At 38.7% G+C, this 144,179-nt stretch overlaps 2 protein-coding genes across 6 annotated transcripts; one reads left to right on the plus strand and one right to left on the minus strand.

Moving 5' to 3' along the window:
• The first annotated feature begins 1,261 nt into the window (after positions 1-1,261).
• On the plus strand, positions 1,262-96,673 carry LOC117413608 (glutamate receptor-interacting protein 2-like). Of its 3 annotated transcripts, none has more exons than XM_058988773.1 (24): positions 1,262-1,331; positions 49,673-49,753; positions 51,963-52,098; positions 52,416-52,561; positions 54,239-54,325; positions 54,890-54,965; positions 64,254-64,399; positions 66,088-66,235; positions 67,950-68,119; positions 72,671-72,805; positions 74,203-74,355; positions 74,483-74,669; positions 77,651-77,796; positions 78,880-78,960; positions 80,398-80,461; positions 80,981-81,126; positions 81,767-81,911; positions 83,683-83,822; positions 84,784-84,963; positions 85,546-85,699; positions 86,651-86,780; positions 89,484-89,720; positions 91,308-91,454; positions 93,005-96,673. In XM_058988773.1, the coding sequence occupies exons 1-24, from the start codon at positions 1,277-1,279 to the stop codon at positions 93,263-93,265; spliced, it is 3,351 nt and encodes a 1,116-aa protein (XP_058844756.1). In that variant the 5' UTR covers positions 1,262-1,276; the 3' UTR covers positions 93,266-96,673. The 3 variants fall into 3 exon arrangements, with proteins under 3 accessions (XP_058844756.1, XP_058844757.1, XP_058844758.1); XM_058988774.1 differs by lacking the exon at positions 1,262-1,331 and adding an exon at positions 16,622-17,139; XM_058988775.1 differs by lacking the exon at positions 1,262-1,331 and adding an exon at positions 40,828-41,654.
• A 7,068-nt stretch (positions 96,674-103,741) lies between these two features.
• LOC117412330 (sodium- and chloride-dependent taurine transporter-like) lies at positions 103,742-133,178 on the minus strand. Of its 3 annotated transcripts, none has more exons than XM_058988776.1 (14): positions 132,954-133,161; positions 121,887-122,116; positions 121,167-121,301; positions 118,402-118,636; positions 117,869-118,001; positions 117,344-117,478; positions 116,039-116,142; positions 115,790-115,914; positions 114,099-114,211; positions 111,765-111,902; positions 110,412-110,514; positions 109,503-109,603; positions 108,213-108,383; positions 103,742-107,342 (listed from the first exon to the last, which is right to left on the minus strand). In XM_058988776.1, exons 2-14 carry the CDS (start codon positions 122,113-122,115, stop codon positions 107,193-107,195), a joined length of 1,872 nt encoding a protein of 623 aa, XP_058844759.1. In that variant the 5' UTR covers position 122,116; positions 132,954-133,161; the 3' UTR covers positions 103,742-107,192. The 3 variants fall into 3 exon arrangements, with proteins under 3 accessions (XP_058844759.1, XP_058844760.1, XP_058844761.1); XM_058988777.1 differs by lacking the exon at positions 132,954-133,161 and adding an exon at positions 129,626-129,784; XM_058988778.1 differs by lacking the exons at positions 103,742-107,342; positions 108,213-108,383; positions 109,503-109,603; ... (5 more) ...; positions 117,344-117,478; positions 117,869-118,001 and having other exon boundaries at positions 118,398-118,636; positions 132,954-133,178.
• Between the last annotated feature and the right edge of the window lie 11,001 nt (positions 133,179-144,179).

A 144,179-nucleotide genomic window follows, 5' to 3' on the forward strand; every position in this document is an offset into this window, starting at 1 on the left:
TAAAACTGAACAGGAAGTGCGTTGAAACAAATATTTATAATCGTTTTGCAATGTTGTAATAAATCATGTAAGAAAATATATACTGTACATTAAACCCTTACAGAAAAGTTGATCGTAGTGCTCATAAGATGCTGCATTTAATTTGGTGTAGCATGGCAAATGAGAGCTTCCCAATTCGTTCATTCTGACTGCTTAGGTTTATGTACAGTTTCTGTAAAGCAATAGAATTAACATGTTTTTTTCAGATTGTATAATATTATCCTAATATTTGAATTGTGTCTTATTAATTGTAGAATCAAAATTGGGTTCAGGCTCAGCCCTAATCTACAGCATTACAAGTGTAGGGGATGGTGCTGGCCACTCAGTGCACCCAGTCCCTCAGTAGAAGAAAAGCTCTTATTATTTCAGACTGACACTTCATAGATTAACATTTTTGAAAAGTGTTTGTAAGAAATAACAGTAAAATACCACACAACTGTTTAGTGTGTGTTACACCAAAAACAACCTATAAATAAATTAATGCCAAGGAAGTATTGTGTCAATACAGTTGTAGCTTCCTCGCAGTTTCTCTTTCTCTTTCTCTGTTTCTCTGGTGTCCTATTCATGTGCGCCAGAACAAATTTTCACATAAGTCTGAGTATTATAATAGTAATTGTAATAGTGGCCTACCACCAGGATAAGGATAAAATAAATTGTCAATTCCCCTTTCTTCTGGATTTCTTTTGAGTTTTGGATGGAATAGAAGGAGCTGCCTGCTATTATAGGCTTTGAGAGGTTATTAAGAAAACGCTAAAGTGCACCAAAATGATTAATTAGACTGTCTTCAAGTCGAAGCTAAAATCCCACAGAACTCCTCAGTACTCCGCTGTATGGAGCAGTAGAAAGAAAGAGGGATGGAGGCTTATAAATATTGATTAGTATTCCTGTGCTGACCAAAAGAAATGAGAAGAAGCACTCAGATACGAAGCAGTCCTGAGCAGGAAGATATCTCTCTCTCTCTCTCTCTCTCTCTCTCTCTCTCTCTCTCTCTCTCTCTCTCTCTCTCTCTCTCTCTCTCTCTCTCTCATTGTGTTTCTTGTTGGCTGTATCTGTCTCTTGTTCATTCTCATTCATCACCTGAAACATGGAACTTCTCCCTGCTGGGGACACAGGGATTTGATTTAAAAAAAAAAAAAAAAAAACAACTCTGTGCTGTGCAATTAGCTTGTGTGAGGTGCTGCTGAGTGGCATGTGACTGAGTTCCGGATTTTTATAATGAGACTGTGAGAAGGAGGAGATGTTTACTGTGTCGTTGAAGTGCCGTCTGGGGGTCATCAGGCATCGGACTAAAGGTACTGTGTGCTGTAGAGGTTTCTTCATTAAAGGCCATCCCAAAAGGCATTACAAATGGGGTTCAGGGCAGAGCTGAAAGACAGCATGGGGATGGAGTTTGTTCAGGGGTACTGTACCTATTAGTTCATGAGATGTGTCTATGACTGTATTGTAAGAAAGGTGTCCTTTTAAAATGTCCTAGTTCCAATTCATTTCTCAAGTCTGTATCTATGGAAAGTTCTGGATGGATGGACAAGTAGAGAGAAAAAGACATTTTACAAATAAAATGTGCTTTATTGTTTTAAATGTGAAAAAACACCTTTTTTCCTTTTAAGGTGAAAAAAAAAGATTACATACTGCAGAAGCAATTCCAAATCTGATGATAAAAACCCATTTAAAATACACTTTATTCTGTTTACCCTAAAAGAAGAAATGGCTGTCAAAAAACGTATTAAGTCAAACATTTACATCAGTCTAAGGTAGTCTGTGGTGCTTGCACTACTTTTGTATTGCTAAGCATGCTGTCTTTCAAGACAATGCTTTTAAATATTCATGAAAACTTGAAAGCACAGAATAGATGCATTTGATGTTTTTAAACGATGTTAGTGTGTAAGTATGTCATTGATTGACATGGTGCAAATGTGCTATAAGAATGGTATTACCCCCCACCCAACACTATGATATCAGCTAAAGTCATTCTTACATAACTTGAAACTTGAAAATGTTTCAGCAGCAGAAACAGTCTGACTGACACCGGCAAGAATTCTTCCACACATACAGTGACCTTTAAATACGTCTCATCTATTGTAAAATTGCTCACAATATACTGCAGTTACTTATGGCAGGATTGGTATACAGTACTTTTAATGATGTCATCAGAGGTTTCAGTTGGGGAATTAAATAGTGGTATTTTACATTTTTGATGGTTTGCATTTATCTTTATTATAAAAGTACAAAAAAGAGACACTTGTTTTGAGAAGTATGTATAGCTATGACTTCACAAACTTATGGCTGTATCTTTATTTTAAGAGCATATGTAATTGTATTATTTAATACAAATAAATAATACTATTCATTTGAGGTCCTAATTCATTATTAACCCATTCTTTTCAAGCTAAACATGATTTAAATTGTGTTGTTGTTAAAATGTAGAAATGTCTTGCAATTGGTATCAGTGCAGGTCTTGCACAGCTATCAATAAAACTGATGATGAAATGCAGTTGTTACTAAGGGTTTCAGACCATATGGCTACCTTGTCCTGGCTCAGAAAATTACCTTTCTCTCTAAAACCCTCGGCTGTAGAGTATCTCTGAAAAATATGTCTTGGTTCTTAGTTTCTGCTGCAAAACACTTCAAGTGCAACGTATTTACATCATTGTAACACATTGGCTTGGCTTCAAAGGATGCATTTATAATGAATTGCAAATTAAAAATGGCCCCAATTAGAGTTCAGTCAGTATATCACTGCATTCAAACATGTACAGTAATCATAGAATTTTAAAATGGGCATGTCGTTATGTGTTTCACCCCAATCTAACACATCTGTCCTACACTACTGTACATTCATCTAAATGCATCCACATGTTCACCTTGCCAGGGTAAACATTATAAAATACCATGTGCAGTTTGATGCTTACTGATGCAAACTATGATACATGTTGCATGTCAATAGACTGCACTGGTACCACACTGAAAACGTATAAATAGTGTATTAGTCATTGTAAATAATTGTTTCCAGACTTGTACTGGAATGTAAGAACTTGGGGGATGGGGAAATGTAATCTATATTTCATATTGTTGTCACACGCGTTGATTTATGCCTTTCGAAGTATGTGCGTATTCCGAAGTGCTTTCATCGCTTTTTAATAAACAGCAGAAATGATAGATGGCTTTTGAAGTGACACAGGACATATAAATGACATTGACAGCTAATGGTTTTATCAAGCAGTCCCTTTTCTTTAATACTAATCTTTAGCACATGGAAATGTGGCAATCCCCCTGAGAAACAAGTGCCGGCACAAACAGCAGAGCCTCAAGGAGGCGTCTTCAGGGGCTGCTTTGTAGAACCGAAGTCAGGACGGCAGATGTGTTCGTAAGTTGGAGCTATCAGGTGGCATTAGATTGTTACTTTAATACAGTTGCTGCCATTTTATCTTTTTGCTTTTATGTCTGAAACTGTATGTGGCAAAGTGGTTAACAGTATGCAGGTGATCAATAAACAGACAGACAATTATAATCCAGGTGCAATGTTGTTTAATGGTTGTATTTTGTAATCCAAATGCCTGATGTCGAAAAACAGCAAATTATAACAATGTCAATGAGAAGCAATACAGCGGGATGTATTGCTTTATTTGTAATCTGCGGGTTGGCCCCGAAATAATAACTGTCCCGTTTAATTCACCCACATGTAAGACATACACAAACACAAACAACCGTCCACAGAGTGCGCTCTAGTGCTCGTGGTGAAAATACAGTACTTTAGTGCAGACAAAGTGCAGTGTTGTCCGGGTTTGTGCTGGCCTTTAGCGACAGCTCCTGGATCGTGTTTAGCCGTCTAAATAATCACAAACAGTATTATTCCGACATGACAATAAACAAACAAAACACTCACGATTTTCTCCCCACAAAACACAGGTCCTTCCAGGTTGTTCTCTAACCAAAACGAAGGAACAGATTACGTCGCTTCGTCCTCTATTTATACCGTCACACATGACCCCTCCAATCCGCAGCTGCCACATCATTTCCCTTCCAGGTCGATGAGTTAATGCACCGAAGCTCCGCCCCCTTTCTAAATGACCGACTTCCTTTTAACCCTAGGAATGAAGTGTCAGGCCAAACAGTCCAGGGTACTCAGGAGATAAGTTGGGGAACTTTTATGGAAGATCAGCTGGTGTTGCTGGACCAGTATGGGGCACTCTTCTGTCAGCCATATATTCACTTTCTATGTTGCACATACTTCTAGGAATTAGGGGGCATACTACCTGTAATACAGGAAGTGTGTGAGGAGGAAATACCAGAGATTACCATCAAAACTATAGCTTTGTGGTAGGATACATGTAAATGAGCTTCATCTGTGCCAAACTGAAAATACAGTTGGAAAAGTAAAATAATACAGGATGTGTGAAAATGTTGTTGAAATTTATACCTTAGGTCCCTGAGTAACTCATCTGGTAAAGACACAATCACATGGTGTGCAGGGTGAGTCATACGGTCAGTGGAGCGCAGGTTTGCGTCCTGGCTGTGTGAAGTTCCTTGGGGATTCTACAGGGAGCATCCCATTGACTCTCCCGCAGGTAAGGATGGAAAAATTGTCAGGGACTATTTCTTCTCAGCGTGCTACCGTGGACCCTACTGATCAGGTGCCCAGTGAGCTCAAAGCACACAGGTGCAGGGCTTGGCTTTTGTCCTCCAGTTGCTGGCAGCTCACTGACATCCGCTTGGGTGTAAAGAGGCTATTGACATGGTCGTGGGATCAGAGGACGCACACTGACCTGTTATGCGGAGCAGTGAGGGAACATAACTGGATATTCTAAATTGGGGAGAAAAAATAATTGGGCACACTAACTTACATCTTGAACTTATATATTCTCTTACGTGAACTATAAAAACAGTATATATTTTTATATTTTCTAAGATGGCTGCTGAGTAGTTCTCGTCTCATAAGTACAGTGTTTGCCATTTGAATTTTATGTTTCAATTACCATCCTATTGTTTCAGACCTAATTTGCTTCAAACAGGTTTTCCTTGAGAAGCTCTGAGTGGAATTTACATTAGCTGTTCGAGCATAGCAATTTGCAACATGGGAAATAGATATTTTTATCAGGTACATTTACACTAAAACAGCTTATTACAGGATGTAAATCAAACCAAGTACCACGACTAACCACTGCAGGGAAATATAAGGATTAAAATATCAGATGACCTTGATCAATTTAACTCTTATCCACCTTTAGCCCATCCCCTTACAGTATGTCAGTTTGATAGTTATAGAAACACAGAGACATTAATAAAAGTTTGAATGGCACATTTATTGTTGAAAAAATATATACAGTAAACTATTAGTTTGTCGTGCCCCCACACCAATGTATTCCTTTTTGAACAAAAATAAGATTAGGATTTTCTTTTTGTTTCATTGCTATGGTTTCCTTTAGTAATATAAGAGCTGAAGAAATTGTAATATTTATATTTTATTGGCCTTGCATTTAGAGAAAGGGAAACTATTGCTATTTACAATTCATAAATGGAGTTTCTAAAAATATGTAAATATCATGTACATGTTACAATTATTTTGGTTAAATGGAAAATATCTTGAGCAAATAGTTGCATTATTTTTGAGCATAATAAATATTGAGAATCTTTATCATTTAGACAGTTTTAAAAAAAAGAAGCAATAACTAACGGAGATATCTCCAATTTAATTGACATGGTATATATGATTTTCTTGGGAAATGGAACAGAATAATTACAGATTGATATACTGGATTGCAATGCTTCTATCTATAATTTAGTCCTTGTGGAGAATGGGCCTGTACATTTCATGTAAACTTCCAGCGCCACTGTTTAAGCATGTTTTTTAATTGTACAGCTCTCTGAAGGGTGCTCTATAAAATAAATGATGTTGTTTTTGTTATTAGTTCCCCAGTCCTTGTTCATATTTATTATATGTTTCTGATTTAAGTGTATACTATTTAGCTTTCTTCATATAAAATGTAATTCTAAGTTTTTTTTTAAATATAATAAAAGCATTGTCCAGTTGTATAATCAAGCATTGTACTCCTGCACTCACTTTGTTAATATGGATAGTCTTCACAGAAAATGAATCCCTGACATACATCCCAAATCTGTCATCTTTTAAAGCATTATTTTTCAGGAAACAGGGACATAAATTATTGTTTCCATGACTTCAACATCTATTATGCATCCACTTGGCTATCATTAAAAATAATGGAAGCATAGTCCTTGTTTCAAAGAGGATGTCTAAGAGCTTTCTAATGTAAAGATGTGAATCCCAGTGCATGTTAGAAATAAAGAGTTCTTTAAAAATGAGCCACCATGTATGCTGAATGACACATGCCTTTTATTAGAAGGTACGTACAGTATATGGTTCATACACATATTAATTCTGTTAGACTATACGTCTGCAATGTGGTACCTATGCTGGTTCCAAAAAAATATAGGCAGAATTTGAATACAATACAAGATTAACAGTACAAGTTAATTTTAAAATCTGGGAACTCCTTATAAATCATAAATAAGTACATGAACAATTAACTATCGTACTGTGCATCTTCAATTTCACACAGAATACCCCCGGACTCTGCAGGTTGTAGATTAGTTTTACTGATTGCTTCAGGAGCATCCACCCTTTGATTAGCATCTGTTGTACAGAGAATAATATTTCATCCTGACTGAACAGCAATTTGGCAAGCTTATAGTGACTTCAAGGCAAGGATTAAGGTAAAGGTTTGAAGTAAGATTGTAAAATAAAGATTAGGTTTATGTGTAGATGTTCCTGGAACATTTGGCTTAGGGCAAGTCCACAATTTCACATGCAGACACCCCTGAATGAATGAGTGATCACCTCACACCAAGTATAAGCTGAAAGTCTATATTTTCAATTTTTAATGATTATGCATAATACATTTCTCCTTGCGCATGTGTAGATACAACTGCCATTTACTGCACACTGCAGGTTTTTTGTAACTAAATTAAATAATGCACTTACAGTTCTTACATGAAGGAAAAACACTGTTCCTTATATATTAAATGAAATATTAAATCATATAATAAACATAAAACTGCTGCTTATACAGCAACTGTTATCTAGTAGATACAATGGAGTAAATAATAATAATAATAATAATAATAATAATAATAATAATAATAATAATACACTTGACTATTCAAAGGACAGGAGCAAGGGCTGCATGGAACCTCAGGATTTGAAATAGGAGAAAAGTGCTTTGTGACTTAGAAAAGATGACAGGGTCTCCCTGGCTCACGAAGAACCGTCCTGGTGGAGGACAAGGCCAGCACGGCTCAGCCTCTAAGGTTGGGGAGTGAGTTTCACTTGCCCCCCAGAGGGAGACCGTTGCAGAGGTGGAGCGGTATATTGGATGGAGGAAACGAAAAAGCAAGACAGAGAATAAGGACGTGACTTGGGGTTTAAACAGGGGAGGAGCCCATGCGCCTGCCTCCTGAACCACACAAAAGGTTACAAATAAACTTTAACATCAAACTTCTGAAACAGTGAAGCTCTTATTTCCAGCTGCATGCACCATCTTATTTAGTAGTAGCATCTACCAAAAAAATACATGACTGCATTTTCGTCACTGTCTGACTCAACACTAAACACTACATCTAGTTATAAAAAATATACAGTATATGCCGTCCCATAGACTTTAATGTTAATGGAATTCTGATATTAGCAAATGCACGCCGCTTACTGACATTATTACTAGTTGCCAGTGCTACAGAGCGCACTTGCATGATATATGCACATACTTCATGCAGCTTTTATAACACACTTCACAACTGCGTATTTCTGGTGGACTGAGGCTGAATCATGGCTTTCAAACTGGCTACGAAGCTGCACGCAAAATTGAGAAATTTACAGTGGGAGGTGGTACATTTTATAAAGCAGACAACGTTGGACAATTTCTTATTTTAAAATTGTGTTCTTTAGTATTGATTTCAAGTACACCACATATTTTTTATGTTTGCTTTACTCATTGTAAGGACAATTGTACATCGTTGTGCAGTACTATTTAAGCCTACTCCTTTTTTTGTTTTACACATGTGTGAAGTAAACAGTTCTATATAAACAGTTTGTTGTTCTCATGTTCATTTTTTAACACTGTAACATTTAAAACGCATGTATTTCAGTGCCATATTTGTACAACTACAGTATATATCGTTCCATATAAATGCTCTTGAAAACGGGTGCCTTTCGATATTGGTAACTTTCAGTTAATGACATATTTTTGCTGGGAACCGAGAGGTTGTTAATAAGCGGCATCTACTGTATATGTTTTTGATATTTAATTACCCCCACGGCCACTAGGGGAACAAAGTGTGACTTCGTCCTGTAGGAAAGGACCGCTGTGGCTTTAAGAAGCATTGTGGTTGTAGCCTTGACAAAGTAAATTCAAATCCTTTTTTTTTTTTTTAACATATTATAATGTGTCTTGATTTTCTTTTGTTTTGTAACTATCACCTTTTTACAACTCATCCTATTTTGTGGTGAAAGATTTAATCGGCAGCAATTAGTGAGCTGCATGTTTTCTTTAATTACTTTTTTTGTTTAATTTAAGACCGTAATGTTTAGCTTTTTTATAATTTTTTTTTCTTGAAATGACACATTGAACGTGAATTGTTTAATATACCGAAATGAGTAGGCTTCTTCTCAGTTTTTCTTTTCTCTACTGATTTTGTATGTATCTGCTTTCATCTTTGGACTGTCTCTTGCGTGTCTCATTGTTTTTGGTGAACTGCATAGATTGGTGGGTTGTATGTGTATTCCTCCTGTGGGCTTTTTTGTTTGAATCCGGTTTACAGGAACATTTTCTGTAGCATCCCTTTTGTAGTTTATATTCAGAGCTACTGCTTCCCATTAAGAAGGCTGGTATTCTTTATGAAATCAGCTGTGTGATATACATGATGATTAGCAATGACTTATTTATAGATCTGTTGCAAAGCATGAAGGGCTATAATCATACAACATTACTTGAGGTCCTATGCATTTACTGGCACATTAATACTTTATGAATATGCCCCGCAGTGGGAAGTATTGTAGCTGCTCCCCAGAACTTAAATAGTTCCATGGTTGCTTAGGTTAGAGAGAGAAGGGGAGAGAGAAAAGGGGTGTTTACTCTGTATCTGAACAGTAGTAGTTCATTAGAGGGGCATGAATGTGGGGAAGCATATCCGTGTTACACAGTCCAATGCTTCACCTGTGAGCTTCAGTCCACAGTGCAATGCTAATAGACTTCCTCCCATCACTTCCTCTCTGTCAGCTTTGAGAAGTCTTTTGAGAAACTGTTTTTTTTTTTTAATAGTTAGAAAGCAAATAGTGAATAAAGCAAAAACAACAACAGAGAACAACTGAGAACACATACAACAGGATATTAAACAGCTAAGAAATGAAATAATCGGAAAATGTAGACGGGATCAAATACATATTCAGCAATAAGTTCTTCCTCATCCCTCAGATGCTGTTATTTTCTTGTAGAAGGCTGGCCAACCTGAACTAATGCTGAAAATGGTCCACTTTGGTTAATGAAGCTGTTCTCTTGTATTTGTCAAATGCATCACCAGAGGAGGGCAGAAAATGAATAACAAACAAGTTAAGTATAGCAATTCAAAAAGCCCTGCTTTGCGCTGGGTACCAGACCCTGTTGGACTTTTTAATTGCTTGGATTTCGCTGCTGTTAATACACGGTTTCTTTTGTAATGAATTATTGAATCTGCGCTCTCGAGAAAATGGAAATGATATCAGCTCTTGTTTTTGCTGAGATTTACATCCTGCTGATTTACTGCAGGCCGGTTATGGCATTTTGAATGAGTTATGATGGGCTCTTTGTTCATATCATCAAAGCATCACTTTTAAATTATATTCCCTTTCTGTCTTTGTGTCCAGTAACAAAAAGGTTGAAGTGACAGGCCTGTCTTTTAGGGCCAGCTTGATGCAGGCAATGAACTGCTGAGGAAGATACAATCTCCCTTAAATTCTACTGTTTTCAGATTTAGGTTAGAGCAATCACAAGGACCATTACCTAAATGGGAGATAGTGAGTATCTAATGACTACTTGTGAAATATCATCGTTTCAGCTCCATGACTGACTAATCTGTTACTACTAATCTATTATAGTGTATCCCTGCCAATGGGGATATAGTGGAGGATATCCAATTGTAATAAATGGCACCACAAGTTATTGAAAGTATCAGAAACTGGGGATATGTGGAGTCTGTTTGTCTTTATGTCAATTTTAAATGTATAGTATTTTGAGAAACAGTTATTCAATTTTGATGACATTTGATAAGGACTTTTTTGTTACATGTTATTTGGACCATTAACATCTAGGGATATATGGAGTCACCTGTTTGTCAGTCTGTCCTTCATTTTTGCATATGCAAGAGAACAGCCAATTTTGATGAATCTTTGCAGTCAGTGGGCAGTTCTTAAATAATTCGCTCAGGAGCTTACACCAGGCGTTCAGAAAGACTGCACAAAATGCTGATCAGGAAAAATGTTAAAAAAATGGTGAATCAATAGGGATTTCTTTGCAGCAAATTTGTAACTAATTAGAATTGATAACACCGTGTAACAATTTTTTATTTTTTTTTGGTTCCTGGGTAGTAAGTGTTATTTCCTAATTGCTTATGCCTCAAAAGTATAGAAAATTGCAATTATTCCCCACAAACTTTGCTTTTGTGACCAGGACAGTGATATTTTGAAATTTACCTATTTCCAATGAGAAAACGGGCAAATTTGTGTCTTTTCGTTCACATAAAGTCAGAAAAAAACAACATATGAATCCAAATTAACATGTATTTATACTAAAGTAATACAAAAATGACTACAAAAGATTTAGAAGTGAGTAGTTTTTCGAGATTTACGATTATACTGTGAATCACTTTCACAAATCAGCCCCCAAATGTAATCTCCCATCATGTTCTCGTTATACTGTCCTTGGTAGCGGCGTTCAAAGTCCAGTATATCCTGGTGGAAGCGCTCGCCTTGCTCCTCCGAGTACGCTCCCATGTTCTCCTTGAATTTATCAAGATGAGCATCAAGGATATGGACTTTGAGGGACATCCTACAGCCCATTGTGCCGTAGTTCTTCACCAGAGTCTCAACCAGCTCCACATAGTTTTCGGCCTTGTGATTGCCCAGGAAGCCCCGAACCACTGCGACAAAGCTGTTCAAAGCCGCTTTCTCCTTACTAGTGAGCTTCTTGGGGAATTCATTGCACTCCAGGATCTTCTTTATCTGTGGTCCGACGAAGACACCGGCTTTGACCTTTGCCTCAGACAGCTTAGGGAAGAAGTCTTGAAGGTACTTGAAGGCTGCCGACTCCTTATCTAGAGCTCTGACAAATTGTTTCATAAGGCCCAATTTGATGTGCAGTGGTGGCATCAGCACCTTCCGGGGGTCCCAGCCATACTCATCATACTTTAAGGCGTCCAGCAAGGTCCTGATGCTGTTGTAATCCTCTTTGAGGTGCACCGAGTGAGCCAGGGGAAGAGACAGGTACTTGTTACCATTATGGAGCAGCACGGCTTTGAGGCTCCTGGATGAGCTGTCAATGAAGGACAGTATAACGAGAACATGATGGGAGACTACATTTGGGGGCTGATTCATGAAAGTGATTTACAGTATAATCGTAAATCTCGAAAAACTACTCACTTCTAAATCTTTTGTAGTCATTTTTGTATTACTTTAGTATAAATACATGTTAATTTGGATTCATATGTTGTTTTTTTCTGACTTTATGTGAACGAAAAGACACAACTTTGCCAGTTTTCTCATTGGAAATAGGTAAATTTCAAAATATCACTGTCCTGGTCACAAAAGCAAAGTTTGTGGGGAATAATAGCCATTTTCTATACTTTTGAGGCATAAGCAATTAGGAAATAACACTTACTACCCAGGAACAAAAATTGTGTTACATAATCATTGAGGAATGGTCACGTATCTCTCCTGGCTTCTCTGGCTCCTCATGGTGGCCATTGTCAGTATTGAGACCAATGCTCCTAATTTGCTATTCAGCCCTGGTTTGCAATTGTATCCATTTCAGTATGCGTTGTAACAGTCCATGTATTCTGTCAGTTTAACGGTTTGTCAACCCGTTCTCCACTGTTAGCTTTAATCCCACTGAGCCTTGCTGGTAGCTGCTTCAAATATTATGTTTATGAATGGGCATACTCTTTTAAACATTGCGACCTACATGGTATATTTGTGTTTCTTGCTATAATGTTTAATACAAAAATGATGGTATAATACTTCTGTTTTTTTTTTTAATTTTATTTATTTGACTATTGTCTTCCATAGCCTAAAGTGATAACCCTCAATTGTGACTGAGATATTTCAAAAGCAATAGTAGAGTTGCAAACTGTACGCCCCATTGTGTTTCTAACTAGAAAACTGACATAGTCAAGTGGGACAAAACTAGTGTCATGGATATTACCCTTTTTATATAAAAGTGGAGTATATGTTAGATTTGATAAATTGAAATATGTTCATAAATATTGGAGATCCTGATACTAATGTGATGCAGCCATCTTTTTTCACATAGCTTAAATCAGATAGAAAATCACCCTATAAAATATACATACTGTATATAGGGAGGCAAAATATATGTATATTATTCCTTCTTCCTGTATATATACAATACACTTATGTATGTGTAGAGTATATGCAGAGCATTGTCAAATGACAGACTGGAATGAGGAAACCTATTCAGTGCCATGCAGTTAGGATTCTGCTGGCAAAGACAAGGTAAAGTGAGGTATAGCGAAGAATGCAAATAACTCAATATAGGAGTAACAGAACCCATAAAACACTCACAGTGATTGCAAACATCATAAAAAGTGCAATAGAAATATTTTAAATCAATTACAATTACATTTAATGCTACTTTAATGAATTATATATGCCACACACATTTGATCACCAGTCTAGAAGGGAAGTCTAATACCAAACGTCGAAAGTGAAATCACTGTATTAATTTGTAATGGCAAATGTCAAGTGGTACAGTACTGACCGACTTCAGTGAGGGTGCCGCGTGTCAGTCCAGCCTGGACACAGCAGAACAAATGTGAGAAAGTAAGATAGTTGTATTTGTTTAAATGTTGAAGCTCTGAAGAGTGAGGCGTAGAGAAACCCCCTTTGCTGTTCACTAGATCACGGAGAGAGACATAACACTGCCGTTCCCTCATGACTGCTCTTACTCCTGCAGCTAATACATCCTAATAAATTATCTATGGAGACGGGCTAAGATTTCTTTCATCTTTTTTGTATTTTATTGAACTAAACTGTCTAACCGCAGAGCAGTGGGGAGTCAGATCCTCTCCTTCTCGCACTGCACATCTACATTTTGTTTTTCTCAAATTTGAGATCCGGGTGGCTGAAATCCACAGAGGGGATTGATGTCTTTAATAGAGAAAATGCATTATGCATGATTGTTAACCCCTGCATTAGCTAACATGTATTCATTGGTTGGTTCCCCTTACAAAGAAACTCTAAACTCTGGTATGGTTGTGTAGTATCTGCACTGAACACACTGGAGTCCCTGCAGCATTTCCACCAGTTCTAACCCCAGTGGTCTTGAACTCCCCTCTGTCCAAATATCTATTTAAACCAACTTTTTCCAAGTTCATAAAAGCAGTGCTGCTGCATTCTACAGTGCCCTATAGTAATCCATAAAGGAAATATTATGAAAATATACATACATATTTGCTACACAATTTCTTATTACAATTACTACAGGATTCAATTGTAATGCTGGAGTCATACACATATAGTACAGGGAAGTATACTATTAGGAACTAAAAAATATATATATAAAAGTTGGTCATGTAATTAAAATTAGAACCACATACAAAGTTTGTAATTTTCAATGGTAATGCAGTGGCACTAATGGTATATTTCAGTTAAATGACAATACAGTCGTTCAGAACTAGCCTTATAAAGGTTTACCAGAGTACATTTGCACAGTAAATGACCAGTTTTCCCATGCCTTTCCAATACATTTGCCATATTTTTGTATATGCTTTACCATACCTCTCTGGGTTTCACAGTGCTTCCCTATGCTTTACCATGCTTTCACTGTTCTTTATTACACTTTGCATTGATTTTATTATGGTAAGCTTTTATATGGTTAATGGGGACAGGAGAACCAATAGGGAGAGCTGCAGTGGTAACATTTTCACATTTTGTTCAAAACCATTGTGTTGCCATTGCTGGTTATGCTAAAATAAAAGAAAAAAGAAAAAAAAGAAAAATCATGGTACAGTAATATAAAGAATCCCAAGGCTCTTTTTTTCTGTAAATGTTGTTCATTAAATTTTATTTTCACTGCACCTTCAGGTTTTCCTTTTTTCCCTCTGATCAGTCCAGCGATAATCTCATTCGAAACATTCCGATTAGATATATACAGCGCTCCACACATCCCTCTTTATGTCAGTCTGTCAAGTTAAGTTATAATGTTTACAAAGGTCCAGCATTTCCAAGACATAGCTTAACCTCTGAGGCAGGCACTTAGGAGTAAATCATCGTGATTGATTTAGAAGATACACATTCTGGAGGAATGACTTAATTAGCTCAGCGGTCAGCGTGATACTTTTACTGGGAGAGACGCACAGGAGAACATATGGAGCCGTATAGGAAATATGAAATTGCAAAGTCATCTCACCAGTAGGTTCTTGGATGCTTTCGTTAGCAGGAAAACTAAGTATGAAATAAGTTCCGTTCTGTAAGGTTAATAGCATTAGAAACTGTAAATCCTGAGTGAGTGAAACTGAGATATTCCGTGTGTACCATGTGTATCCACTTAAGCTCTAAATCTATGCCATGATGTGTCAAAGCTGTGATCAGAGCAACCCAACAGCAGCTACAAGAAGTGTACACTGCCACATTGTTTTAATCTCTGACCATCAATGATGGAGTTCTTTTTCACTTACTTTATGTTCACAAACCATTCAATTAAATGAGCCACCAGCCTTACAATTTTGTTAAACAGAATTTCAAAAGCATACATTAATAAACAAAAGCAAATGTTCTACCTTTAGAACATTTGTTTCAAATGCAATTGCTCCTAAGATTATGATAAATAATAATAAACACGATAAACACGAAGAATAGAATAATGTTTGTATCTCTTTACATTGATCTCTTTCTGAGATAGAAGATATTAATGAATCCTTTACTAAAACCACCTTACAATAAGAGGGATCATGGCTTCACTGAATGTGTTATGTGAGAATGGTTCAGTAAATGATTAAAGCCTTGATTGTTTCTATTATGTTTCATTTTCTTTAACTGACCCAGTCATTTCTCTACGCTTACTTGTTCTGTTAAGTGAGGTGTAATTCATGTGTATTGTTGGTTCTGTTATTATGCTGTAAATACATAAAAGGGACCTAATTAATGCCTGTCTGCTTGTCATGCCTGTTTTGAAGTTCACGCTGTATATGGCTTTAGAGAACACCAGTGTGGGCAGACAGCAAGGTAGGATACTGACAGATTAAGACCATCTATTTTGGTAATAGTATCATACTAAAAATGCTTTGCCTAGTTTTTTTTTTTATTCATATTTAAATGACAGTTGTTAAGATTATCCCACACAATGACAATTTAACTGTATAGCGTTCGCGTATAATCATATGGTAATCATTGTAGTTCCTCCACAAACTTTCAATTCCCCTTGGCCCCTTGTTCATCTATATAGATAGAGTATATTTTCTTAGTGATTTAAACTGTGGGCCCTGGGTCCCCCCCTCACTTTAACCTCTGGCTACTGTGCTGTAGTAATTAGCTAACTGCTTAGGTTAAAACCACAGACATGTCTTCTATGGTTTATAGTTTTTGGTTTGTGCATACAGTATAAATATTCAAAAGAATGTAATTATTGAGTAGATCTTTTCAACCCTTTCAACTAAGGGCTTCAGGTGTTTTAGCTGAAGGCTATGTTTTTTTTCTTTTTTTTTCTTTTTCTCTGGCAACCCCCAAAACGGAAGCATACAGTACTCTATAGACTTGACATACAAATGCAATACAAATAGATTAAACTACCTTTGGAGATTTTGACAAACAAGCCAATAAACAATAGTGCTCTACAGTGGAATATGGCCGGAAGGGAGACTTTAATCGTGAAAGTTGAATCAGCAGTGCGTTTGAAACAAACCCAAGCCAACATTCTATCGATTCAAAAATCATTTGTTCAAAACTTAACTGCTGCTTGTATTCAAATCCTTAATTAATTTGACATTCAAAATGCCTTCCATGGGGGGTTAAATAGACACATTATCATCAATAATTCTTAAAATTACATGAAGAAAAGGAGGGTAGTACACGTTTTATTTTCAGACGATTTTATTGAAACTCTACCATTGGGGGCTTTGTCTTTTCCAACCTTAAAGTGTATTTCATTACAGCGAAAAGAAAATATTGGTCGAACACTATATGCATTATCAAGTTACTATTCTTTGTGAAAAGTAGGCTACCTGTAGTTTATGCAATTTCGTTTGAGCTCGTTTATCTCCGCCTGTTGTACAACACAACTTAAAAATGGGCCAGCAGAAGTCCCAAAGGAAGGTTCAAACAGCATTTTGCATAAAAAATCAAATCAAATAAAAAAAATAAAAATAAAAAAGTAATCTTACAATTTACAGCAACGCCATTCGTTATAGCTTATTTAGGCTAAAACACGAAAACGCCTCGGGTGGCCAGTGGTCAAAGATATGTTCAAAGGAGATAGAAATACGTTTATTTTTTTATGTTTTAGTTCCTTGGCGATCGGAGGGGAATGTGTGTGTAACTAGAGCTGTAATTATTAATGAAGATTACTGATTAATGGGAACACATTCATTTCGGCGGCTCATTCCCCAGGTGTGCTTTGCTTCATTAGTTTGGCGAGCTATCGGGGGGTAAGAACAGATTTTGTGGGACGGCCGAAGAATTCGCTGGATACTGGAAGCGACACTGTGTGTATGAGTTAGCGATATTTTAACGAGAAAGGAGCTACAGTTTAAGCGGTGTTGGAAAGAGGGAGTAAGGGGAAAGAATGCACTTCTTGCAAGCACACTTCAAGAGGAAAATCTTTAAAGGTACCGGTTAAGCTAATTGGTTTATTTTTTTTTATTACGTTCTATTTAGTTGGATTTGAACCCGCTTCCTGTGTAGATGCAGTGTTATTAAATGCATATGTTTCCTCCCCCACTCAGGATTTAGGTGCATGCGGCTATACTTAATATGTGGAGAGATATAGATACAGTAACTACTTTGCAACCTCTCGACAAGGCATTTACGACGTCGAGGTTGATTAACTTTGGAGGTGAAAAAATAATAACTATTACTAATGGGAGTTACTGTGGTTGCACATGTGACACTTTTGCCAATAACCGCATGTACTGTAAGCAAATCGATGTTTTTGTCGTGTTTAACAGTAATGGGGTTGCTCTTGCCTAGCGGTGTTCTGTTAGTACTGTTTTATGAAAAACAGTTCTGGCACAACACTGCTTATTTTGTATACTAAAAATGGTTTTGTCATCCAGTTAAAACTCGCAGCATGTAATAAACATATTTTAAATGTGGCGAATGTAAAGTAATTTTTAACATGTTGGCATGGAAAATAGAGTATGCTGCAGGCTTGTTTCTTGCAGGAGGTGTCTGTTTACAGTCCATTGATTATAACGGGGCTCCAACCCACTGAAATGAAGCTGACCTTAAACAATATACTGGTTCGTATGACTGATGGGCATGATAGAGACAAAACAGCGGGGTTGGAAAGTTTGCTGCATTCTGAAATGACCTGGTTATATTCTTGCTGTGGCAGCACGGTTTGTCAGGTTTCAGGACACTAATGCAAATGTCATCGTTTTAATCCCACTGTATCCAATAAGCCCACTGGGAATGGTAGAAGTGGCACTTAACCTGTATAAAGCTGTCTCACTGTGTTTGGTCATCACAGGGCTGGAATCACACTTTGATTGGTTGATTCTTCATCTAATCCACTTCTGTGAAAAGGTTGTTGCCAGTATTCTCCTGTGCATAAAATAAGTCTTGATCCCAGAAAACACCAGATTCTTTATCATACTCCAATTCTGATAAAAGAGAGAGGACATTCCTTAGAAAAAAGTCTGTAGAAAAGCCTGAAGTTGGTTCACACACTGTGAATGTAGCTCACAGTATCTGACTTTGGATGGTCTTGCAGTATACAGTAGCTTGAAGGCTATATCTTGGGAACCACTTGTCTGATTTTGATGAAACAATGCAGTGCAAATGGGTTTTATCTTGAAGCTATTCTTCAGGTTTTGTTCAGGGGATGTTGGTAATGGTGATGTAATGGGATCTCCAATGTGTTATACTACTAATGTGTTTGGATTAAAATAGATCAATGACCTATTAGTAATCCAGTGACTAGTCAGTGAATGCTGAAGGGTAATTGTATACAACTGCAATTAGGATCTGGTGCCCTTTTAATAGAAGGGTAAACATTACAGCAATATTTCTGTACATATCTTTAACCATTTCACCAACCCCTAATCATTGTGTATTTAAACTTTTAGTAGCTTCAAATGTTTTTTCCACTTTTGCCTTTTTATATTTTTTTGCAATTATGTTTGGGGGTTCTTTTCATCCAACATGGAGTTACACTTTATTTTTCTCTGTATCTTTATCTGTCACAATTCTAACTGCCTAGGACTGACTGATCAGCCCTCCTCATTCTATTCAAACAGTGTTCTATGTGTATTGACGTATCGTTTGAATGGAATGAGGAAGCTATTCCATGCAAAGCAGATAGAATTCTCTAGACAAGGTTAAAACCAGGCAAGGACAGCTATAGAGAAGCATGATAAAAACTCAATAATGGATTACGAGGACCCAGAATTACTCTCCATGATCGCAAACCTCATACAGTTACACCTGAATACTCTTTCAGTGTTCTTCACTTTTGACATGTTGGAAAGAGCCTCACGATTGAACAGGCCTCCAGTTCATGCTAGGTCGCAGGTATTGTTTTGTACAGATCACTCCACTCAACACATGCAATTGTGAGGGTCTGGAACCAACTCCCCAGTAATGTTGTTGAAGCTGACACCCTGGGATCCTTCAAGAAGCTGCTTGATGAGATTCTGTGATCAATAAGCTACTAACAACCAAACAAGCAAGATGGGCTGAATGGCTTCCTCTCGTATGTAAACGTTCTTATGTTCTTAATTAAAACAATTAATCATGCTACAGTTTTTCTTGGTGGACAAACAAGACTACTTGTGCTGTGTTTAAACTTTTTTTGTTTTTAAAGTTAAATATATATTTTAAATGACAGCTGAACTTGAAAAACGTGAGGGAGAAAAAAAACTTGTATTTAAGTAGAGCAGCTGTTTTACATCAGACATAAAAGTGAAGAAAATAAAGAATTTGGCTTCTCGAAGAGCAGAAGCTTTGGCAGTTTCAAATTATTTTCACTTGTTTGTTTTCCTTTGGTACCGAGCCATGCTGCTGAAGTTTGACAGACGTATACAAATTATTTTTTCTTCTATGTTTATTATGTTGGCTGATTCATTTAGGATGGATTTTCCCCACTTTTATCTATTAGAGCAATTCCATAATGACCCAGATGCTAAATGAACCCAGCAATAAAAAATAAAAAAATATTCCATTGAACATGAGCATGTACCTTATGTTTTAGGTTAGGCTGTTGACCACAAGAAGGCAGTATAGGACTACCACATGAGAGACCAAAGTGACCAGAAAGTTTCACGTGAAAGTGACACCTCCATATATCCCTAAGAATGTCCTTAGCAAGTTCTATCAATTAACCAATACTGTATTTCTCTCCATACACCCTCCCACATTTGCATACTCTCAAAAATGTATACTTAATGTGTCATCACAATTGGAAGTATAGTTCTTTTTTATTTGTGAGTGTTCTAGGATATTCTGAAGGCTTTCATCTTTTTTTTAAAAATTTTGCATACTTTTTGACTTTTTGAAAATCCTTTCTTTCTGCTGTCCCAAACGAGTTTCAATAATTGACCTCTTTACTGATTTCTGAATACATTTACCTGTCGGTGCACTGTCCCAATACTTATTTCCAGTTGGTTTATGTTCCCCTGTGCATAGTTTTTAGTGCTAGTAATTACAGCTGTAGCAATACTGTTTACATCTCTGTTCTAGCAAAGGAAGCAATACAGAACATTTTGTTATAAATGCTTCTGTTATATAAATACAAATGTTACACAAAACTCTCAAAGAATGGATGTGTCAGTGAAAAAAAAAAATACATATGGAACAACTTTTTGTATCAGATGTCTGCAGATGGCGGTCATGCTGTCGTATGTCTTTAGGCCAATGTGCCTCAAAAAAACAACAGGTTGGGCTTTGAAATAGACACTGGGGAGTCTACGGTCTACATGGCAGTTGGAGGGCCACATATGCGATTCGTGAACAGGTTCAGAACCCTTCTGTTGATGATTTGTGGATAGAGCTTGCTTTAACACCAAAAGGTCTGAAGTTCAAATCCCCCATCTCCATTGTGTTTGTGATAGTCATGAAGTTCATAGAGCTCTGGCTAGTTTCTGGCTTGTTCGAGCTGTCACATTTCCAGGTGATTTAGTGTGCGAACAGCAGGGTTTCACTTTTACACCTATTGCATGTAGAACTCAATTACAGTACAGACTTGCTCTAAATCATCATTAATAAGTTAAATCAGAGATTGTGCTGGGAGCCAGATTTATGCACAAACACAGCAGGAAATGCATACTTCAAAGCTTCAAAGTGTGTTAACAACCTTCTTTCATTTCAAGCTGGTGTGATGTAGCCTGGCATTGCAATCCCTAAGGAAAGTGTCCCAAGAAACACAAACGGTTTTAATGAGTGAAGTCATTAGCTTCCTGATTTCTTGTGGTGGTAATTTAGAATTGGATGAAATACTCTGGTTCAGCATCATTGAAGTATTTCAAGGGCAATAATTACAATAAACTTGGAGCGGAATAACTTTTGGATTTGATACCGTAGCTTACTTGCTGGTGTTCCTACATAGTAACTAATTGTTTTTAGAGAATTGTGAGTTAAGATCATCAGAAATGGATTCCTTGAGTGCAGCAAGTCTTACAGTCCGGCGAGTGCAGGTGAGAATTGTGCCTGTTCAAAGTTGCCAGTCTTCACAGGGGTTTCCAAAATTGGCCTGTCGAGCTCCAGAGGCTGGTAGCTCGACAATCTGCTCTTAAGTTAAGCTCCTAGGTGGAATTGTGTTGTTTGTGGAATCAGAAAATGCCCACTGACCTTCTGTTGTGGGGAATCACGGTGGTGAGGGACCATAATTGGACATTCTATATTGTGGAGAAAAAACAGGGCAGCATCTTTAATAAAAAAAAAAAAACAAACAAATTATTGCAATACCAGGCTATACGTGTGAAATGTTTTTTTGATAACCTGTCGTGTTTTTCTGTTCATTTTTAGTATGATTCTCATGAATACAATTTTGAAGTTAGGAAATTCACATTAGGCACAGGGAAGAACCTGTTTGTGATTAGAAATTGCTGATCTGGTGAATTCCCTATTGGGTTGTGATGAGACTTGTTCAGGACATTCATTAACAATAGAGTACCCGTGAGGTTACATTAATTAACCTTTCTATGTTTCTTGTGTCTCATTTGGAATTGGGCTGTGATCCCTCAGTATTTCATTTGGCCTTGTCTGTTTTTAGTTCTAAGAACCAGAAGCCAAAGGAATGAATTGTTATTGTTTATTAAGCATCATTGCGAGGAGACCTTTACAGTACTGCTTTATTCTATTCTATCTCAAAGTTCTGTGACTGGTGGTGTCCAAATTAAATGAACAATTTCACTGCTGCACTGTTTAAACCTCATGGGTAGATCAATGAAACAGATCTTTTTCACATTTCCATTTTGCTTTATGTTTACAAACCCTTCAATCTGATATGACATTCCCCAGGGATGCTTTGTTTTTTCTTCACAAAAAAATGAAACACTGACCCCTTTGGGTGAAAAGCTGCTACCCTTGGATTACAGTATTTTTGTTCATTGTGTGCCATAGAGCTTCTATCTGGGTTGAGGCCTGGGCTTTAGAGGTGGTAGTTTGATTTGCCTGGAGTCAGATGTTTTATCAGTGTTGTATTGCATGAAAGCTGACAGATCAGACTGAATGTCTTCAGTTGCAGTCAGCCATTCCGCCTCAAGCTAGGAATAAGTGATCCTTTTTTGTGTCATACTTGGGTCAACAGTCCAATTTTTAACCGCTAGCATGCCCCAGGGAAAAAAAGGATGATTTCCGGTTTTGTTTTTATGTATTCATTTAGATGTTTTTTTGTAATCCGAATTTTGGTTTTCAAACCAATTTGAAAAGCCCAATTTATATGTCTCTGCTGCTGCTGTCAAGCGACCCCCCCCCCCCCCCCCCTTCTCCCCTGCAACTAAACCTTGGAAGCAAGGTCCTAGCTTGACAGTCTCCACCTAGATTTGTTGGTCGTCCGACCAGTAGCGCCAAGGCCTCCACCCAAATCGGAAGCTCCGCAAAAATACGATTCACAACCATGCATGCATGATCTTGCACCCCAAATGGTGATGCTTTTACAAGGCACTTGCGACTCCATTATCTCATTTTAATAATACATTCCACTCATTCATATAAGACGTGTTAATTAGAACTGCGACTTCTTGAATACTGTAATATGAATGAAACATCTTGACGGTGGCAATTGAATTAATTTTATTCCCCTGCATCTGGGTGGCCAGTAATAACCCTTCACATCAACCAGGCTTTGCATATCATCAGCAGAGGGATTTAATTTCCTTTTGAGCTGCAGAAATCCCAATTTCATTATTTTGAGATCCTGAAATGCATACACTTCAAGTCTGTCTTTTTCGCTTGCAGCTTGGCCACAAAGGCTATTACTTTTCATTTTTTCAGAACTGGAAATCAAATAGATGGCAAGGGCTGTAAGAGATTGTAGTTATCAGGCTGGAAATATAAACATGTTTGAATTCATTGAAATGCAGTGTTATTTCTTTATATTGCCTTTCAAGTACAAACCTGGCAATAAGACTGAAATGTCATTCTACAGTATTTGAGAGGTCAGATTCCCATTGGCACATGGGTGTCAATCTTAATTTTACAGAGGGTTGTATTGTATGTTTTTATATTTGATTACTCAAATCTAAACTTTTTTTAGCCTGTTTTCATTTTTTTTCCCCCTTGACCTACAGTTGTGCTGGTAGATGACATGCATAACCTCCTCCTGCTACAAGTAGAGCTGGAGCATGGTCCATTTTTAAATTGAGATTGACATAAACCTCTCTAAATACAACATAGTTGGGTATTGCGTTACACAATATTGGCACAATGCATAAGAACAAAAGGGACTGGACTAATAATCGTCTAAATTCCTCCTTTACGAGTCAAATTCTGGTACAATTTTTACTTTTCTAGAATTGTGAATTCCATTAGCCTTTTTTGCTGATGGAGCACTGCTGTTCAGTAGCAAAAATACACTGATTTTACTATAACAGAGATACAACATTAGAACATGGTGTTGGAGCCTTTGATTCTTAATGGGAGAAGCATTGAACCTTTATCGGATTTGATCTGATGATGTGCAACGTCAAGTATTGTTCAGAGGCAATCAACAGCTTCTTCACTCTGCAGTCAAATGACTTGTATTTATATAATGCTCTGTCCTTCTAACTCAAATTCATTATTCCAAAGAGGATGCTGTGTTGCTGCCATGGAGTTCAAGGTGGGGAAGGTTAGCGGGTGTAGGGGAAGGCTTGAGCCATTCTCCAGATGAAACCACCTCTCAACCCCGTGCCCTTCACACTGCGGCTGACTCTCCCTGCTCTTCACTGTTCGCCTCTCTGTTCTGTAATTGGCCCCAGAAGGCACGTCCATAGTGCGTGTGGTGATAGAATAAGTTATTGTTTCTATAGGGTCTACCCCCCCCCCCCCCTGAATGACTAGATAGCTGGGACTGTAGAAGGAACATAAAGAGATGGTGTAACAGGACTAGAATCAGATGAGAAATACAGATGCGTACATTGTGTTTTGTAGCCAGGCTGAGATGTTCTTGTTGGGATAGGTTATGGGGTTTAATGAGCGGCCTGGAAATAAGATTTTCTCTTCAAAAAAAGACAATCCAATCTTAATATTTAAACATTTTGAAACTATCAACTTTAAAGCGCTCAGGAGACATTGAAATACATTACTTAGTTTCCAGTTATTTCAAAATGTTGACAAATGGCTGTATGCTTGCCACATGGGTGTTGCACAATACTCCAGTTCCACCCCCACCCCTCCACAAACATTTGACTGTCCCTATTTACGAGTCCTACATGTTGTCTTGTCTCTTTATTTTGTTAAACCTCCTTGCTTCCTCTTTCTTGTGAATAGTCAGCTGATTAGCAGCTGTGTCCTGACGATAAAGACAGGCCTGTTATTATAAAGGGTGTCACTGTTCAGCGAGAAGTTCCATTCTATAGAAAGGCCTTTGTGGTTCCATGTATTGTGTTTAATTAGCAAGGAGTCTGTGATGCCAATTGCATAAATCAATAGTACTGCAATTACTGGTTTAGTCATACTATAATTGCCACCATGCTATTGACTTGATGTTGTAGCTTAACTGATTCTTTTGAATACTTATCTTTAAATGTCAGTGCCAAGAGGGTTGTTCGCAATGTTGCATATAATATATTTTTTTCACCCAAAATATATATTTATTTTTTTATTTTTATTTATTTATTTGAAATACCCAAACCTGATATATTTTGGTATACACGCCTCCAGAGCCATTTTATGATGTAAAAATTAAGCCGTAAAATTTGGAAAATAATTTTCTAAAATAGAGGAAAAAATAAGTCCAACTAAATACAATCCTAGTTTGTGGGTCGTTTTTTTGTCTAAACTTCCTGTTTCTAGGTGGCTTGTTTTCATTCCCAGTACCTTCAGACTTCCACTATTCAGACTGTGTGTCCAAAAGGATTTTAAATATTATAAAGTAGTTGAAATATGGCATAGCCATTTTAAAGAGGGGTCCTTAGGTGTTGTTTGTGGCAGTGATTCTTTATTTACTGTGTGTGTGTGTGTGTGTGTGTGTGTGTGTGTGTGTGTATATGTATGTGTATATATATATATATATATATATATATTGTAAGATAGCGGGTTGTGAGAGACAGCAGGGAGGGGGTTAAAACCTCCCTGCGAGAGAAATGCACCGCTTTGTATTGTATTGTTTTATTGTTTCATTTAGTTTTGTTAATTGCTTTAGTGTTTAGTTTAATTGTTTTAATATTAATGATCATCCACACCTGGGCGTTATTGGGGAATTAGACCCAGGTGTGGGGTTTAAAAGGAGAGCAGGCAGTCTGCTCGAGGCTGCGTAGTAGAAGGAGGCAGAAGAGGTGCTCTGTCTCCGAGTAGCCAGAGAAAGAAAAAAAAGTAAGTGCGGTATCAAACCAGTGTGTTTTTGTAAGGGCGGGGAAACAGCGTAGCTGTCCCGTGTTAGTCAGGGTGTTCCTGTGTGTTAGGTAGTGCTCGTACAGAGCTAGGTGTTTATTTTGTGTGTTTTGTTTTATTTTGTGTTCATTAAAAAAATAGCGCAACCGCGCAAGAAAATCCATTTCAGTGTCCTGGGTCGTATTTTTAAAGGGGCAACGAACCCGAGTGGGTCCAGCTGTTTTACAATATATATATATATATATATATAATTAAAACTAAAGAAAGTCTGTTTGGGCTTACAGTCACTTCTCAAATCGATCATGACAAAGACCTGTTGTGTTGAAACGCGTAGTTCATTTTTGTTTGTTTGCCCCATTTAGGAAGAAATATGTTTTAACTAATCGCATCTTTTTTTTAAAAGACTACAGTAAATCTTGTCCTGATTTTGAATGTGCGACCAATTGGTCTTTTGGATTTCAATCTATAAATCAAGGTTGGTGGATTGATTTGAGAAGTGAGCATAAGCCCAAACAGACTTTCTTTTGTTTTAATATACATTTGCCTTATATGGTCGGCACCTCATTGAGGTTAAGCATTGCAGTGCACAGATGTTCTTTTTTCTAAACATATATATATAAGCTTGGTGAAATTAGTAAGAGACACCCATCAATGGTATGTTTAGTATATTTTTTTTGCTTGCCGTCTACACTCACTACTGGACTTGCAATGATAGTCTAAATTTACTTCTGGTAAAAATGTATGGGACGGGGGTAGTTGGCTTGGGACCTGTCTTTGCGCTCCCGTTGGTGAGGTAGGAGAATGGATAATGTTGGTCAGTTGCCAGAGGAGTCCAGGCAGAGACTTCCAGACTGGGATCTTGCCTCCAGGGTCCTGTAGCTTAGGAAGCATTGGTTGCTTTGGCAAGACTGGATAGAAAAGACGATTAGTTTAACAGCAGAACGGAGGTCGCCTGTTGATTTCAGCTCTTTTCGAGTTGAGCAATTCAAATTTAGACATTTCAAATTGAGTAAAAAATAATAATAATAATAATAATAATAATAATAATAATAATGCTGTCAATCTGGTGTTTTGTGGTAATAAATGCCACCTAGGATTCTTTTGGTGTTACAACCAGACAAAGTACTGTACTGATTATATATATATATATATATATATATATATATATATATATATATATATATATATATATATATATATATATATATAATCTATAAAAACACATACAGTGCTGTCATCCAATTTTGAAGCATTTACTTTCAAGAAATATACACAGTTGTGCATATGGTTTTTGTTTTAGACAGACAAGAACCAAAACGAATTCCCATCTCGAGTGGAAGGAAAATGCCTTTGTTATACCGTTTTTAACAATGACCCCTGAGAGATGGGGAAGATCAATAGACCTGCATCGCACATGTTCACATGCTGCCCCAAAGATACACTCAAGCAAGCGTGTGCTGCTTTGAAAGAGGCTGCTTAGAATATTAGCGCCAGGGCAACTATGGAGCTTTGTAGCTGACATGACAACATATATGGGAGCATTATCATTCATACTCATGACAGTAGATATGCTTGCACTGTATACGTCACAATAATGAGCTGTAAACCTGTAATGGAGAGAGACTCGAATTGCACTTGGATAAATACATGCGCTGTCCCCCATAATGGAGAATAACATAAAACAACCAATTGCACCAGGATATAGCAATATTACACAGTGAGTGTTTTACATTTTAAAAGGCTGCTGCCTGCAGCAACAGAATTGTAACCTGCACAAAGATGAAATTTTATTTTATTTATTTATTTATTTTAAACGCGCTACTTTGGGTAAGCATTTTATTGCTTCTGGGAGTGCTAACCACATTTTCCTGAGCATTAGGAGTTGTACTGTAAACATTACTTACATTTAAACCGTGCCCGTTGGTAAGTCTGCAGATTTGTAAGACGCTTGGAGCTGTAAATAAGTGATGTCACAGATGCGTGCGTTTTTGTGTTGTATCAGTACTTGAATGCTTGTTTGAAAGTTGACAAAAGCAGGGAATAAAAACAACAACCTCTGAGTGCCACTAAAGCACACTAATTATGTTCCTTCACTGTAGAAACTGCCCACAACAGTAGGCATCCTCTGATCCCAAAACCAAGCCAATTGCATCTTCGCACCCAGGAGTGTGACAGCAGATGTCGGTTAGCTACCAGCTCCTGGAGGACAAAGGCCAGCCCTGCAGGTGTCTGCTTTCAGCTCAACTGAAATCAAAGTCGCCATAGTTACGTATTTATTCTATCTTGATGTCCTTTGAAAAAAGCAGAGGTAGTGGTGTAACATTTCTCTTGGAGAAACCAATGTGCCGCCTTCATATTGGATTCCCTTTCTCGGGGGTTATCAGTGAAGCACAGGAGGTATTTTATGTCCTGTGTGAATCATGCTTAACACAGCCTTTTACACATTAAATCATCCCTTCCACTCCTACTTCCACTAGAAAACTGTTGTGTCTTTCTAAATAGTAATGAACAGAAGACTACATTCACTAATCAGTAGCTGTGATTGCTAAAATACAATACCTGATTGGTAGAATGCGTTTAAACTTTAAACCATTTCCATTTATCTTCCAAGCACAAGGGTTGGGCAGTCCTATATTGAAAGTATTTTTTTCCAACCAGATCCTTTTAATTATTTTATTCATCGTCAGTAGGGTCAACTTAATAAGTAAGGGACTGCCTGGAACAAAGACTTGCAATAGAATGGAGTAGAAGAGACAACAGTGATAGTCCTACTAGCATTATTCCAACAAAAGGCTTACTACAGTGCTCCCTTGCTATAAAACTCTCGATTATAACGCGTCTCGGATATAACGCTCCTACAGCATGTCCCCCAATTCCCTATACTAGCGATTTCATGCAGTATTTCTACAGTAAATACAGTACCAGTGCTGTTCAAACTGTAAACAGCTTCTCAGTGTAACTTCCGTTTCTGTCTCTCGCTTTTGATACAGTATCTGAACTGAAGAAAAGCTGCGCTGGCACTTTATAACACAGACATCTTATTCAGCATTTGTTTTATAACTAAATAAATATTAGGCCTATTGCATGGTTATCTTTCCTAATGTATTTATTTTTTTTCTCGGAGAGACAAGGTGCTTCAGCCCCGCTGCGGCAGCCGAACTGAATCTTTCGAACTGAATTCCCGACCGCCGTTTAGCCAGGCTATTTTATAGGTTTAAAAACTGCTCATTAAAATGATCCACGAGTGGAAATGTTAACTTTCTTTTTTTTTTGTAAAAAATATAGCGTTGATTTACATGGTATTTTGTGCATGGTTAATTCACGTAAAGTTAAAATTTTCCTTTTCTATATGTGCATTAGAGAGGGAGTTATTTTGTATTTTAGTCAGATGTGTGTTGTGTGTCCCGCGGTGCCTCCCATCCCCTCCCCAGTTTATAATGCTCTTCGGTTATAACGCTTATATTGTGTGTCCCCCGAGAACCGCCTTAATTAGGTAGCTACATATAAACCACTGTATTTTGCCCCCCCCCCCTTCCATAATACCACCTATGGAGACAAGGTTATGTGCCTTAAGCATTTCTTTTTACTATACATCATCTTATATTCTTGTCCTGTGAACAAAGCTTGTAATTTTAATAGATTTTGTTGTGCCTTGTAGCGCATGATAAAGCAGTGCTAGTTCACCAATTGAAGCTTTCATGTCACTGCTTATTCATGCCTTCAGGAAATGCCTTGGTCAGCACAGTCTAAGAGAAATAAGGACAGAATGTTAAGCATAGAATATTATCATTATAAAGCAATAGTCCCTAAGGCTTTTAAAATTCATTTCCTACCCTATTGGCTTCACTTCACACCTCTCGCCTATTGTGCTTGCAAACTTTTACATTTTCTTCGCTTTTAAAAAAATATTCTGAAAGTAGAGCACGATAGACTACCAGTCTTGCTCCAGCTTTGGTCCTCGTCTATTGGAGTAACCATAAGCTTCTGCTGGTTAGAAAGAGACCCTTTGTGGTTAGAATCCCTCTTAACACCCCTCTTGTATGCTTCTAGTTGCGTATTTGCTCAGTTTTTCTATGGGGGTTACAGTAATTGGATAACTGACGGTTTAAATAAGGGGTAGGGAAGTCCGGTAATGGAGGGCCACTTATGGGTTTATTGGATGATGTACGAACTGGTCAGAGGTTTCATTAGTTCAGTTTAATTATTAAGGACAGATGAATCAAAGTTGCCGACCGCTGGTTTAAGTGAACCCAATACACAATTAATTTCTATGATCCATTGAATGACCCATTTTTTACAATGGCATGTAATGGGAAGATGTCCTCCTAGAAAGCGAATATTGCTTCGTACTATGAAAGAGAGAGCACTAGATTGATAAAACGAAGCTTTGTCCGAAGTAGCCCAGTCTTTTAGTCTGAGACTTCAAAGATTATGCTTTATGTATTACTGTATGTTCTGGCTGTTTCTTGCAGCTTTTGTAAGACAGACTCCCCAGGGCAGGGAGAAACAAAATGTATTTAGCTTCATACTGTCAGTTGAACGCTTGTGTTTGCTGAACCAAATGCTGCAAGGTAAACTGAGAGATATAGGTCCAGGGATGTTTTGTTATGTCTTAAGAAATAATAGCCAGAATATTGCCAATAACTCATACCTTAAATCGATTCCAAAGAAGATTGTTGAGTTGACTGTACTTGCAGACATAAACCACATACTAGCAATCAGGTCTAATGGCCCCTCCCAAAGTAGAAATTTCTTTTGACCCAAATTGAAGCAAAAGTGTAAGCGACCCACTTATCAAGGGAGTGAAAATGATATAACTTTAAATCAGTGTTCAAATTGCCATCTCAGATGTAAGTCTATTTAACCCCAAAGGAATGTTGCAGTACAGCAAATATTGATGCCGTTGGTGCAATTACATCTTGAGTTATCTTGCAGTCAAGAGGTAGGTATGGAATTGCAATCTCATGTAAAGGTATTTTTGCTGAGAACAGCAATAATTAAACTGAACTAATGATACCGAATCCGTGCAAGAACCAGAGAATTCTTAAGATTAAAGCCCATCAAACTTAAAGCACCTTTCTCATTTTCTAGAACTTTCACCCAGGTCTTCAACCTATACTGGAATTCTTTATTTTACCACGCTCGCCATCCCTTTGGCCATTTCATTCTGTAACACAAGGACAACAATGTCTTTCTCTAAAAGGATGAAAGTTCAATTCCAAATTTGGCCAATTTCAGGCAGTTTCATTTTCTAGCATGCTGCCTGGAGCGCTGGGTTACAACTTTGAAGTACATCTCTAAATGAACCCAAACCAAGGGTTGATTCTTTTTTCATGATCTAAACAGTGGCAGATCTAAACACCAGTGCTGTTTGGCAGCCCAACATGAAACTCTTTCCACTCTATCTGTATTGTGTGTTGTGACTCTAATAAGATGGTCAATAAAGCACCCCATGGGGAAACACCAGCGACATTATTATAGAGTTGTTTGGAGCTGATCAGTAACCCCCCTCCCCATGTTTTTTCAGGGATGATGCACGTTGCAACTACTTTTAAAAATACCCATCTAACACACTGGTCTGTCTGCCAGGGTTCATTCAGCTTTTTAATATTGATTGCTTTGAAGAATAGAATTTCAGTTTGAATCGTCAAGCTCCTGAGTACCGGTATTGTGATCTCAACAAAACCAATTTTGAGATGTAAAGAACTTGAGATCGTTCATCTTTGGATCTCAACATTACTAAGACCGCACACTTTCAAAAAGAAAACAAATTTTGGATGCTTCCAGTGGGTGGTATTTGTTTCCTCCCTCACATCTGCTGCATGTTAGTTTTCGTTGCATTTTTTTTCTTGCTTTTGAATAAACAATTGTCCTAAAAATAAGGGAAAGCAGTTAAACCACTAACTGCAGGTCATCCTTTCTGGAACTGGTTACAGATTAGTCATTTCTCAATAAACAAGACATCTGCTTAGATAAAAGCTGTAAAACCAGAAAGAGCCACAATTATAATCATAGACCGCTGAACAACATTTCTTTGGAACAGCATTTACTATTGACTAATATGTTGTATTGTATAGCTGTACAATATAGCAGACAACAGAGAAATATATGTATATATTGTTTTGTTTTTTTATGTACCGTATATATAAACCTCATAGATCTCATGCTGCTTTCTTGCTGCGAGGGAGGTATTTGCAGCTGTGCTTTCTTCAAGTTGTATTGAAATTCTGAATATAAGCTGTTACTGCTCATTATGACTGATCAGGATGGAACTGCCTGTATTCTTTTAAGGAACATGTAACATTTAGTGCAGCTGCAGTTTGTCAAACCCTAAATGCAATAACCTGATTTTCACAACTTCTATGATAATGTTGCACCAGCAGAACCAGTCTTGCATTTATACATGCCTATCTCTGGCAGTGCCTGTCTGATTTTGGTGGTGCAATATATTTTGCCTTAACACTTTTAAATGTTAATTGGTTGTATTTATTACAGCACAGTACAGCATATCTGTCCAGTATGCTGTGTGCATTTGGTGTGTGTTTTCATTCTGTTTATTTTAAGAAATGAGTTGTGTGCCACAAACTATCTTTATTTGGCACACAACATTTTGGACCGTCTTTTGCAACGTTTAGAATACATTGATTCATCGTCTGAAGACAATCTGATTGGGTGTTAGTTCCTCAAGGCGGGTGGAGTTGGGGTTAAGTTGTTGCATCCACTGACTTCTCAATTTGTAGCTTTGAAAATAGCCAGGCAATGTTTTAACAGTGTTTGTTGGGTTAATGAGAGGGTTATAAGGTGAAATACTGTGTCAGTTTAGAAACATGTGTTCTGTGAGAGCTATTTTTAATTTAATGACTCATAATGCCTGCCAACAGGGATGGGGGCTGGAGTTGAGATGAACTGAGTTTGGTTGCAATATATATGAGAGCTCTGATCAAAGCAAAGGGGAAAAGGGAGTATCTGTTAGTCCTTTATAATCTCCCTTTGAGAAAGTATCCTTTTGAAGTGGATATAGTTGAGGCACCTGTATGTACATGTATACTACACTTCTAGAGAACCACTTATCCAACTGTATTGAAGCTTGGTTAATAAGTGATTCATTGTATCATAATCTGGGGGTATTAGGACGTGCCTTGTCTTTAGGTCAGTACGTATATCGTACATACATTCCTGCGTGTTATTGAGACCTACTTTTTCATTTTACTGATGGCTCTAATGTTGTATTTACAGCCCTTGCGGGCAATGTACATTATTTTACTACCATATTGGTTTAGTTCAGTTATTTTTTTCGTGGAAGCATATCAAAACATGTCAGTAGGATTGTGGGAAGTGATCATGCTGCCTTGTCAAAGGACACTTCAATCATGATTTTAAGAAGGGTTTTGTTGTTCCTTCATTCATATGACAGGACACAGATTATGTACTGTTTTTGTCAAGCTGATAAGTTGTATTTCAGACATGGCCTTATACGTTTGGTCAGTTTCTCGATGACCCAGGCTCATGCCAGGTAGCTCTTTTCATTGTCCGTTCATAATATGATTATGCTGGGGCAACTGAGGCCTCTTCTTCTGAGGTCACATATGCAGTACTATCTCTTGATGCCATAATTCAGCTCAGCATGGTTGTAGCACTGGGGTTATTCTGGGTGCATGTAATCAGTAGTTAGTTCTACAGGGTCGTCACCATTTACTGTGGCTTCAGCTGGAATTGAGGTTGGCCTAAACATTGCTTACTTCTAAAATATCACAAAAATCACACTAAAGCCAATTCTTGATCACGTTTGACAATATTTGGGGGGTCTGGGGATTGACCAACAATAACCATATTAAAGCTTGTCTTTAGATACAAAAAACAATCAATTAAAGCTCCCAGTTCTCGCAGAGTTATTATACAGTACAACACTGTAAACAGTTCGCAGCCTGCATTTTTGTTTTTATATATTAAATATGTGAATTTTCCAACAAATCTACAACATATGCTATTCAATATAAGCATGGTGTTTTTTTCTGAAGGAAATAAAACCAGATCTAAACATGGTGCACACAGTTAACGTCTGAAATGTTTTTCTATGGGGTCATTATTAGGGGGTCGAGCAACCCTCACCCTTTGAGCTAGAATAGCCCTGTACCAAGTAGCAAAGGAATACTCTCAAAGACCATAAAGATAAAGAAATAACCTAGTGCATCTTGCCTGTAACGCATTGCCATTTCCTATGATGTCTCACAGTTCATATACGAAAGCTGCACACGTCATTCTAAATGTGTATTCATTTTTAGTTGAGCACAGTTTTCTGCAAACTTAACTTTTAACAGTTTGAATATGAAACAGCATTTTTTTTTATCCATAGAAAGATTTACAAGTATTCTTAAAATAACCTTGTGAATATGCCCAAATATGACAAAACCTACCCTGAAATGCGTAAGCCAGTTCCATATTTAGCAAAGGCTTCAGTCTCCAGTGCTGTCATCCTCTCGCCTTCATGAACACTACATTTAGCAACACTGCTTAATGCTCCAGGTTTATAGTTTGGATTAGCCAGTTCTGTTGGCGCCTATCTTGTGCTTCAGATGGTTCCTAGTCTGATTTTAAAGATGTTGAATGAATAATCCTCTGACACTTCAAAGAGCTCACTCAAGACATGGGAAATGAAGGGGCTGACGGTGGAACATGATATGCTATTTATTTGTCTCGTTCAAGTGGCAAGGGGCCAGTATATCAGTCTGTTTTTTTTTTGTCTCAATAAATCTTATAACCGAGCAATGTTTGTATTCAGAGTTTCTAGTTTTCATTCTATTATTCAAACGTGTTAGAAGCAGCCCGGAGAACATTTTCTTTGCATGTTATGTGTAAGCTTTTTTTGGCTTTAAATGCAGCTCTTATTTTACCTCAGTGAACCACTCATTGTTTGATTAATCATCCTGATGCCCTATTGAAACCTCACATGTATATTATATTACTAGTATTTTAAGAGTTTCATGAAAAGTTTGTTTTGCTTCTTGCTTTTTAATAAGATTCCCTTTTGTTTTTATTTATTTTTTGAGAGGTAATTACTACAGTATATATCATGATATGCATGTTTTCTGTTGTATTTGAAGAGCTAACACTTTTTGTATTGTTATTTTTAAATAATGTTGTTCTCAATACATTTGATTACTATTGGATATCAAGAGGTTGCACCTCTAATGCTAATCTCTACCTATAATTTTTCTGTGGTCTGGTTCACTCTTGCACTATGTAAAAGTACAACTGCAGTGATGAAAAAAGACTCCATTGAATAGCAGTTTGATCCATTCCTGTTTTTTTAACAGGTTAATAAGACGCACCTGTTACTGATACACTATGGCTAATCAAGCTCGTAGTAAAATCTGGGATGGATGAAACTGCTATGCTTTTGGAGTCTTATTTCTAGCCCTGAAATGAATATGTATTGTATAAAAATGGTGGTATTTCAAATGAATGCATTATAGTTCATTTACTACTTTTAGATTCTCTTTAAATATGTTATAATAGCACTTTGTTCAATGTACTCCAATTAGATTGTGCCACATGACCCTTCCCTTACAACCCTTGATTTCCAGCTCCAAACTTTCAGAATTCAGTGAAGTCTCTGCACACTAAGATATTTTGCCCTGGATTGAATGTGTCTATTTTGTATTAAAAGATTTATACACTTCTTTTTTAGTAGACACCACCCCACCCCAATTAACCCAGTTCTAGAAGCTGATCCTCTGGAGTTCTGCATAACCAATCGACTACTGCTTACAACATGTCTGATGGTAATTAGTCTCATTCTCGTATATTCCATGTTCTTTAGGGGGGAGGCTGGCAGTCGAATCCGTCAATCAAAATTTGGAGGCACCAAAAGTTGAAAGGTGAGGCCAAGTGCCAAAACCAAATCAGCCAAAAAGCTGTCCTTCATTCCTTCAACTGTTTTATATAATAACAATCTTGTTTTTAAATTACGAGTTGCTCTAACTGAAATTGTCAACAGCCAAGGCACACTTCCTGAGCTCCTACATTTGCCAATGAGAATTATTTTTCTTTGGTTTTTAGTTTTAACGTCAGACAGAAATAAATAAATCACATGGATATATTGTTTGTGCTAATGAAGATCACGCAAGTGAAACCGCATTCCCCTACACATGTCCAGAATGCCCTGTAGGTTTGTTTTTCATTTGCTTTGGTATAAATTCAACATAAGCTTGCTTGACATATGGAAGCATTGTGCTGTGCAAAAGATTTCCATATCCGAGCAATGCTGGGTGTCGGCAAACCCCTGAGGTCTATGGAGGGGGGTGTAATGCACCTTTGTCCCTTGTGACCTTGACCACCCAGGAGGTCCTGAGTGACCCATTATGGCATGACATCCAAAGATTTTCATCTGTACCTTAGGGTCCAGTTGGATGTGAACCAATTAACCACGGAAAACTCTGGGGTATCAACTGTGCACAAAGCTATAGTACCCCAGCATAAAGAAATACATCAGAGACTTCCTTAAGGCATTAAGCACCATTCCAATTCCTCTACAATACTGATCATTCTAAACACTTCTTTGCCAGTATCTTGCACGTTACCCTAAATGGGAAAACTTTAAATAAGACAATCCTATATAACCTGCTGGTATTCATTATAAATCTGTGACCATTATTTTCATCTTAAATTATGTATAGAATTGCCTATGTAAGGTACGTAAAGGGTATTCCTCTTTTGAGAGTAGAAATCCTTAAAACAATTGTAAAGTAACCAGCAACTGTGTGCTGTTGAATTTTGCATTTTGTTGTAACTCATTACGGAAAGGAGGATGCTGAAATCAAGATACGTCTTCCTCTACTACAGTTATTGTTTTTTATTGGTAGTGCAGCGAAGCACACAAAACTGTCCCTGGTGCAGTTTCTCAATGACACCGGTCATATCCAGTAGTAATTGACCTCTGTGTCGAAGCTCAAACTTCTCTAGAGAAGTTTAATGCGATTTCCTTGCCAAGTTGTATAACCTACTTTATCAACCTTGTTATAGAAAAAAAGAGTTTAACCCTCCAAAAAGTGTTCAGAAACTCCTTTAAATTGTTCTGCAGGCCAACATCAAATCCACTCTTCAAAATGTCACTTCTGATAAAGTAGTCCATAGTTAAAGCTATTAAAATTTAATTGTGTTCCCTAATACAATAGTACCTCTTATTTGAAGACGGAACATGAAAGATATTACTGCTTCCTAACAATAAAGCTGTTAATATTACAACCCTAAGTCCAATCCACACACAAGGTTAAATAAGGGGCTTGAACTTGCTTACTGAATACTAGTAGGGGAATGGAGCTGTCTTTCTGTTTTGTTATATATTTTTAACACCAGTGCACTGTGTGTGTGCTTGAGTACAGTATGTTAATTTTAATTTCAAAAGTTTGCCTTTCAGCGCTGCTGCAAATACCCTCAAATGAGTACGTCACTCGAAGTAGGGACTGAATCTAACAGGATTAATTGCGGTAAAGGAGATTTGAGGTTTTATAAGAAATGCCAAGCTTCTCGGAATACTTAAAGGTGGATTAGTGTGGTAACTCAACTACTGTAGCTATGTTTACTACTAAGAAGCTTGGGGGCTACTTTTATACAGTTATTTAATTATTTACAATAATTTACAATTATTTAGTGTCTGTGCTAGCGTTGCAGAGTCCCACATTTTAACATTGAAAAGTATTTATGGTAACACTTTAGGTATCTGTTATAAGTGATTATAAACATGTAATAAGTGATTATAAACAATCTATAAACATGTTAATTATAGACTATGATTAGAAATACTTATACACTTTGCTGTTGTTTTTTGTGTTTTGCTATTGTTTCTAATCACTTATAATGGATACCTAAACTAAAGTGTTACCGTACTTACTTGGTGTCTGTTTATGACACTCTTCTACAGTGCACTCTGCTGCTGTATCAGAAAGGTGGTCCACTTTACATTCTCTTACAGCTAGTGTTTAGTTTAAGCTGTAAGTAAAGCATGCAAGATTCCCCTCCCTTTGAAACCAGCTTTCCGTAGTGCTACTTTGAACAAAACTTCATAAATTACATCTAGAGCTCAGGAAACATACAGCTACGGACAAAAGTTTAGCATCACCTAGAATTTTAGGATTGACACTTAAAAAAAAAAAAATATATATATATATATATATATATATATATGTATATATATATATATATATGTATATATATAGTTTTGTAATTGAGATTGGTTCAGCATATGCAATAGTAAACCTTTATACTGCTCCAGAGAGAGAGAGAGAGAGAGAGAGAGAGAGAGAGAGAGAGAGCTTATCTCTTATTTGCAATTGGCGACTAGTTCAGTTGTCCGATAAAAAATTCGCTTTTCACTGCCATATTCTTTCAAACCCCTTACCATAGCATTGATACAGATTACACATGTTTTTCACAAATCATTTTACTTCATGTTTGCAAACTCTTTAAAGTCCCTTTAAATGTCCCCAGGGATACAATGTTTTTCTTCTCACACAAAAACATTTGTAGTTCTTACCTGGAAATAAAGACATTTGCATTAGAACAAATTTAGCAAATGGTACAAAATTTGTGTGAAACTGATTTTTTTTTTTAATGTAATCGTACAATTGAATTCCTGATTCACATTATGTTTATAGAAATGTGTTTGCATATATAGAATACATCAGTTGTGCATCTGGGGATGATGATCGTGGAATGCTTCTGGAGTATTGAATCTTCTGTGACTCTCCCATGCTGTGTTTTTCACAGAAGCAGATTGTACAATTAGGCATAGGCAAGCATTTAAAGCCACGGCAAAAATAATTTACAAGATCTATAGCCCTTGAACTACACTGTTGGCATTATTAGTGTGTAAAACAGGTTTAGTGATCTATTGGAGGATTTCAAAATTAATTTTGTATTTATTTCTCTTGAAAATATGGATCAACTCTCCAGCTAATTTATATTTAAATCCCAGAGCACTGCTTCCCTGGGTGATTTGAAGAAGTCGTTTTTTGTGACCCAAAAGCAGCTTTACAAGTTTGGCTTGATTTGAGATTTTATGTATATATATATATATATATATATATATATATATATATATATATATATATATATATGTGTGTGTGTGTGTGTGTGTGTGTGTGTGTGTGTGTGTGTGTTTGTTTTATGATATAATGTGAATATAAACTGTATGTTCTATGGCTGCATGGTGCAGTTTAAGTCACATAACATTTGTTATAAAATGGTGTTTTTTTTTTTTTTTTTTTTGCCCCCCCCCCCCCCCCAACGATCAATACAAAGCCCATTAGCATTCTAGAAAGATGCCGTCAAGTCCATTGTCAAATGTATGGATTTTTTGGTATCATTACTGGAAGGAGAGCAGATTTGCAGTTGTTATTTTTTTGCTGTTATTGTCTGAATTTGTGAAGAAGCAGTGGTAGCACAGAGGCATTTACAATGGTACAGAACCATTGGTAGAATAGTGCCACAGTGCACCAATATGTCTTGCATAATAATCCATTGCAGTGCCGTGGTTTAATATCAGGACACAACTATAAGAAACTAAGCAACATGAGTAGAACCACCAACAGACACTATTGCCACCACCAGAATTTTGAATATTGGGTGTTCTCGCTACCTCTAAAACCATACAAGGTGGCTGAGATGCACAAGCTGTTTTGCAGTTTAGTACCGTAGATCGCTGTATATAAACAACTGCGTTTTTATACCCTCAGATTCTGTGTTTGTCAGATAGCCGGGTGCCTGTCAAGTTGATGCATAACAAAGCCTGTAACTGGTATAGGAATTGAGACCTCTAGAGATAAAGCTGGCAGGGAGCCCGTGAGATGAGAATGATGGAGTGAGAAGTTGAAGGAAATCAGGGGAAAAGTGTGTGAGTTGAAGACTGAGCGGATGAGAGCGAGGGTGTCGTTTTTATGATGAATGGACAGACAGGTGGGATGGTAATCTAGCCGGTAACTCTGATACCTCTGTGCTGCACTGTAGGGAGTGGGCTCTGGACACTCGCAGATGAATGAAAACCGACTAGCTGCAACATCATATTGTGCTCTTGCTATGTAAGAGTTAACCCACAAGGTTGCTTGTGAACACTTTTAAGGGGGAAGGTGGGTTTGTGGGCTATTCTCATGTGTATATTTTAAAGGACTTGCATAGGAAATCAATACCAAGCCATGTCTGGACAAGGAAAGCTCATCAAAGCTTAGTCATCGTGGGACACATTTTCTTTCAAGAATTTTTTTTTTTCTAGTTTTAAAGCATGAAAAGTTTTATGTATGTGTATGTAGATAGATAAGATATTTTAACTGTGCATTTTCTTTTTATATGGAATGACCACCAAAAATTTTCAGTGGAATGTCCATGTGCTACTAATTAACTAGTTTGAACTCTGTGTTTTTTGTCTTTATCCACGGGGTTAACATTAACCAGACTAATTTTAGCTACATTTGGTTTCCTTCAAATGGTTACCTTTCTTGATCTTCAGTATTTTTTTATGCAGATTTATTTTTCTTGAGGAATATGGAATGCTGAATTAATATAGAAACTGCATAAATACTATTTCTTTCAGCCTTCGTTTGTCCACTGGTGGATGAAAGTCTGCCTAATTAATCAGCCTCCACTGTAATCAATTGCACTCCTGGAGAATTTTGCACTACATCTTGATTGGTGTATTTTGTTCTCTTATTCATCTGTCGTTTTATTCTCCGGGCCTGATGTCAAACCCAATGACATTCTCTGTCATATAAGACATATTTTTTCCAACATATTCATGATTTCTGTTGTTTTCTTAGTCTGGTTTTTTATGTTTGATACCAAGTATACATCTTTCCTAGACATGCTAAGCCATGAAATCTGGTTTTGGATATCACAAAAACAGCTGGTTACTGCATTTATTACAAAGAGATTTTTGCATAAATGTGGCTCGCTAGGTGTATGCTAATCTATTTATTCCACCACGAAGGGGCATTTGGTCATGCCTGCAGAAACATAATTGTAGGCTCTGGGCTCATTTTTAAATAGTTTATTTTTTTCATTATTTCTTTTTAAATTGCTTATAATTTATCTGCAGATGAGATACTTTGTTTGCTTAATGTACTGCTATCTGATCTTGACAAAGCCTTTACGTTCTGCCAGTGGATTCTGATGTTTGGGGACTTATGTGGGCTGGCCTATGCTGATGCAAGGGGGCAGGGCTAATAACTCAAGCCCCACTGCCTGGGACTGTGTGCATGGGGCTGCTTCAGATATAGATTACTGCTTCTACTGCAGTGTGTCTGTGTGTATGCGTATTTGTGTGTGGGTGATTTAATGCCATGGAATGGAGAAACCAATAACATTACCTGAAAAGGGTCACAGGGAGAAGGACACTGCTTTTTTTCCTTTTTCTTCTTAATTTTTTTTTTGGTTTTGCATTTTGCTGCTTTTTGAAGAAGTATGTGCCAAATGAACCAAGAGAGAAGGAAACTCATGCAGTGTGCCTTAGCATTGTTGCAGCTCCTCTGGACCTGAACAAACTTCAATTTGAACATGGACCTTTTGATGATTTTTGTGAAGCTATAGAGAAGAGAGCAAACTAACTAAGGCTGGGTGTTTTAGGGAACTTTTTAAAAAATTCGAAAAAAAAAAAAAATTTAGACATAGAACGAATAACTACCATCCATTTAAACAAAATAATTTCTGTGATTTTCCCATTTTATACAAGGGGATGTAGAAAATAACTATATGTGTTTACTGTTTGTAAAATAGTACAGTCTGGCACAACTTGCTATTGATGGACTCATTCATTTTAGCATTGGAGATGTTTCTGACAACAGTTTATATGTACTATAGGAGAAGGTCAAAGTGCTTTTAAGTTTTTATAAGGTGAATTTTAATTGCTGGTAGATGCAGTGGGTTCTGCCTGGAAAAGAAAAAAAAAACGGATTCATGAGGAGGGAAAATATCAAGAAGAACCGTGATTTGTGAAAAGCAGGTTTTTCGGTGTGAAGTGGGACTGATTGAAGCAGCCAAGTGCTGGGACACTGCACCAAGGCCTGTCTGACAGGGTGGTCTGTTATTGCAATTAACTGGATGTTTTGATAGACAATAGCAGGCATGCTGTGCGGATTGAGAAGGGAACTGCAGTCCGAATTTGGTAAGTTTTTCAGTAGATGCTTTGTGCTGTTTAAAGGAAGCTTCTTGTATTCTGCATGTAGTTGTAGTGCACACAGTATCTGTAGCACATTGGTAGTTCCAATAGCCTATTCAGAATGCAGAGTTATGTTGGTCAGTCAGATTTTTTTTTGTTTCATGTTAACTATCATCAGCTTGCCCTTTTCACTTAGGGTAATGATGGAACTTTTATCTTCAAGAGTGAAGGGAATGTTCTAGAAAAAACACAAAATATTTACACATTTTTAAAGTATTGAACTTCTGACAGATGCATTACAGTTATTCACTAACTATACAAAGTTTATTACCATTGTCTCATGCTGTTGCTATCTACAGTTCTTTCATTCATTTTGTACCTCAGTCTTATTACCTTTCATAAGCTTTAGAAAAAAGCTGGAAACAATTATGCCACATTGTATTCCCCACGGATGTGAAGTTCTACTGAAGAATAATTCACTTCCTCAGGAAGGATTGTTTCTCTTAAAGGCTAGAAAATGATGGTACATGTGATAGTCCCGATGGACTTTTTTTTTTCTGTGGAATAAGATAAAATGAGAATTTAATGATGGCCCATTTTGATACTAGTCCAGATTTTATCTGTTCAAAAGGTGGCCCATGATTCATCCTTTGGCTCTCCTGATGTTTATATCAAAGCAGGCTCTCCAGGGGTTTTATCGACTTCTTCTGACAAACCATTTATATACATGTAGTGCTCCCCCTTCATAACGATATAGTGTTGGGAGCCATGGTCACGAGAAATGGGAGCCTTGACCAAGCCACACGTTATAACTGGTTCCCCTTATAAAGGGAGAGCAGTCCATGAACGATTGACGTGGACACTGATCACATACAACAGGGGTGACCGTGGAAACCAAAAAATAATATATTAGTGACATAATTAAAACAAAAAGCCCTATACTCCACCATTTACGTCAGTCCTTGGTTAATATATTCCCAGTCAGATTTGATCATTCAGGCAAACTCAGACATGTTGGTGTTTTGCCTCTGGAGTTCAATTCAAGCAGTATTTGTTCTAAATATTTGTCCCAGTATTAATTTAGAACTTGATGTATGCCCATTTTAAATAAGTGACTATATAGATAAACTTTCTCAGGTTTGCTAATAATTGCGGGTCTCTGTATCACGGCTCAAAAAAAGCTCTTGTTATCCTATCCAAAATCTAGTCAAAGATTAGCCTATGAGGTTAAGAAAATGGGATGTTCTAAAAATAGAACTGCAATTCCATAGACATTTAAACAAGTACATACTGCCACCATGTATTTTATGTTATATTAGTGAATATCTACGACCCAATACCTTCAATAAATCGAAACAAACAACCTGTCAATTTTCTGATGTAGAAATAGATTATATTTGATTGTACAACAGTTGTACTGACATTAATTTGCTTCCCTTGTTTAATTTTACTTTATTTCTTTATATAACACCTACTAGTTACTGACATGAACACCCCAGAATTTGGCCAAATTGTGTGTTGGTTTTGTGAAAAGGACAAGTGTCCACTGTGGACTGTTACAGAGACCACTACATTCTTTCTTGAGCTGGGTTTGAATGAAGGTTTTTGGAGGTAACAGGCATCACATAGTTCCTTTTGTAGTGTTGATGAGTATGGCATTCAGCATGGAAAGTACAAAGTAACTCCAAAGGCCATCTGTCAAATTATTATTTTGCCACTTTAACCCAAAAGGTCACATTCCAGGCATCTTAAAGGGCCCCAGTATTTTGACCTCATTCCCCTCCTTGTTTATTGTCTCAGGGTGTATTGTATTTAACGTCATGTTAAACCTTAACATTAAAACTTCACAGAGTAAAGGTGCACTCTCTTTCTTAGCAGTGTTGTTTTGATGGCTCTTGCAATTTTTAGGGCTGCACTTCACCACATAACCCTTTTTAAATAAACTTGACCCATAATTGATATCCTGTGAAGTGACCCTGCGTGGCATTTGGGTTACACAAGTCTTAACTGGTTGAACTTCCAGTATTCCATTGTTGCCAAGAAATGTTGATGGTTCTGTTATCTGCATGAAACTCCTACTAGATGAATCCTGCAGTCTGTAGAGTTTCTGCATATCTTTAATTTTACCATCTTGCATCTCATTATCACCACTATCACAGTATTCACAGCATAATGCAGTTTACAATCGGAAACTGTTTCAACAGGTAAAACTATAAAGTTAAGTGAAGTTGTGAAACAATTTAGTTAAAAGCTTCATCAGTGATTTCATTTTACAAATAGAAATGTTTAATGCGCATACTGTAGTTTTTAAGCAGGTAGATGATCCATAATTCTCTCTTGTGCTTTTAAAATATGTTTAGTTTAAAATGTCCAAGGAGTCCATTGTTGAAAGGCCACTCATCTCCACAATGGAGTCTTTCATACTGTACATAAGAACATTGAATCACATTATGTGCTTTAGGGAGTGCAAAAGGCTGTTGCCATTACAGCTGTATGTTTAAGAGGTACTTCATGCATGTTTGCTTTTTGCATGTAATGTGTTCAGTTGGGATCCACGGTTGTCTAAGGCATTAGACTTTCCCCAGCCCAGACATGTAATATGATCTGCTTCTGATCATGCTGGGAATGTGACAGGTTTCCTGATCTGGAATGTGCTAGCTTTTGGATGGTGTTGGTGCGAGTGTGGATGTCCAGAGTGGAAGGCTTCATATTGGAACTTGAGATTTTCCACACTAGTGTAAGCCAGGCTGCTAAACCTAGGAGAAAGTATTGACGAGCAACAGCTGGAGGGACGGAACTGAACTTTAACCTTATTACTGCCTGAAATCAGATCAAATGAGCTTCAACACGGCATGTCCATTATTAGGGGCAATATAGTATATCGTTTATATAGTAGACATTTTGAGTCGTTCCTGAAAGATATATCATATATATTTAATTATACAGTACTACTGTATGCAAGGGCATCTCCAACAACAACACAATTCATTGAGAGCTAGTTGGCACAGCAAGTTAATTTACGAGTCTCTCTGGAGGTCTCTGAACAATTGTCAGTGTCTGCTTGTCAGAAGCCCAGGACTCAAGGGGGTGTTCAGGTCAGAACTGAGGGTTACTCGCTTGCAGAGCAAGTCCCTGTGTTTCCTGTGTCGTTCACTTTTCACCAGTACTGCATTGACAAGCACCAAAAACAAATCAAAGATGTATTTGTCTTTTAATAGCATGTTTTACATAATTAATCAGTTATTTCTTTAAAAAGTAACGGTTTCATAAATTACTGTAACTTAACAAATAAGTGCACATTAGTGGTGTGAAAATGCCATTAGCCTGCAGCTTGTAAAATCTGATTGGGCTACAAACATTTTCTTTTTGGTAACTTGACTCTTAGTTTCATGTGTGTTAAAACAAATAATGCCGTCAAATAACTGCAGAAAGTCAGTAAGACCTATGATAATTAAAATCAGCAGAAGCCTTGTTAAGTGTTTTTTTTTGGTTTTGTTTGTTTAATAAAATACTTTGGGTAGGGAAGGGAAGTAGATAAACACCAGTCAGTCAAGTTGTTTGCGAGTGCTGAGGAAGCACTCTCAAATGCTTGTTCATTTCATCAAAGCTTAAAGCCTTTAATCTTTGAGGTCTGGTTGACGCTCTGATGACCATGGCTTAAAACGGTAAGGAACTGGGAGGATTTAACATGAAATACTTGCAGTGTCTGAACGTTTTGCATTGCTTTGCAGTTTTTTTGTAGGCTTTGTCATCGACTCCATGCTTTGCTTGGTTCCGCTCTCCAGTGTAAGAACAGAAAATGCTTTGCATATACTCTACTGCTTGTATAGTTAAAATAAGAGCCTTACTAAGGGAACATCTCTAGGGTAAATGTGTCCTTTTAAACTAAAAGGGATTGATTGATTTTAGAAGACCTTAAATAAAATCAATCACAAGGTAGAATGCAATAGCTTTTACAGAAATCTGAACAGCAGCACAGCAGGTTCATTTTTTTCTTTTTTGTTCTGACCAACACGGCTACTATGCATTTTATTTCAATTGCCTATTCTGGACGAGAGAGCACTGACATGAATATGAAAAATTCATTTGACAAAAATATGACTGTAAATGTGGTTGGGGTCATTTCCTGTTTTTCAGTTCCAATTCCTATTTTAAAATCAATTGCCAGTTCCAATTCCCATTCCCTTTTAATCAATTCCAACACGTCATTGATCAAAATTGCAAATGGCATTCATCTGTTAAAATGAGCTTCTCACGGTGGCAATAAATCCTTCGAAGGAGTTGGAATTGGTTTTAAAGTGGAATTGGAATTGACCCCAAACCTGACTGGAAATGAGTGTGTTCCCTTCTGTTGACTTTTAATATTGGAACAAAAATGGAGTTAACAAACAACTCCTAAAATGGAATTATGCTGTGTTGGTTTTTCTTCTCCTCCTCCTCTCAGAAAAGAGGGGGGGGGGGGGGGGGGGGGAAGGAGACACCTTTCAAATTAGATCTTCTCCAAACCTCCCCTCTGCAGTCGTCACGGAAACTGCCTTTGTCTATTCCCTGTGATATGTGCCTCACCATTCCGCCTCCTCACTTGCTGTTTATCTGGGTGCAGCTGTAACAGTCAGTGCCGTCCCTTAGATATATTGAAGTGGCACCGATAAGGCACAGCAGGTAATGAATAGTGTCTTGCAGGCACATTGTGCAAGGGCCTTTTCATAATGGATTTGATTTCCTGCTATTGCATGACTGATGACACTGATTAGATGCCAGGATTGTGAATGTGTGCGTCTTTATATCTGGTTTTAACTCCTTGATGATTTTAAAGAGTAAGGTTATCTCTGTTTAAATCCAAGTTTCTTACCATACTGTTGTAGCATCAGGTGGATTTAATCAAAACATGCTACGCCCCATTGAGCTGTGCAATTTCCATATTCTATGGTGCTATTCAATCAAAAGTCTAGACATAGTTGGAAATATCCCAAACATACTGGTTAATGAATTATGGCAAAAGTCAGATAGTGGGTTGGGTTATATTTCTTACCCATACCAAGTAACTACAAACGTTTCCAATATTGATCTCCAGATGAAAACGTTCATCCTTAGCTGATGGATTAGTACTTTCTTATTAATGAAGAAAAAAACATGAATTTATCATCATAACAACCTGCTGAATATGTATAGCACACGCAGCGGGTGATAGAAAAATGATCCTGAGCAAGTGGCTCACAATTCAGCGATCTCCATTCTGCTTAGAATCATCAAAGTTGTCTGTTCCAGCAAATCTCATGGAGATCAGAAGGGGCCAAAAAGCCATTGCCCTCACAATTTTTTGGAAAAAGTACATAACATTTATTTACACTTTGACGTGACTGTGCAGTGTGTTCTCACTCCTTCAGAATGCTGTGCACACCTGTGGTTTAATTTTAGACTGCAGAGTGAGAGGAGGGTTGCTTGCGTCTTCATTGTCTGTGTTTGTACCCTTTTTTTTTTTTTCTCCAGCTCAGTAGATTTAACTATGATGATCAAACAAGAAATGTTTGAGGATCTGAGAATGGTAGAGGGACAGGCTGCCGATTTTGCTGCTTTAAGGATATATATTATTTAGAGGTTGTGATACAGACTGATTTGTTAAATTCCCCAAATGACATGATATTTAATCATATAGATGTCGGCAGAAGTGCATACTTGCTTATAGTGGTGTACTTTCTTCAGTGGCAAAGTACTTTGTTTATAATGCTAAAAAGAATCTGCAAAGCATCAGTGTTTTTTATGTTTAGGGTTTAATTGTGTATTACTGTACACTGAATAAGGGAGAGACAGTACAATTGGTATAATTACTCTTTCTGAGAGCCCTCTGTGGCCCCCAGTACATCTGTAGAGATGGCAGCTGTGTTCTTTCACATTGTTTCCTAGTTTTCTTCATAGATAATGGAGAGTTTAATTAATACCTGAATTTGCTGTCTGAATAAAATGATATGCTGTGTAATTATTTATTTATTTTTAAGATTTACATCTGTAATTATCTGCATAGTAATTAGGCGAGATGTAATTAAGGATGAGAGTCCCTGTTAAAATGACCACCTATAACCCTGGGAACAAAACCTGGCTATTGCCATTGGGCACAACTAGAAATCGTTTTTCAGAGTAAATAAACCTAAAATGTACTTTTTTAGTTTTGAGAATAAAAAAAGCAAATGGGATGTGTGCAAAAGGTATAGCTTTTTCAAGGTGATATATTTTGTTTCATTTTCAAGTTTAGCCTGTATGATTTAATGTACTGTATATGGGACAGAAAAAAAAACAGTACGTCATGCATGCCAAAGCAACAGATTGAGACCCAGTTTTCTTTTTCTGGGTTGCATGTCGGAATGTGGCTGGTCCATCATTCCTAGCATCATTTACTTATACACTTTAACAACTGTCTTTTTAATCTTTTTACAGTGTTGCTCAAAATACATTTAATTTCCTGTGTGTCCCAATAGCATTTGATTTATTATAATTTTATTTTATTTTACTCTGCTTCCTCTGGAGTATTACAAACAAACTTTATAGTGTTTCTCAGTACGACACTTAAAACCATGCTGTTACATACCGACATAGACAGCAACCCACAGGGCTACCCAGTGATTGATATGCATCCGAGTAAACTGGGGCAGTGACAAGGAGATCCTTGGCCTATAAGTAGCTCTGCTTTGGAGGGAAGCAGGTGGCAGATGACACACACACCCATGCACACAGTTCAGATTGACGTTGCCAGGACTCTCCAGACAAATGGTGCGTTTACTGGGAGTGATTCTAGGCTGGCTCCTGACTGCCGGGGCATACTGTAACATTTATACACAGTAACAGCAGGAGATACCGTTCTGGTGTTTCAACTGACAGTGCCCTGTTATTCTATATTTAGGTCTGGCAAAGCTCATTTGGTTTCTGCAGTTGAAACTCAAACTATGAAAGCAAAAATACATGCCTGTGTTTCTTCTGAATATTTAACAGGTACAATTTGTATCTTTTTTTTATCTGTTTTGAATTTGGTGGAGTCAATGACAAAGAGTGGCTACACTTAATTACATTTTTTGTTTGGTGTGAAATTGTTTGCGATATTGGCTTTTAGTAACCACCTCCCTTTCCAAAAATGATTAGTCCTTTTGTTCCAAATGGTGATATTTTATCCCTAACCCCAACTTTAAAACACCTCAAAATTCAACATTATTCAGTAATTTAAAGGCCAGTATCAAAAATAGCTGTGCTAAATACTTTTGTTTTATTTTGTTCAAATTATCTCCAGATTTTCAGTCATCGTATTGTGTTGACAGACCTTTGAATTAAAATAACTGGATATACTGTGTAGTATGTTTTAATTTTAGGCTTATAGTTGCCAATGGGTGCAGGAAATAGCACACATTTTTTCCCTGGACAATTCCCCTACACAATCAGGAAAAAGCATTGGCGATGGACTCCTCAACACCATTGATTTGACCATTTTCAAGATGATCCTGTCATTAAGGGTTGCGCTCCAACATTCCCTTACATAAGCAGAAGTGAGCAGGAAACATATTCTTGTCATCAGCTTGGGAAATCAATACCATGACTTGGGTCTACACTTATTCCAACTGGACATATGATGCTATAGTGTGACCTCTAGACCTGTAGATCCTGTACAACAGTTAAACCCACTGTGGTAAGAGTGCTCCAGGGTGATGGTTTAAATTCTATAACGTAAGGGGAATGAAGCTGCCATTTTGTAGGGTTTTTAAACTGTGTATTTTTGTATATTGTCAGGAAGGCTCTTATTGGTATGTACGTGTGTTTGCACAATTTCACATTGCTTGCCCATTTTATTTCCTTTTCATTATGAGGCGCACAAATTTTGTTCCACAAAGATATTTTGAGCTTATTTAATATACAGTAGTGTTTTTGACCCCAAAAGCTGCCTTGGATGTCAATTAAAATTATAGACCAATAGGTGGATTTACTGTGCTGCAAGAAATTTAACTACAATTTATACTATATAATCATTTTCCCCCCTATGTCAGATGATGGCCCATACTCCAAGGGGAGCAAGGACCCTGCAGGGACAGAGAATTCCCTGACTACAAGAAGGCAGAGTATACCAGGTAATGTAAGATTATTCTCCACTGATGGAGATGGAGGCAGGTGTACATACTGCAAGTCACACTTCATAATTGTAGGGATCACTTTCGGTTACAGGGCATGAATAGCAATTTAATTGCAGTGTAACAACTGGGTAATTACCTAAAATTCCTGCTCTTAATTGGTTACTATTGTGCAATTGCAGGGAAATGGCCATGTGAACAACATTTTGTTATCTGCTGTAGTTTCATGGTAACCCCATAGCACAGGTCATTTCCTTCCACGTATTCCACCAGTAGTTGGCATGCAAGAGCAGGACACATTGGTAGCTACCCAGTTATTATCATGTTCTTGAATGGTTATGCTTGGCATGTAATCTAAAGTGCTACAACATTAGGCATATACTATATCTAGAGATCTGAATACAATTGTGGTGAAACATGTAAAGGAGCTTTTTTTTTAGCACAAGCTAACGATCATTATCTGTGGGTTTATGTAGGCTGTCGCTCTGTGCGACTGCCTGTCTTCGTTACACTTTTATCATTTACTGAACCCCTTGTCCAGTTCCATAGTTATTCAGTGTATCAAAATGTGGGGATATAGGAAGGTTGTCAGTCTGTAACACAGTCTATGTAGAGAACCTCTTATCCAGTTAGGAGGAAACTTGAAAAGGGCATTCTGGGAGCAGGGTATACTGGTCTGTCCATCCGTACTCCATGTCAGACTTACATTTTTACCTATTCATCGAGAATCATCCCGCATTCGATTGTAAAGAAACTGGGAGAGAATCAGAATCGGGGGGCACATAGAGGCACCTGTCTGTATGTCAAACTTAGATTTTTATCCGTGCATACAGTAGATGTAGGTCATATAATCTACTTGATCATGTTGCCGATAGCTTTCATTTTGATCTTTCAGCCGTGGCAGGGGGATACATGTTATTGACACGCTTGTTTATTGTGGTTTACACATCCCTTATTTCAACTGGTGGATTACCACAGTAAATTGTTCTTTTTGTTATTTGAATACACTTAGGTCATCATTGTATTTTCCCTTGGGATAGGATACTACTAACATGTGTGTTTTTTTAAAAATAAGAAATAAGTGGTCGTTTGAAAACATACAAGAAAACCAAATGTATTTGTAGCTGCACGTATGAAAGTGCACAGTCCCATGTGACAAAGCACAGAAGAGGTGGAAAATTGATTAGCGAAATCTAGTTACTTGGCCCTTGGCTGGTTGAGCAGAGTTCCATGGTTTTATCCCTGTGGCAAGTGGTTTAACCCTTAGAGTGCTGTCTACCAATATATTTGCCCTTAAGCCTTCATTTAGAAATCTGGATACATGTTTATAAGAGTATACTTTTCACTCTTTGAGTGTTTCACAGACTTGCCACAGAGCCTTTGTATGGGTTTTTTGTTCATTACACTAAGGTATATAATGCTAGTAGTTATGGATCATTTGCAGTGTTTGTTATTTTATGACAACCCAGTTGTCTTTTTCACTCTACAATGGCTGTATTGTTTTATGAAGGAGGGTAGAAAGTGTTGTGACTACTTCAGATTAGGGTTCTGAATCTTCATTTTGTGGTGATGGTCGGAAACTGGACACCAGCCCACATCAGAAAAAGCACCAGCGAATTCTATATAGTTCACCATATTTGATAGAGACCCAGAACTGATGAATATCCCAGAGCTCTTTGTGCAATTAGCTGTTTTGCTTCCAGCCCTGTACAACCTTAAAGCATATGTATCCCCATTTCAGCTGAACGCTTCTAAAAATAAATAGAGATAAAAGTAGACTTGCTCCAGTTGTATTCAATTCTGCCCTTCATGTACAGCAATCTGTTAGGTATTGATTGTTCTTCAATCTACCAATTTAAGACTCCTGCTGTAGAGAAGGATTAGTCTGTAGAAAAAGACAATGGTAATCAATTACACAATGCAATCCATTTCAATTTGAATCAAGTGTCAACTTTGCTATTGCTTCATTACTCTCTGTATCTGTATATTTGACAGGTTTGAGTTTTGGTACATATTTCAGCTTTTATGGTATGTATCAGAAGTCGCTGTGCTGTCACTCTTCTATTCTTGACCAGACCCAATGGGGGAAGGGGATGAGTTGATTGAACACGCAAATCTAATTCTAAATCAACTTTTTAGCTACAAGTGAGGCATCTGATGTGTTTTCTGCAGCATTGCTGTGAATATCTGGTGCTTTTTCTGTTCACAGAGGAGTTTAGGGGAGTTACGATAGTGGAACTAATAAAGAAAGAAGGCAGTACTCTGGGGTTGACCATCTCTGGTGGAACAGATAAAGACGGAAAACCAAGAGTGTCGAACTTGAGATCTGGGGGTCTGGCTGCAAGGTAAGCACTGGAGGAACTCAGAAGTGACTGTAAAATAAACAGCTCCAACCTTTATCGGGTATATTTTGTCTTTACACTATAAAGACAACAGTTTGTACCAGGCAGAACATTTAAAAAAGTGTTGGCAGCTGGGTTGGCTGTAGTGCCTTAATGAATTCACCCTGAGTTTATTTTGCCTTGCCTAATCTGCAGGGGTCACTCGTTTCTGCAAAACAACCTTTTGTTACACTTTCTGTTACACTAATATACTTTTTGCAATGAACCTTATTACAGCTTACAAGCTATTTCTGTTGATTTTCGTGGTGTGTTTTTCGCAGAAGCGACCAGCTAAATGTGGGTGACTACATCAAATCGGTGAATGGGATAAACTTGACCAAGCTGCGGCATGATGAAATCATCAGCCTGCTGAAGAATGTGGGCGAGCGTGTGGTCCTGGAAGTGGAGTATGAGCTGCCCCCTGCTGGTAGGAAGTTGAGTACTATCTATGCTTCCAAATGAGGGGTGGGTGAGAGGGGCTAATGAAATATTCAGCTCTTGTAGAAGATCTCCAGAGCGTTTTCATCTGTGTTAGGTTGTTTTTTAAAGTATTGGCTGCAGAGAAGTTCTCATTCTTTTAGTTCACATGGCTGATTAAGATGATATGCAAAAACCTTGAGCACCTCATGGAAATCACTGGTATCCAAAAGAAAGTCTAGCAGAAAAGATTATAGCAGAAAACAAAAATCGGCAAGTACATACTCTGCAGGTAGAATCAGGCTCAAGGACAAAGCTGTATTAGTTTTGACAAAATGTATGGGGCACAAGTGATTTAGAGGCTAATACACTTAGGAGATACTGACATTCTTTTGATGAGAAATAAAATGCAGGTCCCATACATCGTTAGCAGTCTCGGAGCATTTGCTGAGCTTGTATTTTAGAGAGGTTTTTCATTGTGGTGGATGAATAATCTGTTCATTACAAAAAGATTTACCTGAAAGATTTTAATAAGTGTCCATACTTTCAGAAAGACTTTATTATTAAAGCAACACGATAATAATAATAGGCTTTCCCTAAAAGATACAATACTGTCGCTTTTGAGTTAGGAATTTTAAATTGACTTCATTAGTTTCAAATTAGCTGGTGCTAGACTGGAGCTACTTTAGGTTCAGAATCCATCTCAAATGTACCATGTATAAAAAGAGCCTTGCAGTTTGATTGGAAAATCCTATTCACTCAAAAAATTCAAAGATGGACACGGTAACGCTCCTCTTTGAAATGATCACTGTGGGTGAGAATGACAGACAGTCTTCACCCCACTAATTTAATTTTTGTGTTTTTAATTAGCTCTACAAAGGTGAAAGGTGAATTGTGGAATATTGCTGAAAAAACTAAACTCTTTCCAGAAATGTAAATCTGACCCCCAGAATTTAGACTGCTGTGTTTCACAAATGGTAACTTCTGAAGCATAGCCACTGGAGACTTCATTGCAGCATTGAAACCTCTGAGTAATTGGGAGAAACATGCAACTGGAATGATGCAAGTATTTCCTATGTGTTTTATCCATCAAAATTTGGACCACTACTGTCACTGGTAGATGCTCTACAGTGTAATGCCATCCCACAGTGGTCTTGAACAGTGATCTGAAACACTTAAAAGGCTTAAAAGAAACTGGCAGAATGATATTTCATATTGTTTTCAAGATTTCAAGCATCTTTGGAGTTGCATCATGCCCAGTGGGAAATGGGAATCACATTTAGAATTGATAGTGTGAAATTGTTATAGCTGGCCACCATGAAACCTTTCAATGTATTTTGACTGATTTTTATCGTAGTTTTAATTGTGCACCACATTATTGCTTTGTATTTTTATACAGTTTCGAACAAAATACCCCCAAGGGTAGGCCAAAATCTCTTAGCAATTTTGTTAAAAAATACATTTCTATTAAACTGCACAAATAGAATTTGTGGAAACAGGGTCTTGAAAATGCAAATGAACTATAAAAACGTGCATTTCAATGCAAGTGTGATGTATTTTGTAAAGAAATCCACTCCAGTCCTTTGTTTAACAAGTGTTGGTTGTCTTTGTTCACCTGTCTAGACTGTTGGCTTGTAAAAGGGGGATTGTGTTCACTCAGAGCTGACCTGACTCATTTTCTCTCCAGCTCCTGATAGCAGCTCAGGTGTTATTTCGAAGACAATCGAGATCTGTCTGTATAAGGAAGGCAACAGCTTTGGCTTCGTGTTGAGAGGTTTGTATCAATTTCATGTTTTTTTATTGCAGTATTATAAAAATGGCAGTACTCCAATTCATCTAAAGGTCAACTGTTGCCTTTTAAGTACCTAAATAAATGGATTGTCAGTTCCCACAGAGAAATATATAACTGTGCTTCATTTTTAACCACAGAGCTTTATAAAGAAATACAGCAGGCAGTAAGTCAAACTTTTAAAAGCCATTTGATGCAGTTTTTTTTTTCTTTTCTTCACTATTTAAATTCAGCAGTGTTGCTCTGCCATTATCAGCAATTCCAAACCATGTGGGTGAAAGGATAGTTACATGCCAGTTTAAAAAACAAATTTTATACAGAGGTTAGAACGCAACCAGAACCGCATGATAGCCAGTTAGCATATGCACACTTTTTGGCTTGTCATCGGACAGTTAAGTAAACACATAACTCTTAAGAGGCACAGCTATTGGAGACCATTCAGAAGCTACTTGGGGATGTAGATCCTGGACTATTTGGAGTTGTGTGATTCCCTTAACAGCTGTGCAGTGTGAGGTGGACATTTTGTCATGTTGCAAATTGTGATTTCAGGGGGAGCTCATGAAGACTGGAACAAATCACGACCAATGGTGGTGACCTACGTGAGACCTGGCGGCCCAGCAGACAGGTACAATTTCACTATATTGAATCAGCAAGCTAAGAAGAAAACGAATCATGAAACCTCATACATGATAAACTAGACTCTCAAAGCACAGTTACCTGGCCAGAGTGAACTACTTTTAATTGGGGGTCTATGATTTGGAGTAAAAAACTGATTTGAGAAATTCCACCTATTATGCATTGTGATGCAGAGATACAAGGATACAAAACCAAACCAGGCGGTTTGGAGTTTCTCAAAAAAGTTTTTGATTTTATAAATCTTTTACCTGATTCCACATCCTACACATGATTTAACTGCTTTGTTTCATGACTTAATATTGCTTTCCAAATCCAGTGAATAGTTTCATATTTTAATTGCAGGCACTGGTCAGCAAAGCACAGTATATGGAACAGCAATAAGCCTGTTTTACCTGCTGGGTTTGTCTGTTGGGTATAGCCATGCAAACTGTGCTCTGCAGTCTTGTGCTTTAAGAATTGAGACACTCTTGGTCTCTAAGCTTAATAGAAAGTTATACCTGCCAGACTGTAGAGAATGAATTTTTTTTTTTTTTTTTTAAAAAAGCTCAACTGTAAGATTATCTATGGGGGATTTTTACATGCAACTGATTTCATAAAAAATAGATACATATTTGTGGCTGTCACAAAGACGGCCAGAGTGGGTTGCGTCAGACCAGAAAGGATTTCAAACACAGACACGGTGGTTGTGATGAGCTGAGTGCAATGGCTGCACTCAGCGTTTAATAACAAATAAAAGGTTTGAACAATGGAATACAAAACAGGACACGGCACTTGACGCCAAAATAAACAGACAGACAAAACGACTAAACACTTAACAAACGGTGCACGGAGACAAACAAACACGGTGAGTACAAACAACTATTATATTTATATCACTTATTTTAACTCCTTTCTCTCTCACCCGTTCTCCTCTTCCGAACACCCAACCCTCACTGAGTGAAAATGTGCATCTATATATACTGTTGTGCTGGGATTTAATTACTAATTAATTATTCACTTGAATCCCAGCACGTGAATTAATTCTGTGCAACCCCGTGCTCACATATTACGTTTAACCAGCACGTGAAGTGATTTGTGCTCTCCTCGTGCCTAAATACAAATCTACACTTTTTAAATACACGTGAAACACAGACCCGTTTATATCCCGTGTACCAATCTATACACCAACATTAACACACGCAACATACACACAAATGCACACAGGGACGGGGCACATTGCCACAGTGGCAAAAATTGATTTAAATGTCCTTTTTTAACGAGCGACTTTTGTATGGGTCTGAAATGTCAGTTACCGTGACTACTAGGATTCATCATGTTAGAATAACTTTGTGTATCTTCCTGGTGACTTTTTAAAACAAAGATGTTTTAAAGCACTACCGGGGCCTCAAGAAGGCTCTCAAACTTCTCTCTAAGTTCAGCTGATACACCAGAGTGTATCCATTAACCCGTCCGCCATGACGCACAACCCAGTGGGTGTGAGAAATACCACGCACCCAGTGCAGCAGGGACAGGTTACTGGTTATACTGTGGGAGAGCCCTGTTGAGGCCACGGGGCTTAGAGCTTTTGAGTTTTGAAAAGTCACCGGGTTATGATATACAAAGGTATTCTAAACAGCAAGCGGAACACTTCTTTATGATAACTGTGGTATTTTAGACCCATACTGTACAAGGTTACTCTTCAAGTAAAGGGTTTTCAATAGAGAAACACTATAGTCCTCGAATCTCGGCCTGTAAGGGTTAAAGACATTCTGTATTTTTCCATATCTGTGCACTTGATTCCATTTTGTTTTTAAATCCTATGATTTAAGTTTTAAACCATGTTTGCTTTTAAATCGATTGTCTCTTTGGAAGAATATTGCTCAGTGCTGCATTGTTTTAGTCTAAAAAAAAAAAAAAAAAAAAAAGTTGACATGTTGAACTTCAAAGCGAATGTGTTAAACTTTAATGCGCTTGCAGTAGAACTGGATTATTGGATTAACGTTAGTACATTTTCTGTGTCAGCCAAATGGAAGAAGGAGTTGCTTTCTTGTCAGTCTCTTTGTGCTTCTCACCCTCCTCTACTGGCAACTTTACAGAAAGTGCATATTTCTCATTCTGCTGCTTTCAAAGATTCTCATTGGAAAACCAAACTTTGACAAGTTGGCATCCCTGCCATCTGTACTGTACTTTTGACAAGTTGGCATCCCTGCCATCTGTACTGTACTGTACTCTTGACAAGTTGGCAACCCTGCCATCTGTACTGTACTTTGTGCTTTTAGAGCAGAAAGTGGGATGGAGAAATCCGGATGGCCTGAGCTTCTATTTTACCAAGTATATAGTATTGTAACGACCCTGGCGATGGCAGCATCCTGGACATTGTGTTTGTCTTGTTTGTTACGTCCTGTTTAAGGTTCCATGTATTGTGAGGGTACGGGGCACGCCGTTGGTGTGTGTCTGCGTGAGTGCATGCGTGTGTGTGCAGTGGGCGGTTCCCCCAGAGGCTATAAGTAGGAGGGGGGGGAAGCCGCGAGGGGGAGAATGCGTGTGAATGTCTGACTGGAGAGCGATTACGAGAGAGAGAGTACCGGCTGAGAGAGTGCTTGTCGGTGAGTCTGCGGTGTAAAAGAGAGAGAGACAGCTATTTGTTATTTTGGCGTGAACCCCGGCCCAAACAGGGTTTCGTTGTGTTATTAGAGAAATTAAAAAAATAAAAGTACGTGGAACCTCATCTGGCCTCTCCCGAGTCTGTCTCATCCCCATAGCACAGAACGCTACATTGGTGTTTCAGAAGTGGGATTTGTACAGCGCCTGTCACGAGGGGTGAAACAGAAGCAAGAGGGAGAAGATGGCGGACGCGAGAGAGATGAGAGAAGACGAGCTGCGAGCCAGACTGGAGGAGCTGGTCGCTGAGCTGAGGGTCAGGAGCTACCCGAGAATGGGCGCTGCATGGGGAGGAGAGAACATGGAGCGAGGGAGGAGCAAGAACCCTTGGGCGAAAGAGGAAAGAGGGATCAAGATGGCGGAGCTGGAAGACAGACAGACTGCTCCGCAGGCTGAGGGGCACTGCGCCATCGTCATCGAGGGAGAAGGAGATTCTTCGGCCGCCGCAAGGACCTCATCAGCCACAGAGATAGGAGGAGCGCAAGTGCGCGTCAAGGAGGAGGCAGCGTCACCATCGGACACGCCCGCCCTGCAGCAGAATGTCAACAAGGGGGTTTATTACAGCCGTTTGCAGTACAACGGTAAGGCCGATTGGCGAGACTTTGTAAAGCAGTTTGAAATGATGGCAATGGTAAACAACTGGACAGACAGAGAGAAAGCCAGTAATTTAATTGCTTGTTTAGAAGAAGAGGCTTTACATTGTTTAACCACCGTCGATCTAAATGGCTGTAGTAGCTATGGGACATTGGTTGCTGAACTGAGCGTGTGTCTGACAAGAGAGCGTGACGTTAAGCCCCGATATGGGCCCCGTGCCGATCACGGGAGAGAGAATATGCGGTGTGGGGGGAACATGTTGCCAGGGGCGAGCCGGCAGCCAGTGAAAGCAGGCCGATATGACGGTAGATCGCCGTGGGAGGCGTACCACGTCAAATTCAGGATGGCAGCGCTCACTAATGACTGGGGGCCGACGGAGAAAGCAGGACAGTTGGCGGCTGCATTAGAGGGAGAAGCGCTGCAGGTTCTGCTGGACTTGGGCCCAGACGAGGTGGCCCAATACGAGGTGTTAACCGCAGCTCTCGAACGCCGTTTTGGGAGAGTGGAGCCCGCAGTCGGGTTGCGCCTGCAGCTGGCCAACCGCACTAGAGCTCCCGGAGAGAAACTGGGCGTACTGGCTGCTGATGTCCGGTACCTGGCCCGGAGGGGGTACCCAATGTTCCCGCCAGCCACCCAGGAGGACCTGGCTGTCGAGGCCTTTGTTCGCGGACTGACCCCGACCGCTCTACGTCAGCAGGTCCGGTTTGCTGCCCCAACCTCCCTAGAGCTTGCCGTGGCTCACGCCGAACGAGTCGAGGCGGTGCTCGAGGAGGGGGAGCGGGACCATGCCCCTGGGAGCGAGAGTGGTCAGCAGAAGAGGCGGCCTGACCACACACCACCTAGAGCTCGCATGGCCCAAGCAGAAGAAGAGGAGGCCCCGTACCGCACCATTGACCCCACCTGGCCCCCGGAGCTTACCACCCTCATCAGGGCGGCGATCACCCAGCCAGCTCGGACTCCTGAAACCCCCCCACAGCTGTGCTGGGGCTGTGGACAGCCTGGCCACCTACGGCGCCACTGCCCAGCAGCAGCTGCTGCACCACCACCACACCTGACACAGCAACCGCAGGGAAACGCCAAGGGGCCCGCATAGACGGGACGACGCGTGCCCCCAGTCCAGTCCCATTAATCGCGGACCACCCAGCTGCAGCGGCCGCCACCAGTACTAACCCGTGTAGCCGACAGAGCAGGGCGTCACCCCTCACGGAAACAGCCGACCACAGACAGTGCCAGCCAGCTATAGCGGTAGGAAGGACCACTGCCGGGGACTTCTGCCATGTCCCCGTCCGCATTGAGGGGGTCCCGTGCACTGCTCTCGTAGACACTGGCTCCACGGTGACTCTCATCCGCCCCGATGTGCTCCCTGCAGGGGTCCGGCTGGAGCCCACCACCGTGCAGTTGCGCACTGTGACTGGAGAGCTAGCCCCCATGCAAGGAAAGGGCAACCTTGCTATTGAAGTGGCTGGACGGACAGTACACCACCCTGTCTGGGTAGCAGCTGTACAGGACCCCTGCATACTGGGCCTGGACTTCCTGCGCTACACAGGCGGACAGCTAAACCTCCGGACCGGGACACTGCACATACAGGGGAGCCCGGCTTTAGCTTTAGCCTCACCCCTTGGACCGCTGGGTCGGAGTCGGGACCCCTTCGCACGACAGTTTCGGGATCTGCCGAGGACACAACGGACCGCCGCCATGAGACGGGAGACCTCAGCACACCCCCGGGCTCCATCATGCGCCAGTCTCATCAGGGACAATACAGCGTCTCGACGGCCCCCACTCCGGAAGGAGCTACTGCTTGCACAGCCGCCTTCAGGTGCCAGCGCTCGCCAGCCAACATGGCCACCCTCAGGCCGCAACGCTCGCCAGCCAACACGGCCACTCTCAGGCCGCAATGCTCGCCAGCATGTACAGCCGCCCTCCTGCAGTTCTAGCGTGGCCCAGGGGAATGCAGCTCTCCCCCAGGCAGCCCCGCCACCCTGCCCGGCGCCGCCAACCGCTACCCAAGGGCTGCGGGAGGATACCGCCATGCCACGCCCTACTGTCAGGAGTAATTCAGCGTCCCCAGCAATCTCCCCTCCGCCACCAGTCTCCCCTGAAGACCCAGCTCTCAGCGCAGTGCATGCAGTTTGGCTCAGGAGCTGCGAAGGGCTTTGCACAGAAGAGCGTCGCCAGCTGTGGGAACTGGTGTATGAGTATCGCCACAGTTTCGCTACCGCCTCGGATGACGTGGGGCGGACACACCTGGTGCAGCACCAGATCGAGACGGGAGCCGCCCGCCCCATTAAGCAGCGCCCTCGCCGCCAACCACTCGCCCTCCAGGAAGCCACAGAGCAGGTGCTGGAGGAGATGAAGGCAGCGGGGATCATTGAGCCGTCCGACAGCCCCTGGACCTCGCCGGTAGTCATGGTGCGGAAGAAGGACGGCAAGTGGCGCTTCTGCGTCGATTACCGGCGAGTGAACGATGTGACGGAGAAGGACTCCTACCCCCTTCCCCGCATCGATGAGTCCCTGGACTTGGTGGCCGGCTCTAGATGGTTCTCTTCGCTGGACCTCCGCAGCGGCTACTGGCAGGTTGCGCTGGATCCCTCTGCACGGCCGAAGACTGCCTTCTCCACTGGACGGGGTCTGTGGCAGTTTACTGTGATGCCGTTCGGACTTTGCAACGCCCCCGCAACGTTCGAGCGGCTCATGGAAAAGGTGCTGGCCGGAGTACCCCCCTCGGAGTGCCTGGTCTACCTGGATGACCTGCTAGTCCACGGAGGGACCTTCCAGGACGCCCTGGCCTCCCTGCATGAGGTGCTCCGGCGAGTGAGGAAAGCGGGGCTAAAACTGCACTCTGAAAAGTGCCAGCTGATGCGCCAGGAGGTCTCGTTCCTCGGGCACCGAGTGGGAGCAGAGGGGATCCAGACAGAGGTGGACAAGGTCACCGCAGTGAGGGACTGGCCTATTCCCGTCAATCCCCGGCAGGTTAGAAGCTTCCTAGGGCTTGCGTCCTACTACCGCAGGTTTGTGCAGGGCTTTGCCACCATCGCTGCCCCCCTGCACCGCCTCCTGAGGAAAGACGAGCCCTTTGAGTGGACCCCGGCGTGCCAGGAGGCGTTCGCCTCCCTGCAACATGCGCTGTGCCAGTCCCCGGTGCTGGCTCCCCCGGATGTCCGTTCTCCCTTCCTGCTGGACACGGATGCAAGCAACGAGGGGATCGGGGCTGTCTTATCCCAGCCGGGTCCAGAAGGGGAGCATGTGGTGGCGTATTTTAGCCGGTCGCTCAGCAAGGCAGAGCGCCGGTATTGCGTCACCCGACGGGAGCTGCTTGCGGTGGTGGAGGGGGTCCGCCACTTCCGCCACTATCTCTGCGGGCTCCCCTTCACCATTCGCACAGACCACGCTGCCCTGCAGTGGCTCCTGACGTTCCGGGAGCCGGAGGGACAGGTCGCCCGTTGGATCGAGCAGCTCCAGGCGTTTCAGTACCGGATCCAACACCGGGCTGGTGAGAAGCACGCCAATGCGGACGCGCTGTCCCGTCGTCCCTGTGCCCGGGAGGGATGCGCCCATTGCAGCAGAAAGGAGGAGAGGGAAGCAGAGCTGTCCCGCCGGGGGGAAGAGCAATGCCGGGTGGCAGTATCGGCTGAGAGGGTGGATTGGAGAGCCCATCAGGACCGAGACCCGGACCTCCGCCCCATACTACATTGGCTAGAGGAGCAGCGAAGGCCTCCCTGGGAGGAGGTGGCCCCTTTTTCCACCGCCACTCGGGGGCTGTGGGCTCAGTGGAGCGGGTTGGCCTTGCGTGACAGAGTCCTTCAGCGGCAGTGGAAGGTGCCCGCCACGGGGGAGGTGAGGTGGCAGGTGGTTGTCCCGGGGGCGATGCGCCAGGAGGTGCTAGAGGCCCAGCATGGGACCCCAGGCACTGGTCATTTTGGAGTGACGAAGACCCTGAGGCGGCTCCGCCAGTCGTTCTACTGGGGGCAGTGCAGGCGAGACGTGGAGGACCACTGCCGACGCTGTGACATCTGCACTGCCCGGAAAGGACCCCAGGGCCGGTCGCACGCCCCACTCCAGCAGTACCAGGTCGGGGGGCCTATGGAGAGGGTTGCCGTGGACGTACTAGGCCCCTTTCCACGCTCAGAGAGGGGGAACCGGTTCGTTCTGGTGGCCCTCGATTACTTCACTAAGTGGCCAGAGGCGTACGCTTTGCCAGACCAGGAGGCAGAGACGGTCGCTGAAGCACTGCTGGAGGGGTTCTTCAGCCGGTTCGGGGTCCCTCAAGAGTTGCATTCCGACCAAGGGCGCAACTTTGAGTCCCGGGTCTTTGCCGGGATGTGCCGGCGCCTGGGCATCAAGAAGACGCGGACCACCCCTCTGCACCCTCAGAGCGACGGACTGGTGGAGAGGTTCAACCGCACGCTGGCCGTACAGCTGGCTGTCACCACCGCCACCCACCAGCGGGACTGGGACACCCACCTGCCTGTCGTGCTGTTGGCCTGCCGCTCTGCTGTCCAGGATTCCACCGCCTGCACCCCTGCCCTGCTCATGCTGGGGCGTGAGCTGCGCACTCCTGCGGAGCTAGCGTTTGGTCGTCCCCCAGATGCCCCCAGTGTACCCCCGGGCCCTGAGTATGCCAGGAGACTACAGGACCGACTGGAATCAGCCCACAGCTTCGCCAGGGACCAGTTGCAGGCTGCTGGGGTACGGCAGAAGCGGAACTATGACCTCCGAGTACGGGGGCGCCACTTCACCGCCGGGGAGCTCGTGTGGGTCTTCAGCCCCAAGAGACAGCGGGGCCGTTGCCCCAAATTGGACAGCCACTGGCTTGGTCCTTGCCATGTCCTGGAGAGGATCGGGGACGTGGCCTACCGGGTGCAGCTACCTCACAGAGGACGCAAGGTAGTGCTACACCGGGATCGGCTGGCCCCCTACCTGGGACAACACCCAGCACCATCCGACCCAGCAGCTCCTGACAGTCCTCTCCTGCCCCCTCCTGATCCACCCCGCCCTAACAGTCCCCCCACCCCCAGGGCTGAGGGTTCCTCCCCCGACGGTTCAGTTTCCCTGTCCCCTGTGGCTGACAGGAGCCCGTCCTCCACGCAGGGCTCCCGCCCGCAAAGACAGCATCGCCTCCCGGGTCGTTTTCGAGACTTTGTTCTTCCCTCGGGGACGAGGGACTAAGGGGGGGGCTGTGTAACGACCCTGGCGATGGCAGCATCCTGGACATTGTGTTTGTCTTGTTTGTTACGTCCTGTTTAAGGTTCCATGTATTGTGAGGGTACGGGGCACGCCGTTGGTGTGTGTCTGCGTGAGTGCATGCGTGTGTGTGCAGTGGGCGGTTCCCCCAGAGGCTATAAGTAGGAGGGGGGGGAAGCCGCGAGGGGGAGAATGCGTGTGAATGTCTGACTGGAGAGCGATTACGAGAGAGAGAGTACCGGCTGAGAGAGTGCTTGTCGGTGAGTCTGCGGTGTAAAAGAGAGAGAGACAGCTATTTGTTATTTTGGCGTGAACCCCGGCCCAAACAGGGTTTCGTTGTGTTATTAGAGAAATTAAAAAAATAAAAGTACGTGGAACCTCATCTGGCCTCTCCCGAGTCTGTCTCATCCCCATAGCACAGAACGCTACAGTATCTTGCTAGTTGTTGGGGTGGTGGAGTTTGTGACCCCAAAAAACTGCATTCTTTGCAGTGCCTACTACTTGCTAATTTGAATGGTTTGATAAAAGTATGCATTTAATAGCAATTCATTGGGTGTTTGTTTCTCTTTATTCATTCTATCTGTCAAAGAAAGTCTTTGCATAGGTCCTTTTTAATAGTATATTCTTTATCCTTAAATTGCCCACATGAATTATAAATGTACAAAATGTCAGCATCCCAGTCTAGCTGCTTTTAAGGTTGAATTGTCAAAGTGCAACATAAAATGCACTTAATGTATTTTACATTATGGTCTTCAAATCACCCCTTTTATTCATTGGGTGGTATCAAGTTAACTGTGATTGCTGCTCTGCCCTAGTCAGCAGGTATGCATAGGCACATTTCAACTCTTCTTGTTCTGTACAGGGAAGGGACACTGAAAGCCAGTGACCGTCTCCTGAGTGTAGATGGGATACCCCTGCACAGTGTGCCTCATGCCGAAGCCCTCAATGCACTCACCCAGTGTGGCCATGAGGCCCTCTTCCAAATCGAGTATGATGTTTCCATCATGGGTAAGAAGGTCTTCAGCTGCTTTGGGGTGGGCTACTAGTGGGTTGGCCAAGCATTGTCTCACAGGGTTTTTACTCCAAAACACCCCTAGAGTAAAACAAGCATATAAATGCCCTTTGCTGGTTCCATCTTCTGACACCTTAATTTTACAGGATTATATAATTTGAGATGATGAAGATAGATGATGTTTTAGAGCCAAGTTCTTATCTACTGTCCTAGTTTAATGTTTTTAATAGTGCTGTCCAGCTTACTGAAACTGTGGGACAGGTGAGTAATACAAGCCTGTGTGGATGTACACAAAGCCTTTTATTTTACCTTATAATGGGATTTTAGAATCGCACACAGTGTCAGGTTGTTTTACTGTAGTTGTGCATTTCCTGGCTGTGGTTAAGCTCTGATTTAAGATCTCATGGTGTAATTTGAACATTTACAAGCATGTTAGAATGTAGTTAAAATAAATTGTTTAGAATTGTCATTTAAAGGTTCCACGCTGACTATTTGCTAAGAGCAGGTATTTGGCTTGCTTAATGTATTGTCCCTGAATAAAATGTCCAGCTAATTGACTGGACTGATGTTCCTCAGCAAAGAAATTTAACAAGATCTTGTCTCATCCGTATTGTGTTAAATCCAAATAGTGCCTTCCAAATGTTTTTTGGTGTTCTGAAAAGTCGAGACTCCAACTCGCTCCTCCATATTCCCCTGCTGCTTAAAATGAGTGTATAAACTTCTGCTTAATTACTGATGCAAATTACTATGTGTTTTCAATTTGGCTGAACAGCAGGCTCCTGACCTTCTGACGACAGAATGATTTGAACTTTTCAAAACCGAATGAGTTCCCATAACTGCTGCTTTCCTGCAAAGTGATCTCTGCCCCCTATTTAGTGCTAAGAATTCTTTCTAATATGATGTCATTTAGTAATGCAAGTGGTGAGCGCATAAAGCACTTTACAGGAGGCTAAATGCTTCTGTCATTTAAAAGCCATTTCTAAACATCTTAACCATTTTTATGCATCATATTCTCCCCATCTACACACTTCAAGTAAACAGGAAAAAGTTGAGCGGTTTTGCAAATACAGCTGACATCTGTTCCTGAATAGAGGAATGCCAATCTCCAGTACTTCCGCTAAGCTTCGCCATTGAAACTACCCATATGTGGCATTTTGGAGAAATGTTCTTTGGAAGTACTTCTTAGCCACTTGTTAAAGGACAACAAGTTTAGACTTCCAGAGTTCTCTATTTCAAAGATCTGCAGTTCTCCCTCGTTATAAATTGACTTATATTGCAGAACTGTATGGTCATGGCTTCTGTTTGCCCTACAATGGCATTCCGCTAGTATCTGCATTCTCGTTAAGTAGAGCACAAATAGCACAGCCTCTTATAAGCTCCTGACTACAATATATATATCCTGAAAACAGGTGGGGAGTGCAGTAATCATGATGCTTTTGCTACATGTAAGACCATGGATTTACCAATTTACTACTGTAACCCCACAGATGCAGAATTTATTTTAATAACATTTGATCTAAAGCCAGTACCGCATGGAGTGCAAGACGAGTCATAGGAGTGGGATCTTTTTGGTTCAAATCCTGATTGCTCTAACCTGTCAGTCTTGGGATCCATCGAGAACGCTTTTTTGCCCTTATCGGTGGTGATTAATTAACATTTTTGGTTTTGTGTTTGGTTTACCCAGATTCTGTAACAAATGCATCAGGCCCTCTTTTGGTGGAGATCGCGAAACCTCCAGGATCGAATCTGGGGATCACCTTGACAACAGGGTTGCATCGGAACAAACAAGTGATAGTCATTGACAAGATCAAAGCCGCAAGCGTGGTCGACAGGTAAGGCAAAGTCAGCTTTAAAGATCGAGGAATCTGCATTTGTGACATCTTCCCACTCTTTATCACAGCCTCAGAGCACTGCCTCGCCAGTTTAAGATGCTAGTGGCCATTAACACCTCTGTCATTAAAAGTTAAATCAAATAGTTTACATATTGGGCAACCTGGAAGAGGTTTTTAGCGTACAGGACATATCTATTTTTCTCAAACACTCAGTAATTCTATTGCAACTATACTGTTCATCAGTCAGGGTGCATGGGATTTGGGATTTCTGCAGTAAGCTGGCATTTCTTTTTAACTGCACCAGTTTTATACAGGCTAATTGGTTAAAGAGATGTTTAACTGCTTTTCATGACTTGGTCCTGACAGTCCTTCCTTCAGATATATTCATAAACTCCTGTGTTGCTGATGGTGTTTAACTAATGATGCAGAGAAATCCTGTATACATCTCTGAATGAAGAGTGTCATTTAATATGAATTTGATTATCGCATAAACTGCTTTTGTCATCCTTCCCTGAATGTAAACACTTAATCAAGTCCTGATGTGAAACTATAAGAAACTAAGTGATTTATTCATGTTTTAGTGCACTTAGTTTCTTATACTGTAGTTGTACCACTTAAAGGACATACTTATGTATGTAATATTATGTATTTATCTATTTGGCAGACCTTTATCCAGGCATGTCTTGATCACCAGTAACCCCCCCCCGAAACCAATAGATTTTTCCATTGCAGCTCTTGAAGAAAATAATGGTGTACCACTGCCCCCCCCCTGCCCCCTGCCACTAACTGTCATTTGGATACTGGCCTTCTTTCAGAAACTCAACCTTGCTCATAGACAGCAACAAAGATAAAACACAATGCTAGTGACTTTATTAAACATGCTGAATACCAGAGGTGAAAGTAAGCTGGTACAGCCCGGTACTGTGTACCGGTAAAACCTTTGCTGCTGGCAAGATCATACTAGCAGAATAGGCCAATGTATTGGGCAGTGTTAGCGCCATTCAAAAATAAAATAAACAATCATATGGATTTTAATTATTCTGATTATGTGTTTATCACGTTTAATGGTAATATTAAGAGCAGATCTCTTTATAAAATCTGGCTTTTTGCACATTGAACGTTTTTTTCAGATGACAATATAAAGAAACTCTTTTTAAACTATTATGTAATTATACACTGTTATTTTAACGGTGTCAGAGTTGGTACGGCGCCAGCGAATTGAAGAAAAAAAAAAAAATCCCAGTTTTTCACTTGGACATGGACAGTGCAAGAAACTAAAGCTCTTCGATAAATTTGGTCAGACACCAAAATCCAACCCGAACAACTAGAAAACTCAAATATTAATGTCTACAGTAGAACAGTGCAGTGTTGCGTAAATAAAATACTGAACTATTCTCCTACTGCAAGTTATTCCACACGTATAATTAGCAAAGTGTCTCCCGTCCCCCTCGTCCTTTTCCCACGCTTTCTTCCAAAGCAATATGTAAGAATGTAAAACATGCTATTAAAAACCGGTGCAATACTTCAATAATACAGTACCAGTAAGAAATTAAAGTTACTTTCAACTCTGCCGAATACCCATGAGTACAGAAACAGTAATAAATAATGAGTCAAATCACAAGATAATACACAAACAAACCAAAATATTATGCAAATTCAGAGTTAATTCAATAAATCCTTAGCAGTGTTTTTGTAATCTGTTTTGTTCAACCAGATGCGGTGCGTTGCACATCGGGGATCACATCCTGTCTATCGATGGCACCGGTACAGAACACTGCTCAGTCTTGGAGGCCACTCAGCTGTTAGCCAGCACCTCTGAGAATGTTAAACTCGAGATCCTGCCTGCACACCACAGCCGTCTGCCACTGAAACCCCAGGAAACCGGTGAGTGCTGGCTCTCAGGGTGGCTATCTTCATGCTTCAGTTGTTGTTCCGCCACACTAGGTACAATCCAAAGTTGTAAATGTAAGCATAGCATCAAGTCCAGTTTGCACTGAGTTTGTTACATTTCTTAATACATTTCTTTATAATCTCAACATAACTCTTTATGGTGTTTATCATTTTGGTGGTTCTGTTGGTCCAATATTGAGTCTCTCTATTTGCACAACGTAACCCACTCAGTAGGATGGCAACACTTTTTTTTTTTTTTTTTTTAAAGCTTACAGAAGATATTTAAAGCTATTTACACTTGAAACTACTTAATGTACCCATATTTCTGTATTTTCTTAAACTTACATTTATGATTTCTAGTTTCTTTCTCTTACTATATGGGGAGGTATTTTAACTCCAGTTGTTGCCCACGTAACTTACAGCTTAAATAAAACCACTTCTCTTCCTTGAGTTTGCAGTTGATTCTCTGCAGGTTACTAAGTGTTGCGTTTGGAAGCTGACTGTACCTGTGCAGCATCTAGGCAGGTCCGCTACAGTTCATTATTATTCAGAAATGCAACCTCTGTGCAAGATTAGGGTGGTTTTCAATTGTAAAACAGGCTGACGTTTTTTTGATCCTCACTCTTTTAACACATGTATGATCGAAATATCAATGTATTTGCACAAACTCTTCATTAACCAAAAATAGGTTTTCAAAGCTGTTATAAGCTACCCAAACGCAAGTCATTTTTTATAGCTATCTTCCTATACACAGCATTACACAATGCACTCTGAGGCCTTGCCGATATTTGCCTTTATTTAGACCAGCAGCTGTGATGATAAATGCTTTTGCTTTATCAGGACTTGACAACTGCTCTTGTTGTTGGTGGTTTTTTATTAAGCTTGTCCAGAATGCTTTTACCGCAGAGAAGTGTGTTTTTTTTTTTTTTTTTTATATATCATCGTGGGTACTGCACATCTTCCTAGGTCTTTGTTTTGCATTACCAATGGTGGTGTACATCTTTGTGTTTCTGCGTACTATGTTTCAACGTGGAAGATTTTGCTTTTCCTGGCTTTGAAACAAACAATCTGTCATGTGTGTAATAGTTTTTTTATGAAGGTTTAATATTGCTTTTGCAATTATTAATTCTCTACGGCTGTTTTCATGAAGCGTTTTGAGATGAAATACTGCATAATTGTTCTTGCATTGTATTTTTGATTCCAGTAAAATCCAGAGATTCGAAGGTTTGTGCACATACCAGGAATTCAAAGGTAATTCGCAACCTCTGACGGTCTGTCAAGTACAGTCAACTGTATATCAAATCTGTAAAATGACACATCTAAAATGAAAGATTTCTGCATTCGCGCTTGCTGCACCTCTCTTTGGATATTTTTTTTTGTTATAAAAATATTTTGAAATAACACACCGCTTGTTCCCATTCATTTAGCATGCAGTAAATGGTTAAACTGTACAAATAAAAGAAGTAGTATCATTTTCAGTTCATTATTGAACAGGGTGACCTTTATTCAGGAGGAGTAAAGTTTGAAAGGACTTAATTGGTCTAATTGTATCTATTTTGCTTGAATAAGCCTGCAGTCCTGTGTCTGATGGTACTGGAGACTATTGTATGTAGGGAGGGGAGTCAGTATAGAGAAATGGGGTGGCAATACATGATGTATGTATCAATATGTATATCTATACAAATACATATATACATGTACATTTAATCACGCATTTGTACTACTGCTTCAAGAATTCAGCTTTAAGGCCAGTTGACTAATAAGAAACTGACTGATCTAAACAGACAAACTACTCCTTGTAGGGTTTTATTTATAGTGTGCGGGTCATTTTATATTTTCAATGTAAGCTTGAAATGTTCACTGCTGGACGAATACAGGTGGTCTGCTTTACCGCTTCAGAAATGGGGTATATGTTGGGGTAGCTTCCCAATCAAGCTTGTATTTTACATGTAAGTTGTCCTTTTTTTAATCTTTTCTATAGTGATGATACCAGGGGTGTATAAGGGTATTTTAAAAGGAAATGTAGGGTTCTAAGTCTAGAGTGGTATTTTTAAAAGGAAAAGCTTAATTCATTGTTCTTTTTTTTTCTAAGTGCTTGAAATGAGCAGGTATTACAGATCACTATGCACTTTGGGGTGGATTGCCATAAAAGGTGCTATATAAAAATAAATGGATTGATTTTGAATTGATTCAGTATAGACTGTAAATATTGTATGAGGATTGATTTAATCTTTGAAAATACTATAAATTCAAATTAACAGTGTATAATATAGGATCATTTAAACAGTTGGTATAAACATTTACTCAAACATAGATTTACAGTAGCTCTGTGCATTCTAGTTCTGTTTTAATTTTAGATTTAATCTGCTTCTGAATGTAAACTACAGTATGTTTAGTGTTCTGCATTTCCGGTTTATTCCGAATTTTACTGAAACATTACATTTTTTTTTTTTTTTTTTTTTTAACTGGACGTCGGTTTTTTATGATTTATACCTGATTTTTGTCTATTGTACAATATTTTCCTGGTACTATTTTCTAGGAAATACACAATGTTTTGATTGAAAATGCTGTTTTATTTTGACTCCGACCATTGTAGTAAGCAGTCCTACACTGTATCCTAGGGTACAGCATACGTTTAGACGTCGGAGGATGAAATAACGGTCAAACGTGGGTCTCTGTCACGTCACAAACACACGTTCACTTCACCATCACCTAATTATGTTGACCAGTCAAAGTCTGATTATTGTGGCAGTTGCTGAGATGAATAAACCTGGCTTGTTTTGGCGATGTTTCAATTAAAAACTATTTTTATTTCTTTATTTCTTTATTTATTTAGTTTTTAAATTTATTTATTTTGTTTTATCCTTATTTTAATATATGTAAAATATACTCCAAAATGTCCTGATTTTTTTTTTTTAAAGATAAAAACAGAAAACGCGGAACATTAAGTATGATTTATTAATTAAAACAATACTGAAGCCATACAACACAGTTGTAAGAAAATGGTTGCCTTTGGGGAATGCTTGCTGATTATATAGTATGACATAGAAGACAAAACTGTGGATGAATGCAGCAGTCCCAATGTTGTATTGTAAACTAGGATATACTTGTGGAACACTGCAGCTTTGAGAGTGGACAATACATTGAAGTTGATTTGTAAACCTTGCATTTAGCAAAAGCAGTCCAAATATAGCAGTGGTTGTATTGACAGTTTTTACTCTTTACTATTTTTGTGGTCGTATAGGGAATGTTTTGAGAAAGTTATGAGCGATTTAAAATAAATGGTAGCATGTTTACAATACACATAATAAAAGTAATGAACCAGAAGCCATTCGTTGGTAGTTTTCAAATTGAGTGGTTTTAATCTCCTTTATAAGATTAAGGCTTTTCAGTTTCATCATTTCTGGTTTTAATATATGCTAGGTGTTGGCATTTGCTGATGAAGATCAAATGAAACTCTCTTTATAGATTTATTTTCCAGAAATGTGGCTTCTTCAGAAGACATGCCTGATAAGCTCAGCATAAGCAGAGAAAGTGAGGATTTAAAATGATTTTTTAAATTCTTTAAAGAAATGAGAATTCTACAAATCCACCTTTTTTTCTTCTTTTTTTAATTGCAATTCTCTGCATCATCTTTGTGATTCATCAGTTAACCTGCTAAGTGGAATTTTTAAGAGGCAGCACTTTTTACCTCCTTGTGAAAACGAAATATCACTCTTCCAAAGAGCCGGAAGGTTAGTTAGATAGTTAAATAGAGAGGTGCTAGTTGACAATAACTGAATAATATCAATACCAAGTTTTTCCCCAATATTAGTTAGTGGTTTTCCAGACATATGCAACAATGTAAGTGTTTAGACAGACCCGTACAGTATAGACCCAGAATCTAAAAACTAAAGAGTGACATAGGAATGTATTGCCTTACACCTCCACTGTATCTCTGCTACCAGGAATAATACGCTATCCAAGTCGAACATGACTTCCCACTGGTAATATCCTCTGGTAAAAACCTTAAATTTTTTACTGTAGGAATTAGAATTGGTCAGCTTGTGTGTCAAAAAAAGTGACCTTTTAAGGAGAGTTTTGCCTCAACATTGATTGTGTTTACATTTGCGCTGTCTCTCCATTTTTTTGCGAGTGAAAGTTTGGATGTTGATGTGTGTCAGAATCTGCTGCTTAAATAGAAACAATATATAATTACATTTTTAAACAAGTGGGATGCAGATCCTCAACACCCAATTGCAAATTATTTTGCACAAGTTATTGAGAATATCTGAATCAGAGGGTATCTTTTCTGTCCTTCAGTACGTCACACTTACATTTTTACAAATGACAAGCACTTGCCGTATAAATTATATACATTTTATTAACAAATCTGAGAAAACTAGTTCCAAAACAGGGCTGGGTGAAAGAAAATACGTTTTATCACCATTGCATTCTGAGATTGCTATAGAACAAATCGTTTGTCTTTATATGGTCATTATTCTCATCTGATGGTCATTTTTTTGCTGCATTTTAAGTAGAAGGTCTTCATTTTTTCTTTTACAGTGAAAGTACATAAGAGTGACCACCATCATTGCTGGGACCCCTGTGTCAATTATTGTCATACGCAGCACCCAGGACACTGCAAGACCCCCACCTGGACCTCCTCCAACCTACCAACCAACCAGGACTACTGCAAATGTAATTACAGTGCCATGCATTTCAGTTCTGCTGGACATCTTAGCAACCCATTGGAAGATCGAAGCATATCATAGAACAAGTTCAGCATAGGCCAGTGCCTTGCAGATTCCTGGTATGGCCTTTTCCGGCAGATTTCTGGTTTCCATGAAGTCACGTTGACTTTTCACTATTGTTGTTTTATTTTTTTTTTTTTCAAAAATCAAAATAAAATTCCACAAATGCTACAGAAGTCTATACAGGGTCTTGCCAATTTTATTGGGAAATTAAGCAGGTCAGCGGAACCTCATAATGTGTCATCTGATTTGAATGTTGTGTGTAAGGCCTGAAGTACTAACAGTGCTGTTAGTTGGCTGTAAAATAGGTAGCAGATATTTGTCACAGTTTGACGTGTTACATTTTTGAGTATTTTGAGTTGGCTGGTTAGCTTTAGGGCAGCATATCTCGCATTGTATTTGGCGATTTTGTATGAAATTGATGTGCCAGGATAAGAGCGTGGAACCAGTCAAATAGTAAAGACTGGTTCATACTTCAATCATGCCACCATCGCCCAGGGCAATTTCTCATCTCTCTGGTCATGCGACTGTCTGGCGATCCAAGGGAAAGTTAAATCCTTCCCAAGTGTAGCTGGTTGTGTCATGCCCCGATCTCAGGGTATTCACAAGACTTAATGAACCGGACTTAGGAGGTCTCAGGACAGTTTACGGGTGGCCAACATTGCCACCAATGGGGGAGAATATGTGTTTTACACTGCTTCACTTTCTGTAAGTAGCTGAATTCAAACTACCTGTCTTTCAGTAGATTTACTTTAGTCCCCTAAATAATCTCAACACAGGCATCCAGCACCACAGCAACCCAGACCCAGAATGGAACAGTGAATCTCATTTTTAATCCCTCCCAATTCCAGTTCCCATGTGGCATTAATCTGCTTACTGGCTTTAAATACTTCAGCGGGCCTTTCTGGTGCAAATATATGCAAAAGCTTGACATTTTAGTTACAGTAGAAGATAATTTGCCTAAGCTTTGTTGGATAAAACACTGTCATCTCCCAATGTGAATCACTCTTCTGTATTCTGGTGTGTGTGTGTGTGTGTGTAGAAGAGTAAATGTACTGCACCTATATCCCAGCACTGTGCCATACCGTACCTAGTAGTCAGACAGTTTAGTTGCAGTATATTAATAGTTACAGAATATTAATACAACTGGGTTAAAGTTATGGCCAATACCTTTTATGGGTTATAAGATAACATTTCCTCTGAATATTGACTACCCAGTTTGTGCTTTTGAAATATTCATAAAACCTCTTCCTTGCTCAAGTGTTTTTCAGATCCCTGTTCTGTTCTGTCTGTTCCTACAGTTTTTAACATTTTCCCTGTTTGTGCTCTGTCTGATTCTGTTAGCTCTGGTGTCTACCAACTTTTCTCCGGGCTCCATGAACACTGCAGGATTCTTCAGTCAGAACTCAAGCACTCTGCCACGCAACTCTCAGCCCGTGAGCCCTCGTAACACCATGATGAAGAGGAGGCAGAAGAGGAAGGAGCACAAGAGCTCATGTGCGTAGGGAATGGCTGTCCTTTAACAACACTCTGTTTTGATAACTGACTCAAATGATCTTGATGATCTCATCTGCTGATTTTGCAACCAGGCTTATGCTCTCTCCTCCTGCTTGTGCCCTGTCAGTGTCTCTGGCCTCCAGCACGGTGGGCCCCGGAGGTCAGATCATTCACACGGAGACCGGCGAGGTGATCTTGAGGGGGGACCCCCTGAACGGCTTCGGCATCCAGCTTCAGGGGGGAATCTTTGCCACGGAAACCCTCTCCTCGCCACCGATCCTCCGTTTCATTGAGCCTGAGAGCTCAGCCGAGAGGTGAGCCACACTTTAACATAAGTCCATTTAAAAGTAGTTACTTCTTAATGCAACACATTCCTAAACCCTCCTGTACACAAGTGTAATATGGCATAAAACTGAGCTGCTTTGTGATGCTGTTCAAGTACAAGCAAATGATTTTAATAAGCAAGCTGTCTCTCAAAATGTGTAGTATCAGTATTCAAAATGTTTTGCTTTTTACTGTCAATGTACAATGAGTGGGCAGGATATTTTTTGTTAATTTTCCCCTAAACAGTGGATTTCTGCGATGGTGAATACCCAGACTGGTGTCATAATGATATATTGTCACTAGAGGCTTTCATGATAAAACCGCTTCTGCTAGCTCATAATGTGCACTAATCTTGTAGGCAAAGAACAAGCTAATTGGCTGTAGATGTAGATGAAACTATGCGAGACACATTTATATAGTTTTCAAGGATGTATTTAATAGAAGAAGGATTCCATTTAGAATTTTGAAGAGGGTATCTCAGAAAATAATATTATTACTAACCTACACCAAAAGCACAGCTAATGAAACAATTACAAGGAAAATAATATAGGTTTCAAACGATTTTAAAATAGTGTGAAGCGTGGAGAGTGGAAATAATTGGTGAATCATTTCTGCAAACTACAGTGTGCTGGTGATGAGCTTGACCGATTCGATCATTTCTGATCAATGAATGCATTATAATTATCCTTTCTCTGAGTTGTTCTGCAGTTATTAGTTGTGAACCTTTCAAACCTTTTCATATATTCTCATTTATCATACTGGAATATTGCTTGGTCACCTACAAGATTTATGACTTGCATCCTTCTTTGCGTAAAAACAGTGTGTGTTTGTTTTTTTCTCTCTCTTTTTCTCTTAAATTTGCCATTTATTTTCATCAGTGCGATATCTCACTCATTGCACTGTCAACTCGGATCTGTCCAGGCTCATACTCACAAGAGTGTTTTTCTTCTGAGCAAAAATAATTAACGCTTAAGTATTGAGACTGGCTGGCTGGGGAGGCTGTTTATTAATGATGTCCAAATGAGGTTAGCAAAGGCTTTATATCCTGGAAGCTAAATAGGGCCAGGGCAATACTTTGAATGGGAAATCCCTTTGGAAACTTCTGCTGTGCTGTGAAGCTACCTAAGTATTTCCAAATTCTAGCCTAACTAAATTCCTACCTATTGACCTTGTTTATTTTCTATACCACATTTATTACTGCAAAATGGAGTCAGGTTCATTTGAAATGTGTTTTTTTTTTTTTCTTAGACATTTCTGATGGAAAATAAATAAAATATGCCCCATAAAGATTGATACTGTGTGCCACTAAGTACCAGGAATTCTGTTATAAGCAGTCGCAAATCAATATAAAGTAAGCAGGTCTGAGTCCAGACGCTTTTTATTTAAATTTGCAATAATTATCCTGACACTCTTACTTGTATTACAGACGTTAAAAGCATGAAGACATACAGGTCTCGTTGCTTAAAGAGGTTATTGAGTGCAACTTCTGATTACAGTGGGGGCAATATGCACTGTTCCTTCAGCACTGAATATATTTTCTGTATGACACTCGGAAGTTATATTACAGGAATCTTTTATCGATCTACAACCTGGAGGCAAACTCAGATCATTTTCTAATCAATCTGAATCTGTCTAATGGGGTTCAGATTGTAACCCTTGGGCATTGAATTATAGACTATGGATCGGTCACGGTATTAAAGAGGTGGCCTCTTAACCCTTACTCAGTGTAATTGAAATTCTGAATGTAAAGCTTTCCTTGTAAAAGGGAAGTGTTTAACCTTTGCCATCTTGTAGTTCAGACCCAGAGTGGATTTTCAGAGTTGCTTGCGTGTTTTTTTTTTTTTTTTGTGTGATTCCAGCTATTCAATCTCTATACAGTTATATATTCAATAAACATCCAAGACAAACATAATCACATAGCTTCTTGTCTTATTAGAAAGTACTTAACGCCTGTCACTAATTAGTATAATTTCATGATACTTACTGTAATTCAAGAGGTAAAGTCATTGTGGTGGATATCAATCTTGGCTTTCTTTCAATATATAAAATATTCTTCCCACAGCGAGTATTTTGGTTGTCAAAGTCAGATACAGAATCGCATCTTGTTTGATTTTATCTTTTTAAATAGTTAAATTGTTTTTAAATTATAATCAAAGTGTGTGCGTGTGTGTGTGTGTGTGTGTGTATATATATATATATATATATATATATATATATATATATATATATATATATATATAGAGCTGTCACTCAATTTAACATTTTTGATTGGTTCATTTAGTTGTTAAGAGTGGAGGTGGAGGGCGTTCCTTTGAAAAGGGGTGGCACTGACAATGATGTGTCAGAGGGAGACTGTTGCCCGGTGGTGTAAGGATATAAGGGCAATAGTTCAATCAATTTTTGCTTCTATGATGAGTTTTTAACCAATCACAGGCCAGAATTTGGTATGCACTGACTTTATATATATATATATATATATATATATATATTTATATATTTTTTTTTATTACTAATTAGCTACAATAGAAAAATATATAAAAATAAATAAATAAAAAAAAAAAAAAATAGAAGATCCAAGATAATCAATCAAGATTTCAGTCCCATTTGTAGAATCTTGTTCTGGATCCTCATCCTTTGTAAACTAATCCCAGACCAATCCCAGGGGAGCAATTAATTTTCACTAATAATGTTGTTAGCATAGCTCTGTACAAATGAAAAGTCAAAATCTTCCAAATCGTTTTGGGTAAACATGAATACATCATAAAAGCAATTGCTTTGACTCCTTTGGCTACCTTTTACTGTTTCCTCTGAAGAGCAGCAGACCAACATTGTGAGAGGGGCTGCTCTATATTGTACCAAAGTTAAGTCAATGTATAAGAAAGTTAATTTACACAATAAGGGGAGCTTTTAAACCTGAGGGACCTCCCATTATGTCGCGTTCTAATGTGGAGGCCCTTCGTTGTGTTCACAGGTGTGGTTTACTGCAGGTAGGAGACCGATTACTGTCCATCAATAACATACCAACAGAGGACGGGACTCTGGAAGAGGCTAACCAGCTCTTAAGAGACGCCGCGCTCGCCAACAAAGTCACCTTGGAAGTAGAGTTTGATGTTGCAGGTAGATTCTTTTTTTCTGCTGAATTTAAGTGCAGTAGACTTCCGCTAATGGAACCCTGCTAGCCTGATCTGACCTAAATGTGAACCACACTATTATAATGAAGTGCAGGCTGATGGCAGCTGTAGAAACCAAACTTGAATGTCGTGTTTCTGTGATTTAGGGTGTAAAACATGAACAGTTATCACTGTGTGCTTTTATAAAATAAAAGGGTTATTGCAAATATTATAGGAAATCTAAGTCTCTAGCAAACATAAGACAGGCTTTTTTAAGTATCAGTGCTCACTAAATCGCTAATCTCTTCAGTTGCCAACTGTTCATCCTTTAAGTCAATACCGAATCTTGCTACTCTCGCAAACTTCAAAAGAAATGAGTTTGCACCTGGCTGAGCTGTTCAGTTGTTAAGCACCAAGCTTTTGTGTGAAAGGTATTTCTGTTCAGACGTTCCAGATGCTACCCCGAGTCAACACAGCTGTGAAACAGGCAGCTGCCGAAGAGCAGTCAGGCGTAGTTCAGACCAAGTCAATCTACGTTATTGAGGTGACAGAATCACTGTCCTGCTGTTAGTCTCATAGGAGATCTTATTGAGGTTTAAGGAAAAAACTCTAACAGTGTCCTGGGTGGCTTACTTACAGCCTAGCGTACCATACTATACATGCAATCCAGGACAACAAAATACAAAACTACCACTAAGAATTACAGGCTTACTTTGACCTCACCTAAATTAAAATGCAATCAAGTCTAATAATGTCACTGTTTCAAGTGTTAAAATATAACCTATTTACCCTAAGATGTCTGCCCTAGAGAATCATAGCAGTTAGAGGTGGCTATTAACGAGACCCACATTGTTATTTATGGTATTGGTTTCTGAGGATACATCCATCTGCATGTCACGTTTACATATTTGCATATGTCTGGAAAACGTCTTCATATCTAGTTCTTATTCTATACTGTTCTGTACATACTGTTGATATACTGTACGTCATGGTCATCAACGTTTGTCATCTGATAGCCCTCATTTTACCACCGTGGCAGGGTATGTATGTTCATGACATAACATGCTCATGTTTACATTTTCCTTCCCAGAATCTGTTGTACCCAGCAGCGGCACATTCCATGTTAAACTACCCAAGAAGAAAGGAGTGGAGCTGGGAATTACAATCAGTGGTGAGCAATGGCCAGTGAAGCCTTTTTTTTTCTTCTTCCAAACCCATATTCCAGAACAGCATCGCAGACCTCATACAATACCAGGCCAGTAAATTAATCTTCTCCTGAATCAATTCCTGTGCAATGTGCTCTGTTCCGTAACTTCAGCAAGCCTGTTAGGGGACTGTCATTCTGTGATGAAGTGCTTCATTAGAAATGTTTAAAAAAACAGCGGGTGGTTCTGGACATTTATCTTTGTCTATTTACCTCTGTGTTTCCCCTCTTGCTGGAGGGATATCTGTTCCAAATCAGTTGGAATATTAAAATAATCTACTCTTAAGTCATAGTTTAGTTAAATGATTTGCAAACAAGGGACAGTTTTTGTTGAGAGCGCAAGGACCAATACAGATGCTAATTCCATATACAGAACTCTCAACAGGACCTGAAGTAGTACCATATGCCATGCCAAATGAAGATACATGCATGTGCTATAACATGTATTTCTTTCAAAACTGCACATTTTAGACCAGTGTAGAACGGAAGGGTAACATGGCTTAGATTTATTACTTTTTTGTTTTTGTTTGTCAAATAATTAACTTAGATTCGCCACTAATAAACACATTAACATTATGTTGAACCATTTTTTTTTTTTTTTTAGAGGGGCTTTGTCCAAAAGCATAACTTTTTGCTCAGTCAGCAATATAGAGGATATCAGAAAGCCTATTGCTCTCCATTTGAAGTGTTGTCCTTGGCGTTCATGGAGTTCATTAAACTTGTTTGTTGTGGTGCAATGTTCCAGGTAACAGGCCTACTCAGGGCAGCATGCCCTTGGTGTAGTGGATGATTCATAATGCAAAGAACACTAAACATCAGCTTCTTTCCCTTGACAATCTCTGTCTCGTGGAAGGTCTGTAGTGACCAAGGCAAATGGAAAGTTTGGGCTTTATGCAGAGATTAGGCACAGATATCTGACTTGTGTTTTCTTACACAACAATAAATCTGAATCGCTATTAATTCTTTATTACAGCCTGTTTATGGAAACTGTAGGCTGATGCAAATAATCTTCATCTGTTTTACTTTCCCCAGCTCCCTGGATGCAAGGAATGGCTATTATTCTTTTAATGTTTTTATTAATTAGATCCATTATGAACTTCAAAACATAGCAAGATGTTTTGTTTCCCTGCAGCAAATGTAGCTTTAATAGATGTTTACTTAAACGCCTGTGGCTTTGTAAATCAGACCTGATTTCTTTCAGATTTCCTTGTCGGCCAGAGAACATTTAAAGTTACTGTCATTTTTACAAAGTACCTTGCTCTTGCCTAATTGTGTTTCTGTATACAGAGTCTGAGAAATGTTTTATGAAGTCTGTGTTTAAATGTTCCTTGGGGAATGGTTCTGTACAGTGTGATACAGCTTGTAAATTGAATGTCCTCTCAATTCTCTTCTCTCGACTGACAGCAAGCAGAAAGCCAGGAGAGCCCCTGATAATCTCGGATATTAAGAAAGGCAGCATGGCACACAGGTATGTGTCTCTGTGTCTCTGTTTATATTAAATGCCTTTGGGGGAACTCTTGACAAATTAGCAAATTGAGTTTTTAAATTTGAAAATGTTTCTTTATTAGATAGAATATAGAAGGAGCCAGCATCTTCTAGAAATGCCACTTTGGATTAAGTTTCCTGCTGTACTAGATGGTGCTGCAGCTATTGTATTATAAAGAATCTGTTCTAGCTCGCAGTATATATGGTAGCCAGAACTGAAGAGCAGCTCCTGAGTTTATTCAAAGCACCTTGAAGCTACTTGCTCTTTTAAAGCCAAAACCCATCTTGACCATCTTGAAAGATATTTGTGTTATTCCTGTTGGTGACAAAAGCACAATGCTTAAAAGATAATAAGGGAAAATAATGGATTTAAAATGAATAATAAAGTGGTTCTATTTTGTAAAAAGACTAAATTGCACGTCATCCGTGTGTAAATATATTAGCCTCTAATCCGAAGCACATATCATAATACAGTTTTTTCCTTTTTAATTCCACTCCATAGAACCGGCACCCTGGAGCCCGGAGACAAGCTGCTGGCCATCGACAACATTCGTCTGGAGAACTGCTCCATGGAGGATGCAGTGCAGATCCTGCAGCAGTGTGAGGACCTGGTCAAACTGAAGATCCGCAAGGATGAGGACAACTCTGGTAGGAGGCACCCTCCAGGCTGGTGTATCCCATTGAGTCTGTTTGTGGGGAAAAAAACATGAGTGAAAAACCATATGTGACATGATCACGTTGCCCCAGGAGGACCTTGAGGGGATATTATACGCTTATTAAGGTTGGAGAATTCGAAGAAGTCAAACCTTTGCTGTCCTGAGATAAGAGTGAAATACAGTAGTGTGTTTTTTGAAAATCATTCTAACCTGCTCCAAAACATTTCAATTGTTTTAGAAGGTTTTATTGCTTTATTATTTATATAGAATAATTTTAAACACTCTTCAAAAACATTCCTTAAAACACTGCTCTTATGAACAGAGCTCTGAATCCATTTAGAGGTGCATTGATCCTGATGTCGCTTTGAGTAATTCTGTTTTCTTCTTTATTTTCACTGTGATTTTTACACAGGCATATGAGAAATATATTTTGCGTGTAATAAACTGCATCTGAGACACCTTTAGACAAACAGAATGATTCCTGATTAGCATCTCTACATCAATACAATTTAGCTGGGCTCTTTTAAATGGATAGCAGCATGTTTTCTACTTGCTTAGCATTCTTGTTCCATTGTTTTGCTGTGTCAGAGAGGCATGTGTGATCTGATCTTGTCCACTCTCAATCCTCACAGATGAACAGGAATTGACTGGCTCTATAATCTACACTGTGGAGCTGAAGAGGTACGGCGGTCCATTGGGAATCACCATCTCAGGGACTGAAGAACCCTTTGACCCCATTGTCATCTCCGGCCTCACCAAAAGAGGGCTAGCAGAGAGGTAAGCACTTCTACCCCTTTAGCAAAAAGATGTAAAAATAATGTGATATCTGTATAATGTGAAATAATGTATAATGTGATATCTTGTAACAATTGTAAGTCGCCCTGGATAAGGGCGTCTGCTAAGAAATAAATAATAATAATAATAAGCAAAAGCTAGTCTCTTCGTAATGTAATGAGCTCCATCTGGTGGTTAGTTGTGAGAAATACAACATATTACACAATATAGATTTCTTTCTTTCTTTCTTTCTTTCTTTCTTTCTTTCTTTCTTTCTTTCTTTCTTTCTTTCTTTCTTTCTTAGCCAATGCCCTTATCCAGGGCGACTTACAATTGCTACAAGATATCACATTATTTTTTACATACATTTACCCATTATATAGTTGGGTTTTTACTGGAGCAATCTAGGTAAAGTACCTTGCTCAAGGGTACAGCAGCAGTGTCCCCCGCCTGGAATTGAACCCGCGACCCTCCGGTCAAGAGTCCAGAGCCCTAACCACTACTGCATACTGCTGCATACAGTGGAATACACTGTATTCCACTGTATATAGCGAGCCTTGAAGTCAAACCTCTTGCCAACTAAGCTTTTGTCAAAATGCAGTCACTGCCACTTCATATTAGTTGTGAGGAGCTAGGTCTTACAGTAGCTAAATGTAATTTGGAGTAATTCTCTGATGAGGGTGACCCTCTTGTATTAAGGTAATGCATTTGATGTAGAGTGCAACAATTAACTTTAACTATATATTTCTGTAGTGTCTCATAAAAACGCTTGAACAAACCAGTCATTTAGAAAAAAGTTATGGTTTTAGATGTTAAATGGGGGAGCTGGATATACATCTAATATCCAATGTACTTTTGGGGTCATTCCTTGAATGCAAAATAAAAAAAAGAAGGGCATGCATTAAATATAGTGAGTAAAGTAGCAATGCTGCCAGATTGCAAACATAGTGTGAAGGGAGAAAGTCTGTGGTGAAGATGAGCTTCCATGTTCTATTTATCCAACTTTGTGATATTTGCATCTAGCTATATCCATTACAACCACAAGGGCTACAGTGAGTTAATGCTAAAAGTGTGTGTTTTACTAGACTTTTAACAGCTTCTTAATGTCCTTGTTAGTTTTATGAAAATACAGTCTACTTTAACAGTCTTCTACAGAGTAGTGCTGCTGTTGGTCTTTATGGTTTATGTGTATTCATATTTTTATATAACTAAAGTATACACACAGTACTACATACAATAAGTGGTGGGCCGATGTCTGCTAATAAAACAGTTTATAAATGTTAGAGTGGCAGTATTAAGAACATTAAAACAGACCCCGATGTGTCTGTCTGATATTGCTTTTACAAGTCCACCTTCTTGTGGTAATTTGTAGAAACACAGCTTCTGGTAAAGGTTGGGCATCCACACTCCACTGCTTAGAAGTATTTGTTACAATTTGGAAAAAAATAAATGAAAATAAATAGAATTCATATACATATTCAATTCCATGAATATTGCATTGAAAATAAATAGACAAAATATTAAATAAAAAATGTTTAAAACTATTTAAATGGCATATTTCAAGATTTGAATCGCGTTACAAAATGAGAAAGAAAGATACCTTTAATTATTAGTTTTACTTGCAAACATTAACAGCCGTTTTTCTCATAGCCAAATTTCATTGTTTATAATTCAAGAGGCAGCACTGATACTTTTAAAATTCAAAGATTTCTAAAGACATACACACTATGCACTAAAACATGATTGCAATCTCTCTCAAACATTGCCTCTCAAGGACTGGAGCTATTCATGTGGGTGACAGGATCTTGGCCATTAATAACGTGAGCCTGAAGGGGAAACCACTGAGTGAAGCCATTCACCTCCTCCAGATGGCAGGAGAGACTGTCACCCTGAAGATAAAGAAACAAGTGGACAGTAAGTGTGTAACAGAGAGGGTGGCAGGTGGGCCAGTTATTAAATTCTCCGGCTGCATGATCTTATTATTGGGCTCCATGATGGGCCAGCAAGAGTCTTGCTGGAGGACTGAGAAAAGAAAGATTTTCAAGGTCAAAGGAACAGTGCAAGAGTTTAAAATGTCCCTCAAGTGTTGCAATAACATATCATTTGAGTCTAGATGCTGATACAGCAGCTTGAATTTGGATGTGTCCTTTCACCTCTGATAGCTCCTCCAGTAGTAACCTGCATAATAGAAATCACAATGGAATAAACCCAGGTGCTAAAACACCAGAAAATGCCTGTGTAAAAACAGAACATTTAATAGACAGTTTTATATTAAACAAGTTTAACTGTACTTGGCTCCCTTGTTTTTGCACAAGACGTCATTCCGCTGTTTATTGGACCAACATTCTGTAGAAGGCCACATGTGTTAAAGTGGGTTTTAGAAGAAACAGGGTAGATGTTTACTTGTTTACACAAGCCAACCTGACACTTGATAGTTAAAACACGTTTCTATATGGGTTGTATCTGTTACCGCTGTCAACTTTGTTAGCTTGCGTAGATGTTCACAAAACAACCTGAAATTTAGTAGTCAGAAAGAACCAAGGCACAGAATTGAAAATCAGTTGTACAAATGTCTACAGTAAGCAGGCCCCTTTACTACAAAATAGTCAAGGGAATCCTAATCTCTAACGTGCATAAAATTGCTACTCTGCAAAGCTTTTCACCCATAACCTTGAGCCTGAAAATACAATTTAAAATGTTAATGCTCCAACCAATACTGAAGCTACTGTATCATGTTTTGTAACATTAATGATGGTTGATACAATTAAATATAATGCTGTGTTTTAATGTGATTGAAATGATAAAGAAAAAGCAAGGGAGATTACACAAGTTGGGAAGTCTTTCATGAATTTGAGTTCATACATTTATATTGCAGGACCAAATTCCCAAAAGAAACTAGGAGCCGTGAATGATGTGAGCGATCCCGAAGACGAGCTGACAGACTCCCAGAAGACGAGCAAACTCTCGGAGATGTACTCCACCACCATTCCCAGCGTGGACAGTGCCATGGAGTCTTGGGACGGCTCCGGAATCGACGCAGGATACGGAAGTCAAGGTGAGACCGCTTCGATAGTTACTGGGTTGTGACGATGTACATTGAACATTAGAGTTTTATATTCATTTCAGTGAGCGGTTCAGCACCCCTCCAGGGCTTTTCCAGGAAACAAACTACAGTAACATCTGGTACATTATTGCTCTGAGGTAAAGGCCTTGCTTTATAGGTGCCACATTAAAACACATCCACATTTCAGCTCAGTTTCCTGCCAACCTATTTGCTTTTAAACTAAAGTCAGAGACATTGGTTGCTGAATGATGCAACGTACTGGCTTTGTAATTTAATTAGTTCATTTTACTATTTTGTGCAGTTCACTAAATACAGGATACAGTTTTATCCAGAACACTAAGGCAAAACTTAAAAAAAACTTTTTTGTCTAGTGCATTTGTCAGTGCTTCTGTTTTGTCAACATAGTTTATTTAAATAATTCCAGTGTTTACATACACGTAGTACAGTTAAGTTTACTGCAGTTAGCGGTCATGTTTATACGGCAGCGTAACCTTACACAGTGTTTGAACCGGGCTTCTCCAACAGTGAGCTCTGCTAAAGTGTGAGCCTTGATTTGATTCCCCCCTTTTTTAGGTACATACATCCACCAGGCAGCAGGGATCACGCTGCATCCCCACGAATGGAGAAACGCCAAACAGCGGAACAGCACCCCTCCTGCCAACCGCCAGAAGAACTACCCCTACACTGACGGGGGCTTTAGTGAGGATGACTGGGACAAGCCCACAGGGTAAGTGCATGGATTCTAACCAGCAGAGCTGGTGTCTTTGTAACAATAAGGCATGTTTTATAACACAAATTCAGAGGGTTGAGGAGTGAAAAAGACTTGTCAATTAAATTAGAAAACATATTATATAGAATTTCATGTCTTGCCGCCCCGTGTGGGGAAGGCTATTTATATTATTGTAGTGTACTTGTTTTCTTCCAGTCAAATGGCTTTTAAGAATGAAAACCGCAGACAAGCTGTAGAATAATGTCCCAGCTCTTGGTTGCTTTAAAATCTGCACTTTTTTTTCACAATCCCCCAAGATTACTGCATATCCCTCATGTTTAAGCTGCATTTCTGTACCTGCACCTCATTTTCAACACAAAAAGTTGTGTTCATTACCTGAGAAATTCACACTGTAAACAAAACCTTTTGTAGTGTTCATTGTTTCACATTGTCTTGTTACCCTGTGTGTTTTGTTGTTGTTGTTTTTTTCTTTCTCTTCTCAGGTGTTCTGTGTCTCAGATCTGAACTCTGTCCCATCTGCCTTTGTACTAACTGTGAAGCTCCTGGTTTACCCATAATGCATCTTCTTTCTGTCGCTTCTCTATTTCACCAGCACAGTCTTCCTAAACCTTCGGTAGTCCAAAGACACTTTTTATTTATTTTTATTTTTTCTGAACTTCACTTTGCTGCACAAACTCCTAACTCTTGGAGGAGGGGCATCTTGCTATTTTTTAGTAGCTGCATGGAGGTTGTTGTTCTGAAGGACTCTGTCTTCCTTTGGCTGAACAAACAAAACTCTTCCCTCTTAATACTAGGACTGTTTTTTTTATGAAGACCCCCCCCCCTACCCCCTTACCCAGTAAGTCTTGCAGAGTCTGCCATCAATGATGGTGAACTGTTGTTGCTGTTGCGGCTTTGCTCATCCCTCAAGAGGATTGCTCACATGTTTTGGTTCCTGCATTGAAACAGATATGTCAGCCACCACCACCAACACCACCCCCACGACGGACTAAACCTGGAACACGAGGACAGTTTTTGGTGCCAAGCTTTGGAAGATTTAGAAACTTGTGGGCAGTCTGAGCTCCTAAGGGAGATTGAGGTAATCTTCTTTTTCCCCAGGAAACATTTAGTGATTATTTATTGTACCAAGCAGTTATTCAGTCAGGCGATTATTAAAGACAATTGAAACAGTTGATATATAAAAACAGTTGGTATCAGCACCCATCACAGCATTTTGCCTTGCTTGGTTTTGGCAATTTGGCCTTGCCATTTGGCTCACTTGATTCGGCTGAGAGATAGGGAGGCAGTTCAACTGCCAAACCCCTTGGCGAGACCAAAAATGAGGTGGAGGCTGGATGTAAACTCAAAGCTAGGCACTGACCTGTAGAAAGAGGGAAGTTTTAAATTTACCAGACTTGAATACTAATGGCACTTATTGAAGACTGATGTGGGAATTACCTCCTCTCTCTTGTATGATTCACAGCCTCCTGGCTTTGTCTAAAAAGATATTCTGGCGAATTTTAAATAATTACTTGAAATCAGTCTCCCTCTCTGTGGTTGTAGTAAGTCGTGTCATGGATGTATTTTAAAAAGTCAGCATGTGATACAAATGCAATATACTTTATTGAGTGCAGTAGTGCTTTTGTCCCACTACTTATTGAGCATTATTGAGATATAAACAGACCCCCAGTTTCACCAGATGTTAATGCTGGGCATTATTCTGGAATATTTTAGGAATTGCCAAAGAATTGCCAATTTCCTCTGTGCTGTGACTGAAGGAAAAAAAATAGGCCAAAATTGAGGATAAGTAATGTCAAACTGTCTAAAAAAAAACAACAAAAAAAAAGTAACCCCAGGGAGAATTCAACAATCTGAGGCTCCCTAAGGGATAAAGGTTCACGTGCCCATAAGCTGCACTTTACAGACAATGACTGACTCAAACTGCAGTTAGGTTAGGTGTATATATGATCATTAAATAACCACGATTGTACATGGCATGTCTCCAGTCTCTTTCGTATATTAAAAAGACCATTTATTTGCACAGGAGGCCAGTAAAGTTCAGGCAGTCTAATGTTTTCAAGGTAAAATATGGCTTGCTGAGTTGAGGACCATCTGCTGTCTGGAAATTGAACAGACAGAAGAGTATTGAGTTGCAGTTGTCAATTTAGAACAGATACACTCAATAAGAATAATGCTGCTAATGCAGTCAAATAGTTAGTCAACAAAGCTGTATTCTGTTGGTGAATGTACTGTATTTCATTACAGTATGTAAAGAATGGGTTCGGATTCAGCAAGACAATGCAATGTATCTTTGCAGGGTCATCGGTAGAGTCAATCTAAAGCTACGGGAAAATACAGTCAGGACCGCCTAATCAGGATACTGATAATCAGGATTGCTGCTTAAATGGGATGCAACTCTGGGACACGGTTCTTCCCAATGCTAATGTCGTTTAATTGGGATGTCGCTTCGTTTAATTGGGATACAGTATTTTCAGATGATGAACAGAGATTGCTTTTCAGAGCAGGACAGGTTGTGTAGCACAGTGCAGTGTGTGATTGCACTGTGACTTGCGTAAATTGCTTAAACCAGATTGAATTCTTTGAGGAGTCTCTTGTGTATTCTTAGGCTGTTGTTGCAGAGAAAGTTGGTGTGTCAACATTGCAGGTGCGATTTTAATTTTGTTTAGGAATAAAAAAAACTCATTTAAAATGATGTATTTAACATTTAATCACAATGTGATGTGATTTAATTATTTGTCTTTTCATTAAGAATAAAAAAGCGTGACTAAGGTAGTCTCATGCCTCTCATTTAATTGAGACAGCTGCTTTTTCAGGATATTTTTTCTTTTTCCCAAGGCGTCCTGATAAAGCGGCGCCAACTGTATTAAAAAAAAAATCTGTGGAAATTAAGTAGATATCTGCAGAGTGTTCTGTGGAGCATCCTGTGTGTTTAGTATTTGTATTAATAATGGCTTATACAAATGTAAATCAAGCAAACATAATCATATGAAACAATGTATGGGCGAAGGTCTTCCAATTTAATATATTTTTGTCACTGAAATCTTTAGAGACTGTCGAACAAAAACATCACATCACAATGAAACGTCTTATTGGCCCACATTTTCAAAGCTTTAACTCCAGTCTTTAATGAACTCCTAATTTTTAAAGGAGGCAACACATCTGTTAATTTAACAAAACTAGAACCAAACAACTAAGCTATATATTTCAGGCCACTTTATGATAATGATGATGACAGTATAGCTGCAGAATATGGCAGATCTGTGGAAGACTGCGAATTCCACGGGAGTCTGCAAATTCTGCGATTTCTGAGGAATTCAGTTCTCCACAGATTTGGACTACCTCTAGTCCTCAGAAGCTACAGTGATGGATGATCACTGTACAGAACAACCGACTGTAAATGATGACTGTATACAAGTGATAATGAAAAGTATTTACACATGACTAATCTTCAGTTTTGCGGTTTAATCACCTTTTAAATCAACAATTTGTCAGTATAGTCTATGTAACTGCATATGCTTGCCCCCACTTTTTTATTAAGGTCTCGTATTGTTGGGCCCTTACTAGGGGCCTTACTAGTTTTACTGTGTACAAATATATATACTACATAGACACATATGGCAGTACGACTTTTAATGTGCCTACTACAGTAAGGGAAACTGCTTAAAACATGATATTAAAAAAATGTGTATCTGTATCTTTTTCCAAGAACTGTTAATTAAAAACAGCACGGTCCTGGAGGAGTGATGCAATATTAAAGCTTATATTTTTATGCCTTTGCCAGGCACTGATAATGACTGGAAGCACACTCAGTTTGGGCATTGATGGGAACAAGTCGCACATAGATTCTGTCAGCCAAACTGGTTTAAGCCCTCGGAGGAAAGGAGCGATCCTTCTCCACGATGAGGAAAAGAGGAAGAGCAGGAGTTCAGGGAGCGGAGCCGAGAAGAGCTGGGAGACACGGAGGGTCAAAGACGAGATGCAGGAGATCATGTCGCCAACTCCACTAGAACTGCATAAGGTATAACAGTCAATGAAAAGCAAAGCGGTTGATGAGAATGTGCCTCTTCAGTAGTTCTGTACCACACACTTGTTCACTCACTTGCATGTTTTATTTCTTTTTTTCCAAGGGGAATTAGTCACCTATCTGTTAGATGTTAGAGAATTGCAGGGTTCTGCTGTGTGGTACAGTAGTCTCTACCTGTAGGAACACCTCCTAAGAGAACACTTCGCCTAAGGGAACACCCTTGTGGTGAAACGTATTTTTCCCATTGTAAATGCACCAGCTAAAGGAACGGGAACTTCGTTTTAAAAGAACACCTTCTTGGCTCCGATAGCGATTCGTTCACAATGGATACAGTACTGTTTTGCAAAAAAAAGCAACTTGTCATCGGGAGAGCGTCTTGAGCGACACTGATTGCGTCATGGCAAGTCATGACAAGTAATATGTATGTATGTATGTAATGTATTGACTGATTGATTCATATTGTGTCTGGTAGCTAACTCCATCTTAGAGAACACTTTGACTATAAGAACACTAAGCTTGCTTACCGAGGGGTGTTCTCTTAGCCGGAGACTGCTGTATTATTACATGGTATCTTATCGAGAAAGAAACACTCATGATATGTACAGTAGCATATGTTTTGTGTAACTGGCTGACCCTCAAATGACTCACACTTTTGTCACACTAATGAGATCCAAGAATTTTGAAATACATGGGGTAAGCACAATTGTCACTTCCTGTTCAGGTGTTTGTTTCAGCCAGTTATTAGTGATTACACTGAAGCAGTTCAACCCCTGCCTTAATCAATTAGTTATACCTATTAGGAGGCTGTGTGGTCCAGTGGTTAAAGAAAAGGGCTTGTAATCAGGAGGTCCCTGGTTCAAATCCCACCTTAGCCACTGACTCACTGTGTGACCCTGAGCAAGTCACTTAACCTTCTTGTGCTATGTCTTTTGGGTGAGACGTAATTGTAAGTGACTCTGCAGCTGATGCATAGTTCACACACCCTAGTCTCTGTAAGTCGCCTTGGAGAAAGGCGTCTGCTAAATAAACAAAAAATAATAATAATAATAATAATAATAATAATATTAACTTTGTCCTTAGTGAAAAGTGTTGATATTGCTGCTCTAGAAAGAGTGCAAAGAAGAGTGACTAGAATTATTCCAGGTTTAAAAGGCGTGTCGTATGCAGACAGGCTAAAAGAATTGAAATCTATTCAGTCTTGAACAAAGAAGACTCTGCAGCGATCTGATTTCAAGCATTCCAAATTTTAAAAGGTATTGACTGTCAACCCAAGGGACTTTTTCGACCTGAAAAAAGAAACAAGGACCAGGGGTCACAAATGGAGATTAGATAAAGGGGCATTCAGAACAGAAAATAGGAGGCACTTTTTTTACACAGAGAATTGTAGGAATCTGGAACCAACTCCCCAGTAATGTTGTTGAAGCTGACACCCTGGGATCCTTCAAGAAGCTGCTTGATGAGATTCTGGGATCAATAAGCTACTAACCACCAAACGAGCAAGATGGGCCGAATGGCCTCCTCTCGTTTTGTTAACTTTCTTATGATTTGTAAATGAATTGAAAGATGCTTGTTTTGTTGCAGGTCACTGTCGTGAAGGAGAGCGACAGCGATGACTTTGGCTTCAGCGTCTCGGACGGGTTTCTGGAGAAGGGGGTTTACGTGAACATGATCCGCCCAGACGGGCCGGCCGACCGTGGGGGTCTGAAACCCTACGACAGGATCCTGCAGGTAACCCACTAGCTTAGTTCAGTGGTTCTCAAACACAACTGCAGTGCTCTAATCATGGTCTGGGCTTACATTCTGATTCTTCCTACTGTTACTGTTTTGTCAACCATAATAAAGAGTGTGGTCAACAGGAAGTGGAGGTGGCTGTGTGACACTGGCATGGGTTATAGGATCAGGAGACTGGCACCATGGTAATTTGGTTAAAATCTAGATGTTGGTGATTACTGCTAGCTTCTTCACAAATGGCATTTAAGTCTCTTGTATTGTAATCTAATTAGTTATGCATGTCCAAGCTATAACAGGTGCCTCATATGGGTAATTTTAAGAATTGCATCTGGATATGTTCTGAACTTGTATGTGGTTTAAAAGAAATGTTGCAATCTGTGTTGTGTGTGTTTTTTTTTATGTATATAGACTGAAAAAAACAGACCTAAAAAAATCCTGATTACACAATTCTGGTAGAGGAATGCAGACACTGCCAGGCACCAGTTAGAACGAAGTTAGCAATAATGTTTGTGCTTGGTGCCAATTGTAAGGCAGGAAAATATTTATTTGGTGCCTTTTCTGAGTAGAGCATCTCAAGTTGCTAGTGTAAACATTTTTTAAAATGCTGTAGAGGTCAGACAACTTCCAAACCTGGAAGGATTGTTCTCTTATCTCTCATTTACCTTTATAATTGTAGCTTAGTTATAATTATAGTTTAATGACTAACCATATATTCCTGATCACATGTTAACTCTGAAGTAATTTTACTGAAAGATTACCAAAGATAATAAGTAGTTTAGGTGTCTCCAAGTTTGTTTCCCCCTTTTATTTTTTTTGTGGCGGTTGGTACAAAGGAGCTGGGGATGATCCGCAGATAGTGCTGTAATAGCTTGTACTCAACCTCATACAGAACTAAGGACTTCATTCAAGTTGACCTAAAAAGACCAATTAAGCTCAAACCACATTGAGCAAATCCCTATTTTTACACTTTCACATATACCCGCTAGACGGTGGCATTGTACCACAAGCCTCTCTTGCAAGAAAAAAAATAATAATAATTTAGCGTACAAGACAGTTGTCATTGGTAGAAGAGTTTATTTTAAGATATTTTAATAAGAAAGTGGCAAATAGACGACAACCAGCCCACCACAAATTAGCAGGTTTTTAGTTATTTTTTAAATTTAATTTAGGACATTTTGCAGGGTCCATCAAGACTTTCAAATAATTGTTTCAGATGGGGCAACTTTAGGATTTTGAGAATTTTTGTTGGAGAATAAAATAAATTGATAACTGATTGACATGTATCGCAGCATTCACAGCCTCCCCTTTTGGGGCAATGCCTCAAAAATGAATGGACATCTCTGACAGCGCTGAGATAGGCAGAGAGGCAGTTTGACACTGATTTGAAGGTTGACATAAATGTTACCTCCTTAGTCCCAATGACTGCTTGACTTTTGATGATAGTTGCATAGATTTTCCCGTCAATCAGATGATCATATTTGCAGGTGTATTCAGTTTCATGCCCCAAAACTTTGCCCAGCTTTACATTGGCATGTTCTGCTTTTCAGGTGAATCACGTACGCACCAGAGACTTTGACTGCTGCTTGGCGGTGCCCCTGATCACAGAGGCTGGAGATAAGCTTGAGCTGGTGATCAGCCGCAACCCCCTGGCACTGTCTGCACGCGCTCAGAACAACAACCGCGAGGAACTGCAGGGCAAGCTTCCGGCCAGGGCACTGTCTGCATGTGCTCAGACCGAGGACTGCAAAGAAATGCAGGGCAAGCTTCCGGGGACCAGGGAAAGCACGACGACCACAATGGATTTATAATAGGGTTCAGGACAGCACTTCATGTCCCACTGCTGACACAAACCTGTTTAATTCACAGGTTAAATTTCAAATGTAGTTGTCAAAATGATTTTCTTTTGTTTTTTCTTTTATTTATTTTTATTTTATTTTATTTAACTACTTGATGAGAAGCACATACGCACGGAGAGAAATACTTGAAGAGCAAAAACTCTTTTGTAGGCAGTTGTTGGGATAAAGACCGGCTGAGTCTTTTAAGGATATTTATTTTTGGCTGATTTTTAAGTAGCTGAAAGATGTACTCCAAGAGTGCAGCAAACCTGAAACTTCATCCAAAATGTCTGTTGTATCATCTTCATAATGAAAATGTTGTACAGCCCGCCACCCAACACAAGCCCTCTCAACAGAATCGGAACCATTTTCCTTATGTACACAGAGTTGATCATTATTAAGTGCCAAACCTTGCAGAAATGTTTTCCATCACAAGAGATGATCCCAGGGCATTTCTTTATTGATTTGTGGTGTCCTTACTGTATTAACAGCTATTTCATCATTTCAGTTTCAGCTTCAGGCAGCATTTATCTACTGATAAGGGGTTCAGATTGCTTTTTCCTTTCACTGTTTGGCACCTGGGATTCGTAAAGCTCCGAGGCAGGGGAGATGTTTAATAAAGAGAGGACAGAAATTAATAGAAGCTTTCCCATCTGGCCCTGTGCAAAACTACACTTGAATCCAATTTTCATTTTAACACCTTATCTCACAACAAATGTAGTATTAGTTATTATTTGGTTTAAAGCTTTTTCTTTTTGGTGGCACAAATTATAATTTTTGTATTTAGTCACAGAACATGTTTGTACTTGATTTTGTTTTTCTATAATGGGCACAAGTTTATTATTTTTAATTTTATTATTGGTATTTACCAACACTTCTATTTTATAATGCACTTTCTCACTGTCTCTAACGATTAAATATCTTCTTACTGTCTTTTGTGCCAAGGTTGACCTTTTTAAAAGGATGATAAACAAGACATATTTATTATGAGACTTATTTTCCGTTGGATTGCAATGAAGCCGGTTTATCCTGACACCTAACTACATTCGCTTCATGTGTCACGGGTATAAATGCCCCACCTGAGCCTCACTCGTTCAGTCAAGGGTGTGCGTTACCTGCTGAAGATGAAATGAAATGGCCAACTTAAATGTTTTATAGTAAAATAAGTTACTGTGCTAGTGAGGAGGGGAGTTCTTTTTAAGGTTTGGTTATTATCCATTTTTAAGTTTGATGTACTGTTTAATATAGAGGCGACCCCTTGCTTAATGCTGTTCAATTCTCTATCTTTGTGTTCTCATGGTGCTATATATTCAAGTATTTGTTTATTGTAATTGCACTGCTCCTGTACATCACACATATTTTAGTTTTCACAATTCATATTACTACACACTCAGTACCCTTTATTTTTTTTTAACTTAATTCACAGTTGGATCACAAATGTACATTTTAATTTACACATATCTTGAATACATTCTAGTAAAGCCTGTCCCATTTAAGTTGTACATCCAAGTTACTTCATTAATCTGCATTCATTATTTAAAACACGTATCCCCAAGGTGAAATTGTTAAACCTAACCTGTAGGTGGCACTGTTTCCCATACACATTCCACTTTGTGTTCTCTGACTTCCTTTTTGTAAAGCACTTGTTTATTTTTAAAAGCACTTAATTAAGCACAATTATAAACTGAGGAGATATATACATTTTTTTTTCTATTCTTACCTCTTTATCCCCAGCCTGTGTGCAGCTTTGCTAAACAGGATTAGCACTGAAACAAAGCAAGTATTTTATCAAATCCAAATTTAAAAAAAGGTACTAGAAAGTGTGGCTTATATATTTATATAAAAACATATTTCCATTCCTTTTATATATTCTAAGGACTTTTTTGTGTTTTAAATGTTTGTATAAAGTGTTGTTCTGTTTTGACGCTGTTTATGGACTAAAGGTCACTAGTTATGTGCGTGAGCTCTGACTGTGTGAGATGTGCAAACAAGACAAGGGAAAGCAAACGCATGTTACTAACCCCCTCTTGTATTTGCTTGCAACTATTTCAGGCACATTTGTTGGCAGGGTTATGAAGTTGGCTGGTACTTTATTAGCAATGTATTCTGTTGTGAACGAGTGTGTCCTCTAGTACTGGGACCCCTGCAGTGCATTATCCATTAACTTGTTCTATATTGAATTGCCTGGTCTTGGAAAGTTTGAGAGTGGACAGGTTAGGAACTGATTTTTTTATGGGCTGGAAATTTCATTTGGTGTTGTCATGGAAATGGATACTCCCATTTATGTAAAGCCAAGAAAGCATTAAAAGAAACTGTCAACGGCCCGATAGGTTATAGTCAGGTAGCTTTGTTTTTTGTTTTCCTCTACAAATATTGTGACTGTAACAAGCTTTTGGGGAAAACCTATTCGTTCTTGCAAAGCATGCTGACTAAGAACAGGTTTCTGCTTTTAGATTCCATGTGGTGTTTTCAAATGGTCTGTAACCAACTACATTACCTGTCTGGGAGGAAAGCCAGATAAATTTTAATATTTTAAATACATTTTTTAAAAAGCTTTTTATCTAGTACCAGGCCCTCAACCGTTCCTGTATTCTTGCGTTTTTATTTCTGTAGAAATTGGCATTGGATTTCAGAATCTTAGGAGTAGATTAAATAGTATTATTTTATTTCGTTTGCGTCTTTTCTTGGAAAGGAGTAGAAAGCTGCCATTGTTAACTTTGATTTTGATTCTTCTCAAAAGAACAATTCGAATCTCTGTTTGCAGAAACCAAACCTGCCAAGAAGGACAAGTCATCCATAACACTTCTTTATTAACCTTCCAAGGAAGCTCTCTTATAACTTGCTTCAAAACAGTGCTGTGAAATGTGTTCTTTTAAAAATGAACTAAACTGCTGCTCGCGAAAGTGAGGCTCTGTGTCGCTTCATGATGGTTGGATAAGAAGTGTATTTTAATTTTTTTTTTTTTTTTAATAATATTGCCAATACCTAAGTTGTTATATGTAAGTATAGACATGTGCCATATTTGACACCCAAAAGGTATTGCTAAGTGTTTTATATGCAAAATTATATGGGAGCCTGAAATGTGCTTCTGTATGTTTTTATTTCATTTTAAAGGCTTTAAATTTGCCTCTGTATCCATCCCTATGCATTTTGAACTAGATATTATGTATGCATTAATATTAATGTGTAATATTAAAGATGTATTCTCTGTATAGTATTTTTATATGAGATTTTTTCTCGAAGTATCAAGCACAATATTGAAAGGTTGGATGGATTCAGTACCTACTTTAGTCCGGTTAGATGCATTTGTAAATATGTATTCTTTAATAAAAGGGATTGTAATGATTATTTTCTTTTTTATTAATAAAGACAAATACAGAACAGGCTGTGTATTATGTTCATTTTCAATATATTCCTTAATGGATAGCATTTGTTTTCATTATTAATTCTGTATGTGCACAATATATGTCCTGTAGTTTGTAAGTGCATAAACATTTTTAGCAAAGTGCAATATAAAAGCTATTTCTTTTAGATTTTTTCAAATTTGCAGATTTTTTTTTTTTTTTTTTAATAATTAAATATCCATACACAGGGGTGTGTGTGTGTGTATGTGTGTGTGTGTGTGTGTATATATATATATATATATATATATATATATATATATATATATATAGGTTAAAAATTAGAGAACAGGGTAATCTGTTGTGTTTTTTGTGGGGTTTTTTTCTTCTAAACATTACAACACTTTAATCTCACAAATAAAATGCTTAATTGCACTTTAATACAACAATTAAATAAGAAATGCCTTGAACACTTTTTTTTTCTCTCTTACAAAAAAGTATTTTAATTTGAACTGGCTACACAACATTGGTGAAGGAATCCACCAGGTTCATTCTTCAGTATTACTAAAATAAACAAAATGATATGAATCTTCCACTAGAATTCTGTTATTATTATTATTATTATGATGTATTTTTCATGCCTGTTTCATGAAAACTTTGCTTTAAACCTGCTTGTTGAAGGGACATTGCCTGCTCATTGGGACCGGCAATCAACCCCACTTGGATATGAACCAAGAGATAGCAGCAATATATAAGAGATGGGAGGCACTGGAGGTATCCCTCCTTCCAAGCTCTTTAAAAGGATAACAGCGAGAGGTTATTGGACTTTAGCCAAATGCAATCCAAAATGTATGCAGGAAGTGTGTGATTGGTCAAGGTTTTGAATGAGGAACCCAAGTAGTTTTTACATATTTTACTAAGTGAAACCCTTAAGAATCCATGTTCAAAGTATCCAATTGTTGGGTAGGTTTATTTCCTTGAAAAACAGCAGGCAAATAGAGATTTTGTTTTGCTTCCCTGTCCTCCAGCCAATTTACATTTATAATCCCTCGAAGCAGCAGAAAGTAGAAGGGTTTTATCTATTTATGGGATGACATTTACTGTAGGACAATCGTATCGAGTCTGAGGGTATGTGATCAGACTTTGAGGACATTCACGCAGGTTGTTGATTGTATCAAAATGCGGGGGTAGAATCAAGGCTTTCTATCTGACCGCCCTACTGTCTGTATGTCACACTATGTCGAGGATGTATGTGTCTGTCTGCATGTCGCATACATTGTGCTATTGTGGTGAAACTTGTAATAAAAAACATTTTTGCACATTTTATGAAGAGCACCAAAATCTGTTTGTCTGTATTTTACATATATCAAGTGAAGAACTTACTGAATTGGGTTTAAATTTGGTTGGTTATTGAGAGTTTCCGAACAGAGGCATCTGTCTGTCAAACTGTCATTTCTACATGTGATTGCAGAAAATCACTATACAATGAAAAGCAGTCCGAGGTCTAGCTTGCTCATTGAGGGCTATAAAAAAAATGAAACGTGATAACAGTGAGTGATGCATTGCCGGCAGCTGAGAGATGCATATGACGGACGCAACCTTCGGACGTCTCTTCTGTTCCAGAAATCTGGCAAAGACTGTGGACGTGTGGCAAAGTGGTTTGCAGTGCACAGGTGTAGAGGTGATGCGGTGCTCAAGTAATGACAAACAACAACGTTCACAGTGCAATGATGGTTTATTTATAATCCAAAGTCACTTGACAACTGTAAATAATAATCCCGAAATAATAATCACAGTAAATACGCACACAGAACACAAACATGGTCACAGGTCCAAAGTGAGTGCTTTTTACGTGCGAGTGGTGAAATACAATTATTTGTGAACAGTAGTGCAGTGTTGTCCAAGTTGGTGCTGGCCCCCGGTACGTTAACCGTCTAACAAGAACAAACGTTTACAATTAGTACGACAAAAACTAAACACGATATATCACAGACCTTCAACGGTTTTCTCATAACCATAACACAGAAGCAGTTTGCTCAGCCCCCTTTAGTACTTTCAGCCATGCCCCTTGGTTAGGGAGTGCAATCGCTTTTCCTCCAATCCGCGATTGCCATATTGCTTCCCGTGTGGCGATGACTTGGTGTACTGTGGCTCCTCCCCCTTCCTGGATAGCCCACTTCCGACTGACCCTGGAATGAACTGCCAAACCATCCAGTCCGGGGCACACTGTTCCATTTACACAGCACACCAAGAACACCATTTAAATGACATCAAATAGTTACCTAATCTTGAGTGGTGCCCTCTTTTTCTTAACTATAAACAGATATATTTTGGCAACCAAAGCAGTGGACAATACAGTAAGGAAATGTGGTGGTTTACTCAGATCTGCAGCATACACATTCAGTGAAACCGTTCAAAATTATGCGAAACGTTGACCTTACTTGTATTAATATATTTTGTAGCCATATGCACAAAGAGACACATATCAAGAGTATACATTTTATGGTACTGAAGAGATTATAACAGTATGTGGAATGATATTTGCTTGTGAAGTGCATAAAAACACATTTCAAATGAACAATGCAACTGCAATTTTTACCCGGGCACAACAGGTGGTGGTGCTGTGGCATTGACAAGGTTCAGCAGCAACAGGTACTGGAATCCTTTTGGACATGGCAATGTAGCAATAAACCACAGAGGCACCTACATTTGGACTATAGGTAAGTGATCAATCATTACAGTATGTGTGTGTTTTTTATAATAAACATATATGCTTGTCTAAAGCGATTTAATTATAACAGAAGTATTGGAACAAAATGACACTTTTTTTCTTTGCTGGGATGTCAGTGCTAACAGGGATGTCTTGTACTTCAAAATTTAATTTAGAGGCAGTGCAATCCATTTTGCTTAGCCTGCAAATTAGGCAAAGACGTATTTATTTATTTATTTGAGAAACTTAATGAACCAGACAAACATGTCAACTAATGATGCCTTGAGACTTTGAGATTGTATTTTAAGCATTTTGGAGTTTTGGCAGTCAAGTTTCTTAAATCTATTGGAATACTATGGTGCTACTTCCCATTGTTTTAGTGCAGGCTGTGTCTAACTTGAAGTGCCTTATTTTCTTGTTTTTGAGCCTTCAGCACACAATGCTCCTTGTTGTTAACATTGGAATATTTGTCGTCTTATTTGTCAAAGTTCAGTGTTCTTTAGTTTTCATGATGAAGTTGTCCATTTTGTTTTGCACAATCTAACTCTTAATTGTTTTACACACCAGTAGTGAATGGTCCAATTAAAAACTGTACTGTGTGTTCTGAAATAGGGATCGTTGGCTTGGGATAAATGTTTGAGCAGCTCTGTCTTTTTTCTTTTTGATATTGGAACCTTGAACAGGTAGCAAGGCCGTGAATGGCCTAAATCACACTGATAGGGATAACAGCTAGGAAGACAGATGCAGGCCCACTCAGGCTTGAGACCCTTGGGTTGAGATCAGGATCATCTGCAGCTAAAACGAAATATGACTTTTTTACGAAGCCAAGATAAACACAATTTATCAGACAAAAAGACTTTTTGGATTACAGGAAATAACTTGCATATAACCTCAGTGATATTTATATAGAGAATGAAAAGGCAACTGTCCACTTTTTATTTTTCAAATGAAAGTAAGGTTTGCCATACATTCAGACATAGTTTGAGACACCTCTGGCTGGTTTCTTTCAGATGAATCGCATTGGCATGTTTCTGCATAAACCCATTTTTTTATTGGGGTGCAATGGTAATTGTTATAATTATCAGGAATAACTGGATAGTTATGACATCACTTTGCACAATTTCTGTTGCTCTTTCAGTTGTTATCTTGAATGGTGGTGTAGCAGTGTGGCGAGGGGAGGGGGCACACTCTTTTGCACAATCAGTTTTTTCCTTAAGTAAATCAGTTTTTTATTTTAATGCATTTGTTTTTCAGGATAGAGCAACATTCAAGCAAGGACATCAAAAATATAAACCACTATACTACAGACACACACGCACAATCCCAACTGCAACACAGACACAGATACAGCACACAAACATACACACACAATCCCAACTGCAACACAGACACAGATACAGCACACAAACATACACAAGCCCAACTGCAATACGATCCACAATTCTCGTGTGCAATCTCTGAAAATGGAAGTTAATCTCATTTACAAAATACTACCAGATTGTAACGAGGAGCAGTAGGTTTTAATTTACTAGCATGCTGTGCTGGTCTCCTTGTGGGACTGGGTTTGGATCCAGAGTAGTTCCTTTAATCGGTTTGTTTACTTTATAGTCAATTTGTTTATTTAGCAGACGCCTTAATCCAAGGCAATTTACAGAGACTAGGGTGTGTGAACTGTACATTAGTTGCAGAGTCACTTACAACTATGTCTCACCCGAAAGACGGAGCACAAGTGACTTGCTCAGGGTCACACAATGAGTCAGTGGCTGAGGTGGGATTTGAACCATGGACTTTCTGGTTACAAGCCCTTTTCTTTAACCACTGGACCACACAGCATCATAGTGGCTAATTTGCTAGTATGATGTACTGTTCTCATTGGAGGACTGGGTTCAAATCTAGAGGAGTTCCTTTATTTTCAAAAACAGTTCATTTACCTTATAGTAAATGAAAAAGTAAGCTCTTCCATGGGAGAGAGATGGCACAGTGAGCTAATTCATTAGTTTGTTGTGCTGATTGCCTTGGATAACTGGGTTTGAATCCAGTTGATTCATTCCTTTTTTTTCCAAAACATTGGTTAAGTGACCTTATAGTGAGTGTGAAACACAGCTTTCCTGTGGGAGCTGGTGGCGCAGTGGGTTAGTCCCACGGCTTTCACTCCCTGAAGACGGCGGTTCAAATCCTGCTGCCGGAGGTGAGTGCCTGAGGTAAGTAATAATGTTGGTTGTAAGTAATGATGTTGGTTGTGTTTCCACAGATGGAGGAGGTGAAGACCTATCCCTGGAGAGGAGGAGGAGGAGGAGGAGGAAGTAGGAGAGGATAGAAGGGGGGGGGAGTCTGGCCCCCCCCGGCTGGGAGGAGAGTGGAAGGTGGGTGTGTTGCACCCTGACGGAAGGTAACAAACTTTCTTTAAAAGTGTTGTGTTATTTACTTCTATGAGAATGTTTTAAGTAAAGACACTTTTAAAGAAAGTTTGTTACCTTCCGTCAGGGTGCAACACACCCACCTTCCACTCTCCTCCCAGCCGGGGGGGGCCAGACTCCCCCCCCCTTCTATCCTCTCCTACTTCCTCCTCCTCCTCCTCCTCCTCTCCAGGGATAGGTCTTCACCTCCTCCATCTGTGGAAACACAACCAACATCATTACTTACAACCAACATTATTACTTACCTCAGGCACTCACCTCCGGCAGCAGGATTTGAACCGCCGTCTTCAGGGAGTGAAAGCCGTGGGACTAACCCACTGCGCCACCAGCTCCCACAGGAAAGCTGTGTTTCACACTCACTATAAGGTCACTTAACCAATGTTTTGGAAATGAACAAACATCTAGATTGGAACCCAGTCCTCCAATGAGAACAATACATCATGCTAGTGAATTAGTCCACTGTGCCATCATACTTTCCTAGTAAACCCTCTTTTATCATTGTCTATACAGGAAATTATTCAGTTCTTTGAAAATAAAGGAATCACCTGGATTTGAACCCAGTCCTCCAAGGAAAACAGTATATCAGACATGCGAATTAGCCCACTGCACCACTTTGCCCCATGTGAGACTAAATGGGACAAGGTGTCAGTAAGGTCTTAAGCATAAAAATAACAATATAAAGATGGATACAAGATCAACACCTCTATATTATTTTTATGCTTAAGACCGCTGACACCTTATCCCATTTTGTAAAACGGAGTCTGAAAATGAAAACACATGCCCCTAACATGGGATTTGAACTCACTAACCTAAGAATCAGGGTGCCAAACTCTAGCAACAGAGCTAGCGAGCCAGCTGACTTAGCTGCTGCATGAAACATATTATTACATTTTATGATGTGGACCTGGGGATAAACTGATTATCAACTTCGTGTCATGTGTGACTTTAACTGGATTCAAAGCCAAGCCTCATAGGTAGTTTTGAAAATTAGGGATTAACACTTGTGCCTCATGTCAGACTTGAACTGTCTACCCTGTGAATCAGAGCCCAATGCTCTACCAACTAATTAAGGACGAACATTTTATCAATAGTGTTTTTGTTTGTTTCTGTTAATTACATGAGACTTGTGTTGTAATATTAGTTACTGCAGACCCCAATACTTCTAATGTTTATGTTCTCACTGGTCTGTGAAAATCTGAAACACTTTGTTAATACTAATACTCATTCATCCCCATCGCTATGTCTTCTAGATTGTTCCAATTGTGTGTTCTTGTACCTTGACAAGTCTGTGAGAATGCAAGATAGGTTCAGTATTAGTACTCATCCCCTCACTGTTTGTATTGTGTCTGTGTGTTATTGTCCCTTGACTGGTCTGTGAATAGGTCTCCATAATCAAGAGTCTGGTTTCCGAGAGGCTCAACACAGTTAAAACCATTTGTGTCGGTTTCATTGATTTTCACAAGGTAGTTGTGATTGTGTATTGCAAACAAACAGGATGAAATTGCAGGTACACTGCTTGCTAAGTGGTCAGTGTTGTTTGAACTCCCACTGTGTCTCCAAACACTCTTAAACTTGTACTGAACCACAAATATGGTACAGGTTTAGTGTTGGTGTTTTACAACGTGTCAACTTCTTCAGCAGAACACACACTCACCGTGCAGACTACTGTTCAACATTCATGCCCCTGAAGCCATACTTAAAGCAAACAATGCTCACAAGAATTTCTAAACACACTGAATTCATACAAGGGTTTTTGGAAATCCTGATTTAAAATGAAAGTGGTTGTGGAAAGACAAAGGCAATGGTAGAGACTTTCTCCAGGTAGAAGGGGATTTGAGATTTGGTGCATTACGGTTTCATCAATTAGATAGTTTTAATATACAAATTTAGTATGCACACAAGTAAAAGACACAAAAAAAACCCCAGGACCAGAAAATAGTTTTCAGTATGTGTTTTTTTTTTTTTTTTTTATTACCCCCCCCCCCCCCCCTCACAAAGTTGTCAAATTACAAATGTCTATCAAAGCAAAGAAATATTACCAAAATATGTTTGTTTTCTCTAAAAATGCAAAAAACTATTAAATAAAATTCACAAGCTATGAAGTGTAAAACAGTTATATGAAATATTGCCACAGATTTAAGTTTGGTATTACAGTACAGGAAATGGGTAGAACAAGAACATCTTGTCAGGCCAGCATCACTCCAGCCTAAATTATGACTCAACACTACAATTACATTACAATTACCTTCCACCGACAAAACTGCAAGTTTGCTATTGATCAGTTTAAGTCAAAAGTAATGACGTCTGGTATTCGATTGGGTGATAATTATGCAAACCACTTACATGGTAACATTTGATTTTTTTAATTTTATTTATTATTTAAATGATCCTTTTGGACCAAAACCTGACTGAAACCTTAACCAAACCAAAACCAAGCTTCATGAAAATTGATCACGTTGTATAAAGAAGCTCTGTAAAAAGCGATTAAACTGTACAGCAATTTGTTGGTTTTCCTTAAAATATGTGCTATGTTGACCCTCAAATAAATCAAAACAACCTGCAAAGGGAGTCATAATTGGATTCAAAAAAATGTTTCCAATGGCCCTGGCTTCTCAGAGCAAAGACTGTGCAATTACAGTCAGTTTTGGTCTCTGTTTTGAAGAGAGCTTTCTGTGGAATTTCAGATTAAGTGCTCGGTGCAATCTCCCTTTTCACTTCATTTAATAAATAGATACAAACTAAAAGAATAACCATTATGGTTCAAACAGTATAGCTTGATTTTACAATCAAAATTACAAATATTGACATTGGCCACAAGTGTCTGATCATTTCAGTAGCTTAACATTTTTGATTGGTTTACATATCGATTGCTAATCTGGGAAGTAAGGGAAAATTCATTGAAATGATGAGGGCAGTGTTCCTTTAAAATTGCTTGATGTCATCCATTACTATTTTAACCCATTGCTCCAAGACCAATTGTTTCCAAGAACTTGACACATGTGCTCTCTATCAATCGTGTCTGCGCACAGCACTGGAAAGACATCCGGGGTTAAATACCGAAACACATTCCAAGTAAATCACACCATGTGACGATGTTAAATGTGAAACTGGAAAAACAATCCATTATGAGCAAACAAGCTTCAGTTTAAAATCAGCACATTAAGGTGCAGTAAATTTTGTTAAAAAGAGTTCATTTGAAAAATTACAGCAGTTTCAAACTGTAGCAAAGTAACTGACATTTAATAATGCAGGTTGCTATTTTAAAAGCAAGTGCTCTTTTACTTGATAGTAGTGGTGGTGGAAGGGCCAACAGAAAGTAGTGTCGCCATCCAACTTGGTGGATTTTTCTTTCTACAGTTTCACATCTAATTTCAGATCACGTACAATGTATTGTGTTGGATATGCATTTACAGCAATACTCAAATACCCACGACTTACGCCAGCACTTTGTTGTCAAGTAATAAAGGACACAGGGCTTGGAGACTGGAGTATTTGGATTTCTGGTCCATTGCCAGTCTTCAGACCTACACATGTAGTCAGAGTTGCCTAATTCTCTTGTAAATCTGTTAAGAAACTGAGCAAATAAACTGCACAACAGCAGATAACAAAACCATCCTTGTTTAAATCTGCATGAAGTGGAGTTTGATAATCGTTTATCCAGCCCATGCAGTGGTTTAAATGCAAGGAGAAAGCTCATGTGCACCTTGCTCAAGTCCTGCGTTGGAAGTTTTGTGTCCAAACTTTATTTAAAAAAAAAAAAAAATGACCCTTTTAAAATTAATAAGGGTATCTTCAATAGTGAATTAATTTTGCTGGATGCATTTCTGATGAGCATCGTTTTTACAATGGAAATATTCAGGTTGTTTTTTCTTTGAGATTATCGGATGTGGTTTATGTGAATTTGCAAGTTTCGTTGACAATGCAGCTATATTAAAGTTTAGTTTCTTCAACAATACTTATTCTTATAAAAATAAAAAGTGCACAATATTACCTTAACATTGACATAGCCACTGCTCTACCACTCATTACAAAAGCTGTCTTTCTATCAAAGTATTGCACAACAAAAGCAAAATTTAAGCCAATTACATTATTGAATCCAATTACTTGACTGATGAGCTTTTTTACAAAAAGTGTGATTTAAAAAAAAACAAAAACACAAAATATATACAAGTTTAAAAATCAAATAACCAGTTTGTAAATAAAACAATAATTAAAATAAAACTATTTGAAAAGCATTTTGGAAAGATAGGAGTATGGTAAACAACCTTTGCTGTAGTGTACAAACACACTATTATATTTGTTAAAATGAAAACATAATATGGGGGTATGCCGATTAGTCCATCCTTGATTAGTATTTCTTAAACACACAAAAACACCACATTTAGAAACGGACTTCTCTGGGACTTGCATTTTCTCTTTATATATAAAAAAACAACTTTTTTTTTGTCTGTGTAAGATAGTGGATTAAAAGAAAAAGGTTTGTTTTTAGGGGGTTTGTGAACACAAGTTGGTGTTAAAGCTTGACAATGTTGCAGAGAGAAATCTTGTTTAAATAATATTTGTATATTTTATATATATATATATATATATATATATATATATATTAAAAAGGTCAGCAGTGAGCTCAGACTAGAAGTTTTAATTGCAGGTATTCTTAACAGATCATGAGGCTTCATCGTCAATATAAATGATGTTTGTGTAAAGTAGTCTTTTTGTTTATGAAGGGCATGTCGTTCATTGGTGTTTTAAGAGCTGGGTTGATGTTAAGTGATATGGGTGTTGTGTTGTTAGGTGGCTGTCCCACCTAGTAAAAACACTCAACACAAATCAAAGGGTGCATATCTGAACCCACTGGGATCAGGAGCACTTGCTTTGATGTGCCGGTTACACAGTGTGCCTACTGGAGTATCCTGGATTTTATAACTGGTCAGAATCTCCCAATGATATGCTTGGCTGATTGTGTTGCTGGCTTAGGTGACATGGAGTTGTATTTTACAAAACAACAACAAAAAGACTCTTGCCATATAGGATACTACCACTTTAGCATAAAAACATGATGATTCAAGAGGTTTACATTCTTAAACACACCGACAAATTGTAATGTCACTTTCAAACACAATACACTTTAGTTCATATACTGGAAATGGCCGTCCCCCTACTTGTGGCCATTTTCATTCCACTATCTACAGAAAAGGAGGTAAAAAACAGGCCTTTAAAATAGCCTATTTGAAAATACTGACTCATTATGAGATCAATGCTTCCAACTACAGCAATAAAAAAAATTAAAAAAATAGTAAAACACAACAGAAACAATATGCAATTTCCCCTGTACAAATAGGAAATCATTGTGCAGATACATAGCAATGTAAACCTGGTCCTACAGTTAGCAAATATAACAAGAAGCAGGTCTTTATTCCTCTCACAGAGAGCGCTCACATCATGGTTTCTACAATGGTGTGGGTGGGCTTTATCAGACCGTTGTTCCCGTTGGGATCCAGGTTCTCACTCTCCTTGCCCTTGGTGTGGTAGTCAGCAGGGCGTGAGCTCGCTCCTCTGGCTGGAGCAGCAACAGCTTTAATACGCTAGGAATGGGAAAGGAACAAAAACGTGGACACTTTAGGATGTCATCCTTATTCAACAGCTGTTGAGACATCTAGCAGTAAATAGGTTTTTGAATGATTAAAATTTGGAATCCATCTTGCATTCACTTAAATCCATCGATGGAATGACCAGACGGAACCCACACACTACGCTGTGTTACTATTGAGTACTCATCAAGTCCTTTTTTCATACACTGTACTTTTTATATATAAACATAATACTATGAATGTTATGAAGTGCTGTGCTTATTTCATGCATGTGAAATGTGTATCACCACAGTACTCCATTCATGGTGTATCCACTGTTTATCTATAAAACAATTGGAAGACCTGTAGCAAAACTATAAGAAAATTCCATTAAATCAAGGATTTCTATCCCGCTATGTTATATAAACTGTCCACATGTCCCCATCTTAATATTGTGCATCTTATATCACTGGTACTAATGCAAATGTACCCAATGTAAACCAATGACAATTTACTGCTGAAAGTACTTGCTTTATAAAGTACTTAATTTAAACAATTGTAAACCCAAGATGTTTCTTGCAAGCAACTTTGACACTGTGAACACAAATTGAGCCCAGGAGCCCTTGGACACTGCATCTTCGGTGCAGTTTCCACTGTCCATTTAAAAAACTGTCCATATGCACACTAACTACTTTATTCTGAGCCCACAATTTAAAAACATCTTTTACACACAGATTTGAAGTCAACCTTGTGTTGTGCAAAAAAATAGTAATAATTGGGAGGCCCAAACTGCATTCCCAAGTACTATAAATCCACCTCCTGGGCAGAGGGACTAGTGTTATACCACTTTAGAGAAATAAAGACAAAGCTCACGAGAAAGCTTACCTCAATGAGAGGTCCATCAGACTGAATGATCTTGATGACAACGACCATCGGGATACATATCATGGACGAAAGAGCCAGAAACCAACCCAGCCCAATTGACCACTCTGGGTACTCATAGACTTTGTTGTACCTCAATGGCGTGTATTTCGCCAAGGAGAAGATAAAGCAACCCTGTTTGGAATAAAAAGGCAGGAAAATTGACAAAAAAACAAAACAAAACCAAGAAAAAAGAAACACAGGTGTCCAAACACTAAAAATCACCCTTTTGATTTAAAGATGCTGTTAACAGCTCCTATAAACGTGGCATTATCTCAACTTTATCTGAGATCATGTCAACTCCATTGGAGTGCTATATTTAGCAGGAATTGATTTCAGGTTTGAAATTGGACATGTTGAAATGGCATTGGAAACAGATACTTTGTTCATCTGTCAACAGCTCACGACCCACCACTTCCAATGAAACACATCACCGATACGTTCTAGATAAGCAAACACAGATTATATCGCATGACAATGAAAAAGCCTTTAATGCACAAGTCAGTTTTGTGCTGTAGCTTGAATGATAAGTGACGGGGGTTAAAACAATTGAATACTTTAAAAGGGTAACCAGGTGTCAGAATTGTATTAATTAGAAACAAATATCTGATCACCCATACTCAAAAGAATTTTGCAAAGATCTGATTAAACAAACCAATTTTAAAACATCCCTTCGTGTTGATGGTGAGGCATCACTAGATTGAACCTCTACAGACCAAATCTATATACACAGCAGTGACTGACCAAGGACTGACCAATGATTAGTGTCAGTGTACTGATCTGCCAAAAGAAATGTGCTCATGTTGAGCCACCTCCTGTATTGAATGGACTGGTGTTTTGTCCTACAGTTTGACATGTGACTCCTCCTCTGTCACATGAGGAAATGAGGCAATAGATAAAAATGTACATGTATTTCAGCAATGTCTGTAATTCTTTAGTGGCGACACCCACTCAACTGTACACCACCAATGATGACTGAAATCATGTTCGGCAAAATGCTGAGAGATAGAAGGGCAAGTTTCTGCCTCTGAATGAGATGCCTGGATCAGCAGTGAACCAGTTAAGACGTGGGAACCAAGTGATTTCTGTCTGCATTATTCAAATGTTACTCATGTTTTACACAAAAGCACTTTGTTTGAATAAATACCCTACACTGAGTTGAAACAGAGATATCTGTAAGTCTCTAGAATGAGCCATTCCTTTTTTTTAATTTAATGTCTAAGTAGGAATAATAATAATAATAACAACTCTCACCATACAAAGGACAGGGGTGATCACAGACCAGCTCCATTTCATCCAGGGATTTGGTCGGTAACCAATCATGTCTTCAATCGCATCATAGAAATTATCAACGCCTGTTTAAAAGAAAATGAAAATGAACATGCAAACAATTGGATTAAGAAACAGTACAAGGAGAGACGCTATATATTATTTCATGAATTCTATTAATTTGTGTAAAACACACAGTGGTTTGGACACCAAGAGGCTAATGTTCCAATGCTTTCCCACCGGGTCCCGGAGGGGGTTAACTCAAGGTCATGCCGGGATTCAGGTTGAAGAATTAGAGCCGGATTTCCCGAAGGAGTTCACATTTCTAAATCGTATCTACAGCTCCTGTCATAGCCAGCTTTGCGTCCTTATATGATCTGTAGTCGCAACTAAAGTTATTTTACAATGAAAAACTATGGAGGAACTATAACTAAAACAACCCACATTTATATATTACTTACATTGCATTTAGAAAATAATATTTGGAGCAATCAATCAAATTTGTTATGGCAACACATCCCGCACAGTTTTAAAAAAAAAATGCCAATCAGCAGAAACAATATACTGTTTATTTTCCAATACCAGCATGTTTGCCTAAATAGTTCAATTTTTCTTGAAAGCGATTTCGAATCACCCCTACCCAACCCCTCCATACACAAGTGATTTGTAATAGATTGTAATATTAACAATACACTGTGACCCAATTACAACAACACTTACCTTCTAGAACAACAAATTGTAACTATTGTGCAATTAAATCATCATCATCTCTCTCTCTATATATATATATAACATTAATGTGACATCAACTCAACTAAACATTTCTAACCTGCAGAATACCCAAAGGAATAATGTATAACTGTTCTTTGAGACTTTAGTAACTTTGACACTTACCATAAACCCAGGCTACAGCAATACATTCAAAGAATGCAACCCACAAAAGGCACACACCACTGGCTGCATAGTAGTCAAAGAGTTGAAACACGTACATGCCACCCTAAAAACAAAGTGAAAAAAACAAACAAACAAACTAAGACCTCTTTTAAACCTGTTTTACACAATACAGTATGTTGGAAATGGAAGTCACCAGAAATACTGAAGGTGGCACCTTTCATATTCCTGTTTGTTTACATTCCCTCAGTCTGTGTCTCATCAACTCATCAGATGTGCTCCAGCAACAAAAGTTCACCCCCCACCCCCCAAACACACACACACACACGAACGACAACTGCAAGCTTCATGACAAAGTTCCAGTTTGGCCAGGGAGGGTTTTGTTTATGTAGTGTTGTCTTTATTAAACAAAACAAATTGGTTTATTGCACTGAAGGTTATTTTCAGCTCCTATGGTTTCCAATGCAGAACTGAAACGCATAAGCATAGGGAGATCTGATGTAATGGAAAGACCAGACCAAGCAAAACAAATGGCATTCCCAGTGTGCCACTAACTTAAAAGCACACTGGAGACCCATTGTGCTGCTGCTTCAAGGGTAGCAACAACATACATTTGACAACATGCCCGGTCTCTTGCTGGAGACGTCAAACAAATTATTAATGTAAAAAAAAAAAGAAAAAAAAAGAAAGAAATGGTGGGAGTTTCACATGGAAATTTCTTTAGTCTGTGGTTTTCTTCTCTAACTGACATTTAGCAGTTGAGAAACTGACATGAGCCAGTGTCCCCTCCCATGTTTGGATCCTTGTTTTGAAATAAAACTGGACTTTTTCCATGTCTTAAATTTAGTTTTTCTAGTGTGGAAAAATCTAAAAATATCCATTTTGTAGAGAAACCAAGTCAGGAAGACCACAACAGTGGGACAAAAGGTCTTTTCAAAAAGGTCTTAAATCGTACTGAAAGAAGAAACTGGAGGCACACTTGATTTCTCTTGATTCTGTATACAAATATATATAGTGGGTTGGTGTTAAAACAAAGGTTAGGCAGGTTACAGCTAACCAACCTAGAGTATTTACTATGCCATTAAATACACATGACCAAAAACACCAATCATTTGCTTTTTTTTTTTTAAATATATCAGTTAGGATACGCTTGCTCTTGTGCCATTTGCATTGTGTTTTAATAGAACAAACTGACAAACTGATCCAAATCTTTGATCAGTTAGTTTGAGTTACATGCAGGCGCTTATGAAAGGACAAAAGAATTAGGTGCTACACTGTCCTCTCTGTAGGCTGGGGGCAATTTAGACACATTAACGTTATAAAATACTATATTTGTAAGTGAAACTGTGTACTTACATTAGTAACCATAGCGAGCCCCAGAATATAACTGAGGAAACACACTGTAGCGATAAAGATTTCCCGCCGGTAACCCTTCCTTAGGAAGGATGGGTACAGATCAACTAATGAAGTGATCTGGCCTTCTACTTCGACAAACTGTGAATACAAGAGAGGAAAAAAAACACACATTAGAACTGGACACCACTCCTGGACTCATCTGTAACCAACTGCTGGATGGACTCGCCCCTCGGGTGAAACCCCACGGAACCTGGGCTACCTGCACCGATCAAAATTGTGGAACTGCCTATTGGGGGATTTGACACAGTAAATTGGACTCCTGTGTAATGATGCTCAATGTCAGAATTACATTTTAATGATGGCACTGTATGCAGGAACTGAACGCAAAACCCTGTATGAAATGGCTCCAGAAACATATCACAGTTTGTTTTGTTACTTGTCTGTAGCAGTAGTACTCAACTCTGGCCCTCGAGATCCAATCCAGTCCAGGTTTTTTACTCCAAACAGGTTCTAATCTAGTTAATTGACGTGGCTAAGAGGCAATTAACTAATTTAAGACCTGGTTGGAATAAAGACCAGGACTGGAATGCATCTCAAGGGCCAGAGCTGAGTACCACTGGTCTATAGAGTACACTGGTGCCATAGTTCAAATGTAATCCCTGGATCAGTTATTTGAATGTATGATCTTTCATAAAACCAGGCTTTTATTTCAGATGTAAATCTTTCACAGGGAAGATTGAACACCACCAGAACAGGGCTGGAAAAAAGATCATATAGTCTAGGGGACTAATGGCTTGAGATTCAAGTGGACTGAGCAAAGACAATGGCCAAGGGTGCAGGGTGTTACATTACATGCTAAACAGAATAATGCACTCAAAGGTAGTCCATTTATTAATGTCAGCAACGCATGATGCTCCTGATCTGTTTTTTCCGTAACTGTTAACTGATTATAAGCTTGGACAAAAAACTAGCTGTTCTTTTACTGATTATATTCCAGGATCCTTTTCAAAACCTCAGAACAGGGAATGTGTAATCCATTTCTGAGTAAGAACACGTTCTCTGTTTAGAAATGTTGATTCCCCATGGGAAAATGGGTTGCCTATTCACAAGTTCCTGGCAAACCGCTGGGCCTCTTAGTGCTGCCTTTCGCCAGTAAAACTGAGAAACGTTCTTTGGCATCTTCGAGGTCAGTCGAAGGAAGGGAGGTCAATAAATGGGCCGAGTCAGGCAAAGAGCCATAGTAGGAGATGCCAACATCCAGGGATATATCCTTAAAATGGCTTTTTTTGTTTGCATTATAAAGTACCACTTTCCCTTGTGATCTTTTTGTATGGGACACGAGGCTTGTTAAAAACGGGAATTTAATAGGATTCCATAAAGTTAACGACCTTTGGATCGGAGACGAGTCTAAACAAGTACCTTTCTACAGACAGACTGATCTCCTTAGGGTTGCAGTGCTGTTAAAAGATACATACTTTATTTTAACAGCAAGGAAGCTGTTACAGCTAAACAATCAACCACCTTCTATGGGTTTACATTAAGTGGCTGCATCCAGCTTCACTCCAACAGACTACAGTATGCCACAACTGATCCTTCCATTGGACTGAACTGAAGTTTTGTATGCCAAATATCATATTCCACCTGGTGTCAAACTTTTTTTTATCCCCAAAAAGATACTTGTATCCCGTGTACTGATACACAATGCAAGTGTGGCCAAAATGCGCTGTATGTTAGCTTGAGGTCAACCCATTGGCTTGACTTGAAGAATGAACTACAACAGTTCAATCCAAACCCTTATTCAGCAGGGTGAAAAAAAAAAAAACAGGGATGACTTAGCACAGTGTAGAATTACACCTTGTTTGAGAAACGAAACACAGAAAACCCACCAAATGATGAAACGGTCTGTGTAGTTTCCTTTGTACTAAGATGTCTTGCCTCTGCAAGTTTTGTTCATGTTTAAAAATATATGTCACGGTTACCAGCAGAATAAGCCCACCAATACTTCCCATGCCCATTAGGGGTATAACAATATTTACCTGTGTTATACAGGCTGTATGCTGTATACTGTAGGTATTCTATAAAGTATTCTATTGCTGGGGTTGTGTACAAGAGTAGAGTTAGACAAGACTGCTCAGGTATGCATGCTGTACACTGGGTGTGCTTTACAATGAAATCAGGGTATGAGCTACCTAAGCTAATGCACATAAATATTTAGTTGAAAATTCTTAAAATGAGTGCTAATATGATTGGAAACGCAGGGGACACAAGCAACAATCAAAACAAGCTATTGTTTCTTTCTTGTGTTAGACAAACTCCGAGGACCAGAAGACTCACCTGACTGTCGAGGCCCAACAGTAGAAGCATTATGAAGAACAGAATAGCCCAAAACGTGGGCAGTGGCATCATTGACACTGCTTTAGGGTAGGCAATAAAGGCCAAGCCTGGACCTAGAGGGGGAAAAAAACAGAAAAGGGGAGGGGGAGGGGAAAAGGTAATAAGTAGCTGTCTCTTATTTTAACCTGGTATGTGCCAGCACCATGTAAAAAAAAAAAATATTTGAATGGCACTTGGCGCAAACCAGATTAAAATGTTAAAATGTGGGATTTCATTTCATTAAAACTGTAGCAACAACCGTTGTCTCTAAAACACATCTGGTCTAGCTGATGTTTCTTGTGACTTCTTTCCGGCGATGTAACTACAGTTAGGTTTAAGCATTTAAACTATATTAAAACAATAAAACAAAACAGATGAACATTAGTCGTTTGCAACTACTTTGATACATGCATTCTGTACTAAAAACAAGTGGAAACGAACTATGCTGTTACAACAGAGGCATCGGCACTGCACAAATTCTTCCTGTTTCTTTACACTTTTGCAAGGTCTGTAGAAGTGCCAGTTTACCTTTTCCAGCTAGAGGATGTTGCAATTGACTGCTGCAGAGGTTACAGTAAGAGCATACAACCACACATTTAAACAAAAGCAAAAAAATAGTGTACTAGTGATCTGATGTCCCTTTATTTGTGGATCATAAAATTAGCACGTGATAATTCCACCAATCCTTTCAAATTATGCTGCTATCATTTTTTTCTATTGCTTAAAAACTAAAGCATGGCTATTTTTCAAACACAAAATACCGATGTTCAATTTCTTAAAAAAAAAAAAAAAAAACTACTTGATAAACACACTGAAACTTTTTTTTTGCCAAGCTGCAATATGAAGAGAAAGTTTCAAGGAGTGCGAACATGCGGCATGAAGAGGTTTAACTGGTTAAAAAAAAAAAAAAAAGACAAGGAAACAAGAATGGTGTCCATCTCAGAAGTCAGCCAGCTGTTCTTAATCTCTTGAAATTCCAAAGAATTCCCAGTGGTTGCTAACAAACATTTACATGGTTCCAGGCAATTAAAGCATGTGAAACAGCAATTATACAGCACTAGTTTACAAATGCTTTTCTTTCTTTTATTGTTTTTACTTGGTACATCGCTAGACGTCCTGGCTGGTTGAGCTATTTATTTATTTATTTAATTTATTTATTGCTTCACTCTTCACTATAGCTGGTCGGTAAGCTGTCTATGCAGTACACTTAAAATCTAAAGCAAATGAGGAAAAAAAAAAGACATCAACTTTACCAACAGCTGACTTATTTTTGCTGCGTTATATATTAAAAAAAAAAAAAAAAAAAAAGAAACAAAGAAACTTCAGTGTTCTAATCAAAGTCCATTAAAGTTACCAGTGTCCACTTGTCAAGCCAATATCTGGAAACAGTTTAAGAAAAACAAACCAGTTTAAGATTTATACAGTACATTCATTGTCTTTTCCTCAGGAGTTTTAAAAATTGCTTCATTTTAGTTTATATCCTTTTTCTACATCCGTGAATTAGCGTCCACAATGATGCATTTCAGTGTCGTTTTAAATTTTGTATTTTGGGTTAGGCTTTTCTTTTTTCTTTTTTTTTTTCTAGAAATTGAATTGTTTGACCAACTCTTAAGTAGCAGTGCCCACCATCACTGCTACTATTACCATCGTACCTGACTCTGCCACATCGGCAATGTCCACCCCTTGCTCTTGTGCCATGAAGCCCAGGACGGAAAATATTGCGAAGCCAGACACAAAACTGGTACCGCTGTTCAGGCCTCCCAGCAGCAAACAGTCCCTAAGTTACACATATGTCATGGAGTTTGTTAATTAACACAAATGGAACCTAGGTCCCCACTTTTTCTTTTAACCCAACTTTACAGCACTACATCCCCTCCCATCCCCACGGGTTGCAAACTTGCCTATAGCAGTTGTATCTGTATTTGTTGTAGCTTCCAAGTGATGTCATCGCACCCAGGCAGATTGCATACGAGAAGAAAATTTGAGTCCCAGCATCTATCCACACCTAAGAAAAACTAGCAGTTTAGTAGTGAAATCCTATGGATAGAATTGCAGATGAAAAAAAAGCACTTGGCTTTTGAATAAGGTTCAATGCAACTACAGATTGGCATCAACAAAGGCTCCACTGTGCAAGACGACAGACTCTACAGAGTGTAGAAATCTCTGAAGCCTTACTGCCGATGACTCCAAAAATGGATTTATAAAAAATAAAAAAAACTTGTTACAAACATTCTGTAGAATCCAAGCTATTAGTAACACGGCCTAGTTAAAACTAAAATAACATGCCCACCAGGGTTGACAGTACAAAATTAGAGATCAAGAAAAATATGCTCCGTGTATACGATCAGGGTCTTCTATCACCAGATTTGATACTCCCAATAACCTTTCCAGTTTCATCACAATTCGACAAGAATCTAATACTTTTTGTGCAGGTTCTGCCACTACATCTGCAAAGAAGGCAATCACTAATGTCTTCATAGTGTTTTATCCCAGCAAAGGTTTCCAATTCTCCACATTGTGAAAGAGCCTAGTGTTGATTTGACCAATGACTGCTGGCTGGCTGGGTAAGCTGTTTGGGAATTTAGCAGCAATGCTTCAAGTTACCTCACGCAAACTACTGGAACAGTTAGTATCGCACTACAAAACAGCCTTCATTTAAAAAAGCCTTATACATCCAATCTTTTAATACCCAAGTCCACGCCCACTAGATGGTTGACTCATGACTCACTTGCTGTATAATCTGTTGATCATTTAATGATATTTATGTCTAGGTTAATGGTTAGCTGAGTATGCTTCGGTTTTCAGCACCAGGATTCCTCATTATAAAAGATAACATACCTCAACGAGTCATATCTGGGTCATGGAACAAAGGTGAGATTATAAAAAACTTTATTCTGGATAGGGACTTTATATATACACTTTCCCAGGGGCTAAAGTCGGTGAGAGGAACATGTTAGCTTTCAAGAACTAGGCGATTCAGATTAAAACGTCTGTGTAATGGGCAGTGTTGTGTGATACACTACCGTTAAGGATTCTGAAACCGTGAACACAGTTACTGTATTCTTCAGTCTATCTAGAGGGCGCCAAGCGCAAGGTTTAATCAGTAAACTGTACCTGTTGCTACTGTAGAGACGGTGCGTTTGCTTTGCCTATAATATTTAGCACCCCACTGGTAACTGAATAGATGTGTAAAGCGTGGCACCTACCTCAGGGTCTGCTAGGCGGGAGAGGTCTGGATAGAGATAGAACTTGATTCCCTCATAAGCACCTGGCAGAGTCACCCCACGGATCAACAGCACAATCAGCATGACAAACGGGAACGTTGCAGTAATGTAAACAACCTGGTCAAAACACACGAGAAATGGAAATCATTCTGCCCTGAAGGTGTTCAAGTTTCAGTTGAAAAAAAATCGCAGATTTAGAAAATGGCAGCTCACTGTACTAAAGTACCAGACAGACTTGTAACGGCCAGATTAAGCACAAACTTGGCCAACCCTAATGTTTCCTACATAAGGTAGTCCAAGATTTGTGCTGTTTGAGGTATTTGAAACCAGCCATGTTTATTACATTGGCAATATTCCTGGGGGCCGTTAATACTCTGGTAGTGGCATGCACACTGAAGTATCACAAGTTTCACCCTCCCCTCCTTTTTTGTAGCCATTGGTGAAAGTCTAATTTCTCTTAATTTATAGTATCATCTTTAAAAGGAAAGGGAAAAAAGCAGCTCTCACCTTCCCTGTAGATTTGACTCCCTTCCAAATGCAGAAGAAACAGATGACCCAGACAGCCAGCAGACACAGGGCAAGGTCCCACTTGACCACGCCCATGTCATCAATGCCACTGGAGATGCTCAGCACATTCCGTCTGAGGAGAAAAAACAAGGGACCACGTATAACAGTCTGGAGTAGCCGTAACACCACGGACAGATAGAAGCAAAAAAAAAAAAAAAGTATGGTCACACTGCATTAAGACAAGAGGTTTCATTGAACTTTTATAAATTTTAAAATGTGGGTCGTTTTGGCCTTGAAAATTACATTTGGGTCTAAACTGAATGAAATCAATTCATCTGTGGCATTTGAGTATTGTTTTCTCCAGTGACTAGAAGGCTAGTAAGTATTATTGTTGGCTAAAACTAGTCCGCTCCTGCTCTATCCAGTCCAATCTGGTCTGTTTCACTTCCTATTTAAAATTGTCCAGGTGTTGCCTTGTATACTGTACTGTTTACAAACCAAATAAAGGAGAAGAAAAAGAAAGGGCTGCTTACTCCCAGAATTCAGTGACTGGTGAGGTGAAGTTGGTGAAGTTAGCTGCAATCAAATGGCTCTTGTTTTTGCGGAGGGTGTCTTCAATGCAGTTCTCTGTATTCCAGGGCTGATTGCACTTGGCCCAAGGCAGTTCAGGTTGAAAGCACTGGAACAGGTAGTACAAGCCCCAGGCCAAGATAACGATGTAATACACATTCAGCAACGAGACGATCACAATAGAAGCATAACCAATACCTTTAAAAAAAACAAACACACACAACACGTCAATACCATTTTTTTTTATATTAGTGGCACACAATACTCTGCCTTTATTTGAATAAATAAAAGATAAGTTTAGTTAAAACACACACAAGTATCAAAACACCAGAAAAGCTTTAAAGTTAAATGTGATTTATTCTCCCGGTCATCTAGTATTCTTATTAATCATCCTGTAAATAAACAGGATAATAAAATATAGGGATTTTGCTTTACAGTGCCATTAAGACAGGCAGCCTTGCCAATACAGGTCATTTGATGATCCTGTATAAAGTAGAAGCTCCCTCAAAAGGGATGGTGCGTAGCCTGTACTGAGGCACCTGAAAATGAGTGATGGCGCCAATAATCCCACCACCTGTTTACGCTCATATTTTCGCACGTCTCTGTGATACAGACTGACAGCCACTTCAGCTGCTGTAGATTAGCAGACAAGCTAATTAACAGCTGGCCCAGATCTGCAGATAGCTCTTAATAATTCAGAGCTTCAATATAAATATAAACTGCATCCTTTGGTATATTCAGCACATTGTTGTGTGTTGGCATTCTAAGCCAATTGAAAGGGTCACCATCACAAACCTAAACTGAACTCTACATTTAGAAAGGGTTTTAAGATGGTTTAAGAGAGTGTACTGTGATGAAGTTGGGTATTCAACACTCAGTGTTGCCATAGCTACAAAGTCAAAGAATGTGGAGGGTTAAACATGTAGCTTGCCATGAGGTCAAAAGCCACGGAAACTTAAAGAGATCAACTTTCAACTTTCACCACCTCCTTTTACAGAGAACTTCTCAAGTACTACCTTGTGTGTGCGTGTTGTTTTTACTCAGAACATTCATGGTTTAAGGCTGGACACTGACACTGCGTATTGACAATACCACAAAAAGTGAATTTTTCACCAGATAAGGCTGTGCTGTTCATAAAGTAAACATACTGTTTACCAAGCTGTCTTTCACATCCTCTTGTAGGAAGTCTAACCTTAGCCCTTTGCGGTCCTATGTCGGACCTGGTCCGACATTTGCAATTTTCCCTTTCCGGTCCAACATCGGACCCTGACCGACATCAAAAAGACGTAAAAAACAGGTCTCTAGTCGTTTTTTCTCCGGAAAAGGCAGAGAAAACCATTCAATGGCTAAGTGAGACCGATAGGAGCCGAGAGAAGCCATAAACAAACAAGATAGCTGCTTCTGCATCCAGCGCTCAAAGAATATCACAGACATTTGCAGAGCTTTTTTTTAGCTGTTATAGTAATAAAATAATGACTTGGATCACATTATTGAGGAGTTTGGTGATAAAACGAGTGATCAGGAGATGATTTATAAGTATGCACTACTATGAAGAGGTATGTGAAAAATACAGCGAACAAGGGGTGGGGTGGGGCTGGAGATGCAGTACTGAGTGTCCTGTTGATATGCAGTGCCTTTTAAACCTGTTTTACTGTGAAAAAATACTTTTAAACAGCGCGTCTAAGAAACTGTGCGTGTGAAAATAAATTGGACCTGAGGCGCCTGAGACGCACTGAATAAATGGACCACTAAGGGTTAAAAAAAAAGCATCTAGGCCTGCCGCTGACGTTTTCCTGCTCTAGCTGCTGCCATGGCAACATCGAATACAGCATAACCCATGCATGTTCAAGACTTTAGACCTGTATGTTTACACTAAATCCAGGCACACACACACACAAAAAAGCAGCCCTGTAATGTTTCAGGCCTGGAATTATTTCTAAACCACACACATACAACAGTACTGAATGGTTACTGTTGCAGAAGCAGACAGGAAATTAGAGGTGGGCGTTGGGATTGGGAGCAGGCCCAGCAGTTGGTTGGCATGGTAGATATATGGATAATGCAGCACATGCTTTAAAGTACCATAGGGGAAGCACATTGTGGTAGCCCTGGCCACATCTCTTTGTGTTTCAAAATATAAAGACCAACCCTGCAACCCCCTTACTGTCGTAACAGTATTTAATAATGTATGTGTCTGTTAAATAATTACTTTATGCATTATGACTACAATACTGGATACATTATTATTATTTACTTTTTAATAATCTCCATTTTGTACAGTGCTGGAGCAGAGCAAGACTATCAGCATTCTGTGTTATCTATTGAACACTCCTGTCCTTGCTCATATCACAGAATGGCAGCATGACAACCACTCACTGCAATTAAATTAAGAGATTGTAACTCCACACCAACATACGCAAGCTCATTCATAATGCCTTTGTGACAAACTCAGGTCCGGGTTTACAAAGCTTTTGCTGGTGCATTGTTCGATGGTCACCTACCTAAAACTACATTGGTTATTGATAGCAATGACCCAATATAGTTGCCCAAAATGTTGAACTTTATATAAAACCTTGGATATAAAAAGATACAGACTATGTTCCTCATCTGACTGCAATACAGAAGTTATGAATACTGTAATACTGAAGTTATATGTACTTATGAACCAGGGTTGAAAACTACTGCTTTAAAATGTTACATATATTATACTTATTTATAGAAAACATACCTGTAAAGATGGGGCAAAGCTTTTCCCAGCAGGTAATTCCACCCTGAGAGGTGTACTGGCCTAAGGCCACCTCCAGGAAAAACACAGGCAAACCTCCACCAAACAGGAAAATGAAGTACGGGATGAGAAATGCACCTGGAGATTTGAAAAGACTGCTGTGTTAACACAGAACGGTAGACTCTACATGGTGAATATGAATGTTAGAACTGGAAGTCACTGATCTCAGTTTGTTAACAGCTTTTTCTTATGTATTAAATATTCCACATTTATAAAAGCATGGTGATCAATTCAATTTACATTTAGGTGTAAATACAATGCATACTCTTCACGGTTAAAAAGACACAACAGATAAAAACATGTAATCTACATTATTAACTACATTTCCTGATTCTAATTGCAAAAATAAAATTGAAGGCCTACAAGAAATAAAACACAGCAGTTATTTGAAGACCAAAAAGCAAGATATGCTTTTAAAACAAGACTGCTGTTGTCTTTCACAGAGCAAAGGGCCAAGAAAACAGGAGACCCATAGTTAAAATCCCAGCCAGTGACTGACTGTGTGATCTTGGGTCAACATCCAATTTCCAGACTGAAGCTCAAAGAGGCACAGTGCTCTCAGAGTTTAACTCTGGAAAACAGAGTTAGTTGTGTGAATTTCAGTTCATCAGTACAAAAAAAATTGGTTTATTTAATTACAAAACAAAAAGAAAGGTTACTCACCTCCGCCATTTTTGTAGCAGAGGTATGGAAAGCGCCACACATTCCCTAAACCGACAAATCCGCCAGCTACGGACAGGACAAAGTCGAGTTTGCTCGCCCACTTCTCTCTCTGTGGATGTTTTCCTTCCGCCTCGTCCTCAGGCCTGGTCCCGGGGCTCTTCCCAGGAGACGGCTTCAGGGTGTCCTTGTGAAAATCCTTCAGACATTGGAGCTTCTCCTTCTGAGACATGCTGTGCCGGAGAAAGAGAAACAAGTACAACAGGCTTTAGGTCCTGAGGAAAAGGCATTAAGCCACTGTTGAACAAGTAGCCGGATCACAAAGCAGGAAGCCGGGTCAACTGTATATATGGATGATAAGCCCCCGCCAACCGCTCCCCCTGCTACAGTTAGGAATGTCCCAAAATTCTTGTAGCATATGAAGCTGACTCAGCCCTTCAAAAAGTTATTAATCTATCATATATGAAAGGCTGTTTGCACCACATTCTTAATATACTGTCTAGTAGGTTAATTGACATCAATTCAAAGAAACTGTTTCTTCCTGTACAGTTTGCATACAAAAAAATAGAAACATTTAGACAATGTGCCACTTCACTGCTTAAAATTAAAAAAAATATAAATAGACAAATGTATGGAAATGACTGTAGAATGACATAGAACATATGCAGAAGTATTGCTATTGCACACCTTCAATACCAGTTTATGGTCTCCCTGGAGATCCAGTGCAATACTTCCAGTATAAACCTATGCCAAATGTACAGTACCGCATCCTAAAACGCACAGGGCTGATCCAATATTCACATTCCAGTTATGTCACCTTGAGCCACGTTGAAGGCAAGATGACACCAAACAGGAACAGAAACGTCTCTCATATTCTCTAGTACGTGCTCATTGTGCTTTTACCATGTGCTGTAGACTGCTTTCCATCCGACAGCTGTATAAATCACACTAAATGCTTGGTTTTATAGACTACAGAGTGGGAGGCCATAGTAATACAGTACCAATACCATTAAAGTTACCTGTGTTCTTAAATAACCACATATCGGATTAAAATCTAAATGAGTGCGACACTATGGGACCTCACAGCTTTTTTTCCAGTAAAAAATATCTGTCTGCAATTTCTATAAATTTTTGTAAACAGAAGAATGAGGGGAGCGCTAGCAAGCACAGTTTGGCAGAAATGTTGGAAACACATTTAGATGTGTTCTGTTTAATGAAAGTTATGTTTACACTGCACATTTTGTTAAGAGTTTGGCAAGACACTATTCCCAAGAAAAAAGTTTATTGCCAACTGCAGTTTCAGATTCCCTGTGAATACTGTGCCAGAGCCCAACAAACCTGCCTTAACGTGACCCGTCTGGCACATCGTTTTAGAATTAAATACTTTTGTTTTGAAAAGCATTATTTGAGTTCTTATTGCCAAGACGAAAAGTCGGAAGACAGCTGCTTAGTATTTCAAAAATATTAGTTGGTAAAGACTATCAGATCACATTCCCATGTGTAATGCAGGTCACAAAACGGACACTTAAAATGTGTCCTGAATCCACTAAAAATGCAAAAAGGGGAACAAAAGTCAGAACCTCCGTGTTGCACCCAGTTCAGAATCAAATTCTATGGCCCTGAAGGGAACTTAGAAAAAGTCATGTGGAAGGCCTTTCCTTGTGACAACCAACAGCCGGTGACAAACACTTTTCTGAAGAAGACGCATTACTCAAAAGGTTTAGGTCATAATTTCCTCATGTACCTTGAGGTACTTTGACATGCCACACAGCACTAAAATTCCAAAGCCAAGTACAGGTTAGACCGCTCAAATGCGGGGGGCGGTGGGGGGGACACACAACACACTGGCCTACATATACATTTTAACTTGGCGTCCACCACTTGTCTATTATTAATCTCACTACTACTGCTCATTGTAGGTCATATTCCTTAAGCATTGCTTCAGGTTTACAATTCAATACATCACACTTTGTGAGAAACAAGCAGAGCAAACTTGAGCTCTTCTAAAAAATCTTCTCAAATCCTTAGCCACAACCTTTCATAGTTATACTTAGGCTTGCTACTATTTGATTTTTTTTTTTTTTTTTTTGCCAAATCAACGATTATCAGTTTATTTTTTTGAAAGAATTTACCATTTTTTTCGTCTTTATTTTTCAATTCAAGAACAGCATGGGTGAAATCGACCATTATGTTTAAAATTGAGAAACGTCGCATTTGGGAGAAACCCCTTTATCATATTTATCCCTTTATCAAAACCATGGTTACCAACATTCTAATTGAAATAACATTTGGTCGCAGAAAAGCTATACCTTGTAAAGCTAAAGTTCCTACACAACTTAAATTGTCTCAAACCGTAGAAAATGCAGCATATAAAGTGTATTATACAGATTTTTACAGCATACATTTACAAGTAAAAATAATATGCATAGAACAAAACATTAGATAGTTGAACAGAACTAACTTGCACTTCTTATTTCAAGCTCTGCCCCTCTCCTGCTTAAGCACAGCTGGACTCACTAGAGGCAAGGCAGACTGGCCCGCTTTGTCCTGCTGCGGAGACTCGATCAGGATATTGTGCACAATACTCATTAAGGGTTCTCCTCTTGCGCCCCATTTTCAAATCAAAACTAGTAACTCTCACCGTATATACCAATAATAGCAAAAGCTTACCTACACCTTAACCCGCTAATTTCAAAACAGGTGCTGTAGCTGGCAAATGAAAGTACACAGTCGGTCTTCATGATTGACAGTCATTTAGAGCTGCTTCAAGCAAAGAGATCTGTCAGAACAGGATGAAATGACTGACGGTGAAACTACACTAGCCTATCAAGGAACCACTAAGTTGACTGACAGCGACAGTTAGCCATTTGGAGCTGAACGGATACAGGACAGACAGCAAGTATAAAAACTGCCCAGATTAGAGATGATTTCTTAAATTATTTTTTGGTAAGAAAATTAATAAAGAGAGTGGTTTTACAGACGTTTATCCTATATAAAAAGTTGAAATTTTGGGGGAATTCGATGTTTAACAAGCTTTACCGATTAAAATGTAAAAGTATCAAGCCTAGTTATACTGTACTCCTGACTAAACGGTCCATGGCTAGCCATGATCTTCCAAGCCAAAAGAAAGTTAATACAGCTCATTAAAAAGAACCAAAAAAGCAGCAACGCCTAATTTCCTTTCAGCACTCTCGAATTCTGCTTCTCATACTCTCCCTCCCCCCCCTGAAAATACAAGTTGTTTTTCTGTTTTCCTCTGGCTCCATACCACTAGAGCTTTAACTATTTCACAGACTTGTGTCATTCCAAATCAGCAAAAATGATCACTTGCTCTGCACTTGATTTTTAAGGTTGCCATTAGATGATGCATACCTGAAACCAGATGATGTAAATCCCCAAAACAGAACAAGAGTTTATTTTTCAATCTTGAAGCACTATCAAAAGACATGCTGCATAACTCGTTCGCACAAAGCCTTTAATAAAAAATAAAAAAAACCACACACACAAGATGACAAATCATGTCAATTTCCCAAAAGTGGGAATACATTCAAGCTGCTTAATAGGTTTCATATGGGCAGGTAAATCACTCTTCACCTCTTGCCAAATAAAAATGCAGTTTCTTCTAAAAGGTCTATTGAACTAGCAGGTGTTCTTTCAGCCACAGTGGGGTGCATATTGGGTTATGCTTTTCCAAGGGCCGCCATATACATGTTTGATACTTATACCCACTTGGATCATGCAATACAGCTGCTATCGTATATTTTTTGACCTCTGGTGGGGCGGTGGGTTAGCTTGCTTCTTTAATTATTATGCCAGCTCAAATTTTGCAGTCGTTTTTTGGATAAACATAAAACACACATACTTTACATTGTAAGTTATCCTCTTTTTGTTAATGGAGTAAAACTTAAAAACTGTTAATTGTGGTGGCTTTTCTTAAACACGTAATCCCTCAACTACTTTAAACATACCGAAAACAGCAATACAAGGTGCACTTTTATTTCAACCAGTTTAACTTGCAGAGGGTTCTGGTGATGAGGTTCTACAGCAATCGTGCACACAGTATCAGAGGCGCTGTATATGTGCATTTTTTTGTGTGCTTTTCTTTCTCCTGGAAATGTCTATATTCCACTAAAGAGTGCCAAATTAGACTATTAAAAAAGATATGAATATTGCACTTTAATGTGACAAGAAATATTTTTTTGTCCTTTGTATTTTCCTCAGGTCCATCAACTTCCAAATGCATCGCATTGCTTTAAAGACACAATGAAATGCAAATTTAAAAATACAAATATACAGTATATTTAAACCACCGACTTTAACACTTACGTTTCCCTCACAGTACTTACTCCAGCGTGATAAAGAAAGGAAAGCAGATAAAAACAACCACCCCCACAAAGGCTAACTACAATTAATTAAATCTAGAAATTAGGCACAGTTCACGTGACACTACTGTAAATTTCCATTTACCAACAAGGAGAATCTACTGAATAATTAACTCTGTATACATGAGCTTTAAATCTGGAACCAAGTGAAAACCGAGGCTGCAGAAGCAGAAGCAGGGCTGCTCCAGGTAATCTGAACAGGTGGCTATGCTAATCATCTTACATTTCCACTATAACACTGCAAATGCAAATCCTAACATTTGAAATGAATAAGCATTATATATTGTGACAGAGACCCATTATTTTATTGGCCACAGACAACTGGTAGTATTTTTGGGTTCCCAAAACTTGACCACCCCCGCATTGTGGTCCAGCACAATCCTTACTGGTAGAAAAACAAACAGTACCTATGCAGTACACCTACATGTCATTAGGTCAAAATGCCCTCTAATAAATTTAAATGGTGGATTTAGTGTTGGCGTTTAGAAAAAAAAAAAAAAAAAACACACACCACACACTTTTTTTAACTAGAAGAAAAAAAAAAAAACAACACACCACTAGAGAAAAAGGAAAACAGGACAAATAAAGAATGTCGCAGTTGACCTGTGCATGGACAGGAACTGTTTTGCATGCAGGCAAACACTGTATATAAATCCGATACCACTGTGTTCTTGTATTCAAATTCATTATTTACCGAATGGTTTCCAGTGGTAATCCCTTGCTAACCAATAAGAAATCCTGCTTAACCCTAATAACACCCTGCACAATTCATTATATAACAGACTCCAGAAATTGGGGTGGATAATATTAAGCTGTGTGAAATGCCAGGACCTGCTAAAAATGCGGCTTTCCATTATTCCGCATTATAAGAGTCATTTTAAGACTGAAATGGGTCCAAGAGCCCCAAGCTATATATGGATTTAATGACTCTAAATCTGCTTTATATTGTATGCTTTTATATTCACATTAAAACTGGATTCGACATTAAGGAGATTTACCAAACATTGTTAAAAAAAATTAAAGTTAGCCGTGTTTGCAGGCAAACAAAATAAATCAAATCCTGCAAAAGAGAGCACCAACAGTAGATTCAAGTAGGATTAACAAATACATTCTTCAATATTAACTCCATGGGTGATCTGACCATGAACCATACTATTAGGTTTGAGCTAAAAGAATGGTTTTACCAAGAACTACCTGATCAAGCAATGACCTAGAACATGTCTCTGTGGTAGGTAACTTAATTTACAAAACCTGTTGCTTAATGCAGAGTTTTAACCTGCCCTTCAGCAACATCGTGACATGATATGCATCACTAGACATGCAATAATCCTGATACGTTACTTTGTTTAATAACTGACCGTAAAAGGAAAAATCAAAAAATTACACTGGGGCACCTTGTATTCAGGCCAACCATAAACTGCATTTAGTAAAGCATTCATTAACTATTTGGTGGACTACATAGTGCAAATCCACACACTATATCATTTAATGAAAGCATCACGATTGATATACACACATCTATATTTAATACCAGGTGATTTTTCCAAAACCTAGATGCGATTAGCTTGCTTAAATAAAGGAAATCAATCTCATTGATTTCTTGGTTGTTTATGGATAGATAATGGTTTAATTATATTTACAAAAACGATACTGTAGCTGGCTGACTGTATCCAATTTGGTTACAATTCATTTCATTTGTAAACTTCAAAACCGGAGCGCGTACTCCGAACTCAAGTGCACAAAAAACACATTTAAAAATGGTTAAGGAAGCTGGAAGCTGTGTTTTGCATTTGTGGCAGACACTTGGCGTGACAAAAAAATAACAAAACAGAATATTTGTATGACAGGTCAGAGTTGAAACAGAACTATGCCCCTTGCTTTCAATATTTCTTTTTAATATGGAGGTCGATTACAGGGATCAGCTGGCAAAAACTATCAAGCTATTTTAAGTTATATGCAGAAACATGCAGTCTTTCTGACTTCATCTCGCATATTTCAGATGTAATTATACAGCATGTGGAGGATGATCTGCAAAATGCAACGACAAAAGCTAGTCACTGAGACAAAGATTAAGAAACCAGACTAATACACTATTATATTTACTATCCTTTACAATATGTATCGTTAGCCTAGCACATCAATTAACAGTGTCGTTCTGTTCTGTTCTGTTTAGGGATTAAGCAGGTCGTACAATCTTTCAAGACAACATACAGCCATCCATGAGACAGGCAGATTAAAACAGATTTCACTTATATCATATTCATTAAAGCTGCTCCAAGAATGAAATTGTAGTACAGTTGTTCAACCATCATACGTGATGTACAAAGGATCTCCTGTTTGGCAAGTCTCACAATCAGGAAACAAAATTGAAACCAGAATCAATGAAACTAAACACAGGATTGCAACATTATACACCTGGTCTTCAAGTTTTTCAATTAAAAAAAAAAAAAAAGTCAAATTAAAAATATTTAATTGGTGTATGTACATATTTTACGAGAACCATATTGGCTCTAAATTTGTCAGACCAAAAAAATGAAATAAAACAGAAGACGACAATTGATTAAGTTTTCTTCACCCTCTAGATCAAATTTAAGGGGGAAGGGGTGGCTAAAAACATGACTGAGTCGTGCAAAAGCACTATTGTATTGACATAAAACACTTTTAAAATCGTACTTCGGCTTTGTGCATGCATAATACCAAAAGATGTAGCAGGAACTTAACTTAACTTAATAGCCAAAAACATGCTTTGGTAGTAAGCATCTTTTAAAAACTTAGGTTTTTAACTGGGACAACATGCTTCTATGCACCCATCTATAGTACACTATGGGCTAGATTCTCTGTCATTAACACACTTTTCCAGAAAGGATATCCTTTGAAAAAGTAGGTACTGCATCACGATTTATTGTGCACCGAGCTAAGCTAGATCAGTTGTACCTTAGGGGTAACCATTTACTACTTCATTCGTGTTTGTATTTCAAAAACCAAACCCATATCTGACAAATAAGGGTATTGGTTTAGAAGTGGCTTTCTGACTTGACAAATCAATTGTATCCACACCTTGTTTAGTCTTGTTGCCATGCAAGACTATGTAACCTCTATCTAACTTAGGAATATAGACCAGTCAGGCCACATGCCACACATCCTTCAATTGTCTAGTTGTCAAAAAAGCTTGCTTGAACCACTTCTGTATAAACTGATATTTACTCATAATAAACATTAAAAACAAGCCCATATGCTGTATAAGTTGACAAGTGCAAACCTTAAGAAATGCCAAGAACCCTCACTTTCATTTACCTTTCAATGCCTGCGCTTGGTTTTGTAACACATGTTCATTGCAAACAGCTCCTTTGCAAATATTACCTGTCAATGCCTGCTCCAGTCTCGGCAGAAGGTGCAGAGCATAGCTCTGCTATGTCAGCTGGCTCCAGCTTTTCCTTTCTTCCAGCAGCTAAATGCTTGCCCTATTAGCAATAGGGAAGCAAGCTGCTACTGTGGCCGGTAAAAGGTCCCAAAGAAAAAACAGTCAGTATCCCTAGGATTCAGATGCAACTTGACAAGCTGTACTCGGCTGCATGCTTTAACCCTCTAATATACAGGGGGTTGGACAGCACAGCGTCATCTTGGTGACACAAGGACTCTTTTGAGACTAGAAGAATGGCAATTTTGCCAAACCTACTCCCCCCCCCCCCCCCCCCCCCATTTCCCCATTTCCCCATTTCCCCATTTCCCCATTTCAGAACTTAAAGATCTAAACTTTTTTTGACTGCCATAGCACCTCTTGAGTAATTACATGACATCACAGCCTGTATTTTTTTTTTTTTTATTATTACGGCACACTAAACATTAAGGTTTAGAATAGCTAACAGTTCCTGTGGCTTAGTTTGTCTAAATCAGTCTGCTTATTACAATTAATTTTAAGAATCTATTTTTTCTTATTATAGTTGCTTATGCTTCTTTACATGTTAAATACGTTTCAGTAGAAAGACAGACGCTCTCTGAGCATATATAATATATATAAAAAAGAGAAGTGATGGAGAAGTGGATCAACATTTAAGAGGAAGTCTACATGTACTTATCCTAGGTTCCCCTACAGTTATAGTTTTTATATATATATATATATATATATATATATATATATATATATATATAATCACATTTCTGAACGTCAAAACATTAAATTATAAAAAGGTAAAACTATAAGAAACATAAAAAGCAGCCTCACTTTTTTGTGTGTGTGGAAATGCAGAAGCAAGTCTCAGAAGGTAAAACGGTTTAAATCACATTTAGAGGCAGACAGGATCTTTGTATTGTTTATTTGTTTAACCTTCAACTCTGGGGGTCTCAACTTCAGTGGGCCCAGGAAAGAAACAACAAGCTGACAAACAGTCCGGTAATGAGCACATTTTTTATTTATTTATTTATTTAAATACACCAGCAGGGGGAGTAATACAAATTGCAATGGAACATAAATCCCTCAGGATAGCCCAATGCAACTGCAAATGCTGGTCTTTTGTTTTTTTCTAAATTAATTATACAATATATAGATTAACTCCAATCACTGAGCACAGAAATCAATAAAATGCACCATTTACAAATTAAACAAATGTACCTTACTACATAAAAAGGCTGGTTTCACATAACCTACTTCACCACTTAAATTGGTATACTAAGATTTGTGATCGGTGTAGTATGAAGAAAAAAAAAAAGAAGTATATAGTTTGACACCTCGACCACCAAGCACGAACTCATGATCAAGCTCAATCTCACACACTAATGGTAATAGGAACCAGCACAGCGCCTCCCTGCAAAGTCTTAATTTATCTGACACAACACACAAGCGCCTTCATTTCAGCTTTCTGTACTGGAAGTATTATTTAAATTATTACGGTTGCTCAATTACTTGTATAAATAGCCTATGTTCTGGGTGCAGGGAGATGCCATGCATATCTAACAAGAAAGCAGGCAAGTATAACATGCTGTCCTGCACATGGCCAAAATATATGCAAACAAACAAGTACGGTACGGGACGTGACGGGACAGGGGGGACGGGGGTATCCGTGCAGTACTCAGTCCAACAGTCTGGTCGATCAATGCAATGCAATGACAGTGGATTAACAGGCACTCGAGTACAAACCCCTCCTCCTTCCCAATCAAATCGTGTAGGGCATGTATTTTTAACTCTTGGATCTCTATATCAGTTGTTTATTGTGCTCTCTTTCCCTCCAAGGACGCTGGCATCACTACAGCCTACGTGAATAGTGTAAATTAATCAGAAAGAAGGTCCAGCAGTAACGTTCTATCTAATTTCATATAAACACAAATATTAAAACGAGGGCCATCACATTGTTCATGCCGAGGCACTGCTAATACACGCTAAACACTCTTCAGAAAAATCAACATTTTGTTGTCGTTCAAATAAAAGCAATAAATCACCCGCACAAGAATGACTACATTAGACTAAACTTGCATTTCAATTGTGTTTTTTATTTATTTATTATTTTTAAATTTTTATTTAAACATGCTCGGTGAACAACAATTGACACTAATCTTTTTTGTGCTGTTGATGACACCTGATCCTTGTCAGCAGTGATGCTACTTGAAGTCTTAACAAAACCTAAGGTTACATACTGACTGTTAACATCCGAAACAACTTATCGCGCACCGCTAAGACAGTGTAGCTGTTCGGCAAAGTTCTGCTCCAGACAAGGGAACAGATTCAAAAAAATACAAATACGCCTAAAAACACAGTAGAGGAATAAAAATAAAACCAATAGCCCACGCACTAGACAACATAACACTGAGAATGATATGTATCATCACACTTCTGACCATCATTCATATGCTATATACCCCCGGTTACCTTCAGAAAAAGCAGAACAATAACGGGCGTTGGTAGAAACAACGCTTCTTAAACAAAGCAGCCAGTTTTATATTACCGTCTAAAATCTCCAAAATAAAATGAAAAATAGTATTAAAAGCCATACGAAAACTGTATTTAAATAATACATACTGTAGGGGAAAAAATACACTGTGGAGAAGCAAGACAATTATAATTCACAACACACAGCTGCTGTCTAAACCCGAAAAAAAATAATAGACATGTTAAATTTACACACTGCCACTTATAAATCAAGGGGTCTCGTGCATACCGCTGTAAAAAATAAACGAATAAAAGGTTTTAATAGCTTTGTGAACAAAAACATTGTTTCAATGAAAGACTCCCACCCATCTACCAAAGACCGCCTTTGAAGCTATCTTGCGAACATAAAAAAAAATGTTTAGTAGTCTACACAATATAAATAGGTTATATAGTTACCTTATGTCAATCTGAGACAAAACAAAACGCGTCGTAAAAATATTAAAGTAAGAAATATCCGTTGTGCAGTAGATTACACGCCTTACTAGCTACAACAAATAAAAAAAATAACAAGTAGTGTACTTATTTTTTTCTACTATAAGCTAATAAGATCCTTTATTCAAATCTAAAACAATACAGCATCCTCAGAACCACAGGAGGAAATCAGCCACATAACTGCACTATGTGGCGCAAAATAACGATGATCAGAAAACACGGAACACTGAATCCTGGAACCTAATAATAATAATTTCCAGCCAAACACATGTGGAAATAAAACAATGCGGTGTTCTCCCCTTCATCTGTTACACAAAGGTAATGTGCAGTTGTTACCTGTATTGTTATTTCCTTTTTATTCCTTGCAAGTGTGCAGTCCCTTGTCTCTTGGGCGATGTCTCAGTGTTGAATAACAGAATTGCAAGACTACATGTAATTTATAAGCTTTTCTTTCTGACCTTTGTCTCTTAAAATGGGTGACCATTAGACAGCAGCATGAGTGGAAAAACACTAGCCCGACAGCCTGCATGCGCAACAGATCTTCTTCTTAAAGAGGCAGTTGCCTGAAAATAACCTTCGGCAGCAACGTTTTCACTTTCATTATGAAGTGCTGTGCAGAGACAGAGGCTGAGCAAAGGAGAGAGGGAGATGTAAAAAAAAAGAACCATAACCACGCATATCTTGTTTACACACACATTCCGTTTATTCTTTGTCTAAAAAGAAAACAACGAATAAATATGCTTTAATTATGCATGTTAAATACCCACTGTAAAACGAATTTTACGTATATGCATTGTTTAAAAGCCTAACTGCAGTAATGCAATGCAAAGAGGTGCCGACGGCCGTCACATCGTCTTAAACGGTTAGGTTTGTTTTAATCGTTTTAATTATTTGATATTGTAAAGCTGGGTTCTATTCGGGCACACCTGGGCGACTTTTAAGAGTTAATATCGTTTTGTGTATGTTCCACTAATTAAGCAAGAGAAAGGCGGATAGAGAGACACGTATCGCAAATCAATTTGCTTATCAAGATAGAAATAGGAAAGGCGACAGCAGGGAGATAATCTGCATTTGAAACTGACAATAATGCTGTTTAATTTGTAAGCAACATCTCAAAAGGTAACCCCCAGGTTTGCAGTGAAATCACGCACGTTTTTATGAACATGTTACAAAGTGGTACTGTATGAGCAAAATCATAAATTAGTAAAATACAAATCTTCAAATTACTGGGGGAGGGGAGGGGAGGGGAGGGGGTGCATGAGTAATGCTGTGCAATGTTTAAAACGCAACCAGTTAGCTCCCATCAAGGAGATTCCGTACATGTTTAACAAATAAAATGAAATGTTTAAGTATATCAGGAACTGGTCTTTCAATTCAGAGGCATGGTTTGATTCTCTTTGTATTAGTGCTGGCCCTGTGAGCACAAAGTGAATAAGCTAAATTAAAGCACCTGAATGGTAAGCACGAGGTTGTATGCCACTGCAATATCTGTGTATTGGTATCAAACATGTACCTGACACAGGTAGTGTTCTGAATGCACCACTTTTATATGTTTACATGTTAGCATGAAGGTAATCCACTAACACGTTTCTTGTGTGCATGTAACCCCACAATTGATAACTCCAGAATGTTTACAGAAGTGTACCTCTTAATAAAAGGTAATACCAAATGCTAATATGGAATGCATACCACAATTAAGCAAACATATTTAAACAAAGTGTTACTGTGCTTTGGAAAAAGGGAGTGGTGTGCAAAATCATTTTTCTTCTACTCAAAGCAATGGTTTTGATGAATATGGGTGCAGTATGAGCAAATAACCCTGTATACGTAGGAACAGGGATTAAAGTTATATGCACCATGCTTTATGGTTGATAGAGAAAACCAGAAAAACAAGTATAACCAGTGGTGTCCTTATGGTTGGATGGTGATTAAAATCATTGCATGGGTCATAAAATTGTACTTTCTTTTTTAATAGTACAACAATCACAGTTTATTATTCCGAGGGAATGGAGCATGCTGCAACAATTAAACTGATATATTGGCATACAATTGTGTTTTATTTGTAGCTACTGCATACAGTGAAATATTTAGTTGAATATATTGGTCAATGTAGCTGCTTCTCATATGTAAGATAATATACTCATAATTATATTTTAAATATATTCAATGCACTTTGCAATATATTGACATAGTGTATGTTGTTTCATACATATTTCATGATTCAGTATTTTAATAGTTGGTGGTCAATACTGTCCTGAACTAGTTAAAAACTGGAACACAGCTTCAAATTACGTTTGCTAGATTAGCCCAAGTTTCTTTATACTGTATTAGGCAAGCCTCCACAGCATCTAGTGCCAACAAAACAAAGGAAGCAGGCTTTTCAAGTGGCAGAACACTAGATGGCATTTGCTGTTCTATAAAGACATTTTAGCTGATCTAGCCTATGTTGTATATGTCTATGGTAAGCAACTAGAACTAAAGAGCAGCTCCTGGAAGTAAGTGAAAGCACCTTAACACAGACTTCTAAAACCACCCAAAGTGAAGAGAAAATCATGTACCTGGTCATTTTGTTTCCTGTTATTAGGTGGTTAGATTTGCAAGCCTCTTCCAATTATTCTGACTTTACTACTAACAATAGTGGGACTGAGCAATAAAGGAAATCATCAAACGAAAAGGGTTGGGTTTTTTTACCCTTGTGAACTAGTAATATGCTGGTTCATTTAGAAATCCAAACAAATGCTTTGACTAAAAGTATTTTTGTTCTCTCAATTGAAGACACTGGGAGTGACTTTTGGTCTAAATGTTTGTCACTGAATTTACAAAGTTTCTTTTTGTGTTTCTAGAAATAGCAATATTAATTATTATAGGCAGTGTGCTGGATGCGACTTTCTCTATAAAGCAGACATAAGCTAGTTTGTTTGAGTTTGCTTAAATGCTACAGTCTCTCTTTTAGAAAATAGAGGATTGTGGTGTAGAATCCTCTTAATATTTGGGTAACAGCCCCGAGGCCCATGCATTTAGGTGATTATTACCAATGTATTACAGATGCAGTGACATCTTTTTCATTTACTATGATGATAGGGATGTAGGCTGATATAGAGAAAAACAGGAAGATCATAATTATTAATAATAATTAGAAATAATAATTGACACACTAAATAAAAATAAAAATAAAAATAGCATGGTTTCTTTAAACGTGGCACTAACACATCCTTACAAACTGGGAGCTGCCTGTATTTTTTCCAGTGAACTTCATAACAGGTGGAATGTGGACGTTGCTGAAAGTAATGAGTAATCAGCTGTATTAGAAGAACACGGTAACAGTCCAGTTGGATCACATTTGATTTCATGGATTATGTCAGGGAACAGAGCTCTCTTCCCAGAAGTATGATGTCATCTTGTTAGGGAGTAGAGCATTGCAACCCCATGAACCTTGACTGAGAAATAATTTTAGGGAATGTAAGTTCCTACTCATAGGAAACACATTTTGCCCTTACAATTGTAATGTAGTGCAACTACAGTGGCAATGCAATTGCTTTATGCCAAGGGTCAGTGATAGCACAGAGCACCTACAATGGAGCTGCACTATTTATAACATTTATATATGTTCTCAATGGATACAATGGTATAAACCAATTCACAAACAGGTAATTGCAGTACCTGTGTGGTGCCATTTCAGGACCACTGTGCAAAATTCATTTCAGATCCATAGGATTACTTTCTTCATAGAATTTCATCCCAGTGGTTAAAACTATTCTGTTATGGTAGCCATTGATCTTTGTAAAATGTTGTTGTCAGACTGTCTGAAATCATAAAGACTCCTTGCAACATTTTATTTTTCTCAGCCTCAGCGACACTGTGTCTACTGTTGCGCAATGTTGAAAACTGGCAGTGGACCCAACATCCAAGCCCAATGCAGTTTTCACAAACAGTGATATTAAAAACAGATCTTGATAATGGTTGGTCATTTTATGCAGCTGGAACCCATTCACATAGCACTCATATTTTCTTCAGCCCAGATACTTAAAAGTGCTACAATGTGTGCTACAATACCATTGGCGTTCCAGTTCGATCTGAGCTGATATCGCTCTGCTGCACTTTCAACAAGATCCAGATGGCAAGTGCCAACCAGGCTTCAGTTCAGACTGTGGCTAATACGATGCAGTAAATGCCAGGAAATCGCGGACCCATTTCTGTTAATAAAATATCACAATGAAAATTATTTCACAAAGTCTTTACGCAGACAATGTACCAGCAATGCATCTGTAACATTATACAGTATTCCAGTAATCAATACTATGCAGTAATACCTGATATTTATTAGTCTTGTTTCCAGTACTTGAAAAGTACAGGGTGGTTTGTCTGCTTGGGAAGATTCAAGCACATGGTGACATACAGTACAATCTGCTTCGACAGGCAGATGCTATTTTCTGTGCAGCCATCCACTCAAGGAAACTTTTTGAAAAAGAGCCAAGTCAGTATCATTGTTTTTCTGAGTAATGGAGCTACCAATGGTCAATAGTTTTTTTTTTTAAAGTTGGTACTATTAGGATATCATGGATATTGTCCATAAACATAGCAGAACCATAAACAGTCTAATATCACATGCAATGGTGGATTTGTAAAAAAATAAAAATAAACCCAGTGGTCCTGATATAATAGAACACATGATGTACACACATTTATACTTTTCCACTCTGAATGTCTCTACCTCGATTTGAGATTGCTAGGAGAATCCTTGTTGATTGGTACTGACACCCTGTGGTATCTGATAATAATTTAGCTGTATGAATGTACAAATGAAAAACTCAATTAATGTTCAATTAAAATACATATATATTCACCCCATCATTTTACCCACCTGATGGGATGGCTACTTTCAAGGCAAAGCCAACGTATCCACCGTGCCATTATTGTACATGGATGGTTTGAGGAGCATTCCACCACAGTCCCTGGATCTCAATTCAATTGAGCATGTTTGAGATGAGCTTGATAAACACATTTGTTATCACGATCCTTTGCTTTCCTCTCTGTGCCAATGCGTGCAATATTAATGAATACATGGATTAACATCCTTCAGTTCATGCTCTAGCACCTTGCAGAGTCTCTGACACATCGTGTCAAGGCTGTGATCAGAGCAAATGACGGCCCAACTCATATATTACATACGCATTTTATAAAATGGCTAGGCAGTGTATATTTACAGTAATTCCTTACAACACAGTATTGGGAAAAAAAGCCTGCCGTTGAAAGCTGCAACCTGTTGTTGTAAGGATTGTCTGCTTGTAATGCCAAAACTAATAAATAGATTATGTTCATTCAAAGTTAGCTAAACATATAAATTAAAACATAAAAAACACTGGAAGAATCCTTCTGTTCAGGAACATTACATGCACACAAATCTGCTTTTAATTTGTATCCAGATATTGTATTCTCAGGCCACATGGTAAAAGCATGCAGTTTCCTTTCAGTTAAAAGGAAACTGTATACTTTCAGTTCCTGAAAGCATGCAGCCCCATGATTTGCTTGTGGTTCCAGCAGGAAAGGAACCTGATACACAGTTAATAAAAAAAATGAACATGTTTCTTAATAAATCCCTGTGTTATTATTGTTAATTGTCTTTATCTGGGGTTCAGTTTCCAAAGGGAAGACTGTACTTTATCCTTAGTATTCATTCTATCCTGTGAGTAGTGCACTTGCCATCCAACAACTTATAAGCCACTTCTGAAACACAAAACATTATGTACAATCTATAATCATGCAATAAGTACAAATGTCAAATATAATGTTTTACATTCCCCTTACTATTTTCATAGCTTGTTGAGAAAAATGATAATAACTCAATACTGAAGCAGCAGAACCCAGAACTACTCAACATGATTGCAATAATTCCATAAATACTTCCTGGTTTGCTCTTCAGTTTGTCATATGGGTCTCAAATGGGCAGTTTTGAAAGAAACACATGTTACAGTAAACATGGATTGTATTTTAAAATCGAGTATCTTGGAGAAAGAAATCTATGTTTGCAAGCTTCCAGATAGTGTTGCACTACCTTGATCATTTCACCTAGAAGGTGTTCCCACCCCTTTAACAGCTCCTTTCATGTCATTAACCAATCAGCTACTTCCCCTATTGAAAGACATGCAAGATCCTCCTCTTTAGGAGAGTATGTAAAACAAAAGGGTCGGCTGGCAGTTTATCGCATCCAGCAGGGACTGCACCATGGTGTCACAATACAGTCTGGGTGAAATTCCCATTATTTCTCCTTATTTTTGATGAGCACAATTCCTTTCTAAGAACAAACATAGCTTGGGAATGTAAAGGATTGCAGTGCCCTCATAGGCCTAGCCCTTTATTAATGCAGTCAGGTTTAAGATGCTTGCTTTTTGTATACCAACATGACTGAATAAAATCATAACACAATTTAAGGAACAATAATGGAAATAAATGATTCATTGTGTTGATTCTCAGCTGCTTCGTGTCTAGTTGAGCAATGCTAAAAACAACTGACACACCACCAGAATGCAATGCTTTATTGGCCAAGTACTACGGACAAAAAGTTAATTTGGTGCCATTGTAAATAGGGGGACCACACGTTTGTGAAAACCAGCTTGCCCAGGGCAGTGTCAAATGCCTTTACATTATCTTGAATTCAAATACACCCTTCTGGCATTACAATGGATTTGGAACACATATTGGATAGTGGTTCAAAATAGGTTGCACACTGCTAATTATTATTATTTGTTTATTTAGCAGACGCCTTTATCCAAGGCGACTTACAGAGACTAGGCTCCAAAGTCACTTACAATTACGTCTCACCTGAAAGACGGAGCACAAGGAGGTTAAGTGACTTGCTCAGGGTCACACAATGAGTCAGTGGTTGAGGTGAGATTTGAACCAGGGACCTCCTGGTTACAAGCTCTTTTCTTTAACCACTGGACCACACAACCTACTAATGAGGTACCTTAGAAATGCAATATGTGCATTGGGTCATATTGGAGGTGTGCCGACAACGGATGATACAAGTGTCTGTTATGATTATGGCTTTTCTTTTTACAAAGTATTAATAATATCCACAGAGCTTATTTCTTTCTGCTCTCGGTGGAGGAATACATGTAATGGGTCATTTGCACACCACTATTTGTGATAGCATTGATATATCAAAACAGAAACATTTTACTTTATTTTACAGTATGGATCCCTAACCCTTCTCCCAATAGCATAAACCATTGCTGCTGCCCCTCTGATACTATTGATCCCTAGTACAGAAGCATCCTGTTCTGGTTTATACCATTGACTATTCAATTTGGGGCTTAAACTCACCACCATGGTTCATTTCCACAAAACACCAGCATGTAATGCCCTCCATGCTCATAATTTATAATCATATGCATTGCAGTCTGGCAATCTTACTCCTGAAAACTGTGTATGACTTGCACTGAAGAGACAAGTACAAAGCCAGGTAAAGGCAGCAACAGAACCCAGAACCACTCAAAATGATTGCAAACACCATAAATAGTAAGAGGTGTATAGAATCAACTGCAATGACATTTGAAGCCACTTACTCTTCAGTTAATTTGTATTATGGCAGTGTCAAGGGTTATAGTGTTGACCAAGTTGGGCAACAGAAATCAGGGACCTCTAGTATGTTAAACTATGGTAAACTTGTAGTGTGACCATAGGAAAACTGCAAAATTACTGTGCAAATTTTACAGTGGTAAATAAATGTTGAAAAGAGTCTCCTGGACATACTGTACAGTGGGCAGGCGTGCAATATTAAAAATGCTCATACTTTATGAACACATGCATTGCAGCCTGGCACTCTCACTGCTGACAACTGTGTGAAACTGTCAGAATAATGGTAAAAACATCTCACCATTTGTTTCCTTTAAAGTGAAAATGGTAGCGATTACAGTATAACCCCCAACAACCACATATAAGTGTGCAGGTCAGTTCAAATGAGCTATAAAGAATAACACATTCCAAATAGTAGTTTTTGTTTCTGGAGCATATTACCATTTGTTTTAGCCTTTTTCACTGTTTTGCCTTCATTTCAAGTACCAGCATTGCAGAGTAATCATAATACAGCAAAAACAAACAGAACAACAGAGCATCAAAGTTGTCATATCAAGCCTTCACATGTTGATAGGGGTCCCCTGTCGTGACATTGTCTGGTGGTCCTGTTTGCCAAATATAATCATATTTTCCACAATTACTCCACTCCAGCTCCTGTTAAAAAGTCTCCTTAACGTTAATAAAGTCCAGATTGAATAGAGTTTTTCTTTCTGTTAAGGAAGTACTTTGTTTACTTCCAACCTTCTGTTCGAAGAAGGAATATTCCACCTTAACAAAATGCCATATAAAACATTTGACTTGGTGGAAAAATGTTGCCTACTAATTTACATTCTGTTTACTTTTTTTCTCGGTGTTTGGTGGTTATCTATAAAACCACATACCAGGGGGCAATAATCCTGGAACTGTACTTCAAGTCTTATGTAATCAGTACACACCATGCTGAATAAAAAATGCTGAAATAATTTCCATGCAGTCAGTGAAATCGTGATTTACACAGGGCCTTACTTATGGTATATGTCCTGTAGTCTTACATTGTTTAGTTTACAGAATAGCTTAATCTCCAAGGCCTCACTTATCACGACTTAAAACCTGGACTAGCTGGATGCTTTAGCTGAATTCCTGTGTAGAAACCTTGGTTAATTCAATAATTACTTCCCCTGTAGGAATTTGTGTTTCATTTGCTGAGGAAAAGCCAATATCTAAACAAACAATGATTTATAAGTGTTGGGTTTTAACTTGTGTTTAGTTCTTGTTTTTTATGTTCCTGTTTCTCATGAGTTTTCAAAGTTAACACTATGTGACATTGCATTCAGCACACTGTAAATTTGATTTCTGTGTAAACACTAAACAGCATATGTTTATGAAATGCTACCGATTAACAGCTGGCATGTAACTTCAAGGTGTTAACTATACTATCCTAACCCTATAGACTACTGTTGTTATATGCCAGATTCCATTGATCTATTTCACATGCTTTTCCATGGAATATCCATGAATTAGTCAAACCAAGTGACTTTTAAACTCACTTTCATTATGACATACCAGACTGAAGTCTTAAAAAGTAAGCAGTTTCAGGTGTCATTTTAATTGTTTTATTTAAATGTCCCTTACTATTTAATGGTGTTTTTAATCATGTTGGTTCTGGGTAATTTCTACAACGTTCAGTTTGTATCATTTGCTTTTACATGGCTTTGAACCTACTTTGTCATTGTCTGGGAGTATCCTAACTGCCAGGACTGAACAGTCTTCCTCATTTCATTCAAATCATGTGACAATATGACCTTTCAAAACTCTGCTAGCCCCATCTACTCTACGCATACATAGAAAGAGAGAGTAGGCGGGGCTGACATGAAAGCTTATATTGTAACATGATTCTGAATAGAATAAGGAGGACTGTTAGTCCCAGCATTTAGGATTGAACTTACTAAGGTAAGCACTTGCCTTTGGTTTTGGACAGTTCTCAGAAATCTGAATTCCTCAAGCATATTTAATACAGAGAGCATCATGGTTTACTTAATACACACTAGTGTCATTAGCATAAAGCTTAATGCAACAGCTTGGCAAATGACTTGAAAAAAAATTGTAAATGCCAGAAGCCCTCAATGATCCCTGGTGAACATGACCATTACACGTTACTTGAAACAAACCAGGCAACTGAGCCCTTTATGAAAAAAAAAGAATTCTCAAACAATAAAAGCTTCATATGGTCTTCCTCAGAAATGATCCATTATATTAAAGCAGCAAACAGGTATGTCTCAGTGAAGTTTGTTATTACACATATTTAAAGGCGCCTGAGCCATTTTTTTGATTTATTAACAGTATTACTCTCCCTTATATTGTGTTGTGAATCTCCATACTATTGCAATACAATCTATAAGCTGCTGCATCCTTGCTGTAGGTCACATGGTCGGATTGCTGCTAGACCATTGGTGCAAGTGTGAACGACTTGGTACCAGGAAGCAGCAGTAACTTTTCATCTACCTTGTTGTCTTTGCAGTATCTACATTCACCAAACTGAAGTAGAAAATACAAGCAAAGAACCAAGCTTCAGCAGAAGGAAAGGGGAAGCTAGTGATAATACTGCTAGTGCTAAGAAGCGGAAACTAATTTCAAAACTTTGGTTTGCACCACTTAAAACAGACAGTAATTCTGCATCATCTTATATTTGTAATTTAAAAAAGAAATACTGATCATGAGGTATGAACACATGACTTTGAATGTCAAAAACAAATATGACGACCCTGACTTTTTTTTTTTTTTGGAACGTGTTACAGATATACTAGTTTAATGACATCCCGTTCATTGAACTATGACGCCTTCACAGATTCGCTTACTGCATAATTATCTTTATGAGAAACAGCCAGTCAGTGACACACCGGATAATAATTACTCAATCATCTGTTTTAAACCCTCTCAAAATCTATGTTGGTATTTAAAGGGATGTTAAAATGTTGCTTGCTTTTCTGTTTTTAACCAGCCAGCTGCCCTTTTGACTTACATGCTTTCAAACTTTGACATACTTTGATCCAAAAGACAGTGCTGAGGTGAAATGATGAAGGCAATGAAGCAGTAAATAGGAGGCTGTGTGGTCCAGTGGTTAAAGTAAAGGGCTTGTAACCAGGAGGTCCCCGGTTCAAATCCCACCTCAGCCACTGACTCCTTGTGTGACCTTGAGCAAGTCACTTAACCTCCTTGTGCTCCGTCTTTCGGGTGAGACGTAGTTGTAAGTGACTCTGCAGCTGATGCATAGTTCGCACACCCTAATCTCTGTAAGTCACCTTGGATAAAGGCGTCTGCTAAATAATTCAAATAATAAAGTGACAGACTTCCTGAGAGAAAGGCATGAAAAGTGAGAACTGTAACCTACTGTAGTGTACCACATATTATGATTTAAAATGAAAGCATGTGTATTTATTTCATACTGCACATTTAAGACCTATGTTGCAAATGGAAGTGCACAACATGTACGATGTATGGACTTATTTTGTGAGCTCCAACCACGTTAAGATATTTTGCCTGTATATTGTAGGCTTCTGTTTCTCAACTCAGTGTGCCTGCATGGTTTTGCTAGGCCTTCCTCTAACCAGTATTTAAACTCAATCATTGTGAGTTCATTTTCTGAAGTGAAATGTAAAATGCACATAATTTGTTTCTAGTCTTCTATTTAAAATTGCTGTTTAAAATAATATATTATGTTTGAGGTCAGGAATCTGTAACCAAAGTACATAAAAAGCCTATCTTTGTCCCTCTTCATAATCCCTATCATATAACTAAAAGCTAATTCCGTTGTCCCCACTGAATCAGCCAACAGAAAGTTATGAGGGACTTGTGGTCTTGTAGTTTTCACGTTGTACAGTTGTTTTGAATTAACATGTTGATATGTTCCATTTAATGGACATTGCACAGTTTATGGCTTAATGGAGTGCTATTTGAAGAGTTCTTAAAAGTGTGGCCTGGTTTTTATTGATTTAACTAAGCCTCCAGGAA

This window comes from Acipenser ruthenus, chromosome 16 (assembly GCF_902713425.1).
Source record: "Acipenser ruthenus chromosome 16, fAciRut3.2 maternal haplotype, whole genome shotgun sequence".
Taxonomy (NCBI): Eukaryota; Metazoa; Chordata; class Actinopteri; order Acipenseriformes; family Acipenseridae; genus Acipenser; species Acipenser ruthenus.

Excerpts from the sequence above, each read along its gene's own strand:
- LOC117412330 (XM_058988776.1), bottom strand. The coding sequence starts at position 122,115 with ATGTCTCAGAAGGAGAAGCTCCAATGTCTGAAGGATTTTCACAAGGAC. Across the intron at positions 109,604-110,411 it reads TGCTGTAGCCTGGGTTTATG|GCGTTGATAATTTCTATGAT; the intron begins GTAAGTGTCAAA and ends TCTTTTAAACAG. Across the intron at positions 107,343-108,212 it reads CTGATGGACCTCTCATTGAG|CGTATTAAAGCTGTTGCTGC; the intron begins GTAAGCTTTCTC and ends TCCCATTCCTAG.
- LOC117413608 (XM_058988773.1), top strand. The coding sequence starts at position 1,277 with ATGTTTACTGTGTCGTTGAAGTGCCGTCTGGGGGTCATCAGGCATCGG. Across the intron at positions 49,754-51,962 it reads AAGAAGGCAGAGTATACCAG|AGGAGTTTAGGGGAGTTACG; the intron begins GTAATGTAAGAT and ends TTCTGTTCACAG. Across the intron at positions 54,326-54,889 it reads CTTTGGCTTCGTGTTGAGAG|GGGGAGCTCATGAAGACTGG; the intron begins GTTTGTATCAAT and ends TTGTGATTTCAG.